The following is a 117,880-nucleotide window of genomic DNA, read 5'->3' as shown; positions in this document are numbered from 1 at the left end:
AAGACAATAGAAATCGTTAGATTTCTATTTAAGAGTGATATGTAGATTTCTATTCATATTTGATAGTCGTCTATTAGTGTACGGTTGACTGAAGTAGTTTCTTAATAAGTTTTTAAATCTTTTAAGTATACATATTGTCATTATAACTTTAATGTCTCATTTATTCCTTTTTTTTTAACTTAATTAGTGTAACTAGAAACCATTAGATGTCTGTCACTTCTAGTTATGTCTTGAGAAAAAAAAAGTAATTATGTAAAATTATTCTAAAAATTTAGGAAAATCTAAAATAAATCTATTAAGTTTATGAAAATTTTTACTCTTAATAAATGCAATATTTCGTTAATTAATTTTATACTGAGAAAAATAGTAATTTTTTCAACAGTTAATGGAAAAAATTTTCTTAAATTTGCTTGTTTTTTAATTACTACCCAATTCATTCATTGTTATGTATCAATTAATATGACAAGAATCACAGCTTTAAATAAAACACAAAAGACACCCAATAACTGGTGCAAACTATTTGACATTTTTTGGACAAGATTAAAACTATATGTTATTGTTTTAGAGTAAATCAGTAAAAAAAATATATGTATATATTCATATAATATGGTTTCTTATAATGGTTTTTTGCAATTTATTATCGATACAAATTTATATCAATTTACATTCTATTGTTATAATAATAATATTTACTTATATTTTAGATGATGAAAATGTCCACATTTTATATTATGCGTGACGTCAAAATTAAATCTATTGGTATAAAAAATGTCATTGATGATCAAATCATATTGTGTTGGTGATAGTTATTAAATTTTAAGACTTTAGTATAATCAATTTTTATAGTTTCTTCGTCATTGATCCTCAGCTATATTACTTGATTATTATCTATTGAAAAATGATAAGCAATATAAATAGTAATTAGTATGCGGCTAACGACAATAATTGATCAAAAAAATTAAGTTTAGTTACTTAAATTCTAACTATCATTGATTATTTTTCTAATTCTCCTTTACGTTACCACCTTAGCCACATCAATTTCAACAAAATTTTATGTTTGACATCTTTTTTTTTTCGTTAAAATTTGAAATAAACAAATGTTTGTACTGATTCTATGCTTTTTTATATTGGTCTATTCACTATGAATTTAATATTTACAATGGCTTACTTTTCAAAAAGACATGATGGTTTCGAAATATCGAGGTGATTCGACTAGTTGTAATTTCTTGAATAACATAGTTTTATAGGTCTAAACATTTATTTATTTTTTTTTTTTTCAATTAAAAATATCTTTTTTACCTTTACTGCATTTATAGAAAGTGGATCAGTTCATTAAAAATGTATTTGAAGTTTTATGAAGTACAAATAACAATGAAAAAACCTAAATTATTTACAAAAGCCCACTCAAAAGACCCCCTATAATATATATTTTACATATACATAGGTGCTCTACATAGTTAAATTTCCAGGTAAGAATAACGAGCGACTCCAAAGAATTAGATTTTTAATTATTAATAAAATTAATTTATCTTTAATAATGTAAGACACTAGATAACAATGGAAACATTAAAATATCAAAGAATGCACAATTCTTTAAAAAAAAATAATTTATGTAAAAATATTTTATTCACAATAGTCTAATTAATTATCAAGTATTTCAATCTGAAATTATTTAATTTTAAATAATTAAATACGAAATCGCATTGGTTATGGTAGCCACGTGGTTTACTTAGTAATAAATGAAATATTTTTCCAATTCAAAATTTAGCTATTTATATAGATATTGTACCTATTGTTATTGAAACTTTTATAAAAAAATTATTTTAATTGAAATTTTCAAATATTGAGTCATGCACTTGTGCAATGAAAATTAATTAATACATTAAATGTTAGACAGGAGTGTAACGACGCCTATAACTTAAACAGTTTATTCATGTAAACTTTAATGCATAATTTTAAACAAGAAGTATTCAAAATTATTAAAAATCAACTTAGTATCAGAAAGGAATGTTAGTAATTAAAAACCCTGAATGAAATTCTTAGTAGTTGATTGACAGCTAGATAATAAATTAAAATATCAATGAAGGTCTTTTTTTCTAACTGACATAATTAATGCAAAAATCTTTTACTTATTATGATCAAAATGATGTGTTTTTTTTTTTTTTTTAATACAAATTATTTTTTTACTTATGATCAAATTATCCGCTGCATAGGTTATGGTTACCACGTGGTCGTTACTTTTATATGATTATTTTCCCAGATTCAAACCAGAATAAAACAGAAATGTATCAGCATAAAAAACGAATAAAAGCAAAAGCTAATACAGTTTAATGTTCTTTATTGATTAGATCGATAAGATTTATATATGCATATAATTTTAAATTAACACTTACTAACATAATTTATAGCAGGTGATATTTATCATTTGATTGTTGTATTAGCAGCTTGTGCATGATAAAATAATCGGGATATATATTTACATCTATGGTTTTTTCATAAATGTTAACACTTAACTAATGCAAGTAAACATTTTTTCAACTATTCATTTTATTGTATTTTTCTTGAGTCTAAAATTTTCATTATACTAATTAATTTTGAGATTTTAATTCTGATCCATAATCTGAATCTAAATTTACGTCAAAATCTAAAAACTCTTGAACTTTTTCCTTATATTATTCTTTGCAGTTCCAACAGTATACCAAATAACGGAGTATAAAATGAAAATATATTAGTTAATAAAAATTTGTAATATTAATTTATATTTAATAATAAATCAATTACCTTGCATAAACGTTAGAAATTAACATTGTATTTTACAGCATTTCCAAATATTATATTCATATCATCAGCTACTTAACTAACCGTAATATACTTTTTTTGTATTATAAATGTAATTTGTAATAAAGTAACATCAGTTTCATAGTTGGCTCTTGTTGTTTTTTACTAATCCGATAAAAGTACCTCATAATTGAGTCTTATCTTACTTTTGATTTCTTCTAACATTACAGAATAGTTGGCACAAATCATTCTGTAAAATATTGAATTATTTTAGTCCTAATAAAAGACAGTTTTTTCTTTCACTTCGAAGGCTCAGATAATACTATCTCCTCTGGATCGTTCTCTATACCTCTATTATCTACAAACGATGTTCGTCGTTTATGCATGACAAATTAACTGTACAACAATTATTATTTAAATTAAAAAACAATCATGATATAGATTATTTAAATAACGACAAAAACAGTAATATTTAACTTAAAAAATAATTTTGATTGTATAAAAAAAATGATTAACAAAGACCTACGGCTTCCTGTAAATATAATAATTTAACGATTTTGTTGATGTCTAAAATGAATCAAATTTATGAATAAAAAAAAAAGAGATTTAGTATTTCTATTTATTAACTGTTTAAAAAACTTACTCATTATTTAAAAAAATGAAATTATTTATTTATTTGTTTAACATTATAAAACATTTATTTTTTCTGTTTAACATATTAATCTTGTAGTATAAAACATTTTAAAATTACGTCATAATATAATAATGATAATAATAATTTTATTTATTTTATAATCGTAAAACTTAAATAGATTTTACACTTAATGACTTTTTATTACTTTTGGCAACAACCTTAACACTAAGTTTTCATAAATGTAATTGAGCAAAAATATTAATAATAATCGAAGTATAGAGATTTCCAATATCACTTGTATCCACTTATTGCATTTTTTTAAATACTTGCTAAAGCTGCAAAAAAAGAGAAAATAAAATCTTTAATAATTCAATTACATGATTGACACTTAAAGATTATGATAATTTAAGACTAATTTTTATCCTAATACTAAGAATAGTCACGTAGTTCTTGGATTAAAACGAATGTAGTAAAAAAAAGAAAAGAAGAAGAAAAAAGTAGCAACCATTAATATAAACGAGTTTAATTCGACTATATGTTTATTAATTGAAATAGAATTTTAAAAGAAAGATTTCATTTAAATGGTAGCGAACAAAGTATGAATCAAATACTTTAATTAATATAAGTTTTTTTTTGGAGTTAGCAGTTATCTAAAAATTGGTAACCTACTTTATGACAAATAAATTATAGAAAAAAAAAACATTGATTTATTTTAAAAAAGGCTTAAACTAAGATAAGAGACCTAATACTCGATCAGGGAACTAGTACCCGATCACTCATGTATTTGTATATCTATATTTAGAACAATTTAGTAAATATAGATATACAAATATATGGAGTGATCGGGTACTAGTTCCCTAATTGAGTATTAGGTCTCTTACCTTATAAACAAAAGTAAAAAATTTATTTTTTTATGGTTTATTTGTGATAAAACAAGTTTCAAAACTTAATTAACCGTATTATTTTAATACCAATATCAAATAGTTTGAACATATCGATTCCGAGGATTTTTAACTTTTGAAATTAAAAAAATGAAATGTTTGAAGCATAAATTTGTTATTAGAAAATTTATATTAGAGTGGTAATTATGATTTAAATGTGTACTATAAAAAAGAGCTGAATTTAATTTGTCGTTATGAAATATTTTTTAGTCATAGAAACTTTAAACAGAAAAAAATAAAATTTAATACACTTATTAGTTTTTATATTGTTTTCAAAATTCAATATGAGCTGACTTTGTTAATAGTTATTTATAATTTTTATTGTGAACCGAAACAAAAAATTATTTTTAGTGTTACAATAAAAATTTCTCTTATAATATAATTGATCGAACAAATAAAAGAAAATTATAGAAATTTGAAGAAATTACCTGAAATATATAAATATATTTTTCTTTTTTACAGTGAGAATAAAGTGTAAAAAATCCCATGAGGTACAATTTTCGTGCGTTCACTAATAAATTTAGACTTTTCTAGTTGGTCATTGTAGAATCGCCAATTTCCTGTCAAGTTTCTACAATATGTGATGTAGTGAAAAGAGTTATAACCAATAACCCCTGTCAAGCTATAATTAAAAAAAAAATCATATAGAAACAAATCATTTGTATTTCAGATGTAATAAAGATGTACCAACCGATAACTAAATTTTTTTGATGAATGTGTTTCATTTAAATCCAAACACTTCGGTAATTCACCAAGTTTACATGAAGTTCCATCTTTTTCATTTACCGATTTTACGTCTAATTCAATGTAAATATATCGATTAAGTGTCGTTTTACAGGTTGTTTGTTTTTTTTGGCAGCTTGTGCAAAATTTATTATAAGCTATGCTTTTAAAATGTAATGCTTCTTGCAAACATTTAAACCCTTTTTCCATGATTAAATTATAATTTGCAGTCAAAACCGGTATATTACGTTGATAATCTTGGCAGCCGAATGATGAACATGAATTATTTTCGAATGCACTTGGTTCACTTGTAAATAATTTAATCCACAAACTATTCACGTTATCTACACAATTAATACAACGATTTACGTTTTTAGTTTTACGATTGGCAATATTCATTTGATTTTGTGTGCATTCAGTGTCTTGATAGATAGGATGTAAAATAGAAAATCGTTTAACATAGATATCTTTTTTTAATCCTGTTGACATAAAATCGGTAACAAAATTAAAAGTGGAATTTGAAGAATTGCTAACAAAATTATTAAATTCTTCATTTTGTAAACATCCATAGAAAATCAACTGAACAATACTGTCGAATGGGCACGTATTGAAAGCAAACCAGGATTCATTTTGAAAAAAGACAGGTCCGCTTTTATTACCATTTTGTAATAAAAATTCTTCTTTTTTGTTTGAAGGCGCCAAATTGTTTATTAAATTGATTTCGGGAAAACTTTTGAAGTATTTACCTTCCTTTTTAATCATTCTTAAATTTTTTTCCACAGCGGCATCGAAACTGTTTTCATTCAATGGTGAATTATTATCGGAACAATAACTGTGATCAAGATTAACTAAATTATTTAAATTCGGCTGATATAAATTTTCGTTATTTTCATTTGCGCTACAATCAATATTATCTAAAACGTTATTATTATCAATTTCAGAAGAATTAAATGACTCAGTATTAAAATTGGTGGGAATATCTTCATTGAATAAATGACAATCTGAATCTAACCAATCACAGTCGTTGTGCTTCATATCATATCCTTGTCCATTCCAATTTTCATTGAGTAAATTATCGTTAGGTTCGCAATCTTCTTTGCATAATTCGTCTTCAGGATTACTATTTATTTTATCATTTTTTTGCTTATTAGCATGGTAATTCTTAACGAATTTTAACAATTCGCGTTCAAAAATTTTGACACCACCATCAATAAGTTTAAGATGAGCTTTAACTAAGTAATCAACACGTGCAGGGAGAGAAATCATTTTACCTAATAACTCTTTCAATTCTTTAAACGCTTGCTCTATGTACGCAGAAGTTGCTCGTAAACTCGTGTAATGAATACAAACTTTCGTCCATAGCGGAAACTCTCTCACTTCTTTAAGTAATGAATCTTTAAATAGAGGTACATAAAAAGTGTTTAAATTATTAATATCATTACTACCATCAGAATGAACATTCAATGAAAAAGCGACAAGATTATTTATCCAACTTGAAATAGTAGTGTCTTTTTCTAATAAATCAGTATTGGTCTCTCGGCGTAAAGTTTCATTTTTTTCTTGATCAAACTCCATAGTTTTAATTTTGTCTTCAATATTATTAATAAAGTCTTGAGATTCATTTTTGGCAATCAATTTTTCCAACTCTGACCTTGCTGCTTTTGTAGTTATCATTTCGCCATCAAAATCAACAATAGAATCATCATATTCGGTGCCACAGACAATCAAAATTAATACAAGGATTCTTTCAAAATCTTTTAAATTATTACAATCCATCAATAATGCAACACTGTATAAGTAAAATGATTTAATTCTTGGATGAATAACCGATTTCCAACATTTCCAGCCACTTATAGCATGAATAAAATGAGCCGTATCCAATCTGATAAAAGTTTTTACAGAGTCAAGTGAAGCACCGTTTTTGACATGTTGAAAACACCTATTAACGTAATCAAATAAAGAAAAATTATTGCAAGCTAAACAGGAGGCATTTAAAAGGACACGAGATCCATCACAGACTACTTCTGTCGGAGGCGAAACTTTACTAAGCCAGTTTTCTAGTCCAAATTTGATGGTCTTAGTGTCATGAATTTCCGATAAAATTTGATAAACAGATTGTGAAGTATTACTAAAATTAATTACGATTTGGTATAAAAAAATACTACTCGTAGTTTTATTTTTGCTGTCTAGAAATTTTTTTGCAAGACCTCCTGTAGCATCAATACAAACAGAAGAATAGTGTCTGTGAAGACGCCTGTATTCGTTATAACAATGGATTTGTTGCGGTGAAACATAAAATACTGAAAAAGGCGTATCAATTACAACTTTTATAAAATTTTGATGAGCAGGATTATCGTCCTCGTTGATACGATAAATAGCTTTAATCAAATCTCTCCGATCTTCTGGCTTGACATTCAACTTTTCTTCCTTAGATTCTTTCTTTACTTGATATAAAACATTAGAATTGAATAGAACAGGACATTGAGTACTACCTGGTTTTAACAGATCTTTAGCTTGCTCCAAAATAGTTCCCTTAACTCCATTTGCATCGATCATAGTTTTAAACATTTTTCTTCGCTCGGCTTGCAGTGGCCTTGTAACTTCATCATGAACTTCAAAACGAGTATCCCGGCATCGAAAATTAATAAAAACAGAACCTTTGTCCCCAGGATTGTTTTCGATGTAACCAAAAATAGGATTATTGCACACTTTACTTTTGCACTTGCCAATAAATGTCGCATAATAATTTCCATTTTCATGAATTGTGCCTTTTTTAAATACAAAGGCACACGGTAGTTCAAACTGATGCCATAATTCAAAGGCAATAGTGTCAGTCCACACTTTCGGCTGTAACCTAGGATTTTTACAACTATTGTCTTTTTTATACATACATTCCCAAACACCTCTAGCAATTTCAACATGAAAACATGGAACATCATCCCGCTCTTTAGCATATAGTTTATTAAAATAATCCTTATCGCTATTATCATCACTGTCATCATTATCATTATTATCATTGCTGTCATTGTCATCATCATCATTATTACTATAAGTGAATTTTTTCTTAATTATTTGGGAAAAATATCCACATTCTTTTCTTGCTCTAGTCAAAATCCCCCTACGATTGTCTTTTATGTTGGTCCTAACTGCTGCAGTATTCCATTTACCCACAAATTCTGGTTCCTTGGACATTTTCGACCATACCTCAGCAGAGTATGCTGGCAAGGTATCTGAACAGAAGTAGCTCATATATCTTTTTATAACAGCTATTGAGTCCTCATCTGATACAAGCAGTGGTCTCGGCATTATTGAGTTAATGATTGATAAAACCTGAAATGAAAAGAAAAAAAAAATTAATTGACGTCCATACAGCATCAATTTATTTTTTACTTAAAATAATAATTTAAGTTAATATATTTAAGCAAATAATCCGTTTACCACAATTTAAGTTAAGTGATCAACGTAGAAAATAATATTTATTTTATTATAAATAATTATTATGTAAAAATAATTGTTATAAATAATTATTATATAATAATTATTTATAAAAGAAAGGAATTAAAATGTTTTCGTCAGCCTGATTACTATGCATCTAATAAATATTTTAATAAATAAATATTTCCTTGGATTAGATTTTAGAAATAATAGGTTGTATCACCTAATTTATCGACTGATAATAACCCAAGTGTCACACTTGCCTTTGTGACATCTATAAGATATCCCTGATAGCCAGGGTGGCGACCTGCCGCCAAGTTGGCCTTTCCATAAATTGATCGCAACTTTCCAAGAGACTTGTCGACAACTTGTAGTCAATACAGTTACAAAAGCTGAAAGTTGTCGACAACTCGTCGTCAAGTTGTTCGCAACTCATTTACACCAACTTTCTCGTCAGTAACTCTGGCTATCAGGAATCAGTTTTTAGGCAATTTTGTGCTACATCGATAAGGCACCAACATGTTGACAAAACGATCAGAAATTTATGTCACCGAAAAAATATCTACTTAAAAGACTTGACACAAATGACGACAAAAAGTGAAAAATTACAAATAGTAGCTAATAAGTCATCTAAACGACTTTTTAATTGACATAAGACAGGAAAAACAACACAAATTTTCGCTCCGGGACTAACATTTGCATGTTGTATTTACACCGAAAAAGGTGACTTTGAGACAAAAGAAAATTTGCTTTATCCTTTTAAAGACATCTTAAAGTTGGGTGTATGTTACTTGGGAATTAATTATTTCTAATAGAATTTGATTTAAATATTTAATTTTACTATGTGCAAAAAAAAAAAAAAAATTATTAATGATAATTTTTTTACTGTTTGCAAAACTAGCTACTTACCAATAAACTCCAATTAATAATTTTGCTGAACTTTTCCTTGTTGTCACTGGGAAAATTCATCTTAAAAAGGTGTTCGAATAAATAAAAAAATCTGAAATTAATAACAATAAAATAATTAATCAGTTCCCACGATGCCTAAAACGGAATTAAAACGTTCCGATCATAAAATTAAAAACGATGTAATTTTAAAGAGAAATTTTTATTTATTACTTAAAATTGGGCGCTTTCCATACATAAAAATCGCAATCAAACAATACGCAAACATAAGTTTGAATATTCTTAATGCATATCTTTATATATGCAAATAAATCCTGATTTCCCTCGTTTACAGCATCGGGCGTAAACGGCTGGGCCGATTTCGCTAATTCTTTTTTTGTTGTATCTGTTATTATCAGGTCGGCTAGTAAAATTATAAATATAAATTTCAGCTTGAAATAATTAACAATTCAATAAACTGTGACTTCTATAATAACATTTGAACTACTCCAAGAATCGCCAAGATCATAAATACTTACACATTTATAATTAAAAAATAAAATGATGTAAAAATTATTAATAGCAGTACTAATAATTAATGGTAATATACTTACATATAAATGAAGGACAAATAATGTTGGAGATTAGATGAAAGAATCACATCCGATTGGTGAAACATTATAGAGTTGAGCTCCATTTTGATAAGTGGTATAAAAATATTGTTTTCAAAACTGAAAAATAAAAAAAATTTTAATATTTGGAAAAAAAAAAAAAAAAAAAAAAAAAAAAAAATTAGAAAAACATCTTTAATTATAAAATGATGTTTAATAATAAATATTAATTAAAATTTTCATCAAATTTCTTAGGCTAAGTTATTTTGAGTCTCAATGTAGACGCAAAATATAAATTTATAAAAATTGCGCAAATGAATAATTAATAACTTCAATTGTATAAGTCTACTCTAATATTAAATAAATAATTAATTATTAGTTTAATTTTACAAACCTGCTCCAATATTATATTTATTTATTATTGACTTCGATGATACTTGTAATTTAGTAATTGGTTTACCAACTATTTATGAGACCAACTGTGTAACACAAAAATACTAGTTGAACGGCAAGTTAAAATACTTGATAATAGGTGACACACCACGTAAGTTACAAAACAGAGCGGTAAATTATAAAAGAGTAAATGAAAATAACATTAAAATGTTTTCAGTATTTTTAATACATAATTAATATTGATAAAACAAAATAATTAGTCGAGTGTATTAAATATTAAATAAATAAAGATAATAATAATAATATTAAAAGTGGTTTTCTAAGATTCTTTGAGGACTCTTTCGTTTCATATTTTATTGTGGCTTATTGACATTTCTCTCCGATAAATACCTGGATACTCTTACGATGTGCTAGATGATCAACAGGATTTGATAATTACTTGATAAGATTACTAATTTAATTAAAACATAAATAATAATGAAAACAATAAAAAATTTTAAACCTAGAGCAGACACTTGCGCATGCGCACAACTACTATTAGATCAACGGGCATAATTAAAATTTTAATAATTAATTATAAATATAAAAACAAACAAACAAACGCTATTTTTGGTGGGGTATTAACAAACAAATCAAGATAAATGGAAAAAAAATTAAAAAAGATAGAAAATGAGTATAGTCACCGCTAACTTCAAATAAATTTTTAAAAATTTATTTAAAAAAAAATAAAGAACGAACAAATAATTATTTATAGCGAACATTGACGAACAATCGACGAACAAACGAATTGCTAAAAAAAATTTGCCAAAAATCGAATTCCCCCCGCCAACTTAAGGGAGCTCAATGAAACATTTACTGGAGTAAAAAAAAATTATACTAATTTAAAAAAGAACAAAAGTCGGCCATTTTTATTGATTGACAACGCCGTCTGACGGATAACGTAATAATTTTTGTTTTCAAAATTACATCAGTAAATTGTTATTTTTTTTTTTTTTATTTTGCAGCGACAAATTTGCTCTGATAAAAAACGAAAAAGATGTGACCAAAACCAAGCTTGCTGGAAATTTCCTTACTCGGGCGCACGTGCGATATCTATAGATCTATAAGTGACAATTATATTCAATTACAACTATCCTCCATAATGAATTTCTAATCGTGTAATTCATGTGTCATTCACAGGTTTTATTGATGGTGGGTCGACTCTTCAAAGGGCCACTTTTGTGTTGTGAGCTGCTTGTGAGCTGCATGAATTGATTTTATTTCACTTTTGCGATTCAACACTGTTGTAAAAAACAAGATTGTTGATGATTTAAAACACGCGCCAAAGTTCGTGAGGTAATTTATCGACTTTTCCAACTGGGCGCCATCTTCCTTTCAGCTTTATTCAACAGACTTCAGAGAAAACGACCCGCAGCCTACTTCTGTCCTTTTTTTGGAACAACCTCAGAGGAAACGGTTACTCGGTAAAGTTTTATTTATTGATCTGTTGAACATTAATCAATCTTTGTGATAATTAACTAAAATTATAAATATTTATAAAGTTTATTTGTTTATTTATAAATCCATACTTATATTTTTCGTTATCTTATTGTTATTTTGTATTTTTTTACAGTTCCAAGATGGGTCGTCGTCCAGCTAGGTGGTAAGTCATGCTTTGTTTTTTTTTTTTTAATTTAATTAAATATCAAAAATTCCAGAACTCCAATCATTACTTTCTCAATTAAATGAATTAATCACCACAATTAATCCATTCATTGACATTATTTGTTATCAATTTTAAAAAATTAAAACCAAAAGTTGGGTTATCCCATATGACGCAATTGAGTTTTATAATAATCAAATTAACGTAATCAATTAAAAATTTTACAGTTATCGCTACTGCAAAAACAAGCCGTACCCAAAATCCCGGTTTTGTCGAGGAGTTCCAGACCCCAAGATCCGTATTTTCGATCTCGGTAAAAAGAAAGCCAGCGTGGAAGATTTTCCACTTTGTGTCCATCTAGTTTCCGATGAGTATGAACAGTTGAGTTCCGAAGCTCTTGAGGCAGGACGTATTTGCTGTAACAAATACATGGTAAAGAATGCTGGCAAGGACCAGTTCCACATTCGTATGAGATTACATCCGTTCCATGTCATCCGAATTAACAAAATGTTGTCATGTGCTGGAGCTGATAGGTAATTTTTTTTTATAGTTAACTAGGAAGCAGACTCAGACTGTGTTCTGAAGTTTGACATCTCAATTTTATATTCCTATTGTCAAAATTAGAGTAAATTCAAAATTCAGTCCTAGCATTCTGATGTCAATTCAATATTTTGACAGTAAGATATTGACTGCGTGATTTTGCTTGCGCTGGCGAATAAAAAATAAATTTGCTGATCTTCTAAATTACTGTCCAACCCAGACCAAGTCTTTGTCTCAACTTGTCAATTGTCAATCATCAATAATCAAATAAACTTATTCCGTAGACTCCAGACCGGTATGAGAGGCGCTTTCGGCAAACCCCAAGGTACCGTTGCTCGTGTCAATATCGGACAGCCAATCATGAGCGTCCGGTCATCCGACCGTCACAAGGCTTCAGTCATCGAAGCATTGCGTCGTGCCAAGTTCAAGTTCCCCGGACGTCAAAAGATCTACGTCTCCAAGAAATGGGGATTTACAAAATACGAACGTGCAGAGTATGAAGAATTAAAGAACGCTGGACGTCTTGCACCAGACGGTTGCAACGTTAAATATCTACCAGAACACGGCCCGCTGTCAGAATGGAAAAAGTTCCGCGTACTTTTGGCCAATAATTAATTACTCTGTTGATTGTCTCAATAAATAAACTTTCCATCTATAATTATATTTTTAATATTCATTTTATTTACATAAAAAAAATTTTTTTTCCACCTGTCATGGTAGGGTTTAAGATAACATATATATGTATATAATGGATATAAATTTGAAAAATTCATTTACATTACAATAATAATTACCTCTTAATATAAATACAATAGATATATAATATAATATATATTTATATATAATTTATAATAATAATAATAATAATTGTCAATAGAACAATGACTAAGCGGTAAATTGTTAGTAAATGCGTACCATTAACGCTCTAGCATAATTCCGATTTAAAAAATCTATTTACTCGTATTAATAATTAATTAATTAACTAATTAATGGGTATTAAGATTCAAAAGTATTAAATATACAAAGCCTTACAGCTGATAACTGATAACGAGTCTAGAGCATTCTCAGACTATCCCCCCACTTTTTATTAAAAGTATTCAATGACCTGAACTGTCAATCGTATCAAAATTTAATCAATTAATTAAAAAAAGGACAACGGAGTTACAATTTTGCTTCTATAAATTTAAAAAAAAATTATTTGCAAGTAATTTTTTAAAAATTTCATATCAGCAAAATTGTCCATTCTTCTATTACTGCTCCATTTTTTTTTTTTTTAATTAATAAAATTTCAATACAGTTGACAGATGTTTTAAAAAAGTGGGGGGTATTGTCTGAAAATGCTCTTAATTAATTAATTAATAAATCACATTTGTTAGTCGCGACTTTGAATACTATACAGGAGATTCAATATTGTTTGTAGACCTTACGGATAATCGGTGACTCGGACATTAAATTTGTGTAGACATTAATTCTTTGTCAATGGGAATTACAATTTATTTCACTATCGTTCTCATTAACTCCGGTGGTGAGCTCGTCGTCGATGTCCAGGTCGCAGATGCGATGATGAGACTGCCCGTCAGCACTGGTGGCGGAGTCTAGGAGCGGGGACAATTTTTCAGCTTCGCTGTCTTCGTCTTGTCCTTGGGGCTGGTGATAAATTACACTCAGTACAAAATAATGAGAATGATAAGTAAGTAAATAAAAAATATTTACGTCGTAGTGAGCAGGCTGTTTTTCATTAACGAGTCTCAGAGTATCCCGAGTCCTGGAGTTCTTATCACGCGGATGACTGGTTTTGTTCCTCATACCAGGGGATCGTCCATGCAATTCCTTCTGTGACGCGACGGTCTCGTCTCTCGCCAGAAGCACAGACATGCGGAACTCTGGTGTTGGACAGGGAGTCGCGCTGCTGGACCTCGCACCCACAATCGTTTCTCCGTCTTTTAGACCCGTGTGCTTCGACACCGGCGTTCGTTCTGCAGATCTGCAATGGGGTAGTTTTACTACCGTTTGTATTAATTTCTATTCAACAACTACATCATTACTGCTAGCCAATTTAAAGTCTACATCAACCAATCATTAGATCCACTACCAATTACAATTACAATCTCATAATTAACTCACCTGTTTAAAACTTCAGCAGCCTGAATTGCACTGGCAGTATCCGTGTCAGGAGTATCTGGAGATTCTGGAGCTGGGACAACAACTCTTGGAGTATATGGTCCATTTAAAGCTTCGATCAGTGACACAGCTTCGTAACCAGATGGAATATTTTCACAGCTGCCCTAAAAATAATTATAAATGATCATCTAACATCTGAAGAGTCCAGTGTCTGACGTGGTCTCCAGTGCTGACTTACTTCAGGCATCGGAGGATTTGAAATAATGGCTCCAGTAGCTTTCTGCAGTGCTTTTATTTGCAAAAGAGCACGAAATGGTGCGCGACATATTGGACAATTGTTGGCTTGATACCTCAAAGAGTCAGCGCACCCGTAGCAGAGACACAGATGCCTGCAAGGCAGGATCAATGTGTCGCGGACATCGCACATGCAGATAACGCACTCTGATCCATTGTCCTCAGCATCTTCGTCACTGCCCTGCTGCTTGGTATTCTCGGTATTTTTATTTTCTATCCCGTAAATCTCCTGCAGCAAATAGCAGAGACCATCCACGTACAGCTTTTGCTTCAGAGCCTTCAGGATGTATGACCCATCAGACTGTTTCTCGACGACCGCTATCGTCGTGTGAGACTGCTTGGGCTCTTCAGAGCCTTCCTCAGCCACGCAATGGATCGCTATCGGCACAATCTCCCTGTCCGTATTATAAAGCAAATCTTCTTCATTGTAAAGACTCGGGTCGAAGACATGTGAGGTCTGAATAAACTGTTGGTTAGCTCCTTTTTTGTAGTGATACGTCTCTGAGTTCATTGATGGGTCTCTTGGCACGTATCTACATAATCAAATTTAATTAAAATTTTATTAAAATACTAATTAATTAATTAAATAACTTACGATACTCCTTTGGCGGTGATTTCTTCCGTACAAAAATAATAAACAGTAATAGCGCATCTGACATCGCAGTCAAAAGTGAACTCGATGTTGAACCTCGTGGTTTTTTTATCAACATCACCTTCACCAAAGTGTTTTATTGCATTGATGGTGTCATTTGACTCCGAGGAAGTCGGCGCTGGATCAATGCTCTTGGTTAATCTCAAGGATTCCTTCCTAATGTTGACCAAACTCTTCAGAGTCTTCGTCGGGTCATTGGCCTGCGGTGGCGGGTACGGGAAAGGTGTCGGCCTGCTTCCTAAGAAATTCAAATCAGCGTTCTCTCCAAATAAATATGCTTCTGGCTGCGGAGTGTCAAATCTTTCGCCTCCCATAATGAAGTGGCTTCCAAAATAATTTCCTAGCAAAGTTACCAACCAAATTAGCTGCCGCCGTGATTAAATTTAAAAAAAAAAAAAATTACCTGATCGCGGTGGATACTTGTATGCATGATTTGACACAATGTCAACTTCTTCAACTCCAGCATTCTGTCTGCTTGTCAACGAGCCCATTTTGACAGTTCACTCAATCAAATTTTATTTTAAATCACCAGTTCCAGGTCTTGATCTAACTCCAGGTCTTGATCCAAGTTCGGGTTCAGGTCCAGGTCAAAGTTGTTAAATTTTTTGACAGCTTGTTAGCAACACCTCCAAGTAACTGTTTACTTCCTATTCCCAACTACTATTTTTTTTCTTTTTTTAATAAAAAATAAAATGAATAGTAGCCTGTACCTTTAATCTAGAAGTACTTGGTCGCGGCCTCTGGAACTTGGATAAAAAATTATAAAAATACTCAATCGGTCAGTGATGCTGGTGCTAGTGCTGATGCTAGTGCTCTGGATTAGAGGTTCAAGGTTTATACTTTTATGTTTACCAGAGCATATATTATATACTTAAATATATATAGAGCACAAAGGTGTAAATGCGCAAGTTCATAACAGCGTATTAAATAATTATAAATAAATATATACCATTTGTTGATGCTGTCATAATCTGTATGAATAAATAAATAAAGTAATAATTGTTAAAATTGGATAATCATCAGGTCGCTGATTATTTAATTTTCAAATAATAATAAAATACGAGTGAGGTTATAATTTATAAAAATAAAAAAACCAAAGTTTGGTTGAAAAAGTTTAAATTGGTTTTAAAAATAAACATAAAAACAATCATAAGTTAAAATATTTGAAATTCGGTGATAATTCCAGTGATGTCCATCGTGACAATAAAAATCTAAAAAAAAATATTGGCATTAAGTTTTTTCTTGTAGCAGCAACAAGAAGAATTTACAATATAATATATCGGTTTGTTCTGGTTGGTCGTTGTCATTTGAAAACGGAAGCCATCTTGTGGCCATCGAGAGTCTCCGCTAACAATCATATCGTTGATACGGAATTTATAAATTAATAGTTATTTATTTTATTTAAAATAGTTTATTTAATAAATAATAACCAATCAATTGTTTTGTTTATATATTTAACTTGATATTTGGACTATGCATGAATTATTAAACCATATGTTTACATAGCCATGGCTGCGACGAGAAAGTTGCAAGGTGAGAATAATATTTTACAACAAAAACCATTTCCTATATGTTTATTTACATCCACTTATTTTTCTCACGTTAAAAAAATAAAAAATATTTTAAAAACTGGCCGCTGATGAGCTGCGAGTCCTGATGAGCTGTTGGTGACAGCACCTGGACCTGGATTTAATTGCCCGAATTTAAATGCTTGGTTATATACTTTGTTGTAACGTTAGTTATTTTGACGCTTTTGTGTTCTCGGGGCCTTGATTCAGGTACTGAGGGATTATCATCACTTAAACTTTAGTGTTTATGCCCAGTTACAGGGTTGATATGTCATGGTGACGACTGATAATGGATTTTAATTGAGATAACAAGTGTTTATTGTTGTTAATTTTAAATAATAATTGGGTTTGTTGTTTGGTTTGTCAGGTGAAATAGATAGGTGCCTTAAGAAAGTTTCTGAAGGTGTGGAAACGTTTGAGGACATCTGGCAGAAGGTGCACAATGCGACCAACAGCAATCAGAAGGAAAAATATGAGGCTGATCTCAAAAAGGAAATCAAGAAACTCCAGAGGTTACGTGACCAGATTAAAAGCTGGATCGCTTCTGGTGAAATAAAAGACAAAAGTACATTGTTTGAAAACAGAAAATTAATTGAAACGGTAGTTAAATATTTTTAATTATTATTATTGTTGTTATTAAATTAATTATTTGAATTATAATTTTAATTAACAGCAAATGGAACGATTCAAAGTCGTGGAAAGAGAAACTAAAACTAAAGCATACTCAAAAGAAGGACTGGGAGCTGCACAGAAACTCGATCCAGCTCAAAAAGAACGGGAGGAAGTGAGCAACTGGCTGGCGAATTCAATAGAAACGTTGAATCTACAGTTAGACACTTTTGAGTCAGAGATCGAGTCGCTGCTGGCGGGAAAGAAGAAGAGGCTGGACAAAGACAAGCAGGACAGGATGGACGAGTTGAAGTCTAAACTCGACAGACACCGGTACCATATATGTAAACTGGAGACGCTGCTCCGCATGCTAGATAACATGTCCGTTGAAGTCAACACGATAAAGCGGATAAAGGATGACGTCGAGTACTACATCGAGTCCTCCCAAGAGCCGGACTTTGAGGAAAATGAGTACATTTATGATGACATAATTGGCCTGGATGAAGTGGAGCTCTCGGGTGTGGGCATTCCCTCCTCGGCGACAACTGACAGCAATAACAGCAACGAAACCGGCGGGACTCCGACTTCGACAAACTCTTGTACTTCGCCGATACCATCTCCACCTTTAAGCTCTACAATGCACAATAACTCGAGCGATAGTTCGACTGATAACGACAAAAAAACCAAGGTTCAGATACTAATAACATTAATGCTATTGTTATTTTTTTAAAATTATTATCTTTATCATTAAGTGTGGCGTTCTAGTGAATTACATTGAATATTTTGTATTTTTGCAGCCCGTTAAACCAACCGCAGTTAGGCCGCTACTGAACTCGTCGCAAACGAGCATTCCAACGACGGGTAGTCCTGCCAACAACAACAACAACAACAATAATAATAATAATAATAGTAATAGTAATAGTAATAACAATAATAATAACAATAATAATAATAATAGTAAACCTAGTACATTAACGAGCAGTACACCAAGTAAAACCATTCCCATGACACCTAGCCATAGCTCGCCTAATTCGAATAACAATCATGTTGCTACGAGTAATGCCGGTAATTTTGCCACCGTTGCTGCTTCGCACACTAATTCACAAACTGTTCATTCTACCTCGAAAATATCATGTAAGTTATTGTTTTTATTCATTTACTCTCAATACTATCTGGTATTTTCCAAATGAATTGGATGCCATTAAAATTATTGATTATTAATTGTCGGATATTATTTAAGCTCAAAGTAGCGAGAATGGCCTGTTGTCATCATCAATGTCTAGCATTACTTCACCAGTATCTCAGTCAATTGCGCAGCAACTACAGCAGTCTCAACAGCAGCTGACAACGTCATCGCAACTGCAATCTCCGGCACCAGCGCCTCAACATCAATCGCTGCAGTTGACGTCACAGCCGCAGATAACCTCGCCGCAGGTGCAGAATGTCGCGCAACAGCAACTGCACAGCAATCCCGTAGCTCCGTCGAGTGGGTCGAATCTTCAGTCGACGCACATACTGCATCAGCCGAGTCAGAATCATAACAGCAACGACACAGAGATACCGACACCGGTGCCCCCGGCCTCCCCGCACTCTTCAGACAGCAGCAGGCCCTCGCCAGTAAATGCCAGCTCTCCGATTCCCTCCACTGCCAACGGTCTCATATCAAAACTCCCCGATGGCATGTCGTCTCTAAAGTCGATTGCGCAGCAAGTTATCGTAAGAGCTGGACTCGAGATACCACCTGGTGAACCCACCAGGAATATTTTTGATAATTCAAAGACAAATAATGCCACATCTGAGGCACATATTCCACCGTTACTCGGTGTAGCTCCTCTTGGGCCGGTCCCACTGCAAAAGGAACATCAGATGCAGTTCCAGATGATGGAAGCTGCTTTTTATCATATGCCACATCCTTCTGATTCTGAGAGGCTCAGGTCTTATTTGCCCAGAAATTTATGCCAGACACCGCCGTATTATCAGCAGGTATTTTATTCTCATTATTATCATCTAAATTATTATTATTACTATTGTTTTATGATTATTAATAAATAGGTACAGCTGCCACACTCTGATACTGTCGAATTCTTCCAACGACTGTCAACGGAGACGCTTTTCTTTATATTTTATTATATGGAAGGTTCTAAGGGCCAGTATTTGGCAGCCAAAGCACTAAAAAAACAAAGCTGGAGGTTTCACACCAAGTACATGATGTGGTTCCAAAGGCACGAAGAGCCAAAAATAATCAACGAAGAGTATGAACAAGTAAGTTCAGTACATATTTATTATTTTTAAATATAAATATTTCCCGGATTTTCGCGCCACTATTTAAAAGGACTAAAATACCTGATACTGTTTAATAAAAATAATAATTATTATTATTTTAGGGCACATATATCTACTTTGATTACGAAAAATGGGGGCAAAGAAAAAAAGAAGGCTTTACTTTCGAGTACAAGTACTTAGAAGACCGAGATCTTAATTAAAAAATAATAATTTTTTTTTTTTTTTGAGTCTAACGTCTGCGGAGGATCTATGAAAAATGCACTAATTCTGTACACCGGTATTAATTGTCTAAATCAACAACAACTGACTAAAAATCGTAAATAGATTTTATTTTATACATTATAAATTAGTGTACACTATATATACATCTATTTTATTTAATTGTTCTTCGTTTACTTGATTAATTTATTGGCTAATTTAAATTTAAACGAGTACTTGATATATTTTTTTTTTTTCATGTGCATTAAAAAAACGATCCGTTTGAATTTATTTCTATGTAATAATTACTCTTTTGGATGTAACTTTTATTTAAAACAAACCGGGATCGAGTAATCAAGATTGAATACCCTGTTGATTATGATGATAAGGAGCCACGTCCATTTTAAAGGGACATAAAATTGTAAACTACGATTACTATAAAGAAAAAAAAAAACAAACAAAAAAAATGTGTGTGAGACACCGAGATAAACACTTTTAGCGCGTAGTGTGCGGTGTGTGATAATGCTCGCTGGCGACTGACTCTGTAATACCAGTACAAACATGCAGTGCAACATCCACCAGTTGCTTTGGAATTTTTAAATATTAACACTTGATATATAAAATTTATAAATCTAAAAAAAAGTTTAATAGCTTAAGGACATTCTCAGACAGTGCCTACATTTTTTAAAAATATTCAATGACTCGAATTTCATGACCGTATTAAAATTTTATTAATTTATTAAAAAATAGACAATTGTCATCAAGTATAAATTTAAAATAAAATTACTTCCAGTTCTTATCAATTAGGAGTTGAACAAAATGTGGAAAATAAATTTTAGTGATAAAATTTGAATTGTGAAATCGATATGAAGATTTTACTAAAGTTTATTTTCAAATTTGACTCCTAATTGATGGCAATTGTAAGTCATTTTTTTTTTTAATCTGTATGTCGATGAAATTGTCCTTTTTTTAATTAATGCTTTAATTTTTTTATAATTAATTGACAAAATTTGAATACGGTTATGACAGACGTCATTGAAAATTTTTAAAAAGTGGGGGGTCTGTTTGGGAATGTTGTTAAACGAATGAAAAATAATGAACCAAAATTGAGTAAAATAAAATAAAAAATTGATAAAATCAAACGCGTTGGTGGTGGGGCACTATCATGCTATGGTATGTCTTAATGATAGATAATAAGTAGCCTTTTTGTATAAAGTATATTGAGGTATTAAATCCTTGAATTTGAATTAACTGTACAGAATGTGTAGACATAGTGAATTATAATTATTACGGAATATATTTTATTTCCCAATTCAATATATAAACGTTATACGTTTTATTTGAATACTTTAAATTAAATTGTATATGTATATACATAGTTACTACTATTACTATATCGATATCTTATACTTTTAATTCTTAATTATAAATTTATTTACAGTTTATTCAGTACTATTTAAATATTAATGTAGAATTAGTCAACTTATTTCAGTCGTGCATTTTTTGTCGAGATCTCTTTTAAATAAACGTCCTCAGTAGAAAATCTAATCACACATTTAATTTTTTTTTAATTTTATGTGAGATAAAAAAGTCACAGTAATGTTTTTCTAACTGCGATATATTTTCCGCCAATTTTTAAAACCATGGCAATAAATTTCAAATTGAGGGGGGGGGGGTATAATAGAGTTAAAAAATTTACTTTTTGAGCATCGATATTAGTTTTCATTTTTACTTTAAATTAATCACTTCCGTAATACAGAAACTTTGTAAAAAATGTTTGAAATTTAAAAAAAAGTGATTTTTTTATTGAGGACGTCAAAATTTCTCCTGCGACGGAGTCTCAGTGATAAATAATTACATTAATAATTGATAGTTTAAATTTACGTAAAATTAATATACAATATATATTTATATATATATTTATAAATATATATATATATATGTTAGTAAATAAATTAGTTACGCGATTTTGTCAATAAAAATTATCAGTAATGATTATTAACTTTTTTTTTGCTGTGTACTGTAGTTATAAATAGTCATTAGTCTTAAAAATAAGTTTTCATTTATATTTAATTACTGAGTTAAGGTATTATTATTTTATGCTTCGTAATGATTCATTATCGTCACATTCGATATTCATTTATTTATTTACTTATATTCCTTAATTTAATTTTTTTTTACAATTAACAGATTTATCAAGAAAGATTTTTGTTTTATTTATAAAAATTAAATTTAAAAAAAAGAACACAGTAATTTTTTAAGTAATTGATCAAAGTAAAGTACAAATCAGTGATGAGGCGATGGATTCAAAAAGTCAAGTAGTCTATCTAAAGGATTTCTGCGGTCCTGTCAATCATTAGAAACATTTGTTTAATTGTATTTTAAAAGGTAAGTTTGTCTTTCAGTTGTTATCAGAAGAAAAGGAAAAAAATGTTTTTCGTCATTTATCATCATTTCATGTTCATGAATATTAAATGCAATGATCCGGCCGGCGTTGAGATTAATTGTGTATTTAAACTCGCTATCTGGGTCTGGATAGAAAAAATTTTTCTTCAACATATTGTATGGAATACTGACGTCATAAGCATAAATTTCTCCTAAAAAAAGTAAATATAAAATTACATATATGACATTAACAGGAATGTAGACAATAACAGAATCTTTAACACATTTTTTTTGTGTTTATTTTCTAGGTGCCTGATGAAGATCAAATAATTGTCCAAAACGTTGCAAAAATAAAAATGTGTCAAAGTATAATAAACGTTTTATTACTGTTCACGTTCCTGTTAATTTCATATCTATATATATTTTAGATATAGATGTGATCTTGAATTTGAATATACAATTACACATACACAGAAGAAAAGGATTTCTTGGTGCCAGAAAATTTTCGTTTTCAATTTATAATGCAAAAAATTTATTAGGGCGAGTTAAAATTTTTTGCTCCTAGAAATACTTTTTTTCTGTGTATAATTTATAATATTATTTCGTCAATTTAATAAAAATATTACCAGTATTAAGACCCAAGAGAAGTAAATTCGAGTGAATAATCAAAGTCTCTACGTATTTCGTTTCTTCAAATACGTCGTGGACTACCCAATTATTTATTACTGCATCGTAAATAGCAAGTTTGTGACCTAGTCAGTAATTAATAAGTAGTAAAAAGTAGATAAATATGTTTCATTCAATTTTTAGATTTAAAAATCAAATTTTTCCAACTTACCGCAAGTGCAAATCACATAATCATCAACCGTAAGATAAAATTTTGTTTTGTCTTTTTTAAATTCTTCGGGTAATGGTAAGTAATGATTCATTCGGTCATAAAGTAATCCGCCATGAGTACAAATTAATAAAATGTCTTCAAAAACAAAACGTTTCAAAACAAGCTTTCCTTGGTCTACACGACAAACCAGTGCAAAGATCTAGAAACAAAATGGCCGAGTTGTATTGAAATGGCTACGACTATGAATTACCCGCACTTGGAACAAAAAATATTTTCTTACATCCATTTCACTTGAATCAAGAGCTACTATTTTTCCAAAATTTTTAATTTTTGGATCCAGGTGTTCAATATCATTGAGCAAAAGTTTTCTTCCATCTTTTGTCAAATCATCTAAATTTATAGTACTTTCAACCTTCACTACACCAGATTCTATTTTATATTTATTAATAGTAAGATTCCATGACGTGTAGAAATTACGCGCTGTTCCAGAACTGTTGAATATTTATTTAAATTTATTACATTACTATGTTTAGATTACAGGGATTTTAGTGACATAGGAATTTTGAAGAAGAAAGAAAAATGGGCCTTATTAAAAAAATTTTAGTAATTAGAAATTTCTAGTAACTTCTGAAAAATTACCGGACAAAATTTTTCTAGATTCTCGAATTTTCTAATACAAATAACTGTAATAATTTAAAAGTAATCATACCATAAATGGTCTGCGTGTTCATTAAAAGTAAGCGGTCTTTTTTTCTCTACATCCCAAGCCATTGTTGCTCTTGCAGTAGAAGTTGCAATTAAACATAAGCAATGACTTTTTCTGTCATCAAAATAAAAAAATTTTAATTCAGTAACTGTTAAATTCATCATAATATTGAAGGAATGATAAGGTACGATTCTTAAGTCTTTGTAAGTATAAATAATTACATTTGAAACAGTTGCTAGCGCAATATATTGTCCTGAAATTAATAAACGAAATTTATTTATTATTTATTATGATAATTATTATTTTGATAAATAATTACCGAAAACAGCTGTACATAAATAATTTTCTTCAGAATTACTAAACTCTGATATCATTTTATCTGGAACAGATCTTAAATTCACGTAATACTGCCATAAATTATATGATTTTAAAATATCTTCATATACTTTGTTTTCAACGAAACTGGGTTGGATGGTATAATAGTTTCTTACACTGAGTTTAGGAAATCTTGTTTTAATAATTGACAACGCATTGTAATCGTAAATTGTGGAAAAACATTCATTTCTGTAACAATCATATTTATCTGAGTCCTTTTCAAAATTTTTTTTATCACACATTTTTAATAGTGAAATATTATATCATGCAATAGTTAAATTACAACTAACAATCATATTATCAATTCAAAAATTTATATACTATCGTTAAATTGTCTCCTGATAGATTAATCATAAAGTTTCATTGGACATTTTAAATCTCGAAGTTGCGCGAATTATTTTTTAAACACACGGGAAATCCCGATAAATTTAAAAACTTATAGTGACATTTATATTCAAACATTTACATAAATATAATTCATATATATTAAATACATGTATAAAATATATGTTGCTATGTAATTTTTATTTTTAAAAAATTTACAATAACTTTGGAAGTTGCGGGAATTTCCTTTTAAAAAAGGCGGGAAATTGAATAAAATTAAAAAATTTCCAGCAGCATTTATATTTCAACACCTACATAAGTGTAATTCCTACATATTAAATGCATTTATAAAATATAAGAGGGGATATATTACGACATGATCTCATATATTAAATATATGATGCGACATATCGTTGGTCTGTCACTGGTTAGTCGTCACGTCGCATTAGCTAATGTACGTTCGTATTTGCCGCGTCTTTTGTTAACAAACAATTAACAATAAACGATAATAATTAAGACATAGAATATAATTTTGTATTAACTCAGGATAAGAACACTTGAATTTGCAGCGTCAATTAATGCAATTATATAAATAAAATGCTTTAATTTTAATAAAATAATTAAAAATTATTATTCAATTAAAGTGCAGACAGATTTCCTTTTAAAGAGCGCAGTGACTCAGAATAATTTATTTTAAATAATTAAAATTATTTAGATATGAGTATGAAAATTAATTTTATGGAATATGCATTATCATTTTTGGTTGATGTAATTTAAATGCACGTGTGATATAAAAATATGAGAGTGGGCGTCCAGTCTAAGGAACAAAATCTGTCAGTAACTTTTTTATTTCCGTCGTCTTAAAGGCTTGTTACATATATATGTATTTATAAATTATGTACATATATATATATATGTATATATAAGTAGATTTCTGACGGTATGACTGCGCCTGTTCGCTATTATTAGTTACCAGTCATCAGACTTTACTCTCTCTTTTGTGTGTTGAAGTGAGAATATAACTTTTAGATTAACGAAACTTTTAATACTTAATTTTTTAAATTTGTAAATTAATATTTTTTATTGCTTAATATATTATTAATTTTTTTTTAAAGCGGTTTTGAGAACTTACAATTAGTATAGATAGAGATAAATTTGAATATAAATGTTTAATTATGTTTTCAATTTTAAATTGTATTAGTTTCGGTGGTTTATTTCTCAGATGCGGGATTTATTAGATAAAAAAAATAGTGCTATTGCGGCAGTTAAGTCTAAGCCGTCTATTGAAATTTATCGGCCACCAGGTAATTTCATTTTTAAAAAATAAATAAATTTATTTGTGTGATTAAGTTTAAAGATTTAATTAATTTCTAGAAATTAATGTTATTCATTTTTTTAAAAGTTTGTGAGTAAGAAGTCGTAGACAAAGCGGTTTTTAAATTACAGATCAAAGTTAATTTAAGAAATTAATTATCACTGAAATTTTTAATAAATCACTTCTATTGTAACTGAAATAAAAAATTTATCTATTAATTTTTATAGACTCTTCGCTGTTTACAAGAAATAAAGTTCATTAAAATAATTAATAATTTATTAAAGTAATTAAAATTGAAATAATAAAAAAATTAAATTTTTTTGTCTCTATCAAAAAATAATTTTTGTAATTAATAAAACTTTAAATATTTTCTGATATTTTTTATCTCACCTCTAGAATTTAATTTCCTATTTAAAAAAACTCATTAATCATAAGGTAAAAATATTAAAAGTAAATATTTATTAATAAATCAGGAGGAAGAAACGATATCACAACGGCCAATCAACAATTAAACGTACACGCTAAAGAGTTCACAATGAAGCACAACGACGGGCATCATCATAATATAAATAATAATAAACCGATGACAAACGATAACAGATCTTATTATCTGCAGCACAGTAAATCAAGCGGGAATATACAACGTTACTTGTATGCCCAACAGCAGCAACAGCAACCGCATCAGCATCAGCATCAACATCAGCATCTACATCAGCATCAGCATCAACATCAACAATTGTCTTATCATCCTAGTCACAATATCGTTAATTATCACGGCGCATCGCGGCACTCCCACGCACTTAATACATCAGCCTCAAGCGGTAATATCTTACATGTAAGTTAATTGAGACATTGATCGGTTGATTGATAACCCAGCTAATAAATTAATCTAGTCATTAATTATTTACATTAATAATTATGATAAATAAATGTGTTATTTAAAATACTATTGTGCCCTAGGCAAATGTCAGTCGGGTTCACTTCAATGTCGAGCCAAAAACAATTAATTCGACAGTTAAACCGGGAAAATTGACTAAATCATTGTCCTTTGTCTCTTCCTACGGACTAAAACGGTCAAAGAGTTTTAATAGCGACGTACTTGCTAGTAAAGCTAATAATATATCCGACGTTGCGGCTCTAGGTAAATTTCCTGCGGCAATACAAGACGTACTTATTAAAGCAATCGAAGGTATTTATTTATTTATTTTATTGTTTACCTGATTGTTAAAAAATTTATCATTCATTTCGCAGATCCTAATGTCCTTAATTCCCGTTCCTTGATGGAATTAGTCAGACATGTCCTCGGAAGAGTAGTCGAGCTACGGAAATACGCGGAACCCGCAGCTAAAATTTGTATTAAAATAATTGAGGTATCAAATTTATATTTTAAAAATTTAAAATAAATAATTAATGGATAATTTATTGTTAGAAAGAAATAAAAGAAACATTTCTTGAATCTCTGCTAAATACCTGCCAGCAATTGTATCAAGATCACACGCGGTCTTTGAACGATCCTTCAGTCTGTCATCGGTTTTCAGCTTTCATGACATTCCTCAATGAAATGTATTGTCAGGTAATTTATCATCTATTTCAATATAGTATATATATATATATATTAATATCTATATCTATGAATATATCTAACAGTTGAAACGACGGCAATTGCAATTAAAAACACAACACGAAGGTGTTCCGCCAGGTAGAGTTTTGTTGACTCTTTTGTGGAAATGTTGTCAGGATTGTCTGCAGGGTTCTTTTATTAATTCTTTACCTGAAGTAAGTCTTCATTAATTAATTAATTAATTTTAACAATAAAAATAATTAATTGTTAATTTCAAAATTACAGATGGAATGTTTGTTTTATATTTTAACCTGCATCGGGAAAGATTTAGACGTCGAGTTACCGGTACAGTTGGAACAATTATTAGCAAATGTACGGGATAGTTTTCTCATTGACAATTCAACGCAACCAGCAATTCGTAAGATCCTATTGCAAATAATAGAGCTACATGCTGCGCACTGGCAACTTCCTGCCTCCGCCCTCGTTTATTATTACCCCGGCTCCTCGAAATCATAACCGATCATTTTTACACCCTTGACATAAATATATTTATTTTTTACTCTCACTTAAATTTTAAATATTTATTTATTTCGATAAAATTTGTTATTTATAAATTAAACAATAAAATAAATTAATTGATTAATTTTTTTAGCATTTACTAAACGTAAACGAACACGCGATTCTTTAATAAATCTTAAATAATTTTAAATAAATAATTAATTCGAGGTCATACCAACAGACGGACTCGATCCGGTAACCTTGCAGTAGATCCTATTAATTGTTTTCCTGTAATATTTTTATTGTATTTTATGGAGATTAATGAGATGAAAATAAATATTATTATTATAATAAACTTTTATTGTATATATTTAAATATGTATATGTTATTATTTATAATGATGATGTTGATGTCAATGAATATGTTGAGATGTTATTGATTTAAATGAAAATAGAGTTGCATCAGATGATGGTGATATATGTCCGGATGGTTTTTCATTTAAATATTCAGCTGTATAAATATTTTTACGCAACAAACTCGATGATCTTTCACACATAATATGTATGTGCAAGAGCACGCTGGAGATTTAAATCTTCGCACGTACGACTGGGGAATTGGGCCGGAATCGTACCCAGGACCTTGCAACCAATAAAGTCGTGTCCTTGATCTCCTTATTCAGCTAATTTGCAACCTTTTTATTTTCGCATTTACTGCTGGTGATATTTCATTTTTGGGGAATATGCTGCTTGCTTGACTTGCTCTTGGTAATGAGGGATAACAAATGTACTTGGCTGTGAATAAAAAAATATTTCGTCAGAGTTAAATTACTTTTTATCTTAAAAACATTTTTTTACAGGTAAAATTACATTTCAAACTCACACTATTAAGATGTTAAATTACGGCTTAAATATTCAAAATATCAAAAAAATCAATCAATACTTTTTTGTAGCTCTTTAAATTTCCAATAAAAAAGTTATCATTAATATTTTTCATAAACTCAATAGTTAAAGCTCTAGAAGCAAAACTCCAATAGTTAAACTTTTGTCTAAAAAATTTATCAGTTTGAAATTTTTTCTCTGCTTAAAAATAATTTACTCTAAGGTTCTAATAATTTTTTTTTATAAATCTCTGTGTATATAAAATTTAAAAAACCCAAATAATATTTTTTGTAATAAAAAATAGGCGGAGTCGCGGAACTTAATAACGATAATTTTCGGGTTCAGCTCCGCTTACTTTTTCTCATAAAAAAAATCTTATTATTTTTTTTAAAAACCATATCTCATGCCCGATGAAAAATATAATTAACTTCTCAAACTCGATAATTTAAAAATTAACTCACATGCAAACTAAAATAAACGTATTCTTAATCACGACCAATTATTTTTAACTCATCATATAATTATTCATTTTTATTCCCATATTTGCTTTACTAAAAAAATCAACATACTAATTTCGATATAAATTATAACATATTTCCAAAATTACGCTGTCAATTAAATTTTTTTTCCAACTAAAAGAAAAACTTCCCTTTTTTTTTTAAATTTAAATTTTCCGCGGGAAGTTTAAAATTTCAAAAATTCTTTTTCGAATTGTTAAGGCTTGGTGATGTTTAAGTAAAGTACAAGTTGTAATAGAGATAAAAGAATGTCTTGAGATACACAAGTAAAGGTCTGTATGCAGAAGATGCTACTCGGAGTGGGAGTTTGCGATCGTCCAGGTGACGTCCACGGTTTATTTCAAAGCCACGTTTTTTTAAATACAATCCAAGTACTGTGTGGGTATATATTTATGTATAAATATGTATGTCAGTGTTGGTTACATTTGGTATCGTAGTGTGTATCATATAGAAGGCAAAGACAAAATAGGCCGACGACTTTCACCGACAGGTTGGCTCTTGGTGTTGGCTCCTCGGTGTATCTTTATCGTGTACTGTCTTGTGTACTGATGTCTTGTGTAGATGCCTCGCTAGAAGAGCTACTCACAACTCTCAGTGTCCTGTCACAGACCACAGACACCTTACCTGTATGTGTTCTCATAAGAATCCCCACGTAAAGACTTTTTAAATCCGTCATGTCCGTGGTGGTAGTGGGGACCAACTCGATTCGAATCAACACACCAAGACTTCTTGCTTCTCAACTTCTGAAGACTCTCCGTACCCAACACGTTTTGTTAAACTTTCAATATTTCATTTTATTTGGCCGTACATTTTTTTAAAATTCAAATTTAAAATTTTTTTTACCGCCAATTAAAATGCCCAAGTGCTTGTGCAGATGATTTGTGTTAAATATATCATTTATATTTATATATCATAACAGATCGATCATGTTCTTTTATTTGCAACCACGAGATTATCTCTTATATATTTTTTTAATTTTATTTATTGGATCTGGTACGTACTTATATATTTTATTTATATATTTATTAACGTCGATTGTTTTATTTTAAATAAATTAAGTGAAAGGTGAAAGCGAGAATAGTTTTTTTCAGTGAACCATTAAGTTAAATAATAACAATATATATTATTATTATTATTTATTTATTCATAATCAATTAAATATAACATCCAATTGTAGATAAATCAATGTCAGAAATATTATAAATATATTTACAAATTTTACCATATAAAATTTAGTAAAAATGAGGCCGCGTTAATTTCATTTTTTTTTTATTTATAATAGCAAATTATAAATTTGGAATTACTGTCCAAGGATATATATATATGTATATAAATAATAAACGTTTATTCCCAAGTTAAGTGTTATGAGAGTATTAAACAAAAGGTAAAAAGAAAACGCAGAGGTCTTGGAGATATAAATTTAATATAAGTAGTTATCTTCCATAAATCTTTAGCCGAGTGCACTGACCGTGATTTTATATTTTATTTTATTTAAATAAATTTCATTTATTCATTAAATTCGTTCTTAATAACTGTAAAAAATCGAGAGTGATTACGGATTTTATTTAAATTTTAATTCACTATACTGAAGTTAGCTGACGTCTATCAACTTTTGGATTTTTTTTTTAAATGAAAAATTAAAAAAAAAATATTTTTAAAAAATTCCACATATGGTTTTTTAAATTTTCAACAAGTGTATATTTTTTTTTTTTTTAATTTAAAATTTCAAAAATTGTAAACTATCTGTTAACTTCAGGATCATGAATAACTCGGAGTTCAAAAAAAAAATTACTCTGCATATGGAATCAATGTGGAGTTTTTTTTCAACGAAGTGATTTTGCTATTATCTGGATTTTGTTTTACCCCTTTAGAGTAAATTTTTAATTAAATAAACAGACATCCGGTCCGCAGTTACTCCGGATTTAATATGCGTTCACTCTGTAAAGTTTTTACAACGCAATGATAATTATTTTTATTTTAGATGCCCGATATGTTGAGAAACAAAGATATGATGGATGGTACAACAATATTGCTCATCCTAATTGGGGATCAGTTGGTACGCACAATAAATTTCATGTACATTTATTATGAAATAGAATAATAATAATAAATAATAAATAAATGTATTTTTTAGATAGCAGACTGATAAGAAAAGGACCATCGGCATATGCTGACGGTGTATATATGATGGCAGGACAAGATAGAGCATCGCCGAGAAAGTTGAGTGACTTATTTATGAAAGGCGATGATGGTATTGCGTCAATTAAAAATAAAACTGCTCTATTTGCATTCTTTGGTAAGATTACAATAGTTATATTATTGTTGTTGTAATTAATTATAATTGTTAGTTAGAAAAAAAAAATTTAGTAATATATATTGTTTCGTAAACTTATTTTAAATTGTATAGGTCAATTGGTAACTGCTGAAATAATAATGGCAAGCGAAAGTGGGTGCCCTATTGAATTCCACCGTATTGAAGTTGAAAAATGCGATTATATTTTTGATAAAGACTGTCAGGGAAATAAATTTATACCTTTTTTACGGGCTGATTATGATCGTAAAACTGGGCACAGTCCCAATAGTCCTCGGGAACAGGTAACTAATTTTTTATCCTCATTTATTTGGCGAGCATCCAAGGTAGCTGATACTTGATACCACATTTTAAAAGTAAAATCAACCAGCGAGAATTTTTATTATTTTAAAATTTTACGGCAAAGATAAATCTGAAAAAAATAGCTGGCTATCAAGCAAATTGTCCGCCTTTACAACCAAATTTAATAACTAAAATTATTGTAGATAAACAAAGTAACATCTTGGATAGACGGTAGCTTTGTTTACTCCAGCAGCGAAGCCTGGGCAAACACAATGAGAACATTTAAAAACGGTAGTTTTGTTACCGAGCCCATGGGACAGTTTCCAGTTCGTAATACAATGCGAGCACCTTTGTTCAACAATGCAGCGCCCAGTGTCATGAGGATGCTCAGTCCCGAACGTCTTTATTGTTAGTAAATAAATAGTAAATAATAATTAGTAAATTAACTTGTAGCTGATTAATTAAAAAATTGCTTAAATGAATTGATTAAAGTGTTGGGAGATCCAAGAACGAATCAACATCCAGCCTTGTTAACCTTCGGTATAATATTCTATCGGTGGCACAATGTCATTGCCGGTCGTGTCCAGCGGGAAAATCCATTTATGTCAGACGAAGATATTTTTCAACGCACACGTCGGATAGTTGTAGGAACAATCCAGGTACTTAATAACTTAATCGTAAACTATCGAGACCGAGAGCTAGAACCAGACTGGAACTAGATCATTATTGCTTCATGTATCGAGTCTTGTGCCCGGACTCGTGCTCGTGCCTCATGTTTTTTAATGCCCATTAAATTATTTATTTATTTATTTATTCTCACTCTTATTGCAGAATATAATTATGTACGAGTACTTGCCGGCATTATTGGGTGAAAAATTAATAGATTACTATGGCTACAAACCAGATATACATCCTGGTATAAGTCACATGTTTCAAAGTGCGGCATTTCGTTTTGGGCATACCCTCATACCACCGGGTATTTATCGTCGTGATGATAAGTGTAACTTTCTAATGACCCGTACTGGTAAACCGGCAATAAGACTCTGCAGTACTTGGTGGGATTCAAATGTAATAATAATTATTTATTTATTTATTATTATCACTTTTTTTTTTTTTTTTAATATTGTACTTTATTACTTTCATAATAACTCAATATTATATTAATACAGGAAGTTGTTTCCAATAATACAATAGAAGAGTTAATAATGGGTATGGCATCCCAATTAGCCGAGCGAGAAGATAATTTACTGAGCGATGATATCAGAAATAATTTATTTGGCCCGATGGAATTTTCACGGCGTGACCTTGGAGCACTAAATATAATGCGTGGACGTGACAATGGCCTGCCTGATTACAATACAGCACGTACTTACTTCAATTTACCTCGAAAGACTACCTGGAATGACATAAACCCCGAGTTATTTGCTAAACGACCGGATTTATTGCGCGAACTTATTGAAATTCATGGCAACGATCTAAACAACATTGATGTCTACGTCGGCGGGATGCTAGAGTCCGTCAACGGACCTGGGGAATTATTTTCCACGGTCATCAAGGAGCAATTTGTACGGCTGCGTGACTCGGATCGTTTTTGGTTCGAGAACCAGGATTCGGGGTGAGTTAATTAATTCTTCTTCGATCTTTTCGAATTGATTAAAATACTTTTTTTTTTTTTTTATTAGAGTGTTTACCAAGAGTGAAATTGATGAAATACGAAGAGTAACTCTGTGGGACGTGATAACAAACACGACAACAATAGACCCATCGGCAATACAACGCAACGTTTTTGTTTGGAGTGACGGGGATCCGTGTCCGCAACCTGAGCAACTCAAAGGCTCGATGCTCGACTCTTGCGTTCCTCTTCAGAGATACGATTACTTTGTGGGAAGTGAACTTGTTTACATATATGTGTGCGTTTTTATAGCATTCATACCGATTTTATGCGCCGGAGCAGGCTACGGTGTCGTCAAGTTGCAAAATCGCCGGCGGAGGAGACTGAAGATCGTTCAGGAGTCGATAAAACGCAGGAGCGGGCGCACTGGGTGTATTATTGGTAACATTGGGAATGGACGGATTGATAAAATGATCGTACGTGAGTGGCTGCACGCAAACCACAAGCGGCTTGTTAAAGTTAAATTCGGTCCCGAAGCTGCGCTGCACATTGTCGACCGTAAGGGGGACAATCTAAGGACGTTTGATTTTAGCGGGGTCAATGTCGTCGCTGTCGAAGAGTCTCAGGTAATTTTATATAAATTATTGGTAAGAGTAGTAGTAGTAGTGAAGATGATGATGGTAATAATAATAATAATGATAATAGGAGTGGTGATAGTATGTAGTGATGAATATATTAAAAGATGTTAAATATTAAATGCTGAGTCATGAGTAGTTTTCGTCACAACTAGGAATGTGAGAGCGGTAACGGAAAGGCTTTGGTACTATTGCGTATTCCACGAGACTACGACCTTGTCCTTGAACTAGATTCTCTCAACTCACGTGGAAAGTTTATAGCTAAACTTGAGGGATTTCTTGGTACCCACAAGAAACATCTCACCATCGTCCACACCAATCGGGACATAATGTTGGCTAAGGCTGAGACCAAAGAGCGGAGGCAGAAAAAACTGGAGCAATTTTTCCGGGAAGCTTATGCGCTTACTTTTGGTCTCAGACCAGGAGAAAAGCGGAGACGCAGGAGCGAAGAAACTGCTGACGGCGAAGTGGTAACAGTGATGAGGACTTCTTTGTCAAAGAGCGAGTTTGCTAGCGCGCTGGGTATGCGTCCCGACGCGGTGTTTGTTAAAAAAATGTTCAACATCGTCGACAAAGATGGTGACGGACGTATTTCTTTTCAGGTATTTACTTTTAAATTTACATTTTAATGTGAAAGCTTGGTAAATATTTATGAGTTACAGTTATTTAAACCTGGAATACTTTTTTCTTTTCGACTCTGTCTCCAACTCAGGCTTTCCCAAATTAAATTTCAAAGGGACATTGCCCCCAGATCTAAAGATATTTATTCAGCCCACCAAAAAAATTATTTGCAATACAAGTGCTATCTTTCGATCTTAAATCTGGGCATAAGTAATTTAAAAAAAAAAAACTTGCTGGTATTTTTATCTAGGCCAAACGAGTCCCATTTATAGATCGAAAGTTAAATATTATTAAAAAAAAAAAAATTGTGCTCTACTTTAAGGAATTTCTGGATACTGTGCTGCTATTTTCCCGAGGCAAGACTGAAGATAAATTGCGCATAATATTCGATATGTGTGATAAAGACAGCAATGGAGTAATCGACAAAGAAGAATTATCAGAAATGCTGAGATCGTTAGTAGAAATCGCCCGGACGACTAGTCTATCCGATGATCATGTCACTGAATTAATTGACGGAATGTTTCAAGTAATTTATTTAAATTATCTCTCTAGCTTTATTTTATAATTACCGATAAAACATCAACCGTAATAGTAATAATAATAATAATTATGATGATGATGATGATGATGATGTTGAAGATGAAATACATATCGAGTGTTGCAGGGTGCTGGACTTGAAAGGAAGGAGTACCTGACCTACAACGATTTTAAGCTGATGATGAATGAGTACAAGGTCGACTTTGTCGCGATCGGATTAGATTGCAAGGGAGCTAAGCAGAATTTTTTAGACACCTCGACCAATGTCGCACGTATGACCAGTTTCCATATCGATCAGCTCCCGCCAGAAGCTTCTAAATGCTGGATAAGAAAGCAGTGGGACGGTGTCTCAACTTTCCTCGAAGAAAACCGTCAAAATATTTTCTACTTATTTATTTTCTATGTCGTCACCATCGCGCTTTTCGTCGAAAGATTTATACGTAAGTGTAAACTAGAGTCCTGGATAAAAACCCGGACGAAGATAAATCTATAAATTTTATTTCAGACTATTCTTTCATGGCCGAGCACACGGATCTTAGGCACATAATGGGCGTGGGCATAGCGATAACCCGGGGATCGGCAGCCGCCCTGTCCTTTTGTTACAGCCTTCTCCTGCTGACGATGTCACGAAATCTTCTGACTAAACTTAAAGAATTTTCGATCCAACAATACATACCGTTAGACTCTCATATTCAGTTTCACAAGATTGCCGCGTGTACCGCGCTCTTCTTCTCTGTTCTACATACTGTGGGACACATAGTTAACTTTTACCACGTGTCTACTCAGCCTATTTCACATCTGCGTTGTTTGACGAGCGAAATGAGCTTCCCAAGTGACGCTCGTCTCACTATTTCTTTCTGGCTCTTTCAAACAATCACTGGTAAACTTAACAACTATTATTACTATAAATTAACACTGTCGTTCTTAAAGACAAATTACAAATCGCTAATGGCTGACTAATGGGTTTTTTTAATTCAGGCGTTACTGGAATCCTACTGGTTATTGTAATGACTATAATCTTCGTGTTTGCTCATCCGACAATCAGACAAAAAGCTTACAAATTTTTTTGGTCAACACACAGTCTTTATATTTTATTATACGTCCTATGTTTGATTCACGGATTAGCGCGACTTACTGGTGCTCCAAGATTCTGGATATTTTTCGTCGGTCCAGCAATTATTTATTCTTTAGACAAAGTAAGTCTGCTGATAAATAATTATACCTCACGGCTAAACTATTGAGTTTACAAAAAAAACTTGTTATTCATTTTTATAGGAAATTTAATTCTCTACAAGAAAGGTCTCTTGTAAAATTACTGTAGGGTTGCTGGTTGCAAAGTTACAGGCGTTTAAAGATTTATCAGTATTTGGAGTAAAAAATTGATGTTTACAATTTCGAACTTGGGCCACTTTTAACTTTTGAACCAGCAATCCTACGATAATTTTACTAAAAACATTTTTTATAGAGAATTTAATTTCCTACAAAAAACTGTTAGACAATTTTACTGTAAAACCAAAAGTTTACGTGTAATGAGCACTTAAACATTAATAACCAAAGTCACTTACAAGACATAGCGAATAAAGTAAATTGTGTAACAAAAAAAATTACAGGTCGTTAGTCTACGCACCAAGTACATGGCACTAGACATAATCGAGACAGAATTGCTTCCCTCGGACGTAATAAAAATAAAGTTTTATCGTCCGCCAAATTTAAAATATCTATCTGGACAGTGGATACGTCTAGCGTGCACAGTCTTCAGGTCTAACGAGTTTCACTCGTTTACATTGACCTCCGCGCCGCATGAAAACTTTCTCTCATGCCACATCAAGGCCCAGGGACCATGGACATGGAAGCTTAGAAACTACTTCGACCCATGTAATTATAATCCGGAAGACCAGCATCCGAAAATAAGAATCGAGGGCCCGTTCGGCGGAGGAAATCAGGACTGGTACAAATTCGAAGTCGCTGTTATGGTGGGCGGCGGAATAGGTGTCACGCCTTACGCCTCGATGCTAAACGACCTTGTTTTCGGTACCTCTACCAACAGGTACTCAGGTGTCGCATGCAAAAAGGTAATAAATATAATAAATAAATATTAAAATATAATTTACTGACATTATTTTATTTAAAAGGTTTATTTCCTATGGATTTGTCCTTCCCACAAACATTTCGAGTGGTTTATCGACGTACTGAGAGACGTAGAACGCAAAGACGTAACAGACGTTTTAGAAATTCATATATTTATAACACAATTCTTTCATAAATTTGATTTACGCACGACTATGCTCGTAAGTAAAAGTATTTTATTTTTATTGTCATACTTATTACAATAATAATAACAATTATTATTATTGTAAGAAGTAAAAGTCTCATTAATATACATCCATATATTTATATTTTCTCTTTTTTTTTTTTTTTTGTGTAGTACATATGCGAGAATCACTTTCAAAGGCTGTCGAAGAAGAGTATTTTCACCGGGCTAAAAGCAATTAATCACTTTGGGCGGCCCGACATGACATCATTCCTCAAATTTGTTCAAAAGAAACACAGTTATGTCAGCAAAATCGGGGTATTTAGCTGTGGGCCACGTCCACTTACCAAAAGTGTCATGTCCGCTTGCGACCAAGTCAACAAAGGCCGCAAGCTTCCGTACTTTATCCATCACTTTGAAAATTTCGGATAGTATTTGCCCACTCAATAGGCCTTTTAATTATTTAAATTAATAGTCTGTCAATTTGTAAATAATTTAAATAAATAATTTATGATCTTTAATATAAATTTTATTTCAATCAATTATTAATACTAAGATTTAAATTATCTATTATAATTAATATTTATAATTAGTTATTGTTGTCTAAGTAAATTGACTATTTAATTGATGATAATAACAAATACTTTGTTGAGCTCAGTTGATTATTCTCCGTGAAATTGGTGGAAACGGATAAGACCAGTTGGCCTTGTTTGATTCCTCGTCGCGATGCAAATCTGATGAGGACTCGTGGGAAACATACCCACGATTTACGATGCCTTCGTGGAGTTTTTTATCACCTCCTTTGGCTGGTAATTGACTTAGGAATAATTTTACCATATTAATTATTTTTTTTTGCAACAAAATTTTATAATTTTTCCGTTATTTTTTAGCCATTAATTTTTTTATGCACACGACTGATGTTAAAAAATAAATCCTTGTTATTTTGCCAGTTTTTTTTTTATTAATGCGCAGACTTGATTAAATAATTAATAAAAAAAATTTGTCGGTTGATTGGAATTTAAAAAATGAATATTAATAGATTCTAATAATTTGTTGGTAAATTTCTGTGCAGATAAAAAATATATTAAAATGAATAAATAAAATTTTTTTATGAGCAAATATATACTAGTTGCGGAACTGATAATTAATTACAACTTTCAAGTTTGGCGCCAGGTATTTTTAAAAATATTTAATCAACAGATTTATAAAAAAGATTTCATGTCATCGGGTCAGTATTTAATAAATTTTAATTTACTAATATAATCATATAATCAAACTTCTATAAAATTCCTCGCGCTTCTAATGATTTAAAATGATTCTCATAAAAATAATAATAAAAAATTTACCTCACAATCCTTGGATCATAAAGACCCTCTCTAATTCTCGGCAATTTCTGCGGTACATTACTCGTATCGAAACTTTCCTCAATAATAACATGCCTATCATAAGGAGTGTCATAATCAACTTCAAGGATCGTCGAAAACTGATGGGGAAAAATTAGGTCAATTATTGTTATAATTATTCCACTGAGCAGACAGCTTGATCCTTGAACCAATAAATTTATTAATACCACTTGATCAACCATAAATAATAATAATCTCCGATAAAACCATAAAAATAAATACCAGCGACAAGGACAAGCCAATAATTCCACCCGAAATTAAAAACAAGTACCGATCCATCAACATGAGCAATTAGCGGCTCGCAGGGTAGCAACGACCAGTAAATTAAATTCGTAAACAGCATAAGTACACCAGTGAATATCATACTGTACGCTCCGTACCTGGGTACGACAACCAGTAGCAAATTCATCAGCAGCCACGCGGCGAAACAAGTCCTGCAGGTTTTTAAAATTAATAAATAATTGAATAAATAATAACTTTCTATCAGCATACCACAGCATTATTGACGCATAGTGTCCAGCTTCCCGGTACTTGACGCCCCAGGAAAAACCTTCTTGATGAAGACTAAAGTACTCAGCCAATGAGATAATCGGGAACGGAACCCCGCGATAAAGGGCCTCGCGAAAAGACTCGCTCATTTCCGTGGGACTTCTCCACCAAAATCTCTCATTGTACTCGACATCGCCGATCACGTCGGCATCCGTGTAATTAATTACTGATTTAAATAAACAGAGTGATTAATTTAAAAGACAATTAATTGGAGCAATAGAGGGTCTAATGATCTACCCACAGCTATACGTGATATTTATGTGCATAAGTCCAATGTATCCTCCTATTTCAGCAGGCGTCCGGTACCTGGAGAAGACGCTGTAGCTGCTGAGGATCGAGGACGAGGTCGTGTGCCAGGTGGAGCCATATTGTGCAACTGTAACGGAACATACGGGGCTCGAATAGAAATCATTTATTGCGCAATTATCCGCAAAATAAATAAATAAATAATAATAATATTGACTCTTGTTTATTTATTTATTTATATATATATATATATATATATATATATATATATATATATATATATATATATATATATATATATATATATATATATATATATATTTTAGAGCCTCTACTGATATAATATATTACACTTTTTCTTTTTATTTAAATACTTTTAATACTGACCTTGAATACTCGTTCCTACGAAGAGACTGAGAGTTACCGTCAGAAATGTCGTTATTCTCTGTAAAGATATCGTATTTATTTATATTAATTAATTTATTTATATATTTATTTATTTACAAAGTTTGCTCAATAGATATTTAAATTATTGTTATTATTACATACTTCTTTGCGAATTCCTGGAAAGATAATAAGAAATGCTGCGAATATCGTTACAAAAATGATAAATATTGTTATCAAATTGACATCCCCAGTAACTGGAGTACGATTACTGTAACTGTATAACGTTGGTCCGCCGTCATTGCGAAATGCATCGAACCATCCCTTCATTTTAACTGAAAAAACAAAAATTGTTTAGTAAATAATGCCAAATAAATACAATCTAGATGTTATTTATAAAAATTCTTACAATCCACGTGGTTGCTATTTAAATATAAATAAATTCGCGGGCAATAAATTTATTAACAGTAATTTGAATGCATGAGTATATAATAAGGTTCCTTGAACTCATGCTCGCGTGTTGTATATCACACATGTACCGATGTCACTGAGCACGTACACATGACTTTCACGTCACTTTTGAGTCAACGTTTAATTTAACATTAACAATTGTTGTTAAAAATATAAATCCTTTGTTGCTGTCGCTGGTTGTCTCTGAGGCGGTTAATTTAAACCAGTGAGTTAAAATAATTGTGGTGATATCGGTCATGTCAATCCATTGAGGTAGTCCTGGATGTCAAACGATCCTCGAGAGCAAGAGTAGACGTCAGATAGATCAAGACAATGTGCTTCGGCCAAAGTGGCTCAAAGACTGACCCAAGTAGGTTAACAGGTATCCAGTTGAAAGTGGCCTCCAACGTAAAGGCAATAGGAATAACTAAGTAGAAGGGATATGTAAGTGAGTAAGTGGGAGATGGAGCTATCGAGGCATATCCTTTATGCATTCACGATCTTATATCTTACATTTACATTGTTTTTACAACATCCTGGTACTCGGTGCGCCAGCAAAGCCTGTATGATGCCGTCCTAATCATCGTTAATCATCGATGTCCAAACTAGCACCAGTGTTGTAATTTTTTTTTTCACAACCTCCATGATGACTCTGCTCTTCATCACGGACGTACTGTCTGCAAATATTCATTTAAATTAATATTATTTATTTATTTATTTATTTATCTGTCTATTTTAGATTAAACAGGATTTGAAATTCGGATCAAATTTTCCAGCACGTGGGCTCTAAAACCAGGGAAGCGATTACTCCGCTAGTTGAACCGGTCATTGGTCTATTTATCTCGGTAAAATAGCGGATGGATGGTGGGCCAGGAAAAAGCTCAGAGCTTTAGTTGTCTGTAGTTGTCTTGCGCCTTGGTGTGAAGCCGGTACACAGTTTTAAGGTCTATTTTAAGTAAGTCTAAATTTGTTCTCTGATGGCATAGGTTTAGTGTTTGAGTATAAAGCCCCGAGTGGATAGAAACGTGTGTAGCTCCGGACAAAGTTTGACCAGTCGGTTAGATACTTCCAACAGTACTGCTGCTACAGATCTTGGATCCTCCTATTTAATAAATCAGGTAGATTACCATTGTCTTGCTAACAATTCGTCACTAAGCTTCGCCTAATACTTGATTCACATAATCAGTTTTTTTTTACTTTTTTCTTCTTTTTTTTCTTACAATTCACCTTTTGCGAGCTACAGCTTATGCACTCCGTTTGGCTATCAAATAAGGATAAAGTTCTAATTAAAAAGTGGTTATTGCTTCTTCCCACTACCCTCGAGAAAATCTAGTGGTTTATTCTCCGGACCGTAAAAGGCGACGTGCTACGAGTTACGCGTTTGCTTTCTGTTTATTTTATTTTATTTTTTTTTTTTCTATTCGATCTATTAAAAATTTATATTTATACATAGATACATATATATATTTATAGATAGTTGTATATGTGTGTCTATATTTATTTATAAGTACTAAAAAATGTTTAAATGTCTAAAAAAGTCCAATGAGCACGATATGCTTTCTTAGTTTTCTTAATTTTGTTCATTCGTCTTATTCTTGTTCTTGTTCTTGTTCTTCTTTTGCGTCTATCCTATATAATGCGCAATATTATTTATAGAATACGACCTCGCAGTCTTTGGCTTTTCCAAAACTAACGCGTAAATTATATTTACTTTATTTATTTATTTTTAAAAATATTATTTTTGCGTTATTTTAGTGGCACGCTTGTAAGCTTCAGCAATCACGATATTTATTGTTTCGATATAAATATTTAAAATAATTATTATTATTATGAAAAAAAAATGTATTTTCTTGCAGCCAATTTCCTCGGGTAATTATTTACTTCGTCATGTCGGATATTCAAGGTCAGTTTAACCGCTCAATTAATGCAGTGAGGTCAATTATTGGCGTATCCGCAATTCAAATAAAATAAATTACTTATATTATTATAATAATAAATATATAGATATTATAAATTAAAAATAACTGTAGATATGTAATTATTTGTTAGTGTAATAATTAAAAATAAATTTGGCTGGTGGATAAGAGGGAAAACGAAAAAAAAAACTGTTTCAGACAAATCCATTGGCGAGGACGTTGGGGACAAGATCATCGAGGATGGAAGTCTAGTGTCGGCCGAAAATTCCAGTGAAGCTCCGGATAACAATGAGGAGAGCAGCAGCATTCACCAGTTGTCAGCAGGTTCGTCGGCTCGATGAAAAAATAATAAACAACAACAACAACAACGGGCTGATGTTGCTGACGTTCTTTCAGAGACGATGAGGAGCCTCAATGAGGAGATTGCGAGAACTCTGGACTTAACTGGTACTGGAACTGGAACTGCTACTGGAACTGCAACTGGAAGCACAACCACAGCCACTGGAACAACGACTGGGACAAGTACGACTACGACGACACAAGACGAGACGGGAGATCTGTCGACACAACCAAAGAGGGACGAAGTCCAAGTTGGAAAAACAGTTGCCGGTGAGTGCAGGAATATATTGCCCGTATTAGTTGAGCATTTGCGCTCGGCACTTGAACTGACATCGGCCAGTACTAAGCGGATCATCGCCGACGAGCCACTGGCACCTGATCCGCTCTCGTGTAATCGTAATTATCACTACCAGGATCCAGCATCAAATTCCTCGTTACCGCAAACGCACACCATGGATTTTAATTTTTTTGGAGACCTCCTGGTCTCGGACATAAAAACTGCCCTCGTCCGACTTCAAGAAACCTTGAGACGCGTTGACGTCGACGCACTGACTAGATACAGTTCGACTTTGGAGTCAAACGAGAAATTACGTCTGCTTCAACTGATTTCTAATCTGGTTTCTAATTTAAAAATGGCTAAGCTAGACGACGTGTCTTCTGTTCAACCCCAACCGCAACAGCAGCAGCTGCAGGTTCCGGCTGTAAGCACAGCAAACTCATCAGTCAGTTCACCAGCTAAAAGAAGACAACGCGGCAAAGACCGACATACCATCGGTGTAAGCAGCGAAGAATTAGCACGGGCTAGAAGATGGCTTGAAGAACGAGGCACCGGTGTGACATTAACATCTCAGAGACTATCACTCGCTCCGCAGACTGTCCAGCTTGACCCGAGTCCAGTTAATCCTGAAAGTAATCTTGAAAATAAACTTTTTGACAGTCCGCGGGCTTGCGACAAGCACATGAAGGACGCTATCAATCAGCAGCAGTCCTTGCAAAGCAGGACTAAGGACACTGAGGCCCAGGTAAATACCGTCGAGCCAAGTGATACTAAAGTTTCAAGTGATAAATTGGAGACTGATACCGAGCAAGTTAATTTTATAAATATTAATAATAAAGTTGCGAGTAATAAATTTACCGCTAAGAAGTTTAAGATAAAACGTGCTAACACCATTGATATTCCGAATTACCTGAAGCTACAGGCGGAAAAATCACAGTCCTGCAGTCCAGGACTGAGGAGACCCATTGACATTGGTGACAGATTGTCTTGGAACCCACCCCAAGCAAATGTTCTGATACCTTCGTTTGAACCTAAAACTGAGAATGACAGAAAATTTCTGGCACTAATTAACCGTAACAATGATAATAATAATAATAATATAAATAATAATAATAGTAATAGTAATAATAGTTATGGTAATAATACAACGAGTGGTTATAATCAGCCGTTTAAAAGTTTTAATTATCGTCAAACGAGTTCAATTGCTGATAAAAACTGGAAAAGTAGGTTTTCAAATATTAAAACGGCATTTGACAAACCCTCGCCACCGGCATCTGTCGACGGGTCATCAAGAAGAAGTTCACGGGACGACGGTAAGAATAATTACCGTGAACATCCGGGTGTTCTTGTCGGTTCTCTTAAACTCGGGAGACCAGAATCCGCCAACGCATCGATAAAGGACTACAATTTTGGGCGTAAAGTCGGCAATTTCACGCATGCCGCGACATCACCCTTTCAGAAGATAAATAATATAAAAAATATTTATAGCGAAGAAAAACCAACGCCGTCTTACTATTTACCGGCATGCGCCTCTAGTGGAATGCTCAGAGCCAAACTGAAAATGTTTGATCATCAGCAAGAGACAGTATCACCAGTTACAACAATGCACGTTGATCCGTTACCGCGGGTTCAATTGTCAGCTGCGCATACCAAAGTAAATGTGAAACCTGAAAAAATAATCAAAGACACGGGCTACTCAACTGATGCTTTGAATCATTGCCAAAATAAAATACGTAACAATGGGTTTCGTAATCTCTCTTACGATAAAGTTAGGAGACATACTGTCATTTACGATACCAACGGTAATCATGATAACAATAATAATATTAATGTTAATAGAATTAATAATAATGATAATGATAGAAAAGCACAGAGTCAAGATGTCCAAAAACAAAGTGTTGCAGTACAAACAAATTATCCAATCCAATTGAATAATCAACATGTCGACAATGACGATCATGAGTCATTGATACGAAATATTTGTCCCCGTCCTCATCAGCAAAAAAATTATCAATCTGTGCCAATAACATTTTATGAGAATGAAAATCCTATATATGAACCACCTAAACCAGTGCCAAGAGACATTGATTTTTCAATCCCGCCGATAATAAACAGTAATTACAACAGCAATCGATTCGTTGATGACGAGTCGGACCACTCATTCATGGACGATGAAAACATCGCGAACCAAGACATCAGCGATGATAGAATAGTGACTCGTTACACAAGCGCAATAGCTACCGTTGAAAACTCACCGTTGTCTCCAATAACTCCAGCGTCTGTGTCGCCGCCTGATTATCAAGAGGATATACCTTGCGCAGCGATACAACCGGTTCTCAGTGATGATGTCCAGCGTCACAATATGCTTCAGCAGAGTCTTATTCGTCGAATGCATTACGAGACGGATAAAGTAATTAAACCCATTCAGATCCCGAGTCAAGCTCCAATTCCGATTCCGATTCCGATAGCGACTATGACTCAGGATAAAAGCATGAGTCAGAGTTTGAATTTTAATAAAAATCCTAGATACTCGATGATTCATTACGATGACAATTTGTCACCGATTACTACAGAGGTGGTACAAAACGGCCGTGAATCTGTTGAACCCTTGATAGAAAGTCGCAACACCCAAGAAAAAATAAATATTTTTGAAGAAAAATCAACTCGTCGACCAGATCCTCTGGTGATTCGTCCAATTCACATCCCACCGAAGATAAATATTGTGAGTCCTTCAAGGACAATGCCCCAAGGATTGAATTCTAATAACAATCCTTACGTACCTCCACTGCCGGTTAAATATTCAAGCCCAGTGGACTCGAGCGATGAGTATCTGGTGAACTGCGCGACTCGCCCGCATCGATCAATTGTCCTGTCAAAATCCGAGTCCTGGCACCAGCTCGCCCTGTCCAAGAACCATCTCCAGGTGCCTCCAGTTCCTCCACACAAGCCGCCGCGCGTGAGTTCCTGCAAACACTTGGACCCTGAGAAAAACGACATGAAAAAAATGGAGGAAAAGGTCCAGCGGTACTTTGACAGATCAAACAGCAGCCTGGGACAAAGCAAACGAGACTCGGGACCGAAGCGAAGGTCCTTGCCGAGAAAAAATAACCTGGGAAGTTTGGCACGCAGTCATACGATGCCGCATATTTATGACGATGTCACCGATGTCGATAAGGCATTCGATAGTCTCTTCGAAGAAACGACTCGCGATCGCCACTGATTATAACAAAATTATTATTATTATTATTATTATTTTTACAAGTTTAAATATTGAATAATTAATTTTATTTATTTTATCGAGTTGTAAAATAAACATTTAAGATTAATAAATAATTTTATTTAATTAGAGTTTTGTTATAAGCCAGGCTTTATTTTACTGTAATTTATTTATAATCTTTGTTTCAATAAATATAGGAAATGTTTTTAATAAACAAGAGCTTTAAGACTTCTGATCAACTTGTGGATCATGGTGAGATCGTAGATTTCCTTAGATAATAATCTATAGATCATAGACTTTTTTACTGCAATTTATTTATTTTTTTTTTCTGGCTTATTAATTTAAAATAAATAAAATATTTTCTCACCGAATTAATAAATAATTTTTTTTAGATACTGCTTTAGATTAAAGTTTGGATCCGTCATGACTCGATAAATAAATAATTAATAAAATGTATTTTGTTTGCATGTTTTTTCAGTTAATAAGAAACCAATGTCACCGTTTGCTAAATTCCGCGAGCTTGATCGTCAAAACAGTTCAAGCACTCCCAGGTAATTTATTAAAAATTTTAATTAACTAATTTAATTACACTGCGTTGATTATCTTTATTTAGTTCACCGAGGACGCCAGGAACGCCTAAAGAATTTACTTTTAAATTTACTGACCCCATTGTACAGAACAATGCGGTGCAGATCAAGGAGCGATTGCTGTCGTGGTGTCGGGCTAAGACTAAAGAATATGAGGTAAATTGGATACTGTACTTATTTATATATTTATTGCTTATCAATTTAAATAATTTTCGTGGATTCAGAATGTTCAGATAGATAATTTTTCAACGAGTTGGAACAACGGTCTGGCATTTTGTGCTCTGCTCCATCATTTCAAACCCCAGGCATTTGATTACGACAAGCTGAAGCCGGAAAATCGGCGAAAAAATTTTACACTAGCTTTTGAAAAAGCTGAGTAAGTATTTTAATTATTTATTTTAATTTTTTTTAATTTTTCTAATTAAAATTATTTAATTTTTCAGGGAAATTGCTGGGATTGTTCCACTTTTGGATGTTGAGGACATGGTAGTGATGCGTAAACCAGATTGGAAGTGTGTATTTACTTATGTCCAATCAATTTATCGCCGCTTTAAAGACGAAGATTAATTAATTTACAGTCTATAATTTTTTACGGGCAATGTACGAATTAACGTGCATTTAAAAAAAGAAATCTATAATCAACATCTGATTTATTTTTTACACATCTTTAAATACATATTATTATTATTATTATTTCGTTAAATATTTAATTTTATATATATTTTATATTTGTTACTGGATAATAACTTTACTTGTGTTGATTATTTAAATATAAAAGTAGAAAAGTTTTATGACTTGACGGTATTAAAAAAGAGAGAGAAACAAAACGTTATTGTAATTTGTGATTAACTAATTAATGTTTGATTTACTACTCAGGTGTATTGGAATTCAATTAATAATAAACTTAAAATCAGTCAAGTGTTCAAATACATACTCCTGTCTTACCATTAATATATTAAATTTATTTTTTTTAGAAAAATAAATTAGGTTTGATTATTTTTATGAAAAAGTGTCTTCGAGCGAGTTATTTATGTCGCTACGATCTTCTCCAACCATTTCCTGCAACAAATAGTTTTTCTTTTATTAATAAAAATATTTCATTTATTGAATAAATAATTTATGAATAATTACCTGAAGCACTTCGACAAGTGCTCGAGTTTCGTCAAGCATCTCTTTGTATATTTTCTTCTCTTCTTCGAGTTTAGCAATACGTTGAGTCAGTTCTTGATTCTCTTCTAAAGCATCCTCTAAAGCAATACGTCGTCTCTCCGCTAATACTTCCCAATAATTTTCACTTGGACCAGCTACAAAAATTAATAACAAGTAAATTACCTCATCCTCTTTTAAAATTGCCTCTCAAAAAATCAATATTGATTATGATTCTGAAGTCAATAGACAATTGAAAGTTTTCTGACAAATCTGACTTCAGTATCATTTTTAATTTTGTGAGCTGAATTATTTTTCCAGACAACTCTTGTATTAATTGATAATTAACTTGATAAAAAGTACCTTCAGATGTCAAATCTTCGACTTCAATTTGAATTTTATTTCCTCTGGTAGTCTGGCATCCTTTGTCTTTAAATGTTATTTTCTTTGTTTTTTTGTCTTTTTGTGGAGCCTCTTTTTTAGTTTTTGCTGACATCTCACTGTAGCAATTAATATAATTAATAAAAAACAAAACAAAAATCATGAAATAATTTATTTAAATAAGCTTACTCCTTGACAAGACCTTGGGCAGGCGTTCTGGATCTCAGTTGTCTGCCAACAAGGTTCTCCTTGTCCTTGGCTGCTGGTTGAAGAGTTTGTAGTGCTTTTTTAGATTTGTCTTGCTGAAATTAAAAGTAAAATAAATTATAAAAAAATTCATACATTTATATAATTAAAAATAATTCATTTCTTTGTAATAAAGTAAAAACTAACCTCCAAATTTTCCGAATGTGCCGCGGCTACGTTTGCTCCTCCAGTTTTCATATTTTACGTCTTTACTACCAAGTTAAATACCACTCAAACGAGTTAATCTATTAAATCTTAATAAATCAATTATTTAGAATCAATAATTAATTTATTTTCTATTACTCATATCAACATTCCTCCCCAAATAACGGCCGCCTTCTTTCGATGTATTTTTATAATTTTGATCACATGCGCAGTGAAATACGCGCGTTTTTTTTCCGCGGGAGATTTCTCACATTTAAACTCGTACTTACTGATGACAGAAATTAATAAAATATAAAACTATTGATCATTATCCACAATTATGTTGCTTATTAAATGATATATATTTAAACATCAAAATTCAGTAAATTTAAATTTAATACATAAATTGTTCCATCAGATTTTAAGAACGGGTAGGGCTGCTCTGCAGGCTACTGCGCAGGTCATGGAAGATCTCAGTAATTTTTTTAGATCTACAGTTGGTAAGTAAGAAAGTTGATTTGTACTGAGTGTGAACGTTGCTGACAATTAGCAATTTTTTAAAATTTTAAATAAACGAATAAAAATTTAAAAGTTCGTATTTAAATAAATTCAAGACTCGTACGCGCATTTTTTTAAATTTCATTATTTTAATTTATTTAAAATTTATAAGTTGTCTCATATCTGCTACATTCACACTTCATACTCATGTATCATTGGGATATGTGTCATAGATATCCGCCCAGAGTTAATTCGTAAATTGGTCTACTGCGCAGGTTAACTAGATAGAAGTGGGAGCCCCTTCTAAACCCAGGGGTGTTCGTGTGCAGACGGTCAGTTTAATCTCTTTCCACTTTTCTGTTGCTTGACACACGACCTCGGTCACAGATAATTGGTCGGGCGATCAGAAAAAGATTCCAAATCGAATCTTTCACATTTTTAAAATGAATTCTATTTATTCCAATAAACAATCAACGACATTTATTAGCAACAAAAATAGAATTTTTAAACGTAAGAAATTAAAATTCTACGAATCACAAAAGTCATCGATATTTCATCACAACGTGGCTCCAACTCTGAACGCATCACAAGCCTGAGGTACGTTACATTTTTTTAATTCATACATAAATAAGTAATCTTTATTTTTATTTACAAAATATTAATTTAATTTTAATTAGTGAAGATAAGTCTACAATTATTTCATAAGCGTTTTCTGCTCCATTAAATTAATTACCTTTTACTGTTATGATGACTATTAACCGAATCATTTATGAGTCCTGATTATTGGATATACATGCACTACCAGCTGACGTTTTTAATTATTTTATTTTTAATTAAGTCTATTTCAATATCAATATTTAATAGAAAAATTTTTTATACCGTTTCAGAATCATCAATATTCAGGGTATTTATGAAAAACTTGCTCATGTAGGGGATCAGTTTCTGGATTTACATCATGAAAAAAATAATCGCTTGGTGAGTTTCCATTATTTGAATTTATTTATCAACAATCTAATTGTTCAAAAGCTAATTATTTTTTACTGTTATGATGACTATTAACCGAATCACTTATGATTCCTGATTATTGGATATACATGCACTACCAACTGACGTTTTTAATAATAAAAAAACTTATTTTATGCTATTTTTAATCCAATAATTAATAAGAAAATTTTATTTCCATGTTATAGGACGCGAACTAATTAAATCAAGCCGTCATCTGCTCACATAAAAAGGCGGTTTATTTGAATCTTCGTCATCAAACGAACACGGTAAGATTAAAAGCACTCATTTTATTTATCTAAGTAAATAATTATTTAAAATGATGAATTTTACACCATTGTATGAGTCGTGATTATTACTTTACATGCACTACCAACTGAGGCTAAATTTTAATTACTAAAATATTAAATTATCAAACTCCTTGTTCTAACAAAGTTTTTTTTCTTACAGCCACAGAAAAGTTCAAGGCATTGATGAAGGTGGAGACGGACAATAACAGCTGACCATAATTAAAAAATCAGCTCGTTTGATGTCAAATTTACAAGAATTTTTTTTTTTACTTTAATGAAATTTACAAAATAAAAAAAACTACTGAAATTATGAATTTGAACTTTTTATTTAATGACTTTAAGATTTATTATATAAGTACCATTAAGGTTTTTTTATTTCGCCAATAGGTAAATAAAAAAAATAGACTCGTTTATAAGAAAAAATTTTTTTATTAAATATATAATTCAAAAGTCAGACAAATCTGCCAATCGATAAATTTCATATGTAAAATTTAAGCTGAAAAAAAAAAAATTAAACTGTTGAGCATTAATTATAATCGAGTGTCATAAGTTGAAATAAAATAATAAATATCTTATACTTTTATAATTACCAAAAAAATAATATCTATAAACTATTTTATAGTTTTTAAATACAGTACAGTAAAAAAGAAAGTAAATAATATGACTAATTGTACAATTCCTAAATAATTTTTAATAAATTTAACATCCGGCCACGGACAAAAAAAGTTACAATTTAATTTGATCACTGCTGGGTAACTGACGTTAATTTTTACTAATCTATCACATATAAATATAGATATCAATATAAACTAATTTTATATCAATTAATAAACATGTCCTTATTTTTTTTTCGTCTGGTTAACTCGACAGTAATCAATATTTTAATTTATATAAATAGTTTCTGTTAAGTATTCTCTTTGTTCCCATAAAAAGCAATTATCAAAATGGCATTTTGTCTATGGCGGTCATGAAAAAAAAAAAAAAAATAAATTTTGTGTTAAATTTCATCAAATATCAATAAGTGATAACTTGTATAAAATGTAAAAATTCTAAACATTTTATAATACTTAAATATATAAATATATATATGTAAACTAACAAGGCCGAATGGAAGAACATGCCTGTAATATCCCAACGATGCCCTCAATATATTTTTAATTAAATTAATTAACTTGCACTTAATTGTAATTAAATTTATAAATTTATCGAACAATGATACTCTTTTAAATACTTTAAGAAAAAAGAAAAAAGTTATTGATAATGGCACCAGTTAGGCAAACATTTGAACATATATATATATATATATATATATATATATATATATATATATATATATGCATAAAACGATTTTTCTTATACTATCTTGCGTCATTAATTCAACTTGATATGATATGCAATAATAATTATTCATCCAATATATATATAATATATAATAATAATAGTAATTTGATTAATAATATACCAATTACAATTAATAAATTAATTTTCTTTGGCGAGGCCCTAAATGTCCTCTCAATTTAGTGTATCTTACATATCTTAACTATCATTATTTTATTACTTCGATAAACTATTCAAATATTTATTACAATATATATAATAACATTTACTTATTTTTTTTTTAATGTTAATATTTATCAAGAGGCACGAGATTCTTCACAGAAAATTAATTATATGCAATCAGGTAAACATTTCATACTAAAAAAAATTGGTACGTTCAGTAACTGGTAAAAAAAAAACAAATATATATATATATATATATATATATATATATATATATATATATATATATAAGAGATTCGTACGATTTTAAAAAAATGTAAATACTTTGCGTCAGTAATTAAGCACCAAAATGAAGAGCTGATTAAATTAATTGATAATCAATTGATATAAATAATTTGGTTTAATAATAACGTCGATCACAATTTCATTTCCCACAGTACGATATGAGCGTCGTTGCTATTGGGTTCTTTAAAAGAGTAGCTGGCCTTTGAATTTTTTTCACCGATAAACGGCTGAGGTGTAGCTGTCGTTGGATTAAGCTGTCGCCAATTAACATAACCACGTCCACCCATCAGAGTAAGGACAGTTCGCTTGGGCTGATCCGCCTGTTGCTGGATTTTACCTTGATGCTGTCGTTTGTTTGTATTGTTGGTTTTTTTCACGGTATTCATTTTCGTCTGTGGATTTGTGGTGTTGTCTTTACCCCTATTCCCACCGTTGATATTTATTGCGTTTACGTTGACGCCAGTGCCGGTGATTGGAGTACTGCTGGCAATAAGTGGCTCGAGATTGTAACCAGTTGTATTGCCGCCACTTGCTGTACTGCTGTTTCGAGATAATTTACCAGTCTTTGATAGATTTTCCTCGGAGCCGGATGACGTGTAGAGAGAGCTGGCATGAGAGTCAACTGACCAGTTGGACAAGTCAAGTGATCGCGGACGTGTAATTTTCATCTTTAGTCTACGGTCCAGAGTGTTTACTTTATTAGGAATAGCTGCCAATTCAGGATCGCTGCGTCTCAAGCTCTCGTAAATTGGATCTATACCAGAATTAGTGTCATTTTCGTAATCTTTTACGTACATTAATTCACCATACAGACCGTAGACGTCACAATTTTCACCGGAACTCTGAGAACTTGCTATTGAGTTTGATAACAATGCGGTAGCTGATGGATTATTTGATAAAAGACCACCACCAAATCCTCGTGGTAATGTTTTTGATGCACGAAAATCATTTTCCTTGTTCCGTTTACGTCTCAAAGCAACTGGACTACCGGCTAATTGTTGTTTCAATTTATCAACATTGTAAGAAAATGAGGAAGACGAAGCCGTTGAAGCCGCTGATGATTCATTCAAACTAGCCCGATGATATTCTTGACGTTTCCTCGTTATTTCATCATCCTGCCGGTTGTGCGGCCGTAACTGATGTTGCTCTATTTCAATATTATCACTAGCCGCATACTGAACGTGCTCCTCTTCCTTTGATGAATTGACGCTGCATTTGTTGCTCTGAATTGCCAATAAAAACGTAATAGGTCCAAAGTGAGCGTGATAAGAAATATTAACACGTCCGCTGATGATAGGAACGCCTTCGAGTCGTGGCAGAGGAATAGTAAGACTGATACCGACATTAGTGCCCACCCAGAGTAATCCTTTGCATGCCATAAGAGCCGTAACGCTGACATTCATCTGGGAATTTTGATGATTATTATGACTATTAGTATTATTATTGCTATTATTATTATTAATATTGTCTCCGTAAGTATTAGAATTGGACAAACGATCTAAAATAGATGTCTTGGTGACACGTAAAACATTAGACGCGATATTTATGTCTTGTAAATGCTTGAATGTCTCGGTGTGATAGAGACAAACGGTGCTTGAATTTTTAAGAGCAACCCACAGTCCGACTCCCGAGTGTGCCATCAAGTGAACGTTACCAACGTGTTCATGCTGAACACTGAAACTTTTAATTACCTCCCCAGAGGTTCCTTTTAATACCCATACTTTTTTTCCACAGGCTGCGTAAACGGTATTATTTATTGGCATCAAACAAGCCACGGGATCTGGACCCAAACAAATCACCGAAGGTTCGGTCATCATCCAAGTCCCATCAACATTACGGCGGAATATCAGCAACGATCCACTTCCAAGTGCCACAAAGACATTATCACAGTGATACTTTATCTGTATAACCGACCCTGAGACGGGATAGTTCCCAAGCTGTTCTTGTTTTTCCGGTTCAGGTGCCGAGTAGACAATTATTTTACGTGAATCTGTTCCCATCCATACTTGATCCCCGGCTTTACACGACTCGGGATCGTCGATGCCCTTGATAAACTCGACGGCAGCAACACGAGTCTCAACTAGGTCAAAAGTGCTGACTTTCTTCAGTGAAATAGCTGAAGATGCGGTCGAAGTTGACTGGCCAAATACCGTGACGTGACTGGATACTCCGTCCCCAGTACAAATCCACAAATAACTCACGTGATTTCGCGAACTCCTTCGTCTTACAGCTCGTAAATTTTGAGTCGAGTAGTAGCAGCCACATCGTACTTCTGATTTGTACTGGGAGTGGTAGACTGCCTGTGAGCTAACAAACAGGGGCATTTTTGTTGAAGGTCTTTGCTCTTGTTCAGGTACTTCCCATGACGGTGAATTGTTTGGATCTAGAGCCAGTTGAGCTAATCTCAGCTCTGTTATCCAATCTTTTTTGACTAGTGGATTATCCGTCTGGAAAGTGTACATCTGTCCTTGTTTAGTCATCAACTGAAGACAACAGCTGTCTGCCCAGATCATGTCCTCATCTTTTTGCTGAATTGACGACTGGATTGACTGTAGGATAAGTTTTGTTGCGGCGACTGTCATTCCCTGAATAAAATAAAATAAAATATTTTGTTACTTAATTTATTTGAGTAAGTGGACAATAGAGTTGTATATATATTTATATAAATTGAATACTCAAATGAATAATGAATAAATAAAAGAGCACAGGGTTAAATACCTCATAGGTTCCCTTGAGTTGCGTCACTAAATCACTTATCCTCGACATGACCTCATAGTCATGCATCAGATCATTCATCTCCGCGCAAAGACTATCGGCACCCGCTTGACTGCTGCTCTCATTGATGCTGAAATTTTTCTCCGACTTTAAACTGCCGCCTTTGTTCAATCCCGCGGTAAGTAAACGACTCAATGTCGGCGAGGTACTGGTGTCTTGTATCTAAACAATATAAAAATAAATAAATAAACAAGCTGGCTTAACACGAAGAATAATAAATCGCACGTGCTAATTTCTCACGGTAAATATTATTATTTAAATAATAAAATAATGTTTTACCTCGATGTCGGACACCGGATACGTCCACTTAAGTGTAAGTCTCTCGCTACTTGAGAAGTCCTCGATAGACCGCGGAGCGACTGATACGCAGACCACCAAGTCATTCAACAACAACAATCTACGTCTTTTAGATTTAGTTATCATTCCATTTTGATTAAATTCTAATTGCGTAACGTTGTCCTCTCTTATAAGATAACGTGAGGAGGATGAAAGAGGTCGGTGAGCTAATTTACCGGATACATGACGTAGCATTTCTTTGAAAGCTTGAAATTGTTCGGCCTCACGTTTACGCTCATTCAACATTTCCGCCAAACTCTCCAATTGAGTCAACGCCAACTGCAGTGACATTCTGTCGTGATGTCCTTGAGGCGTGTGCTTCAGTAAATCCTTGAAAAATTATTTTCATTGTATTAATAACCGCAAGTTTATTAATTTAGTTACATCACTCGTTAATTTTAATTGCTGAGTTAATTTAATTATTTTATTTGTTCATTTATACCTGGAGAAATAGAATAAATTGTGGAAACCTCTGAACAGGCTTCACCATCAGCCCGAAAAAGGACAACCGATCGTGCGCACTAATTTGCTTTACCTATAAAATAAATGACATCAATAATAATAAAAATAATATTAATAATTATTGTCAATTAAAGTAATTAAAAATGAACCTTAAAAAAATCAGCAAGAGCCGTTTTGCGTTTTGATTCCTGCTTAGCGAGATCCATTGCCACGGAAAAATTGTTTATAAATCCACTATAGATGTCAAGAACAATGGCTTTGCTGAAACTCGCAACAAAAACGTCACCCAACTTCTCATCTTTGTCCCATGAGCGCACACATTCTGCGAGAGCTATTCGGAAGAGCGTGTGACACTGAAGTATCTCAGGTAGACGATGAAATAAAGTTGTAATTTTACTTTGACTTAAAACCGGTGGAGATGATTCTTCAAGTGGTTTTTTGTAATCATTTACGAGCCTCTGCAATGTCGCCACGTAACTATTCTCCGAGTGTACAATAGCCGCGACAATGTGACGTCGTTTTAACTGTTGAGGTGTTAAATTTGGTGGTGCCGGTGGTAATGTCGGTGGCGCTTGACGCCGGTGGTGCATGCATTGAAATTGCATTATAGCAGCAGCTGCCGCTGACGCCGTTACCGCATTATTGCCCGTCATATAACTCTCTTCCTCTACCTACAATTCAATAAAATAAAATTATTCATGGGTAGAATAAAAAAACTAGGACCTTGCATTAATATTATCTAATTGCGTATCAACACGAGCAGAGGATAATTATGCAACATGAATAAATAAAGCTCGTAAATAAATAAAAGTGTACGTGTGTATTTTACCTCGACTAGTCGGGACATTGATGAGGCAATTGGTGCCACCGGTGATGAGTGCATTGGCGTTGATGACTGCTGTTGTTTTATTGGACTGCATATTGACACTGCAGATGTATCCGAGGACGAGGAATCAACGTCATACTGCTGTGTTGATCCACGACGAATGCTAAACCACCTTGACAATCGTCCTTGTCCCGCTGACGAGTCCAGTGATTCCGTCGTACTCCCAACAGCAGGACCTACACCAGCACTCCCGCTTCCCGTACTACTCAGTCTTATATTTTGTGATCTCCATTTGTCGCAGAGTGTTTTAGCTTTGTGAAGGGTATTTCGTAATTGGCAATTACTTTTTATACTGATATTACTCTTTTCACTTTCATCGTCGTCGGACGAGTGCTCGTGATCAGAGGCAGAGCACCAGGAGTCTTCACTCTTAACGGAATGCGCCGATACATTTGAACTCGTTGACTCAAGCGGTTGCTGCTGCTGAGACTGCTGAGACTGCTGAGACTGCCGCTTGAGAACGGTCTCCATCCTGTTGGGTGGAGATCCTACGTCGTCCCAAGATTGACACCTCGATCGTGGCTCATCTGAAGAATAAAAAACCGAATCAAATAAATTAAAGAATAATTATTAATATTATTAAATACAAATTAAATAAAAGAGGATTGTTTTATAAGATTAAATTAATAGAGATAATTAAATGATAAATTGAGTGAATCGTGTCAGCTGACAAGACTGATTAGCATAATAAATTTATAAAATCAACCGAGGCCCGGATGTCTAAGCACACAGGTTGCGATATCTTAACAACTGCCAACTCTATACGGTCATAATAAATAAATAAATAAATATATACTCTCAATATCTCGCTAACTGATCGAACAAAAACATGGCGAGCGTTGGAGCATATTATTATTCACATGCAATGCTACTGAGTATATATAATAAATATATACAGACAGAGAGCGGACATTACATATACAAAGTCCATAAGCAATATGACGATATGACCGAGCAACCACGCGTGCTAACTGCTCTACAGTGCGTACAGTCATCTATCCAATGACGGAAGTATCTATTTATAAGATATATATTCCATCTATTGCGCCAACATATCTAGCTCTTTACTTATATCTTCCTTACTAAAGTAAGTGGTCTCTAGTTCTACTCCTTTTTTTTTTAAACTCGGGTCCTACGCAGACTTAATCCCTTTGGACCCTTTTCACTCAGCATTTATCCACATGCTGGTCCCATAAAAGTGACACGAGTCTCGTAAAAGTTCAAGTAAAAAAAAACGATTAGATTAGATTAGATTAGATTAGATCCAGAAGGGAATTGGTAGTGTGGGAAATAAAACGTACGGATGCAGGGTACACTGGCAATTGAGCTTCGTTGACACCACCAGCAGGACGGAAGAGAGTGATGTCCGTTTCACTGCTACACAACACACTTTATTGTTTTAATTTATTTTATTTATATTAAATATATAAATTTATTTATTTACTTTTATATTTAAACTGCGTGTTATTTAACTCTTTTTTATTATTGGTTTATTTTTTTTTTTTTTCGCACATCTAAAGATCGTCAAATCATGCTCTGGTTCGATTTCCGTCTCGACTTGAGACTGTACGGTCAGTTATCGTGGGCTTTACGGAGGCCGCCACCTCCATTCCATCTCCCCAGAAAGATTCCAACCAAGTTGGCCTCGACTTGGGTGCAGCAGCGAGTGCCAGCAGCAGCAGAAATATTATCGGTTTGCATCGATACCAATACGAGACGCTGATTATTGTTCAATAACTTTTAACGTATCGCTCTCTGAGCTCAATAAAACTGGACCACAACAAACCACAACTTGTCATATATTTATTACTGTTATTATTATTTCTTCTCTTAACGTCACAACACACTTTTATATTATTATTATTTAAATCTGTAAATAAAATAATTTAATTTAAATTTAACAAACACAACTTACTAATGTAAGTGTTGGATTACTTGATGATCTTGCAGTAAATCTCCGTATTAAACGTAACCCACGCTCTCATTTGTAAACATAAATGGGTTTGTATGAGTACAAAGTAATAATAACATATATTATAAACATGAATTTGTAACAATAGCAACAACATTGACTAAAAGTTCCGTGAGCGGGACACTGGGTACACTATCGCTTCTTATTGTTGATAGTTTGTTGGTCCCTCGACGTTTGTTGTCGTCGTCGCCGTAGTTGTCGTACTCAGTTAAATTCTTTCTCGTCAACTCCGAAGCAACCGCAAATAATGCATGTGGGGGAGCCAATTCTACCGGATTCCACCTCCTCCGACGTTGCATCTCCCATTCTCTGACTTGATTTTGCCGTTCTCCGTCACATTGCTACTACAATATACGTATATGAGTATATATATATATACATGAGAAGTACTCTCTTGGGTTTACTCCCTCTCTTATAAATATTATTACACTCATATCACGAGTTGGTGTTGTGTATGCTACGCATGTAGCATACAAACCACAACTTCCAACAACGTAGCATCACAAATATATGTTGCTACGTATATATTATACATATATGTTGAGATGCCATTGTCCTTAACTCTCTCGGTGTACCAACTAATACTCCAAACTCAGTCCGTGAGAGACGCGTCACTCTATAATATATTATAAATAATAAGTATGTTGCCAACAGGATTATTTATTCTTACTTTTTTCATATGAATTAAAATAAATCCGTTGTTCAATGGCTCGATGTGTGACGTATGTAAAAAATAACATCAACACTAGTCGCTTGAACAATTGGATTTTTTTTTTATGTGGGAGTAAGTGCGTTCATTTAAAATTTTGAAACCGTAGACGTTTTGTTTTGTTATGAAGAAAAAAAATCATGAGAATTTAATAGACCGAAAAATTTTTTGACCAAACCCAGCACAATAAAAAATGAAGAAAGAGCCTATACAAGGGGAGTAATGTATTGGAAGTGTAACTGAAACGTCAGGTTGAACGAAAAAAATAATAATAATAAAAAGTAATAATAAACAAAAAGCAGAATTATCAGCTGTCAGTTTGATGAAGAAACTCAATGGATTTCCGGGAACGTAACTTAGTCAGCTACTACTCGACAATATACAATAGCATTAAATATATATATAAATATATATAGGTGTATTATATACCGTAGAAAATGCTCATATGGGCAGGTTGCGATCAGGGAGACCGGTATTATGTATATGGTGCTGCAACAGGCGGGTGGGTCGATTTATGTCACGCAATAAATACATACATACATATATACATATATGTATGTATATACAATTGTATTCCCGAGCTATTGAAGCTCTGGGGGAAATATTGGACTATTTTCTATCGGTATTTTTCTTCTCGGCATCGACAATATTGCCACGCAAATGCATTTACAATTAAATTGCTAGCAATAATAATGAAATATTATTGCATTAAACTCAATATGTGTCACTGGGCGTAATAATAAAACCGATGAAATTAAATTTAAACCCATTATTTATTTATTCTGGTTTAAATTTAAATTAACATATGATTATATAAAATTAGCTAAAGAGAGTAGAAACTTTCATATTTTTCATGTGGGCGAAAAACTAGGTTTGATATAATAAAAATAATAATAATAAATAGTAAACGGAATTGAATTGTCATAGAGTCGAGTATGTATAACATATTGAGTTTAAAAAGGTAGACAATAAAATTAAATTGTTTGAATGTAACAGCGTGAGTAAACGTTCTCGTTTTGGCATACGTTAGTTATTGTTGATGCTGAGAAATTAAACAGTAGTATGTATGCACATATGTACACATAACATAACAACAGAGTATGTTAGCAGAGTTTAGTCGCTTGGGTTTAATCATGCGGGCACAATAACGTCCTTCGTAGTGACCGACTTCCGGCGTCAATTCACGCTTGTGTGCTGTGTGCTCCAACTCTGTATATTCAAATGGATAAATGTCTATGCACATATAGACATATAGAACTCAAGTGTGTGTGCGTGTTTCATCGATGGGTCATTCCCCATACTCCCCATTAAACATCTAGTAATTTTACTAGAGATTTAAAAATTAAACTCCATTTTTTATCTACAAAATATAAATAAACAAAAAATTAAATTTATTTAATAATAATGATAATAATATAAATTTATTTTATTATCTTGGTCTTGGACTAACGCGGTTATTTCAAAAGCCTAATTTAGACTTAACAACAGCGAGCACAAGGCACTTGAACAGCGAACCGGACTTAGTCATCGTCATGGTGTCGCCGCAAAGTGAAAGACACTCGCAAAGTTAAGAGAAGCTACAAGGTGAAGTGTAAGATGTTAAGTAATAATTTAATACACAACCCGCCAACAAAATAAATTATCTATTATTATAACATTACATTAATAAGTAAATATTTATTTATCATTATTATTATAATTTATTCCATCCACATTTAAATTAAAATCTCTCGGTGCGTAATTTTATAGTACTGAGAAGAATAAGAAGAAGAAGAAAAAGAAGAAGAAGAAGCTGAAGTCGAAGAAGAAGTTTGAGTACGAAAAGGTTTACAAGGTCTGGCAACGCCGCGCTGTCTAGTTGAAATCTCCATGGGTGTCATTCTCTCTTTACTTAGTTCCTTTCTTTATCTTATTCTCTCCCTTTCTTTATCTTCTCCCTTGGGGCAGCTTGCCTGTCTTAGAAAACCAGCACCAACAAAAACCTCCATTTAAAACACTCAGCACAAAATGGACCATACAGATACTAAATATCCATTACGTGCTTAATATTATTTACTAAATAAAACTAATTATTTATTATTTATGTAATTATTAATAACTTACACTTGATGAGAACAACACCATTGTGCATTTCTTCCATGTCTCAGTGAAGAAATAATTTAGTTTTTAAAAGCCCCGGTGCAATCAGCCTCCTCGCGGAATCCCCGAGGAGGCTGCACCGCGATCCACCTGAGCTATTTATCCCCAAGATGGAATTGACGAGTACACTTTGAATATCGTTAATGACGATATTACCCACATCAACACCCACACTTTACACATATGAACCAACACTTTTATTTATATAACACATGGACTGTTTATATACAGCGCGATTACAAAACTACTCCAAAATTAATTATTTTATATAATAATAGTTAATAATTGTTGCCGGTAAATAATAAAATTATTAATTTATATTGTGCGCTGACGCTGACGACGTAATAAACAATAATTATTTAAAAATGTTAATAATAAAAAAATAATATTAGAGACAGTACGGGGATAATCACACACCGTAACAGCATGATGGCGGGCGTGAGTATATGCCCAGCACACAATTCTACAGCCTGGGCACAAAGTCGCGGCGGTCTCTCGTATCGGCGTTTCGCGTACTGCTGAGGGCGGTTAAAAAACCCGTGAACAGTGGAACGGAAACGTTTGGATTTGGAGGGGCATCACGACGACGACGACTACGGCTGACTACGGCGACGATCTGGTGATTCTACCGAGTACTCTTGGCTGGTGTAGACCGTGTTGAGTATAGAATATAGCTGGTGGTAGGTGGCAGGGTACACAGGAAAGGGAAACGTCGGGCAAGGGACAGAGAGGAAAGAGGAGCCAGTAGTAGAGTGAGTTTTAAACGAGGACAAAATTATGCGGTACTTCTGTTAGAGGGATCGAGACGATCAACGAATGCTAGAGAGAAATGGATCCCGGATAGCATGAATGAGAGAGATAACACATTTACTACAAGATAAAATGAGTGAGGAGGATAAAAAATATACATAAAATAACAAAACCAGTCTTGTGTGTTTGAAGCACCGAAAGACGGCGCCAGTTTGTGGCATTCACAGATTTTCTTCTTATCAACAGCAGTCTTCTGTGAAATGTAATTAGTTTTTTACTTTTTTTTTTTCTTTGTTGATAAGACAAAGACTGATAAATAGTAAAGCAAAATAACTTACGTCAATTGACAATGAACGTGTTTTTTTTGTATTTTTTAAAATAGGAGATTTAAAAATTTGATAAACTCGAGATGAGACGAGATGTAGTTTGCTGGTATGAAAGTCTTTACTTGATGATTTAATGTGCCAAGTCTTTGCACAGAGAGATGAGATAAAAGGAATGAGTTTGCGTACACAGGAATACTATCCCCACTGTACTTTATTAGACAATTTCGCAATTACCTAAGTCACTTATCCCTACTACTTGAATGATTATTTGTCTGATCTTGCTATTATTGTCGTCTAAGAGAACTAAAACGAGGTCTAGTTTTTAGTACGCATTTAAATTTTAAGTGTAAATAATAAAATAGACGGCAATTAAAATAATTTATATTGTATTTTATAGTAATCAGTAATCATGACACACATTTATCATCATGCAAAGTTTAGATGTGAGTTTGCGATTTAATTTATTTCAATTTTTATATTTATCAACTTTTTTAAATTAAACATTTAGAAGACTAATAAATTTGTCCTAATTATTTAAAGGGACAGAAAATTTGACTTTGAGATTTATACGATTGCGAAAAGAAAATGGTAAATTATTTACTGGACGAAAGTATTCAGCCCAAGCCGGTTGGGAGTAAGTGTAGAATTCAAAAAAAAAAAAAATTTTAATTAATGATAGAAGTAAGTAATTAATTAAAATTGATTTCAGACATATATTGGGACAAATGAAAAGCGAGTTTCCGACGATAATGGCCGACGTTCATTATAGAGTTTTAAAGAAGAAATGGTCAAACCTACTGCAGCAGTACAAAGTGAGTGATTAATTCCATTCACAACTAAACAAAAGTGTACATATATATAGACATATATATGTATGTACAACGACCTCACTCATTAAAAGTTATCTAGTCTATTAACGTAACACACTAATTGACTAATCCCACATAATAATAAATTAATCGGTGAAATAATCCACATGACAGATGACAAGACATGTTATTTAAAGTGGCTGACGTTTTTAAAAGGAGCTAAAGAATCCAGTTCACGGAGATAAGAACAATGCGGATGACGTTTCCTGGCCGTTCTACAGCGCACTTGATGAAATAGTTACCAGTAGTAAAACTACTCAGTTCAATAAAAAAATTATTGACCAAGACAGCCAACAAGTTGATCCTCATGAATTCCTATGCGTCTCTGTAAGTTCATCAGACGACCAGTCTCTAGACAAAATTTCTCCATGTTCTCCAAAAAGTTCATCAAGGTTTATATTTATATTTAAATATAACGGACTGAAAATAAAATAATAATTAATATTGATAATAATATTTTTAGATCAAGTAAAATAATGAATTCAAACTTACCGCCAGACGTCACAACCATATCTCGGAAACGTATTAGAGAATCTCCTTCAGTTGACGAAAGTCAGCTACCTCAAGCGCCATTAAACTTTCGGAGCAACACATATGGAGTTAAAACAAAAATTGAAATGACGCCGTTAGTCAATGTCAGAGACGTAACCAAGTTAAGGCGTAAAATTACGGAAAATCATTCTCGAGTTCCCCAACAGCAGCATCAGCAACGACAGCAGCTGCATATTATTCGTACAGCAGTGAATCAAGTTAAGAGGGCAAACCAGTCTCTTGACAGAGAACACAACACGAGACTTAAAAGAGTCTGCAAGACCTTGACTTCAGTCCAACGAAATCAAACATATCCTCCAATGTCCACGTCATCAATGTTAAATGTCAATGAAAATCATCACAGCGAATTGATAAGAAAATTAAATGAATTCTTTGTTTACACCAAAAGACGTGACGAAGAAAATCGTATTATTCTGATAAGAATTCTCGAGTCAGTTGAAAAAATAGCCAGCAAAATTGATTAGTAACATTAAATATATTTAATGTTTTATAAATTATATATGGAAATTTAATTTAACATTTACCTTAGAGTGATTCAATAGAGCCTCAGGTAGCATTAATTACCGAGGGTTCATTTTTTTCCTTTCTTTCTTTCTTATTAATTTTAACATCAAACGCGAAGCCAACGAGTGCGTGTTACCGTTTACACAGAGTCAACACTCGACACACCAACAACATCGACATGTGTGAATATACATGGATGTTTATTATGAATGTGATATGTACTGATGTATATTAATGTATGTGGTGTAAAATATATATGTATATATACGAGGGGAGCGTGGAAGCGTGCACGTGGCTTACATCTGCTTCTCAGCTTCTCCACGTTCGACGGGTGACCCTTTGCTGACCCTTACCAAGTACCAATAATTAACTGTACTGTGAGGGCACAACCAGCACAAGTTTTAGTTGTCTTGAGAGCGATATGAGTGTGGAGCGCATTCGTGCGCATACTGTTTGCTGGTGTGCTTACGTCACACACAATCTCCTCTCGCGCTCTCACGATTCTCTTATTATTATTATACATATTACACCCATATGATTTACATTACTGAATTCAAATATTCAATTTACTTTTGAATAAAATATCAATATCATTATCGTAATAATCATAAATAATACTAATGACTAGGGAGTATTACTTACCACAAATTTTAGTTTGAAAGACTTGTAACTTTTTCCATCCTTTCCAGCCTTTTCTCCAAATCATTGAGGCTTTTGTTTTACGATTCTGTTGATGGCTACTACCGATAAGTTTTGTACATGAGGTAGAAGCTATTGACGATTTTTCCCATTCTCTTCTCAACGAACCGAGACCTGATCTGTTAAATTAATAATATGTATGTTTATTATAAATTTTAAATGTTGTTGTATTTAAAAGTAAATAAATAGTTTTAAGTCATGCGGAAGTGTGACATTATTTATATACACGCTCGAGAGTGACAGTAGTAGAAAGCGAAGGAGAATGCCGAGCATCGGGTATAAATTAATCTTCAGCGACACTTAAAACTTTGGATGTTTATTTAACTTCTTTTTAACGAGCATACCTGTAGCTGGCGCTAGAACTCCCACTGAAACCGCTGTCCAGGTCACAGCCAACAAAATGATGGGACGACGGTATGGTATCCTCATGGTGCTGAGACTGGGATGATAAAAAAACTGAGGATGGGATTCTCTTGTTGGTGATGCCGGTGGTAATGCTGTTGTTGCCAACGGCGCATCGTCCCATTTCGACCTCTTCATTTTCGTTCGCCGTATTATTATCATCCTCATTCTCATTATCCTCGGCCGTGGTGGGCATCAGCATCGCCTCGACGCTGAGATTTAGCTCGCCAAGGACTCGACGATGACGTGACTGAACTCGACGAACTTCCTCGGCGACCAATGAACGATGCGAATCACTCAATCCATATCGGCATTGCTTACTACATTAAAAGAAAATAAAATGAATAGAAAAGTAAAATAAAATAGTAATAAATGACAGCATGATATAAATGTGCCACCCAATAAGTCGTTGGAATTTAAGAGTAGAAAATATGTTATTTTATTTTTTTTTCAACAACTCGAAAGCGTGAAAATTATAGAATAACGGGTCATTGTCAGCAATGTTTTCCGGAGGTCTTTAAAGTTTAGTTTAATGTAATGGGACAGCAGGGCCCCCCTCATAAAATACCGGGGCCTTTTTTGAATTTTACGGGACCTTTGAGTCTAAAATAGTAGTAGGCTACCTTTTTTTTCTTTTATCTTTTTTATTTATTTTTTTTTTTCTCTACCTACCTGATCTCGGAAATTTCCTCGTAGATATTTTCTTCGGTTCCATATCGCGTGACATAGGTGTGTCGTTTAGATGGATCCCGAACAGGTGGCTGGCGCTGCAGGTGATAAGCCCATTGATGATTTGACGGTTCTTCCATTAGGGGACACTGATGGGGATAGAGGAGGGAGATTCTACTGCTTGGACCGGCCTCATAGCAAGCATACGAATAATCCTGAATAATTTGCTGCGGCTGAGCATGCGGTTTTTGATGTTGAATTTGCTGCTGCTGTTGTTGTTGTTGTTGTTGTAATTGCAATTGTTGATGTTGCTGTTGGTGTAATTGCAGTTGCTGATGATGCAGCTGCTGCTGTTGATGTTGCACCTGATGTTGGTGTAACGAATGCTGAGGATGTACCTGAGGGTGATGTTGATGTAGCTGATTAGCAACGATCGGCGGTGGATAGGGCGGTGGAGGGGGAAACTCCAAATTAATACAACGAGATGTTGTCCCAACAGGGCCACCAGAATAATTAGGGCTTGCTGGCGAAGCCATCATTTTTACACAATTATTTAAATCAATTATAAAACATATTACAGACCATCATCATTACCATCATCATCATTATTTCAATCAATTGTATTTAAATTCATAAACACGTGGGTTTTTTAAAAAATGACTTGATAATCACTTAAATTAAATGATTCATCACAAGTATCCACTTGCTACAGTTCCATGAGATTAAATTATATCCAAGAATAGGCATCACTGATCACACTGTCGCAAACATTCCCATCAACCAGTACAATAATCTCTCTTATTACTTGTCTGTCTTTTTGTTTCACTCCTCCGCTCCTTTTATCTTTTTTCTCCTTCTTCTTCTCCTTGTCCTTGTCTTTCTTAAAACTATTATCTCTTCTTTAAACTTATTTAAACTACCGTTTTATCTCTGTATTGGTAGCTTCTCCAGCATCTGATCAGGAGCATCAGTAAAAGTACCACTACAAACTCTTTCTCTCAACCGAGTGTCAGAACTCATAAGATAACTTTGCGTTCATCCATTGTTAGGAATAAACGAGCACGAGCACGCACGCCTCTCGAGACCGGTCAACTGTTAGTCGTATCGCTCAGCTCCTATACTCTCCCCGTTCCACTCGGTTATTCTCCCATGAATGCTTGCAAGAGTGAGGCCAACTATCACGAACCAACCAACGTATAAATATATACATACATATATGTATATGTAAGTAAGTACGTAAGTGAACAAACGAATCACTTGTATGTATTGCCCCACACAGCAGTTCACTTGCCAGCCTTTTCCAGGTTTTTTAGCTACAAACCACTCGAAAATTAGCCATTTTTTTTCCTCTTCAATCTTCTTCTCATTCAATTGAACTCCACAATATCTACCAATAAAAATAAATAAACACAGCACATTATATATTTTCTTTCAAATAAAATGTCATTTAAACTCTTGTACTTACTACCAGTAAAAAATCAACCTTCGATTTATCAGATCTTACTTATCAGGACTTTTAAAATAAATAATATACTTATTTTTTTTATCTGTAAAACTATCACTATTACTAACCACTTGGTAAACTTGTCACCCATACGAAGATGGTCTTGAATGATAATTGTAACTGTTGTTTACGATAACATTTAGACAGTGATAAATTTAATTTGTGGCACGCGACTGAATAGTTACTCAACTCCAAAGTTAAGTCTTGAGATTCTTACCATTTCTTTTTATTTTAATTTTAAATCCATATTGAATCTGGTATGGTGTACTTTGATTTTCAGTCCACAAATATTAAGTCTGTTATAATAACCGGCATGGAAACATAAAATAATAAATTCCACAACAAGTTTTGTTGTCTCGTGAGCGCGCGGCGCGCTAAGCAACTGACGAGAACTTTATATGTATAAAGAAATGAACTTAACTGAACTGAACTGAGTGGAACTGAGTTACTGGAGGCAGGCCAGCAAGCTGTTCTCTTACTGAACGAACAAGTTTGTGTGTAATATCAAAGAGTGTGTAAGTAAGGGTGAGGGAGTCGTATCGGTTGGCTGGCTGCTGGCGGCTGGTTCTTTTCGTTGGTTTGAGAGAGAAAAACGAGCAACAATTTTAAGTGTGTAAGTGGTAAGTCTGTTGGTTCTCTCTTCTTTTACTTCTTCCTCTTCTGTCTTGGGTCTTCTGTGTCGGCTTCAAGGAATGGACTGAAAAAGAAGATAAAGAGGACTAAATAAGAACGAGACGAAGAGAGAACAAGGAGAGGGAACCTTTTAACGTTTGGCTGAGTCGTGATCGTCGTCTTGGTCTTGGTCTTGCTCTGGCTCTTGATTTCGTACTGCTCAGCGTATTGGTCTTGGTACGGTTGCCGTTTAGTTTAGTTTCCATTCCCATATCCATATCCCATTCGGCAACTTGAGAATCGCTGAGGAATTCCAAGGAGAGCAAACTCTAGTCTGACAGAATAAAAAGAGATAACAATAATCATCTAGTGTAAGGAAACATGTCTGATTTTAAAATACTAAGAGAGAAAGAGAAAGTTTAGAGAAAATCAAATCGTTTGTTCAACGCTAGAGGGCAATACTGCACAGTACCATTTTTGGACTCCCATGAAATTAACATATTTTTTAAATACCTGGATATTTAATTTTTATTCAAGTATTTTAAATTTTCATCTCATTTATTATTCAAATTTTAAAATTCCCGCATTATTTTAAATAATTTATTTATTATCACGAAAATAATTCTAAAAAATAAAATATTGTAATTGTTTTATATAATAAAATAAAAAAATATGAATAATGAATTATTCCGATTGGAATTTATTGATATAAATTTTTCTGAGAAAAATATTATGCCTTTTATTCCTTTCCCTCTTGGTCGTCATCAGTTATCAGAGATATCCCCCTACTTATGACAGCTATCATTTAATATGATAGTGTCTCATCATCAATGATCAACAAGTAACATTATTACGCATTTATAAACTGAGTACTTTATTATATAAAATATAAATTATAATAAAATAAATAAAAAATGCAGAATTACGTATCAATAATAAAAAATAATGGAGGAATAAAACCGGTGAGTGATGAATTGTTATTACCTCTAATTGTACCGCAGAAGAGACTTCTCCTGGGTCCAGGTCCGAGCAATTTATCAGAAAGAGTTATAAGAGCGATAAGTAATCCGCTGGTGGGACATATGCACGCAGAAACGTTTAAAGTGAGTAACAATGGCATTAAATATGCTAATTGTTGGGTAACTGAGAGTCAACAGTCATAGTTGTATTATATACTGGTTGAAAATTTGAATAATTAGATGATGGATGACATTAAAGCTGGCCTACAGTACGTATTTCAAACAAACAATAGACTCACTCTGGCGATAAGTGCCTCAGGTCACTCAGGCATGGAAGCTTGTTTAGCAAATTTGCTTGAACCCACAGACACTATTTTGATTATTAAAGCCGGACTCTGGGGTGAAAGAGCTGAAGAAATGTCTAAACGTCTTGGTGCACATGTAAGTTCTATCATAAATTACATATATTTATTTAGGAATTTAAAAAAAAATAATTGTTTAATAAATCAACAGGTCGAGACTTTGACAATTCCGCTAGGATCAGCGGTAACTCATCAACAATTTGAAAGCGCAATGAAAAAATTTAAACCGGCTGTTGTTTTCTTGACTCATTCGGAATCTTCAACGGGTCTTAAACAACCGTTAATTGGTTTTGGTGACATTGTCCGGAGGTTTTTCTTTTTTATTATTATTCATACATATTGAATCATTTTTTTTATTCAAATGAATCCATAAAAGTTTGTAATTAGATATGACGCTTTGCTGATTGTTGATGCAGTGGCTTCATTAGGAGGTGAACCATTTTTCATGGATGCCTGGAAAATAGATGCTGCTTATACTGGAAGTCAAAAAGTCATTGGAGCACCACCGGGAATTACTCCAATTTCATTTAATTCACGTGCTGAGTAAGTAGATCTGGAATTATTACTGAAAAAATTAGATAGATTTGAGTAGAGTTTGATGGTAATTTTAAAATTGAGTAGACGTAGATTATTAATGCGGAAAAGAAAAAATAAAGTCCCGGTATTTTATTGGGACATGAAAGAGTTGGGAAACTATTGGAACTGTTTTAAAGAACCTGTTAGGCGTTACCATCACACGATATCCGCAACTCTGGTCTATGGATTGAGAGAAGGATTGGCTCAGTTGGCGGAAGAGGGCTTGGAGTCTTCATGGCAGAGGCACATGATAGCTGCTAAAAAATTAAGAGAGGGGTTGGAAGCGCGAGGATTGGAATTATTTGTAAAGGAACCGGAAAATCGGTTGAATACTATTACGGCTATTGTTGTACCACCTGGGGTCGATTGTCAGTTTGTCACGCGCAGAATGATGGAAAAGTATATATAGATATAAATAGAAATAAAAACTTGACGCACGTGTGCTGATTGTATTTATAAATCGACAGGTGGAATATCGAAATAGCCGGAGGACTTGGACCAACTGCAGGAAAAATATTTAGGATCGGTTTGATGGGTACTAATGCTAACTTAAAAAACGTTGATGACGTTTTGCATGCTCTAGATGACGTTTTAAAATACTCAACTCTCCACAGCCGTCTTTAAAAAAATTAATTGATCTTTTATTTTACTTATAATTTTTTTTATTCAATTAAAATACTGAAATCGGCATACACTCATGTCGAATATTAGCCCCTTCTTCGTTGGTTCTTATTCTAAAAAATATCGAATATACTTACATCGATATATATTATCTTGATTGATAAAAATGTAGTAATGCAATAATAATACAATATACAATTATTATTATTATTATTATATGTGTATTTATAATAATATTTACGTATTTAATTTATTTGACAGGATATAAAATACTTGAATGTCTTAAAATATCTATGACAAATAAAAATATTCATTATATATTTTATATTTTCTCTAGATATTTAAAGATTTGTTATGAAGCTACAAGGCACAATTTAATTATTTTGTTTAAAAATAATTTTTTATATGAATAATTATTTTGGCACAGTATATATATAAGTGTGTGATACTTATTTTAAATATTATTAAATAGTTTAAATATCTGCAGCGCATAAAAATTTAACGTTTATATTGGCACGCTGGTTCAAAAGCTAAAAATTTTTTTGTTGACTTAAAATTTAAAATTACCGACAAATTTAGGAGAAGATTGAAAGAGAAAGCTAAGAGGCGTTTAAACCGCGTGGGATTTTAAAATCCACAGATGGTTGATTCCGTTTATACGAAGATTTAAAAATAATGTAAACAATGAAAGGAAATCTTCAGGTAAAAAATATATACTGTGATAAATTTTATTGGTATTAAATTTACCACTTTATTTTAAAATGGAAATTGATGCTCATTATTATCGTAAAATAAAAATGACAGAAACGTTGGCGGACATCTGACGATTTACAAAAAAATTAAAGAATAGACGTTTAGAAAAATCTAAAATCAGTACATGTTTTTTTTTTATTTTATCAATTTAATTTTTGTACACGTAATTTAAAAATTGTCTTGTCTGCTAAATTTACACTCATGAAATAAAATTGTATAAACAATTGGGTTGGTAACAAATATAGTAATGTTGTATTTAGAGAATATTAATAATAAATTAATGGGTATTATTAAAACATTGGACGACGTTTAAATTTTATCCAGCAAAATTGAACGTCGGTACTGGTGTATAATAACCAGCGTGCCAATATAAACTCCCAAAAATATCTCGTACTGAGCATCAACAAAATTTTCGTTACCATTCAATTCAAGGTTTTTCTTTACACGCGCAGTAAATTGATAATATTATTACTACTATAAACTAAAGTTAATATTTAATATTTTTAATATTTACATACAAAAAAAAAAAAAAAAAAAAAAAAAAAAAAATTTCAGGAATATTACAAAACAATTTATCCTCTCGACTTATTTATAATAATATACTAGATATGTATCGTTCAAGGATCCTGATGATAAATATCATTTTTAGCGTTTACGAGCTTTAAAACAAAAATATAAACTCATACATAATAATTATTATTATATACTTATAAAATAATATCGCGATAAGTGGATTTTATTAATTGAACAAAATAAATTTTTCGAATTTAAAAAAAAATTACATAAAAGCAGACGTTTTTACTCGTGAGTAATTATAGTCTTGGATATTTATTTGTTAAAATTAGCATTTATATAATTAAAATAATGTTAGCAGTGATGGATAACAATTATGATAAAAATGATAACAATGAATAATGAAATAATATTATTAATTGATTAATAATTACTAATAATAATAATAGCAATTGAATAACGATAACTGACGTCGCCATCGAGGTTCTTCAGTCTTCTTTGGTTGTTGGGTAACTCGTTGAGGTGGGTGGTAGTTAAAAAAAAATTAGGAGCCGAACGATCCCAATCAATATCCTCATTATTATTAATATTAATAATAATAATAAACATGATATTTGTATATTTAATCATGTAAATCCCTACTTACCCACTCAATTGCCCTTTATCACTCTCTTTATCAGGCACTTTACCCTTTCCCTTTCTCTCTTTAGTATTTTATAAATTTTTTCCTCAATCAAAAGATCAAAGAGAGGAAAAATAAATAAAATAAATAATAATATAATATGTGTACCGTGGAACGACGTCCTTCCGTTGGGGTTTTCTGTTAATAGAAACCAATTGACAAATTAAAATCAGTCTGTCCACAGAGCGACGTGAGAGATAGTAAGGGAGAGTGAAAGATATATATATATCATATATAAAAAGATAGAAGCAATTGATAGTATTGTCCATACACATCTATCACAATTTTCTCCTACCCCTTCTCCATTTAGATGTCATTCCTACTGTCAGACAATTGCAATTCAACCCAATGAATTATTCAATTCGCATTACTATTACTCTTCCTTCGTATCTTATTCTTTTATCTTCTATCTTTTATCTTCATCTTTTATTTTCTTATTTGCCTGTTTTATTTATATATATAGATATATATAAATTGGTTTTTTTTTCTTTTTTTCATTTAATAATAATGATAATAATAATGAGAGGAAGTGCAATAACCCTAGTATGTTTCTTTTTTCTTTTTTTTTTTTTAGTAATAATTTTAAAAATAATAAAAATATCTTATGGACTGATTGCAAGAACCGATCTAACGGATTACCAGGAGCGATCTCAGCTGAGATCGCGCGACGTCATTGAGTATTTCGAAGTTTTTGGTGACGACGATGACGACAGAAGAACCGACGAAGAAGAGTAATAACGTTGGTGCTGTTGCTGTGGCTGGGGCTGGGACTGGGGCTGAGATTGAGACTGTTGCTGTGATTGCTGATGATGATGGTTATGATTGTGATTATGATGATGATGGTTGCGATGATTACGGTGATGTCTTCGTGATCGTTTACACTGTACGGTGCAGCAATCGTCTGCTTCCGGAATAGGTTCCCCTCGCTTGAGCTGGTTAACGATCGAATTGCATAGGGAGCGTGGACACCGTTTCCTATCGCACTTTACTTCACCATTCTGACAAATAATAAGTTATAAAGGAAGACATTAAATTTAAGTTCTTTATCGCATCATCAATGTTGTATAATAATAGTAATGATAAATTATTTTTCTTACTTTGCAACGGCATTTAACGCATTTTATTTCTCCGTGCGAGTGAATCTTGGGATGCCAATCTCTCCCATTTTCGTAGGGTCCGCCTACGGGATATCTGCATCCACCGTCAGCCAGAATGTCCTCTGGGGTACGTTTAGGCACATAAAGTGACTGGACAATGGCCTGATCATGTGGCAATGAAGGATCACTGGTTAGCGGTCCTTGAGTACCGGAAATGGGAATCACACTCACTACTGGACACTGCTTGCAGCAAGCTTTTTTGTCCGGTCTTATTGCTGTTTTTTCATCGCAATCCAATGCTGGACATTGGACTCGTGGGCATCTTACTATTAAATTTATTGGCTAATAAAAAAAAATGAAATAATGTTTTAATTACTCTTGAATTGAATTGTAATTAAAATAATAATTACTTACGTCACAAGTACAAATGGCACAAGTATCGAAACCCGAAGGTGGTAAATAAGGATGCCAAGCAGCGCCAGCAACGTGAAATTGTCCTGCTAAAGTACAACCACGCAAAGATAAATCACCGGTACTTTTTTTCAACGACATTGTTGATGTCATTGGATTTAATGTTGTGCTCGTCGTGTTGTCAATTGGTACTGAAATTTAAAAAAAAAAAAATATAGTTATAAAAAAAAAACAAAAACAATTGTTACAAATAAAAATTAAAAAAATATTTACATTGACATATTGAGCAGCAGTGACCGGCAGGCGGTTTTATTCTCAGACTAACGGGACAACTTAGTGGTGGACAGGGTACAGGATCACACTTGGCCGTGCCACGATGACAATGACACATAGAGCATGGGTCAGAGTGTGCTGTCCATTGTGTACCTTCCTCGTAGAATTTTGTCTCGTGAAAGCAAGACGTGCTCTCGAGTTCGGAGCTCGGTGAGTGAGGATTATAAACCAAGACTGAAGCGACATCGTTGTCTGCATAGTGGGGAAGACAACTGAGAGGTGCGCGAGCTTTAAACTGTGTTCTTACTAATTTTGTGCTGACATTTTTGTCAACTTCCACAACCTCAAGGAACCCGATACCCGAGTCGATTCGGAAGAGTTCAATGAGTGATAAACCAGTAACGGAGCCTTCTAAAATATTTCCATCAAATTCTTCGAGTAGTCTTCGTGAAACAGGAGCACCTTCAACGAGCAACGGGACTGTTTCTAAATACAACCGACGGCCTTTAATGTCTTCTTCATCATCTGAATGTTCTTTGACATCATCATCTGGCAATCCAGTGAGTTCTAGCTCGTAGTGAAGCGAACAATCGGTGTCAATAGCAAGCCAAACTAAACCAACAACTGAACCACTGGATGAACAAGTCAACAGAGCCGGTGAACAAGTGTCTTTAGCATCAGCAACATGTCTTTGAGACAGTCTACCTTTCAATACTGAACCAGCAGGTGAGGCTGCGACTACCGAAAGCTCTCCTTTAAATAAAGTCTCCAACAATCTAGGCCCTGGTCGATCTAAAGATCCATTAGCTGTTGATCCACCAATAAGAGTGGGAGTTAAATCTTCTAACTCAGTTTTACGTTTACCTCCGTCATCAACGAGTGTCACCAGCGGACTTTCGTCTTCAAGACCAGCGAGTTTTACGCCGTATCTCAGCATACCAAACCTATCCAAGTAAGCCCATGCTAATCCAGATGCATGTCGCGTAAAATCAGAGGGTAAAAGTGCTTGATAAATGTCACAAGTAGCTCGTGTACCGATACTACCAGTCAGTTTGAGTGCTTGAGGATCTTTTTTTGACGCAACAGTTATTGACAATTTACCTCGCGATAATAAACGCAAATCAGTAGCAGACAGTGCACTGCGCACTTCACCAAAATTAACATCAGCAGAGGGTTTGTCAACAATAATGTCTTCTTGCAATAGAACATAATCTTTTTCTTGATGGTCAATTGTGACGACAAGCGGAACGTCGAGGATGTCATTAGGCAAAAAGAGACCATTGAATACCAGAGATACGTGTATCGAGGGGGCAGAGGCTGAAGAAACAGAAATAATCGCCGTACCAGCAGAGCCGTACATCAGAGTTTTATCAACTCCCATTGCTGGTTCAAGTAATGAGGAAAATTGTTCAGTGGACAGGGCTTTGTAACGCGTTAGTTGACCTACGAGAAGTGCTTTTGAGGTAGTTGCAGTTGTCGGTGTTTCCCAAATGAGTGACACGTACAGCTGCTCTTCTCGCATGAGTTTGCGGTAGTCACGCGGTACTCTACGCCACACACCACACAATTTACCCGTTGCATTTTGGTACACTCCGCCCACTGGGTCTATTGTCTGCTCTTCTAAGATACTGCCCGTGTCGTCGATGAACTGAATACTTCTTGGGCGCGGTGTTGATGCACTCAAGTAAAATGAATAATAGAGATTCTTGCGGTGAAATGTAAAACGTCCCGTTGCAATGTACTCTGACGCAGCTAAATAATTTGTTGATTCATTTACACTGTCAACTATTTGCCTTGACGTTTTTCCGCTTATTAAAGTTCCAAAGTCTTTAAAAATATTTTTAATATAATTAATCTACTACAATGTGGATTAAATATAATAATAATAATAATAATAATGATAAATATAAAGCTTACATTTGAAATTTCGTTCTTCTTCTTCAATGTTTTGCTGGATCGGCAAGTCCTGCGCTAGTTCCACGCCTATTAAATTAAAAAATTAATTTATAAGTCAATTTACCTCGATAACATTATGCTGATAAACAGTATTTATAAATATATGTAATAAATAAATTAATTAATAATTCTAATGAAACTTTTAATTAATAGATATTGAAGTGAGTGTATAAAATATTTGTATGCAGATCACGATGAGGTCAAGTCACCGGACCGAGAAGCGAAGGATCGGAATTCACTTTGGAATTATGCCAAAGTCTTATCGATCATCGTATATATAATACACGCCGGTATATACCGAGGCGAGAAACAAGATTTACCGATGCGGAGAAAAAATACCATACGTGATCATGTATTATAATTATAATTATAATTATAATAACAATAATAATTTAATTATTGTATATTTATATATAATGCCGTCGCGGTTGTTTGGATTTTTTATTTAAATGCAACACGACCATCGATCACGAATTAACTCAAGAAAAAAATAATCTCTGTCATCATAAATGACAACCAATACAAAATGAAGACTAATTAGTGTAATTAATAATTATGAGAATAATAATAATAATAATAAAATAATGTTTGCAGAGATGGAGTAGAGATAGTAAGCGATGTGAAGAAACCTGGAGCTGTAAGAAAAGAGGGGGAAATTTAACGTCTTTTAGTATTTTTAAAAACTGACGGAGAGTTGAAGGTCCAGCATCATCAGCATCAGTCTGTGGCTCATTGGCAGTCTGTGTCCCCCTTGACTGTTTTCACAGCCACTGCCATGCGTTAATCGCGTCGTTCCCTCGATCATTATGCATGCTAATATTTACATTTAGATTGCGCACGGTTTAATCGAAGTGACGCCATGCGGTAATATAACCGGCGCCATGGCGCTAAACCCTGGCGCCCAGTTTCTCTTCTTCTCTGGTGTGTTCTCGGTATATATATCTCTTACAAGTTACAAGTTACAACAACATGTCTCTCTTCATCGGCTTCATGTATGTACGTATCCTCTTTTTATTTCCTAATACCTTGGGTTATTTATTTTTCTACACGTCGTCACTGCTCAGCTTATATGTATATATACAATTTATCTATGTATGTTTATGATTTTCTAATATGTACCCACAGTAGTGGCTCCTAAAAGACGACATAATAAATTAACGATTATTTATCTTACAAGTAGCCCGTACAAATGACGAACAAGTTTGTTCGCGGATAAAGCCACTGAGTGTGTGACGATGTTGAGGAAAGACGTATACATATGTATGGATGTATATATATTTGAGAAATTCCGGGCAGACGTACGGACGACTAGTAACGGTGGAGGAGAACGTGCGTGAGCTCACGAGAGAAACAAGATCGATTGATTTATTGGCGCGAACCCAACAAGGCTGACGATCGCACAACAGACGAGGACAGCTAGTCTATCTCATTCTTAAATATATATAGATATAGATATATGGATGGACGTGTAAAGATAAAAGTTTAAAAGAGACGGCCTAAACGTTTTAAAACTAGAAAAACAAATTTTTATTTTGTAAATCAATTTTTTATCGTTAATCGTGTTTTTTTTTTTAAATCTTTCGTTGATATTTAAAAATTTTACGTCAATATTTATCTGGGATTAGTATTTTAATTATAATATTTAATAAATTAACGGTAAAGAAGTTAATATGTTTATGATAAAAATAAAATTGATACGGTTTTAAAATTTACCTTTTGACCTCAAAGGTCGCGGTTATTTACGTTTAATTACCATTAATCACAAGTTTCGCGTTAAATGGAGCAGTTAACGAGCCATAAACTAAAAATGTAATTATTATAATTACTGCAACGACAAACATAATGCCAGAGAAATTATTTTACAGCGGATATTTATTAAAGATGAAGTAAAAAAAAAAATTAATAATTATTATTCATCACGTCTCTGGGTCTTAAATTATTTATTATTTATATATCAAGGGTTTTTATAAGTATAATATATATATATAAATTTTTTTTTTAACAAACAGTAGTCTAGTGAGATTGGAGCGTGAGATCGTGTGCTATGCCAGGGATTTCCCGATTCGGCAAATAAACCAAGTAGGAAAACAGGTTTTCCACGCGTACTCGAAAACCATTTCTGCATACTTGCTCCATACCAGGTTTATATTGACCGTAAGTGGTGGTGTACAGATATATCTTATTGTACTAACTAAACATATATATAAATTATACATGTATTTATTTTTAGACGGACATTAAACTTTTTCTAAACGCTTGGAGATTTGCGGAACACTTATATATAAATACATTTGTTTAAAGATGACGGCGAATAATAGTTATTGCTGTGTATAAACAACAAACTATTGTATTAACACACAGGGTTAATAAATAGTTGACAGTTGTCATTACTCGATAAAATATAAAAGTTACATCACCCATTAAAATCTAGCGTCATTACCTTTTATCAAAACGTACGTACTTTAATTTATTTAAGATTTTTTTAAAATTATGCCGGCTATCGAGAACATTTATCACGGATTAAAATAAAAAATAATATCACATATATAAGTATATAATATATATGTATACAAAAATGACTAGGTATATTAATGAATGAAGGAATAGTTAATAATAAATATTGCTAATGTGTCTGACACGCGTGAGAATATATAAATGTTAAATAAAAAAATATATAAAATTGAATAAATTATATATATGTATACAGATAGTCCGTCAAGTTGAGGAATAAATGAGGCGTCAATGCATATAAAATACAATGTGATATGATATGAACAAGAGGAAGAAGAAGAACGAGAAGAAGAATCACGTATAGATTGATCGTAAAACATGCCTTGTCACGGGAGAATGCCAACGAGAGCGATCATCGATAAATGATTTATACCATCATCATTTCGCAATGACGATTGCATGAGAAAGGATAAATATATACATATATATGTGATGCGGCCATTCTCCATATCCATTTCTCACATATAAATCTGCATATATACAGAATAATAACAATAATAATAATAACATTTATCTAATAAAATTTAAATGTATACTTACTGTATTCACCGGGGCAGGATTTACAACATTTTCCAGGTAACAGAATCGGCTCCTCGCACGTCAATTTTGGGCATTCATTTTTAATATTACGACACTGTACTCTCGCAACAATACGGCGTTTTTTCTGTACCTATAAAAACATAAATATATATTATTATTTAAATTAATGTATATATTTTTTGTTTTAGCGGAAATGAGATGTCGTTTTTTTTTTCTCTTTTGAAAGATCTAGTATATTATAGCTTGCATCACGCGGAGGCTCGTCGTCGTCATGTGTGATTTAAAACTAAATACGTTCGACCTCATGTACGTCATCGATATTTATAAGTTGACAGAAAGACACAAGACCGCGGGCGGACCGTACAGTAAGTAATGTAATGTAAGATAAATGTATATACATATATAAAGGTGTACATATATATACAAATTGCCTGGCACCTAATCGTCTATTCTTACGGCGTATAAACTACCAGCGAGTTAAATAATAAAAAAATATAAGGAAAAAATAGTGAGATAAATCATCAACTAAAAAATTATAATAAATTCAACAAATACATTCACACAAATATTCCTAGAACGAACAAAATAAATAAATAATTCAACGGGTTAACAATAAAAAATTATTTAACAAAACATAAACAAGGAAGAATAATTATTATGAATTACTAATTAAATATTTATTAATTAGTAAGAAAAAAAGTTTTTAAAAATAATTCTTACGGGTATACACTCGCATTTGATGCAGTACATTACTCCAAAAGGTGGTCCCAGATCTGCGTACCATGTTGACCCTAATTCCCGTAGCTGCTTTCCAAATGTACACTCTGGAAGCACAAAAAGTAGTGAAAATTATTAGATTTAAATTTATTTGTTATAAAATAAAAACCGCGTTTCAATTTATACGTCTCAATGTGACACTATGTCGGGAATGAGAAACTTGCACCGCATATGGAATGACGAACGAGGCCAGTTCGATACAAATAATGGCGTGAGCCGATTATATATATATATATATCTAATGTATCTATATGAATGTACATTGCAATCTATCTTTCTCGACTTGGCACCGAGTTACGGAAAATGACAGGCTAGCCACTTGCATTAGAAGATACGTGATTCCATGCCCAGCTAATTAATCGTCGGTTATTATTTTTCCTCAAGTTAATACTCTCTGCATATTCATATCACGTATCCATTTACACACTTGCAATAATATATATTTTAATAAATCCCACTAAACATTTAACACATTGAATAAATAAATAAATAAGTATATATATTTATATTAAATAAAGCCATGTAAATATATACGCTATATGTTTTGAATCGTCACGCACCATCGCGGTCACGCCCACTAGTTACGTCACGTTATTTTTAAGTTAGCAATATTATTTTTTTAACGATAGATTTTTAATTATCTGCGGACATGAGTGGTTTAATGAAATAGATACCCTCCTCTCTTGTTCTCTTGACATATCACGGCTTTACCTCTTGATCGGATTAAGTAAATATTTACCAAGCTGTCTACAACTTTAACTCCATACCAGCCTACTATTATATACAATTAATGCTCTAATGTGTTAAAACCTCGGTCTGCACTTTACACTCGACACTTAACAGCACATACCATTAGAGTGTGCATCAATTAACAATTAAACCCATGAGCTTGACAGCTCTGTAAAAAATATACTCTTTTATACCTTTTTTTCACTAAACTCTACTCGAGTGTTTTAGCATTAGGAATTTATTTAAATTTCGTGGCATGTGTTGTCGATATGTCAAGTGAGAGAGAGACAGAGAGAAAGTGCAAGTGCATTTACACCCATCGGTACCAACAGTACCACCCATTAAGAGTATTCCCATATACTCTTAAGCTCTTTTATTATGTATTTTATTTTTGAGTTGAATTTAGTGGACATTTAATGTATATATGTATATATATATATATATATATATATATAAATGATGATCGAGGCCTACTATATATATAAGCTTAGATTTGACTCTCGCGTGGTTAAGATGAGACCGCGATGAGATGAGAGCAACGACCTCATACTCTCAGCTACTATTGCTACTGGTACTGCTAATGCTATTGCTGCTACTGCTACTGCTACTGCTATTGCTACTGCTTCTGGTACTGGTACTGCTGTTACTCTAATACAACAACTGCAGCCGGCACGTCTTTAAACCGGCACGATGATGTGACGACGTGTAGTCTGTTTAAATCCCAATTTAATGTACACACTACTCTACATATTATATTATTATTTTTATTAATATAAATAATGTTTTATTGCATTTATATATAATTAGCAAATACACATGTTAATGTCATTTGGTACTGCATGTTTTCAATATTAAGTTAAACTTTATCTGGAGTACTCTGCCAAGAGTATTTTGTCTCAATACGAGTACTGCGAATTCCATTAATACGACTCTAAAAAAAATAAATACTCTGCACTGGGAAATAAATATAACGAAATATATTTATTTTGAAAAGTATGTCAAAATAATAATAATAATAATGATGATTGTTTAAAGGAAAAGAGATCACCGGCTATTATCATCATCATCATCATGATCATCAGGAGAAACATGTTGTTGGAGATTAACAAGCTGGTGCATATATCCCTGATGCTGTTGGTACTGCTGGTGGTACTCTGATGAGAAAAGTCAGTTGGCTAAAAATAATCCTGGCCGATGTGTGTTTCGCGATGGGATCAGCGCCACGACGTCTCGCTACGCGCTTCCCTCATCAACGTTCCTCTCAGTAAGTCTTTTCGTCTCAGTCTCTTGTAGATATATATATTTATAATACGTATGTTTGTTGTTGATTGTATTTCAGGCAATCTATATATACATATAAAAAAAAAAAAAAAAAAGAAAAAAAAATCAAGAAGAATAAGGTGTAGTTGCCAATAAGTGAATTTGTCTCGTATCTGTAACCAGGTGTCGTAGTAGTCTTCGTCTGTCCCAACCCTGGCGATCATCAGCTTCTAGCCAGACAGAGCGGAATCACGTTCAGTTGTGTCTCGTGACGCAAAGACTGCCCAGCATTTACTACCCAGCAGGTATACAGAATACATCACGCGTCGTAAAACTTTTACGCAACAGTTTTATTGCTCTTGTCTTACAATAATCGTTTACTAATTTATTTCCTGCAGTCCCGTCATCATCCCGTGCCCACCTTTCGTGTCGGCAGCTTTCCAAATTGACAAACTATCATCATTACTACTAATTACGTCATTTAAAACAATTACCACGGGTATGTCAATAATAAATATCTGTATCTGCCGAAGCTCAAAAGCCCTCATCGCTAATGATTTAATCATTTTTTTTGCATACGTGAAAAAGAGAGGAAGAAAGATAGAGAGAGGGCAGGGAGCTGAGATACGAGAGAGCCGTTGATTTAATTTGTACTCTTGTTACTCGTCTTTTGGAACAGCGAAACCGCGATCGCGTGGCAATGCTCGCTATATCTTTAGATTCTATCTAACTTTAGTCGTGTCTCGGGCCCCACAAAGCTATATCTGTCTTTTTCTTTTTCTTTAGTTCTCTGACTCTGACTACCACACGGTCTTTCTCTTGGGCTTTGGTATACGTGATGAGAGTCTTGTGTGTAGTATCTTGTAGTAGAGTGTGCGACTTGTCACTTGTATACCCGCGATGACGCAATACGTCGTCGTAACCTTCACGTTATAATATTTAACCTGCCCCCTTCGCATACCTAGTCTTTTAAAAATCTTCTTTTATTATTATTTTCTATTCGTTTTTCGTTAACATTTATTTTATTATTTTTTTTTTATACATATATATTTTTATTTAACCTTTTTTTAACTGGCAATTTATATATTCTTAGTGTTCTTATAGGGGCACCGGGGCGAAATTGGATACCTTTAAATTTCACTAACATAAAAACGTTTCAAATATTTTTATTGTATTTTATTTTATTTTGTTTAATTTTTGTTTCATCCAAACGCTCTCAAGTTTGCAGTTAAACTTCGGAGTTAATTTTTTTGATTAAAAATATTCCCAAAGCCACTTTATTTATTTTTTATTGTCTTCTAAAAATAATTATTATAACAGCGACAAACAATTTTTTATACTCAATAAAAAAAAAGTCGATAATTATATATATTTAATTTTATTTTTATTAAAAAGTACTCATGAATCGTGTCTCACGATTTTTTTTTTATTTGAATGATCAAAAGGGAGTGTCGTCATTCTCACGCCCACATTTGTCTGCAGAGTCCTGGATCACACTCAGAGACTCTCGAGGAGAAACCAACAGACAAGTCACAAGTACTCACAAGTAGACTCCATAACTTTAAAAATAATAATAATAATAAGAGAATCGAGAGACTATCGATTGATTGTCTATTTATTTTTACAGTCACCATAACTACAGATCTATAGATCATCCTTACAAGCTTCACATCAGCATCATCACCAGCATCAGGAACATACACACAAGTACATATCCGGTAGATCTTACCAACGGCTAGACGCGTGTTCCTGATTTGCGTAGGCTGATCTGTGCTATCGAGATTTTCACAAGATTCATTCATTCAATTCATTTTACCAGTTACTGATTCACGATTCACACACACTCACTCACACACTTGGAGTACCACTTACTCACACACTTGGACATTAAAGAAATCGAGACGCAAAAGAAAATGACAAATAACATATAAAACAAGTATGACGAGAATTAATGAATAATTCAAATGAATTGTTTAATTATCAAGTTCCAAGTTTAATTTACTTTTTTACACGGGGATATTATGCCTTAAGGGTACATATCATACGCAGATGTAAAAGGTCTCTTGTAATAGACATAAAAGACGACAATGTTATGCCAGTAATATCATAAAGAGTAAGGACACTACCAGGAAGGATTTATCATACACGTATATATATATACATATATATATATATATATATATATATAATAATGAAACGAGGAAGACAACGTGTGCCATAGGAGGCCTCCCCGTGGATTTAGCCGTGGCCGCGAGAGCACCAAGACCAAGTACCAAGACCACCGATATCACAAGCTGAGTTAACTTGAGTTATATACTACATATATATATCATATGTTAGTATGTAGAGTGTAGTGCAAGTCGCTGATGAGGAGTGGAGAGCAATGCTGCCGGCAGTTATATATAAATGGCCCTGAGCCGACAAAAATGACCCTATATAAAAATGTGGATCAAGGGGCCATTCACCAACACCAACACCATTATCACCACCAACATCCTCGCCACCAACACGATTTCCCACTACTCTATTCGTCATTATATTTCGATCGATCGATACACATCTCCATAAGTTATTGATCATTCAAGCCTTTTTTATTTATTTATTTTTTTTATTTTTTTTACAGAAAGAGAAGACATTGTGTAAATTGTATATGTATGTATATATGGAAGTAACAAGTCGAAAGAATAATCATTTGAAACATGACCATCAACGGGACTCATCCTTATATAGAGAGGTCTGGATTGTGTCCACATTGGTAGTCGTCTTGGGACACTTGGAGACTCGGACATACATTATTATATTTTATACGTACATATATATACATAGATTTTAAAATTGTTTTTTTTTTTTTTTTTTTAGATATAATATTTCTATATATAAATAGATGTGTATCAGAGCAATGTGATGCTTTTAATTTAAAGAAACATCTGCAATTTGTCGAGTTATAAGAATCGTGTGTTGTTTAATTACCGACGCAAACGATTACCATCTTGTTGTAAAGTTAATAAATCCCTGGTGCATAGCAAAGTCGCGTGCGTGCCGCTAAAAAATTTAATACTGTCCGAGTACTGCGTGCGTGGATTCTTTTATCATAATAATCGGGCATAAAAATTTAAAACAAAGAAATAAAGAAAGAGAAAATAAAAAAATGAAAATATATTAACCCGAGAAGAATGAGACCAACGAGAGAATTCAATAAAGTAGTTTTAATACATATAAATATAGCATAAGAATTTGCGAGTAAAGGGAAAGGATTGTTCTTGGTGATATATAAAATATGCCGAAAGAGAAATAAAACCAGCAGGAGCAGCCGAGAGTTAGGTCTTGGTATGCTTGGAATTTGCGGGCGCTCGAGTTAGGAAGTGCGAAGGTCCGATTGTCGTACAATCGGCGTTGGGATCACAACGATCACGCGACGACGAATACGTTGCCGTTGCCGTTGCCGTTGCCGCCACCGCTGCTGTTATGTTACTTTACAACTGTAGAAGTAGTTTTAGTCTGTCGTAGCATCAGCACATCGTCGTTCAGTGGGTACATAAAAGTGCCGGTTGAACGATCTTGATTCGTATCCTTGGGTGGAATTTTTCTCAGCCTTTCCTTTTCTGGCAAGTGTAACCCGATTGTCAGGTTGGATAAAATCTGATGGACACAATGTCTTCGCCGACGCCTACCTCTTCTACCCTCGTCTTTTCCCTTATCCTGGGCTCGAGGATTATAGAATATATGTATCCTCATTTCTCCCTGCTCCTCGTTTCTCGCGATAGCTGGTGTGTCGTCAGCATATAGAATACAGCATACAGCCTAGCTCTACGATCTTGTCTCAACAGAGCAGAGTCTGAGTACGACCAAACCCATACCGACGATGCATTATTCATTCTCACGAGAATTTCCATCCACTATCAACTCTTTTGCCTTCCATTCCATTCCCCATTCTACAACTCAACAGCACACAAATAGTTTATCTTATTCTATATACAAACAAATTTCCCTTATAGACTTTTAAATAAATATATTTAAGTTTGGTGTAAGTAACATACATGCACTGCAGTAGCAGAAAAAGTATCAGCTAGTAGCTACTGCTGAGAACCAGAGAAAGAGAGATCTATACTTTCGACATAAATAAGAGTTTATAATGTTTAGAATTGATGGGAGTTGATATCAGCAACTATCACCACCTCAGATCCACGATAGATAATATCGTTCATTGTCGACTAGTAAACGATAACCTATTCGGCCTGGTTGCTGCTGTCTGTTGGCTGCCTGGTAACCTAGTAGCTAGTCTTATAGCCTGACAGTGTGTGTCCGGGTTCGTTGTAACTCGGTTACATTACATTAGGTTTTTCTTACAACCAACCGTACTTATATATGTATGTATGTATGAATGTATTTGTAATATATCCACACTTACTACTCATTTACATTAAAAGTGTATTCACAGTAGAGAGCCGGCATCACCGGCAGTAACAACAGCAACAGGGGCGACAACAGCTCCCATTCTGGCTCGGGTATTATCAGTGCCGCATACTCGCATATTCCTTGCCGCCACCGCCTTGCCCAGCTCACACCGGCATACATGCATTAATATATAGATAAATAAGTACTCACTTTAATGCAAGTACAATACAAAAGAGCGACAATTCAGGCTCACATTAGTATAGATGCCGTTGTGTCAATGATAATAAATGTATTATTATAATAATAATAATGGAAATATACAATATTGGGTCTAAGGTGGAGCAGTCCAGCCGTCAGATACTCTGCATACAATGTCCGGCGGAGTATTCGCATATGGACCACCGCCCTAGTCTCCAGTCCCCAGTTTTAAACTCTTACTCAGACTATACGACTCTTTACTCGTTGGTGATGCTAAGAAATAACCAGACGATTGGATATGTATGCCGCCGCCACCTCCACCTCCTCCTTTTTCTTCTCTTATTCTTATGTATACTTGTATACATATGGTACTGAATAGGTACTCTGGTGCTCACTCTGCTGGTATACTGGATCCTCTTAATCTCGTTCCGGCCTACGTGACTCTTTATTCATGATTCTTCTAACGCCTACCCTTGAAGCTTTATAAGTTTAAAGAAGTGAAGGCGAAGGCGAAGGCGAAGAAGACCATCACGAAGAAGAGACGACGGCAAGAGGAAGACCAAGAGGAAGAAGAGTTGGATGACATGATGTGGATGATGTGTGTACTTGTCTTGTATGTCTTTGCCATTATGTACTCATGAGCCTCACCTTATCCAATTCGAAAAGTTTTAAGACTCTAGACACCACTCAGCATTGCTATCTCATATGTATTTATTTATATTATATATATTTATTTTTATTTATAGATACATAGTCAGCTCACGAAGGAAATAAATGTCATGGTGGTGGCGATATAATGCGTCTTGGTTGCATATTTCTTCGGCGGCACCGACCCAACCCTAACTAAACTTTCATACGTAATGAGAGCGCAAAATACTCAAGTCTAGTACTAAAATAATACATATACATATGGATATGCATATATTATATTTGTTATTAGACATTTTTGTGGGCTATTAAGCTACGAGTGAGCGAGCGAACGAATCAACGAGTGATGATTATTATCAGGATCTTGGTATTAAATAAATGTGCTGGTAAGCGTACGTAGTTTTATGATGACCATCTCACGCTAACAAAATATACGATAAATAAATTTACGCAACAGGCGCCATAGCTGCAGCATTAGCACCAGCAGCATTAGCACTAGTACTAGAACCAGCACCAGCACCAGCACCAGAAACTAGTAACGAGTAAGAAGTAAGCAAAAGTTGAGATACATATAGTACATACCGCAGAGAGCAAGAGAGCGACAAAGAAAGAGAAGGGTACGTGAGTAGTTTCTCGGCGTCGACGGCAATCGTTTTGTGTCTGCTGCCCGTCTATTTGCGGCAACACCTAGAAGCGATGCTCACTTCTGAGGCTTACGCGAGTCTTTCACACATCTGCTAACTGTATAGAGCAACATATTGGTGGATCTTTAGGTGGTATATAGGTACCAAAAATTCCGAGAGAAAGGTGCTGGTGAAAATTAAATTTCATCTCATGACCTCAACATTTTACTTTAAATATCCCCATAATATTTTTCCTATTTATTTGAGCTTTTCCTTTTTTTAATTATTTCGAGTACAAAAGATGCTTTGTACGAACAATATGAACCGTAGTTCATTTAATATTATGTATATATAGTTATGGGAAGAGCAGCAAGCAGCTCTCATCTCCTTCTGCTTCTACTTTTCTGCGGCCAATTAACCGCCAATCTTCTCAACAAAATCTTTTTCACAACTTTCTGTACACTTATTTAATAAAAAGCTTTTTATTATTTTAAATAAAGTAAAACTTTGACACATGCTCGCATTTATAGTCAATAAAAATGATTATTATTATTATTATTATTATTATTATTATTATTATTATTATTGTTTTTATCAGAATTAATATCGCGATCAATTTCAAATCATCTTGAGATAAAGATCTGATAAATTTTCTCTGGGTTCAATAAATATTGTGTATTTAATAAAAGTTATTAGTTTTTAAAAAGACCCGTACAGTTATAATAAAAATAAGTAAATAAATAAAATAACGTTTAAAATAAATATTTCGAAAAGGGGCAAGGAAAAATAGTGGGAATAAAAAAGTGTATATTAGTGTCGCGCGAAACGATATATTAATACGACTTTCGTATCAATAATAGGGACGGCTATAAATAAAATATATATAGGTATATAGATATATATTAAGTGTGAAGAGTAAAAAAAAAAAAAAAAAAAAAAAAAAAAAAATGATGAAATGGGCTAATTTAATATCTAAAGTGTCGGTGTGTTATCTCGATCAAGATTAAATAGTGGAAAAGACGCCGGTAGGTATGTACACATATGTATATATACATATATACATGTACACACACAAATATATATGTATGAGCATCAGTTAAAAAATATATATATGTACATATATACGAAAGACGAGGACGATAATAATAAATTAGCAAAATGAGTGCGTGGGAACAACTTACCGGCAGCACGGTGTGGTCTCTTGGTCCAGTCATCATCGATAAGTGGTGCGACTCTTTTTCCCTCGGTCCCAACAACTGACCCACCAGCAGCAATAAGTGCCAGCAAAATCCCCAACATACTGCCACTCGTCTGAACGTACATCGCGCTTAACTCCTGAATTATTTATTTTATTTATCCTCAATTCTCCTTTTATTTTATATTTTTATTTAATATATGTATATATATCTTTATTATTATTATTATTATTATTATTATTATTATTATTATTATATATTTTTTTCTTCTCGTTTTAAATCACTCGCGTTGCAATATAAAAAATCAACCGATAATAATAACAATAATTTATACGGATAAATAAATAAATAAAATAAATAAATTATTATAATAATAAAAATAAAAAAAAAATTGTAGTAATAAAGTCTGGATGAGTACGTCCACGATTTGTTCTCTCGAGTTTAGTTTTAATAAGAGTAAAATAATATAATAAACCAACAAAACACTTTATCTTTTGTCACGCGTGCAAAACAATCCGGTTGGCGCTCTTATTTTCACGATAAGAGTCCTAGAACCGCTGTAGTAAGACTTGTAGTAAGTAATGTAATAATAATTATAATTATAGCTTCTTCTTGTTGGTCTTTAGATTTTGATTTAGTGGCGTTTACTGTTGATAGTACAGCGGGAGTTGATGATGATGATAAACGGGAAGCGATTGATGATGCTGTGACAAGGCTCCACCAGCAGTAACTCATGCAGCATGATGATCCGGTACCCGTTGTTGGATCCAAATTGGAGATCATCGTCAGCTGGCAGAAACTTTATTTTATATCAAGTACTCTTATAATATATTTATGTTATCCTCAACACCTGTATATTGATTATTATCAACATTGCCGATTACTATCAATAAACTGGATTAATTAAATTAATTTTTTTTTTTTAGAAATCACTGATTATTTTTGGAGTAAATCAGTCGGTCAGTACTGCACAATAATAACAAGAATGATGATAATGATGGTGGTGGTAATGATAGTGATGATGATGATAAAAACACAAGATCACTGGTATAGAGATATATAGATTATCGTGGATTAGTTTCCAATAAGATCGAGGAGCAGGCAATTGGCCACCGTCCAAGTGGTAAAATATCGAGAAGAGCACGACTCGCGAGCTCGCGGATGAATGACTGACTTGGTGACTGAGTGACCGTATAGAAACAAGTCAGCCAGATCGTCGTAGTCGTCGTTGAGTTGCTCGGGTGGGAGGCTGAGTAGTCCGCTCTGCTCTTTACTTGTGTCTTGCTCTCTGTATATCTGGTGTGTGCACGTTCCTCACTACACTACTGGCTCTACTCTACTCTGCTCTACTCAAACTCCCAGAGCCGCTGCTGCTGGTGGTGGTGGTGAGTGTCGTCGTCTTCGTCGTCGTCGTGGTAATTGTCGTTGTAGTTTTGTGTATGTAATGCCATGCCTACTTTGCTATGTACTCGCAACTTCCAACTAAACTCTTCTTAATCCGTTGGTATTGATAGTAGTATGTAGAGTTTGCATATAGAGTTGAGTGTGCTGGCGAACTGGGCACACGCCGAGAGATACTCAAGACACGGCCCAAGCCCATATTCTTTAGCTTTTTTTTTTTTCACGCTTGCGCTGCACCTATCTCTCATACTCCGCATTGCAACGAAATGTAATGACAAAAAATGATAATAAATTAAAAAAATTAACTTTTTTTTTTCTTTTTTATCTCGAGTTGATAGGATTGAGATTATGGAGATAGTGGCTTTGATTTGGAGACAGGTCGTGTGGGAGTACTGATGCTGATGATGCTGAGACGCCGGTAACTCTCTGGGGAGTCAATCAGCTAAGGCGGAGTCCAGAGCCGCGGCCTACAGACACTACGTAGGTGTGAGACAAACTTCCTAGGTGTCGGGAGATACATACATCAAATTGTATTCATATATATATATTCTTTATTTCTTAAGGTATATTATTTTTTATTTTCGACATTCGCCTCTTTTAAAGTTTGCTTTTATTTAGTTATTTTTTAGGACTACATGATAAATCTCTGGCAGGAAATTCGCGGTCTCTTTCACTATACAAAGCCCAAGAAATGTGCCAGGGCAAGTGGTTGGTGGAGAAGACCTCACACCCGAGTGGTGTGTAGAAAAGACTTGCATTAATCTCCGGTCGTTGGTGAATGCGACGTTTCTACGAATTACCTGGTGGTACGATGCCGATGCCAATGCTGACCGAGGTTGCTGGCGTCGCGGGTTCTGGCCCAACACAAGAGGACAAGAATAAGAAGAAAGAGGAGGATGAGGAGGAGGAGGAGGAGGAGTGTGGTATAGTAGAAAAGACATTTGGATGGGTTAAGGTTTAGTAGTTATATAGATGCTCAGCGAAACCAAAAAAAGTATGTGCCAACGTATTTCTCTCCAGCGGTTTAGTCAACAAATCGGAAGAGAAAAACGACGTTGGACCTGCACGATCGTGAATAATACCAAAGACTCGTTTCTCGCCTATTCATGAGTCGCATTAAGGCAGCGAGGGACGAGTCAATATACAAAGGATAATCCCTTGATTGCGTGTGCGAGCACGAAATTCTTTTCTCACTTGGTTTTAAACCCAAGCAGAAACTTCTTCTTCTTCTTCTTTTGCTGCTGCTGCTTCTACTTCTACTTCTTTTTTATCGTCAACTTGTTCTTCTTATTCTTATTCATCTACTTCTTGTTATTTTATTATTTGGTATTCTTATTTTATGCTATTCATTTCTATTTCTATTTTTTTCTCTTCTTTTTTTTTCTTTGGTTGCTTTTTCTAGGAAGATTTCGCGCCGCCGCCGCCACCGATGTCCCGATTGATTTCACGCCGATCAAATTCAAATAACTGGCCAAAAAGAAATATTTTTTAAAAATATGTCGGTGAAGATGACGTGTCCGTATCCTGTATTATATATATATATATATATATATATATATACATATATAATATATACAGGTATAATGATATGTTTAATAAATAAAAGAAAAGTAAACTGCTGGGCATTAGAAAGTGTCAGGAGACGCGACAAATGATCGCGGGAGGCGCCAAACTGCCGATTGAAATAATAAAATACGAAAAATTGACACGACGCCCCCCCGCGCACATGAGTCGTATATGCGAGACGATAAACACCGACGGATCTGGGACATCTATTTGCGTGTTGCCACAAGTCAGAGAGAGATTGAGTTTAAAAAAAACGCATATAAAAAATATTAAAAAAAAAAAAAAAAAAAAATTAAATAACAAAAAAATGACAATAATAATAATAATAACGAATAGTGATGCGTGTCATTGGCTCTCGCGAGATGCAATTTTAATATCAACACTGATATCACTTGAATTGTGCGAAACAAACAACAATTTATTTGTCATCAAAATTTTTTTTATCATCCTCTAAATTATAATAGCAATTTTTTATTTATTTTTTATTGGAAAGAATTATTACGAGAAAATAAATTATTTTTATTTATTATTTTTTTCTTACGAGTGTGAAAAGGTGAAGACCCGAGAGTATTCTTATAAATATATATTGTACAATGACATGGAGAAGAAGAACAAGAACAAGAACAAGAAGATGCTCAAGAAGAAGAAGTGAGGTGGAGTATTAAACGCCCACCCGAGTGTAACAGTGTACTCGGATCGTTTTTTTCAGATCGTGTGGTATTGTAGTGTTATATATACACAGATAAATATGTATTTGTATATATGTATATATGAAAGAGAGTTAAAAGTTTAAGTTGTATATAACTAACAACAACTACTCGATATATTATAATCCTCGTGTGTTGTGTGTGTTGCGAACAACGATCGGGGCGATTTTATTGCCGCACAAGTCTGTGAGACGATGGGAATGTTGGCGCCATTTCTCGCATAACCCAGGGGCCGGCTGGCCTGCCGCGATTCCGACGACGACCGCAGATTGCCACAGATGAGATGAGAGCACTCTCTTGCTCTCTTGTACAGCAACACAAAAATCTCCTCAAACTCGTGCTCTCCTCAACTCCTCGATACAATATTCTTCTTCCTATATATTTATATATATATTTTATGAGTGCCCTGGTTGCCTGGTTGCCCTCCTAAGATGCCGTACAAGTATCCTCCGCGGATACGAACACGATCTGGGATTTTATTTGGGCAGACCGGTGTTGTGAGCACGTCAGATCGTTTAATGTCTCTGGGTATCATGTGAAAACTTGCGAAAGCAAACTTTCAGTCTCATTTATATAATTATTTTATGTTTTAAATACAGCTCAATACGTAAATCTGTTATTTAAATTGACGCGAGGAACTCACAAGTTGATTTAAAGCTTAATAAAAAGTTACGGACTTTGATTGTAAATATAATTATTTCATAAAACATTTAATAAAATGTTTTATTGATAATAGACAATTAAATGTTCTATAAAGAAATAAAATAAAAAAAGTGTTTATGAATTTATAAATATCACTGATTAAAAAGAGATATTTGCAATCAAAGCGTGTGCAAATATTAACTGTCTTACGCAAGACATCTTCAGGCGACACTAAATTACAATAATAATTATAAAGCTTTGAATAAACTCATGAGAAAAATAAATAAAATAGTAATAATAACAATAATTATAATTATAAATTAAAAATTATTATCGATTCCATTAAACGATACTGCCTCAGTAGTAGTAGTAGTTGCTGTCGATTACTTGCAAACTTGTCAATATATATATGTATATTTTCACTTAGCCGATAGCATGGAATTTCATAATAAAATATTTTATCTTACATATATATAGAGTACGTCATCAACGCACTTATCCTGTTCCCCTTTTAAATTTATCATTTTTCAATGACGACGTTGTGTGTACACGCTTCCTCTGTTTTCATTTCGGCTTTTTAATACACTACACTTAAACATATATATATTTATATATAATCTTTTACGTACATACCAGCGTACTTGCGTTAGTAAAAAAAAAAAAAAAAAAATTTTATTACATTCAACAACAGCGCAATGTTGATTTTCGCGTCAGATCTATCATCTACTTGCTCTAAATTATTGGCTCGTAAATTTTAAAAGGAACACACCATTAATTTAAATCATCTATTTTTGTAATTATTATTATTATCAATATTAATATTATTATTTTTTTTTTTATTTGTAAGTCAAGTTTTTTTAGTATACAATTGTTTAAACAAAGAGCCTTAGACATGACTCTGGTTGAGTAAAATTTATTATTTCAGCTAGGCAATGTAGTAAAGAGTCAACCAAGTACTTAAAATTTGTTACTTCTTTCTTACTTTTTTTTTTAGTTATAAATAACGCACTATATTAAAGCACAGTTACAATATATTTCACAAATGATTGAACATTCATACATAATTATATACGAAAATTTTTTTGAATATTTCTTTCACGTGACAGTGAAGGCGTACTCAATCATATGGAAATTATTTTATAATTATTAATATTATTATTATTATATTTATTTTATTTATATACTATATTTATATATTTACTTAATATTTATATGTCAATCTTATACTTTAATCGAGAGGATTATGTATTGTAAAAACACATTCAGTACTTTCATACAAAAAAACGCACTCGGAAAAAAAATAAATCAGAAGACCCAATTAAAGCCGGTAGCCTCCAAGAAAAACAAAACAAGTAAACAATTATTATTATTTATATATATTTATATTTATATATATATATATCAAGCGTTGCTCCTCACTCTAGACCCGAAAAAAAAAATAGTTATCTGCACATATCTATAAAACTTTATATTTAATTATTGATATTCCATTCATCCTGTCGCGATGGACTTAAAAAAATGAATAGAGAAATAAAACGAAAATTACTTGACATTTTCTTCGGAATGTCTAGACCAAAAGGACTTTATCAATTTTATTAACTTGTTGCTCTGAGAGTAAATTGACCTAGTATTTTATCGATCGCGTTTATTAAACAAAAATAATAAAAAAATTAATTTATTTCAATAAAATGTTTGAGCTTGCACCATATAAATTACAATTTAAAATGAATTATCGTAATCAGTAATAACATTTAAATCGATCTAGTAAAAAAAACAAAAAAAAAAAAAATTCTTCGGGGATCATAAGGGAGAGGAAAGCCATCAAAGTATTTGTTGGACGAGACATTTTATATTTTCTTTCTAAGATCACATGTTGTTTTTTTAAATTTTAATTTTGTAATTTAGAGTAATGTACAAGTGAATAAAATTTAAATATAAACCGTGTGCGACTGAGTTTTATTTTAATTATTTATTATTATTTTTTTTTTAACTAATTCTGCAGCTTTTGGTTGTAAGTTAAATTTAAAAAATTTATATAAATACGATCACTCGTTCACGGGAAACAAAAAAAAAATAATCATAATAATAACCAATCAAAATTAATTACAACAATTGTTATTGTTTCGGTCATTTATATCAATGTACTTGACAATAACTCAGTACATAATGATTTCACTTCATTACTCCACACTCGTTGTGGTTTTCTTTGTGTAAAAAGTGTAACTATTCTAATATATAATAATAATTATCAATACAATAATATTATTAATTATATTTATAATAATAATTAATAGTAATTATAATAATAAAAATAATAGAATTAATATAATAATAATAATAATAATAATAAGTTTGCACAGGGCAAAATTAATCCATGCAAGAACGTCAGTCCGTGTGCTAACTAAAAAAAAGAAAAAAAAATCTAGAGCCGATCACACGGTCTCACGTGCCTCCTTTATGCCTGCGTCCTTTTACTATCTCACATCTATCTAGCTTTAAATTGTTCGCGTCCATTTGCCCTCTCTCCCGCACCCCGAAGAATATAAAGATGTTTTATAAAATAGAGAGAAAGTTGAAATAAAAAATTAAAAAAAAAAAAATTGGCAAAAAGAATAAACAATTATTGTTAACGCGTCAAAGTCGTATTTTTGTACTCTCGAGAGGGCACATGTGAGCCGTTGATTTAATTTTTTCTGTAATTTATTTATTTTTTTCTTTTTTTTTTTTTTAGTATTATTATTGATGTTTTACGCTGTTTTTAAAATCGATTTATTGTTTTTATTTTTATTTTATTATTATTTTTTATATTTTTTTTTTTAATCTTGTTTTGTTTGTTTTTTTAAGTTGGCGATGATGATAGTAACAATTTAGTGTTGACGGTATCATCGTCGATTAGCGGTTTGCGTTTTTAAGTTGATTGGATAGCCAGTCAAGACCCTCGTACAAACCGTCTCCGCTTGTGGCACACGTTGCCTGGATATACCAGTTACGATTGCGTAACGAGTGCAGCCCCAATTTGTCTGTTATTTCTGCGGCATTCATCGCATTTGGCAAATCCTAAATAAAAATAAATAATAATCTTTTAAATCCTCCCTTAAAATATCATCCAATAGAGAGCTACGACTCAGTAATTGATAAGCTAGATAATTAAATTCTTCAAAATCAATAGCATCAAATGTACAGTGGAAATTTAGTGAAAAACATTTCGAGTTATTGATTCGAATTATTAATAGTTTGCTTTAAAATAGCTGATGGAAATAATTAATTGGAAAATTTGACGGCGGTATTTATGAATAAATATTAAATACTAACTTGTTTGTTAGCGAATATTAAAAGAACAGCATCTCTTAATTCATCTTCTGCCAACATTCGCATTAACTCTTCACGTGCTTCTCCAATACGTTCTCTATCATTACTGTCAACTACAAAAATTAATCCCTGCAATGATATGATTATTAATTAATAATTCTCTAAATAAAAAAGTCATCAATTAATTTATTAAATAAAAATTACCTGTGTATTTTGGAAGTAGTGTCGCCATAGAGGTCTGATTTTATCTTGACCACCCACATCCCATACAGTAAAACTAATATTTTTATACTCAACTGTCTCTACATTGAATCCTATTTAAAAAATATAAAAAAAAAAAATTGTTAAAAAATATTTTTAAAATGATTCTTAAGTTAGCAGACAATTGGCAATTTTCGAATTTTTGTTTAAACAAATAAATTATAAAAAAAATGAAAATATGCACTTGTTGAAAATTTTAAAAACTACAGGTGCAATTTTTTTAATCATTTACCCCACTTGCTAATAATTTTAAATTTGTCTGACGTCTGCTACATTCATACTCGTTATTTTTTATAATTGATTTGTTGGAAAAGAAATGGAAAAATTTTCAATTGTCTGTTAATTTTAAAATAATAAATTAAAAGATAATTACCTATAGTTGGAATCGTCGTTACGATTTCACCTAATTTTAATTTGTACAGTATCGTAGTTTTACCAGCAGCATCAAGACCTACCATCAAAATTCTCATTTCTTTTTTACCAAAAAGGCCTTTAAACAATGTCGCAAACATATTCCCCATGATTATGACCTTTGTTATTTAGGTACCTGAAAATATAAACATTACAGATAAATAAAAAATAAAATAAACACTCAAGTGAATTTAATTTAAATTAAAGATAATAATTGTCAAATAAGTAAATTAATAAATATTGCTGATAAATGAAATATAATTAAATGTTATATAGGAAATGATGTTTGCAGTCGCGTCATCACGATAAACGTCTGGACAGCGTGGCCTCATAAAAAATAATCTCATTAAAAATTTTCCGTTTCACCGCAATAATAATTAATAAATTAATTACTTAACAAATTTATTGATCAAAGTTATAGTAATTACAAACAGCTGGATTAGACAGGGTGTTGGTAGGAAAAGGGCAAGCGTGCGTGGAACTTTAAATAAAATAGACATAGACAAATGCCGATGAATCACCTCAAGTTTTTAAAAAAGAAAAAAATAATATATGATTTATAATAATAACAAGGATTGATAATAAATAAATTAGTAGATAAGGGCAATTGATTTTCAGTACTTGATATTAACAAATAAATAATATATGAAGAGATGAATAATAAATTTGGAGTCTTGTCAAGCTGTCGAGGGTAGTTGTCTGTCACCTTGGGCCGACTCTAATCTGAGGCCGAACAATTGTCCAAAATGCCTCCTTTGTAATTTATATTATTTAGTTTTATTGTTAATGACAATTATTATCTGTTAATATATATATAATTAGTATATATTATTTAAAATATTACCACTGATATTACTTACGTAGCACTAAAAAATACAATACTCACGAGAAACGATAAAACATAAAACCAACACTCCCGACAAAGTCCCGTATGTTAAAATGGCGGACGTAGGAAAGGATTCAATGCTTGGTGCCACGTATAGGGCGACTCTCCAAGCTTATCATTGGTCCGAATTAAGTCACGTGACTATTTGTAACAAATTTTTAGTTTGGTTTCGTCAAGCTACCGACAGAGTGACCAGTGACAACACCACCAACACCACTGGGGATGTGTTGTCTTCGTTCAAGACCGTACCGATCTTATTAATAAAACTCTACCACTGCTATATCGATATATTCTCATGGACTTTTTTAAATAATTTTTTATTCAATACAAATATACAAATTCACAAGTAATAAAACTTAATTGCATTAAAGTATACAAATACAAGAGAAAAAAATAAAATTCTAAAACTTATAGTTTGTAATTTTTGAACTGACAAATAAAAATACTAATATATCGATATATTTGTTTACATCGATACTCTGCTCCACATCGATTTATTTATTTTTCAATCGACTTCTTGCCAGCATCATTCAAATAATTGCGCTAATTATCAAATATTTGAATTTACTCCAAATCTGACAGTTATTTATTTTTTGTAAAGATTTATAACAATTTTTATTTTTTTTTTTTTAATATAAATTTAATATTTATTTAATTACAAGAGAAAAATTTTTTACCATGCAAAATGTATTTTAAAATAAATAAATAGTGGAATGTGGTCTGGCGGTGGATTATGACACAAAATAATTAATTTAGCTACACAATTATGTTTTGTTAAATATGTGATGATATATAATTGATTAAATTAAATATTAATAATAATAATATCAAACATGAGTGGTTTTGTAATAAAAACATTTCACTGGTAGTTAAAAAAAAAAAAATGCCATCTCAATTGTGCTACAAAAAAAAGTTGATGCTGATGACACCGCAGTTGTGTATAAAAAAATATTTAAAATTCTTCAACTTTTATTTCTTCCCAGGATTTATTTGGCGCCTTGGTGGGACTCAGTGACAGCGATTTGGTGTGAATATCTTGGCCTAATGTCATCTTGAGTAGTTTCAGTACACTTTTCCTATCGGTATTTTCGTTTTCTACAACAAAATAAATTTTAATTGTCAGTAACAATTAGCAAGTAATTTAACTCGTTGTTTAATTACCTTCATTTTCAGTTATTTGTGCTTCTAAATGTAATTTCTCTTGAGCAATTTCATACATTCCTTCTTCAATTGTTTTTTCTGCTAAAAATCTTATTATACGGACATCCCTGTCAAATAATAAAATTTTTAATTAATAAAAAATAAAACATAAATAAATAAAATGAACTAAATGAAATTACTTCTTTTGTCCCATGCGGTGAGATCGATCTTCAGCTTGTTTATCATTATAAGGATTGAAATCAATATCATGAATAATAACAGTATCAGCAGCAGTTAGATTAATACCTAATCCGCCAGCTCTTGTGGACAAAAGAAATATAAATATTGATGGGTCTTCAGTATATTCGTCGATCAAAGCCTGTCTGTCAGGAACTGGCGTTTGACCATCCAGTCTGTTGGTTTAAAAATAGCTATTAATTTAAAATAATTAATTAGCATAATTACTATTTAAAATTCTTGCCTTAAAAATTTGTGGCAGCGTATCGTTAAATATTCTTCGAGAATATCCAATAACATTGTAAATTGACTAAAAATTAAAACTCTATGGCCATCTTTTTTCATTTGCGGCAGTAGTTCGTCGAGTTTCTCCAGCTTTGCTGACTGGAGAACCATTTCCTGAGGTAATCCATGTCCAGCAAGACACCTATGAAAACGTGACAACTGATTGATGGCATAGTCCGACATCCAAAAGAGATCATCGAAAACATGATCAGGATTTGTTTCCTTGTAACTCGGATCTTTGGCGAGTTTTTTAGCCATAGGCCGTAATTTACTCTCGTCGTAGTAATTTCTAAGTAAGAGCGGATGATTTGCAAGCTTCCTGAGCTGCATCATCATACCCGGGCCATTGAATGGGACACCACTGCCAGCTTCTTCTGAAAACTCACTCATCAACTCTTTGTACATCTCACTTTGTTTCTTAGTCAAGCTGCACTTGATAACTTCATCAGTCTTTATTGGCAAGTCCTTTAGTACTTGGGACTTTAAACGTCTTAGTACAAACGGTCGCATAATCTGCTTGGCATTTTTTACCTGCTCGCGTTCAAAGAACGGCTGATCTTTACTAGATGCTGCGATCTTTGGATTCTTTGAAAACAAACTCTTTAAATCATTTTGTTTGCCAGCGAACAAAGACGGCATTACGAATACCAACAGTGACATGAGTTCCAGAAGATTATTTTGCAGTGGAGTCCCGGTTAAGAGAATCCGATGCTTGGCATTTATTCTTACGAGATTTTCATATCTAATAGTACTCATATTTTTAAGCATATGTGCTTCATCAATCACCACATAAGTGATTGGCAGTACACGAAACAGTCGACGTTCTTCTGGTGAGCTACTTGTAAGATTGTAAGTCGTAATGATGACGTCAACGTCATCCAGTTCACCTTGACGCCAACCCATCCGTATGTCTTTGCGTTCATCTGGATTGCCATAATACTGTACGACATTTAGGCCTGGTGACCAACGTTCGAATTCGTTGATCCAATTATCTAGACAATAATAAAAGTAATAAATAATAAATTTATGATAAACAGTAATTACAATTATAAAATAAAATAATTACTCATTGTCGAGCTAGGGACAATAATGAGATGTGGACCATCATTTTCTCCAACCAAATTAGCCTCCTTTAAGTACGTTAAGAAAGCAATAACTTGAATAGTTTTTCCAAGACCCATTTCATCAGCAAGAATACCATTGACATTTTGCGAATGGAGTACAGCGAGCCAATTAAGACCGACCATTTGATAAGCCGTCAACTTAAGCTCTGGATTCAAACTCTTTGGCTGCTCTTTAATCATTGAAGAACCAGCTGCGACAGCTTTCTCCATATTTACCGACAATCGCAAGCACTTTTTCATAAGTACCTCGACTACGTTACGAGTCGCCAGTAGTACCTGAGCTGAATTAAGTAACTCCGTGTCAAGGTATTTGTTGTGCTGGAACTTATCAACCAGGTCCCGCCAGTCATCGAATGGCCGAGCGGCTATTATTGCTTCGGCTTTTTTCTGCGAGCACTGATGCATCATCAGTAGCTCAGACAACATCGCGGTCTGCATAAAATCTAATACTGCTTTTTTGTCACCAGTTAATTCATTTGAAATTTCAACATCTGAATCATCGTCACTAAAAATTTAAGTATTTATTTAAAAATAATTCTTGTATTAGCATCAGAAATATTTATTTAATAAATTACCTATCGAATACTTTGCTTTTGTAAGTTTTTTCATCAGAATCAACGTCACCATCTTCTTCATCCATATCACGACGTTTTCGACGTTTTTTTTTATTTGATTTTGATGAATTATTTTTTCTTTTTCTGTTAGAACTTAATTTAGCTTTAGCTTTATCTAAATCCCAATTAACGCTACTTAATACTTCTTGAATAATCTATTTAAATAAATACGTAGATAAATAATTAAAAAATATAAATAAAATATTTAAAAGAAATAAAATTTATACATACATCAGTGTCACGATCTGGATGCAAATTAATCAGGTACGCTAACTTTTCATCTTTGTCACTAGTTTCCTCATTATCCTTACTGTCAGAATCCGACTTTTTATTATCATAAGATTTGGCAGGTGGACCGGCATCACTGTCACTATCTTCAATGCGATTTACCGCTTTACGACGAACTTGAATGTCTGGACTCGCTAGATTGCTATCTTCGTCAGCTGTTTAAACAAAAAAATAATAATCATTAACAATACTCATATCAGCTGATTGTTATCATTCAATAATAGAAAAAAATTTTAACCAACCGGTTTGAAGCTCAAAGTAAAAAAATACTTACACATTTTTAATTTATCAAGAGGTTTCTTTTGGAAACGAAATCTTCGGAGATTGTTGGATAAAGTTGGACTAATAGCGTCCTGATTATTATTATTAATGTTATTATTATTATTATTTGTATTTAAATCGGACATGGCATCAGCAAACTTGGTCTTGGCAGTCTTGACAAATAATGATGCACTGACGCTCGTGAAAATACATTTTTACGTGAGTAGATAATGTATATATATATATGTGTGTAAGTATATACTGTAAGTACTAGATACTTCTAATATAATTTTGTACTTTACTAACACGTTATAATGTCGTGCGATGAGACGATTGCCGAGTAGATTTAAAAGTTAATAGCAAACTATATAAAAATACGATCAATCGTGATATAGACAATGATATTGGATACCTAGAGCTCGAGAGCTCCCTTAAGTTGGCGGGGGGAATTCGATTTTTGGCAAATTTTTTTTAGCAATTCGTTTGTTCGTCGATTGTTCGTCAATGTTCGCTATAAATAATTATTTGTTCGTTCTTTATTTTTTTTTAAATAAATTTTTAAAAATTTATTTGAAGTTAGCGGTGACTATACTCATTTTCTATCTTTTTTAATTTTTTTTCCATTTATCTTGATTTGTTTGTTAATACCCCACCAAAAATAGCGTTTGTTTGTTTGTTTTTATATTTATAATTAATTATTAAAATTTTAATTATGCCCGTTGATCTAATAGTAGTTGTGCGCATGCGCAAGTGTCTGCTCTAGGTTTAAAATTTTTTATTGTTTTCATTATTATTTATGTTTTAATTAAATTAGTAATCTTATCAAGTAATTATCAAATCCTGTTGATCATCTAGCACATCGTAAGAGTATCCAGGTATTTATCGGAGAGAAATGTCAATAAGCCACAATAAAATATGAAACGAAAGAGTCCTCAAAGAATCTTAGAAAACCACTTTTAATATTATTATTATTATCTTTATTTATTTAATATTTAATACACTCGACTAATTATTTTGTTTTATCAATATTAATTATGTATTAAAAATACTGAAAACATTTTAATGTTATTTTCATTTACTCTTTTATAATTTACCGCTCTGTTTTGTAACTTACGTGGTGTGTCACCTATTATCAAGTATTTTAACTTGCCGTTCAACTAGTATTTTTGTGTTACACAGTTGGTCTCATAAATAGTTGGTAAACCAATTACTAAATTACAAGTATCATCGAAGTCAATAATAAATAAATATAATATTGGAGCAGGTTTGTAAAATTAAACTAATAATTAATTATTTATTTAATATTAGAGTAGACTTATACAATTGAAGTTATTAATTATTCATTTGCGCAATTTTTATAAATTTATATTTTGCGTCTACATTGAGACTCAAAATAACTTAGCCTAAGAAATTTGATGAAAATTTTAATTAATATTTATTATTAAACATCATTTTATAATTAAAGATGTTTTTCTAATTTTTTTTTTTTTTTTTTTTTTTTTTTTTTTCCAAATATTAAAATTTTTTTTATTTTTCAGTTTTGAAAACAATATTTTTATACCACTTATCAAAATGGAGCTCAACTCTATAATGTTTCACCAATCGGATGTGATTCTTTCATCTAATCTCCAACATTATTTGTCCTTCATTTATATGTAAGTATATTACCATTAATTATTAGTATTATTATCAATAAGTTTTTGAACTCTGAAAATTTTTTGATCAGTACCCTGATTAAGAAAAATGATTTGCTTGATGTTGAGTGTATATCTATATATTAGTCGATTCAAATTGTTTTGAATCATTCCAAATTATTTTTGTTGATCAGGGTAACAGTTATATTTTATGATTATATTATTATATCGATTATTTTTTCTATACAGAGTTGACTAGAGAGGCTATGCAAACTGGAATCCGGGATGTAGACTCACTGAGTCACTGGTGATAATTGGTACAGTAGATAATATAAGTTGATCGTTGATGATGGACCGATCGGAAAGAGTTTTTTGGCTATTGAGACTATTATTAATTAAGAGCGTTTCGATTATGCTGGTGCGGAGAAGAAAAAGTTCTGTATCTACATTGCTATCGGTCAAATGAGATCTACAGTAACTTGGATCGTGAAAATAGTGACGGCACTGCTATTAACTATTCTATCATCGTATTCGATACCGTGTCTGATGCTGCTCTTTTCTTACACTTTTTTGCCATGTGCCATGGCAGAACTTTTTTTTTGTGACAACGGCAAACATGTCTTCATTATTTATGATGATTTGTCAAAATCGGTAATTGCTTACCATTAAATACTTTTATTTTTGAGACGACCTTTAGGAAATGATGCTTAGCCTCGTCATGTATTCTATATTCATTCTCGTTTTCTTGAAAGAGCAGTAAAATCCATTAAATGTACATAAATAATTGGTGAGTGAAATGAATAATTTATTAAATGAAAAACATGAATAAAATACGTTATTAAATAATCATATGATATTAGAGTTCGGACCGTCAATAATTTCCAGATGTTTCATCAAAAAAATAATAGTTAAAAAAAAATGCCTTTAGTTTTCCAAATTTTCAGTTAAGTATTTATAATTTTTTTCATAAATAATTCGTAAAAACAGATCAAAAATCATTATATAACTGTCAGTTTTTATTACTGAGTAGTATGACATTGAAATTCATAGGCCTCGACCATTTTTGGATATTTTGGAAAATGAATTATTTAAAGAAAAAGTTGTTTTTTGGAATATCTAGATGTATACGTTTTTATTAAAAGTTTTTTATAAATTTTTTCTGAAAAAACAACAAAATTATTATGTTTATTTGTTTCTATTGCTGAGTAGTAAATACGAATCATATTTTTTGTTAATAAAAGAATTTTGTTTTAAGTTTGATTCAGAATTACAATAACCAAGTTAGTTTTTCCATCCATCATGGCAAAATACGAGGACTCGTCAAATTACTTTAATCATCCATGGGATCCAATGACTTTGAGGCATACGTAAACATAGTTGCATTTCAACAAGGTAAATTTTAAATTGTTTATGAACCTGACATTTACAATCTAATGATAATCATATTTGTTTTAGCAAGTAAATTATATCAAGAAAAAATTTATTTTTTAATTCAACTTATAAATATTCAATTTTGACATGTATCCATTTCATAAATTTTTTTCTTTATTATAATTTATTTATTCAAAAAGAAAAAAAATTGTTTATTACATGTCTATACCAGTAAGATAAAAAAAGTCTCAGATCATTGTAATTGTTGGCTGAGGCGAAGCTGAGGCTGACAAACTTGTGATCTGAGACTTTTTGTATTTTACTGGCCTAGGTATGTAATATATATATATATATATATATATATATATATATATGTGTGTGTGTGTATATATATATATATAAGTGCGCGCGCGCGTGTGTGTGTGTGCGTGTGTGTGTGTGTGAAAATTATTAGATATCGGCTATTTTCAGACACAATTTAATTAAATCATTTAAATAGTAGGCTTATGATTTATATTTTACAGGTGCAACGCTTTTACTGGGACTTCCTTGATAGTAAAAACTATTTGACTGTCTCCGAAGCCGATGAGTTACTCCAAGCGAGCAAACTTCGGATTAATATGTAGAATGATGATATCAAAGACAATAGAAATCGTTAGATTTCTATTTAAGAGTGATATGTAGATTTCTATTCATATTTGATAGTCGTCTATTAGTGTACGGTTGACTGAAGTAGTTTCTTAATAAGTTTTTAAATCTTTTAAGTATACATATTGTCATTATAACTTTAATGTCTCATTTATTCCTTTTTTTTTAACTTAATTAGTGTAACTAGAAACCATTAGATGTCTGTCACTTCTAGTTATGTCTTGAGAAAAAAAAAGTAATTATGTAAAATTATTCTAAAAATTTAGGAAAATCTAAAATAAATCTATTAAGTTTATGAAAATTTTTACTCTTAATAAATGCAATATTTCGTTAATTAATTTTATACTGAGAAAAATAGTAATTTTTTCAACAGTTAATGGAAAAAATTTTCTTAAATTTGCTTGTTTTTTAATTACTACCCAATTCATTCATTGTTATGTATCAATTAATATGACAAGAATCACAGCTTTAAATAAAACACAAAAGACACCCAATAACTGGTGCAAACTATTTGACATTTTTTGGACAAGATTAAAACTATATGTTATTGTTTTAGAGTAAATCAGTAAAAAAAATATATGTATATATTCATATAATATGGTTTCTTATAATGGTTTTTTGCAATTTATTATCGATACAAATTTATATCAATTTACATTCTATTGTTATAATAATAATATTTACTTATATTTTAGATGATGAAAATGTCCACATTTTATATTATGCGTGACGTCAAAATTAAATCTATTGGTATAAAAAATGTCATTGATGATCAAATCATATTGTGTTGGTGATAGTTATTAAATTTTAAGACTTTAGTATAATCAATTTTTATAGTTTCTTCGTCATTGATCCTCAGCTATATTACTTGATTATTATCTATTGAAAAATGATAAGCAATATAAATAGTAATTAGTATGCGGCTAACGACAATAATTGATCAAAAAAATTAAGTTTAGTTACTTAAATTCTAACTATCATTGATTATTTTTCTAATTCTCCTTTACGTTACCACCTTAGCCACATCAATTTCAACAAAATTTTATGTTTGACATCTTTTTTTTTTCGTTAAAATTTGAAATAAACAAATGTTTGTACTGATTCTATGCTTTTTTATATTGGTCTATTCACTATGAATTTAATATTTACAATGGCTTACTTTTCAAAAAGACATGATGGTTTCGAAATATCGAGGTGATTCGACTAGTTGTAATTTCTTGAATAACATAGTTTTATAGGTCTAAACATTTATTTATTTTTTTTTTTTTCAATTAAAAATATCTTTTTTACCTTTACTGCATTTATAGAAAGTGGATCAGTTCATTAAAAATGTATTTGAAGTTTTATGAAGTACAAATAACAATGAAAAAACCTAAATTATTTACAAAAGCCCACTCAAAAGACCCCCTATAATATATATTTTACATATACATAGGTGCTCTACATAGTTAAATTTCCAGGTAAGAATAACGAGCGACTCCAAAGAATTAGATTTTTAATTATTAATAAAATTAATTTATCTTTAATAATGTAAGACACTAGATAACAATGGAAACATTAAAATATCAAAGAATGCACAATTCTTTAAAAAAAAATAATTTATGTAAAAATATTTTATTCACAATAGTCTAATTAATTATCAAGTATTTCAATCTGAAATTATTTAATTTTAAATAATTAAATACGAAATCGCATTGGTTATGGTAGCCACGTGGTTTACTTAGTAATAAATGAAATATTTTTCCAATTCAAAATTTAGCTATTTATATAGATATTGTACCTATTGTTATTGAAACTTTTATAAAAAAATTATTTTAATTGAAATTTTCAAATATTGAGTCATGCACTTGTGCAATGAAAATTAATTAATACATTAAATGTTAGACAGGAGTGTAACGACGCCTATAACTTAAACAGTTTATTCATGTAAACTTTAATGCATAATTTTAAACAAGAAGTATTCAAAATTATTAAAAATCAACTTAGTATCAGAAAGGAATGTTAGTAATTAAAAACCCTGAATGAAATTCTTAGTAGTTGATTGACAGCTAGATAATAAATTAAAATATCAATGAAGGTCTTTTTTTCTAACTGACATAATTAATGCAAAAATCTTTTACTTATTATGATCAAAATGATGTGTTTTTTTTTTTTTTTTAATACAAATTATTTTTTTACTTATGATCAAATTATCCGCTGCATAGGTTATGGTTACCACGTGGTCGTTACTTTTATATGATTATTTTCCCAGATTCAAACCAGAATAAAACAGAAATGTATCAGCATAAAAAACGAATAAAAGCAAAAGCTAATACAGTTTAATGTTCTTTATTGATTAGATCGATAAGATTTATATATGCATATAATTTTAAATTAACACTTACTAACATAATTTATAGCAGGTGATATTTATCATTTGATTGTTGTATTAGCAGCTTGTGCATGATAAAATAATCGGGATATATATTTACATCTATGGTTTTTTCATAAATGTTAACACTTAACTAATGCAAGTAAACATTTTTTCAACTATTCATTTTATTGTATTTTTCTTGAGTCTAAAATTTTCATTATACTAATTAATTTTGAGATTTTAATTCTGATCCATAATCTGAATCTAAATTTACGTCAAAATCTAAAAACTCTTGAACTTTTTCCTTATATTATTCTTTGCAGTTCCAACAGTATACCAAATAACGGAGTATAAAATGAAAATATATTAGTTAATAAAAATTTGTAATATTAATTTATATTTAATAATAAATCAATTACCTTGCATAAACGTTAGAAATTAACATTGTATTTTACAGCATTTCCAAATATTATATTCATATCATCAGCTACTTAACTAACCGTAATATACTTTTTTTGTATTATAAATGTAATTTGTAATAAAGTAACATCAGTTTCATAGTTGGCTCTTGTTGTTTTTTACTAATCCGATAAAAGTACCTCATAATTGAGTCTTATCTTACTTTTGATTTCTTCTAACATTACAGAATAGTTGGCACAAATCATTCTGTAAAATATTGAATTATTTTAGTCCTAATAAAAGACAGTTTTTTCTTTCACTTCGAAGGCTCAGATAATACTATCTCCTCTGGATCGTTCTCTATACCTCTATTATCTACAAACGATGTTCGTCGTTTATGCATGACAAATTAACTGTACAACAATTATTATTTAAATTAAAAAACAATCATGATATAGATTATTTAAATAACGACAAAAACAGTAATATTTAACTTAAAAAATAATTTTGATTGTATAAAAAAAATGATTAACAAAGACCTACGGCTTCCTGTAAATATAATAATTTAACGATTTTGTTGATGTCTAAAATGAATCAAATTTATGAATAAAAAAAAAAGAGATTTAGTATTTCTATTTATTAACTGTTTAAAAAACTTACTCATTATTTAAAAAAATGAAATTATTTATTTATTTGTTTAACATTATAAAACATTTATTTTTTCTGTTTAACATATTAATCTTGTAGTATAAAACATTTTAAAATTACGTCATAATATAATAATGATAATAATAATTTTATTTATTTTATAATCGTAAAACTTAAATAGATTTTACACTTAATGACTTTTTATTACTTTTGGCAACAACCTTAACACTAAGTTTTCATAAATGTAATTGAGCAAAAATATTAATAATAATCGAAGTATAGAGATTTCCAATATCACTTGTATCCACTTATTGCATTTTTTTAAATACTTGCTAAAGCTGCAAAAAAAGAGAAAATAAAATCTTTAATAATTCAATTACATGATTGACACTTAAAGATTATGATAATTTAAGACTAATTTTTATCCTAATACTAAGAATAGTCACGTAGTTCTTGGATTAAAACGAATGTAGTAAAAAAAAGAAAAGAAGAAGAAAAAAGTAGCAACCATTAATATAAACGAGTTTAATTCGACTATATGTTTATTAATTGAAATAGAATTTTAAAAGAAAGATTTCATTTAAATGGTAGCGAACAAAGTATGAATCAAATACTTTAATTAATATAAGTTTTTTTTTGGAGTTAGCAGTTATCTAAAAATTGGTAACCTACTTTATGACAAATAAATTATAGAAAAAAAAAACATTGATTTATTTTAAAAAAGGCTTAAACTAAGATAAGAGACCTAATACTCGATCAGGGAACTAGTACCCGATCACTCATGTATTTGTATATCTATATTTAGAACAATTTAGTAAATATAGATATACAAATATATGGAGTGATCGGGTACTAGTTCCCTAATTGAGTATTAGGTCTCTTACCTTATAAACAAAAGTAAAAAATTTATTTTTTTATGGTTTATTTGTGATAAAACAAGTTTCAAAACTTAATTAACCGTATTATTTTAATACCAATATCAAATAGTTTGAACATATCGATTCCGAGGATTTTTAACTTTTGAAATTAAAAAAATGAAATGTTTGAAGCATAAATTTGTTATTAGAAAATTTATATTAGAGTGGTAATTATGATTTAAATGTGTACTATAAAAAAGAGCTGAATTTAATTTGTCGTTATGAAATATTTTTTAGTCATAGAAACTTTAAACAGAAAAAAATAAAATTTAATACACTTATTAGTTTTTATATTGTTTTCAAAATTCAATATGAGCTGACTTTGTTAATAGTTATTTATAATTTTTATTGTGAACCGAAACAAAAAATTATTTTTAGTGTTACAATAAAAATTTCTCTTATAATATAATTGATCGAACAAATAAAAGAAAATTATAGAAATTTGAAGAAATTACCTGAAATATATAAATATATTTTTCTTTTTTACAGTGAGAATAAAGTGTAAAAAATCCCATGAGGTACAATTTTCGTGCGTTCACTAATAAATTTAGACTTTTCTAGTTGGTCATTGTAGAATCGCCAATTTCCTGTCAAGTTTCTACAATATGTGATGTAGTGAAAAGAGTTATAACCAATAACCCCTGTCAAGCTATAATTAAAAAAAAAATCATATAGAAACAAATCATTTGTATTTCAGATGTAATAAAGATGTACCAACCGATAACTAAATTTTTTTGATGAATGTGTTTCATTTAAATCCAAACACTTCGGTAATTCACCAAGTTTACATGAAGTTCCATCTTTTTCATTTACCGATTTTACGTCTAATTCAATGTAAATATATCGATTAAGTGTCGTTTTACAGGTTGTTTGTTTTTTTTGGCAGCTTGTGCAAAATTTATTATAAGCTATGCTTTTAAAATGTAATGCTTCTTGCAAACATTTAAACCCTTTTTCCATGATTAAATTATAATTTGCAGTCAAAACCGGTATATTACGTTGATAATCTTGGCAGCCGAATGATGAACATGAATTATTTTCGAATGCACTTGGTTCACTTGTAAATAATTTAATCCACAAACTATTCACGTTATCTACACAATTAATACAACGATTTACGTTTTTAGTTTTACGATTGGCAATATTCATTTGATTTTGTGTGCATTCAGTGTCTTGATAGATAGGATGTAAAATAGAAAATCGTTTAACATAGATATCTTTTTTTAATCCTGTTGACATAAAATCGGTAACAAAATTAAAAGTGGAATTTGAAGAATTGCTAACAAAATTATTAAATTCTTCATTTTGTAAACATCCATAGAAAATCAACTGAACAATACTGTCGAATGGGCACGTATTGAAAGCAAACCAGGATTCATTTTGAAAAAAGACAGGTCCGCTTTTATTACCATTTTGTAATAAAAATTCTTCTTTTTTGTTTGAAGGCGCCAAATTGTTTATTAAATTGATTTCGGGAAAACTTTTGAAGTATTTACCTTCCTTTTTAATCATTCTTAAATTTTTTTCCACAGCGGCATCGAAACTGTTTTCATTCAATGGTGAATTATTATCGGAACAATAACTGTGATCAAGATTAACTAAATTATTTAAATTCGGCTGATATAAATTTTCGTTATTTTCATTTGCGCTACAATCAATATTATCTAAAACGTTATTATTATCAATTTCAGAAGAATTAAATGACTCAGTATTAAAATTGGTGGGAATATCTTCATTGAATAAATGACAATCTGAATCTAACCAATCACAGTCGTTGTGCTTCATATCATATCCTTGTCCATTCCAATTTTCATTGAGTAAATTATCGTTAGGTTCGCAATCTTCTTTGCATAATTCGTCTTCAGGATTACTATTTATTTTATCATTTTTTTGCTTATTAGCATGGTAATTCTTAACGAATTTTAACAATTCGCGTTCAAAAATTTTGACACCACCATCAATAAGTTTAAGATGAGCTTTAACTAAGTAATCAACACGTGCAGGGAGAGAAATCATTTTACCTAATAACTCTTTCAATTCTTTAAACGCTTGCTCTATGTACGCAGAAGTTGCTCGTAAACTCGTGTAATGAATACAAACTTTCGTCCATAGCGGAAACTCTCTCACTTCTTTAAGTAATGAATCTTTAAATAGAGGTACATAAAAAGTGTTTAAATTATTAATATCATTACTACCATCAGAATGAACATTCAATGAAAAAGCGACAAGATTATTTATCCAACTTGAAATAGTAGTGTCTTTTTCTAATAAATCAGTATTGGTCTCTCGGCGTAAAGTTTCATTTTTTTCTTGATCAAACTCCATAGTTTTAATTTTGTCTTCAATATTATTAATAAAGTCTTGAGATTCATTTTTGGCAATCAATTTTTCCAACTCTGACCTTGCTGCTTTTGTAGTTATCATTTCGCCATCAAAATCAACAATAGAATCATCATATTCGGTGCCACAGACAATCAAAATTAATACAAGGATTCTTTCAAAATCTTTTAAATTATTACAATCCATCAATAATGCAACACTGTATAAGTAAAATGATTTAATTCTTGGATGAATAACCGATTTCCAACATTTCCAGCCACTTATAGCATGAATAAAATGAGCCGTATCCAATCTGATAAAAGTTTTTACAGAGTCAAGTGAAGCACCGTTTTTGACATGTTGAAAACACCTATTAACGTAATCAAATAAAGAAAAATTATTGCAAGCTAAACAGGAGGCATTTAAAAGGACACGAGATCCATCACAGACTACTTCTGTCGGAGGCGAAACTTTACTAAGCCAGTTTTCTAGTCCAAATTTGATGGTCTTAGTGTCATGAATTTCCGATAAAATTTGATAAACAGATTGTGAAGTATTACTAAAATTAATTACGATTTGGTATAAAAAAATACTACTCGTAGTTTTATTTTTGCTGTCTAGAAATTTTTTTGCAAGACCTCCTGTAGCATCAATACAAACAGAAGAATAGTGTCTGTGAAGACGCCTGTATTCGTTATAACAATGGATTTGTTGCGGTGAAACATAAAATACTGAAAAAGGCGTATCAATTACAACTTTTATAAAATTTTGATGAGCAGGATTATCGTCCTCGTTGATACGATAAATAGCTTTAATCAAATCTCTCCGATCTTCTGGCTTGACATTCAACTTTTCTTCCTTAGATTCTTTCTTTACTTGATATAAAACATTAGAATTGAATAGAACAGGACATTGAGTACTACCTGGTTTTAACAGATCTTTAGCTTGCTCCAAAATAGTTCCCTTAACTCCATTTGCATCGATCATAGTTTTAAACATTTTTCTTCGCTCGGCTTGCAGTGGCCTTGTAACTTCATCATGAACTTCAAAACGAGTATCCCGGCATCGAAAATTAATAAAAACAGAACCTTTGTCCCCAGGATTGTTTTCGATGTAACCAAAAATAGGATTATTGCACACTTTACTTTTGCACTTGCCAATAAATGTCGCATAATAATTTCCATTTTCATGAATTGTGCCTTTTTTAAATACAAAGGCACACGGTAGTTCAAACTGATGCCATAATTCAAAGGCAATAGTGTCAGTCCACACTTTCGGCTGTAACCTAGGATTTTTACAACTATTGTCTTTTTTATACATACATTCCCAAACACCTCTAGCAATTTCAACATGAAAACATGGAACATCATCCCGCTCTTTAGCATATAGTTTATTAAAATAATCCTTATCGCTATTATCATCACTGTCATCATTATCATTATTATCATTGCTGTCATTGTCATCATCATCATTATTACTATAAGTGAATTTTTTCTTAATTATTTGGGAAAAATATCCACATTCTTTTCTTGCTCTAGTCAAAATCCCCCTACGATTGTCTTTTATGTTGGTCCTAACTGCTGCAGTATTCCATTTACCCACAAATTCTGGTTCCTTGGACATTTTCGACCATACCTCAGCAGAGTATGCTGGCAAGGTATCTGAACAGAAGTAGCTCATATATCTTTTTATAACAGCTATTGAGTCCTCATCTGATACAAGCAGTGGTCTCGGCATTATTGAGTTAATGATTGATAAAACCTGAAATGAAAAGAAAAAAAAAATTAATTGACGTCCATACAGCATCAATTTATTTTTTACTTAAAATAATAATTTAAGTTAATATATTTAAGCAAATAATCCGTTTACCACAATTTAAGTTAAGTGATCAACGTAGAAAATAATATTTATTTTATTATAAATAATTATTATGTAAAAATAATTGTTATAAATAATTATTATATAATAATTATTTATAAAAGAAAGGAATTAAAATGTTTTCGTCAGCCTGATTACTATGCATCTAATAAATATTTTAATAAATAAATATTTCCTTGGATTAGATTTTAGAAATAATAGGTTGTATCACCTAATTTATCGACTGATAATAACCCAAGTGTCACACTTGCCTTTGTGACATCTATAAGATATCCCTGATAGCCAGGGTGGCGACCTGCCGCCAAGTTGGCCTTTCCATAAATTGATCGCAACTTTCCAAGAGACTTGTCGACAACTTGTAGTCAATACAGTTACAAAAGCTGAAAGTTGTCGACAACTCGTCGTCAAGTTGTTCGCAACTCATTTACACCAACTTTCTCGTCAGTAACTCTGGCTATCAGGAATCAGTTTTTAGGCAATTTTGTGCTACATCGATAAGGCACCAACATGTTGACAAAACGATCAGAAATTTATGTCACCGAAAAAATATCTACTTAAAAGACTTGACACAAATGACGACAAAAAGTGAAAAATTACAAATAGTAGCTAATAAGTCATCTAAACGACTTTTTAATTGACATAAGACAGGAAAAACAACACAAATTTTCGCTCCGGGACTAACATTTGCATGTTGTATTTACACCGAAAAAGGTGACTTTGAGACAAAAGAAAATTTGCTTTATCCTTTTAAAGACATCTTAAAGTTGGGTGTATGTTACTTGGGAATTAATTATTTCTAATAGAATTTGATTTAAATATTTAATTTTACTATGTGCAAAAAAAAAAAAAAAATTATTAATGATAATTTTTTTACTGTTTGCAAAACTAGCTACTTACCAATAAACTCCAATTAATAATTTTGCTGAACTTTTCCTTGTTGTCACTGGGAAAATTCATCTTAAAAAGGTGTTCGAATAAATAAAAAAATCTGAAATTAATAACAATAAAATAATTAATCAGTTCCCACGATGCCTAAAACGGAATTAAAACGTTCCGATCATAAAATTAAAAACGATGTAATTTTAAAGAGAAATTTTTATTTATTACTTAAAATTGGGCGCTTTCCATACATAAAAATCGCAATCAAACAATACGCAAACATAAGTTTGAATATTCTTAATGCATATCTTTATATATGCAAATAAATCCTGATTTCCCTCGTTTACAGCATCGGGCGTAAACGGCTGGGCCGATTTCGCTAATTCTTTTTTTGTTGTATCTGTTATTATCAGGTCGGCTAGTAAAATTATAAATATAAATTTCAGCTTGAAATAATTAACAATTCAATAAACTGTGACTTCTATAATAACATTTGAACTACTCCAAGAATCGCCAAGATCATAAATACTTACACATTTATAATTAAAAAATAAAATGATGTAAAAATTATTAATAGCAGTACTAATAATTAATGGTAATATACTTACATATAAATGAAGGACAAATAATGTTGGAGATTAGATGAAAGAATCACATCCGATTGGTGAAACATTATAGAGTTGAGCTCCATTTTGATAAGTGGTATAAAAATATTGTTTTCAAAACTGAAAAATAAAAAAAATTTTAATATTTGGAAAAAAAAAAAAAAAAAAAAAAAAAAAAAAATTAGAAAAACATCTTTAATTATAAAATGATGTTTAATAATAAATATTAATTAAAATTTTCATCAAATTTCTTAGGCTAAGTTATTTTGAGTCTCAATGTAGACGCAAAATATAAATTTATAAAAATTGCGCAAATGAATAATTAATAACTTCAATTGTATAAGTCTACTCTAATATTAAATAAATAATTAATTATTAGTTTAATTTTACAAACCTGCTCCAATATTATATTTATTTATTATTGACTTCGATGATACTTGTAATTTAGTAATTGGTTTACCAACTATTTATGAGACCAACTGTGTAACACAAAAATACTAGTTGAACGGCAAGTTAAAATACTTGATAATAGGTGACACACCACGTAAGTTACAAAACAGAGCGGTAAATTATAAAAGAGTAAATGAAAATAACATTAAAATGTTTTCAGTATTTTTAATACATAATTAATATTGATAAAACAAAATAATTAGTCGAGTGTATTAAATATTAAATAAATAAAGATAATAATAATAATATTAAAAGTGGTTTTCTAAGATTCTTTGAGGACTCTTTCGTTTCATATTTTATTGTGGCTTATTGACATTTCTCTCCGATAAATACCTGGATACTCTTACGATGTGCTAGATGATCAACAGGATTTGATAATTACTTGATAAGATTACTAATTTAATTAAAACATAAATAATAATGAAAACAATAAAAAATTTTAAACCTAGAGCAGACACTTGCGCATGCGCACAACTACTATTAGATCAACGGGCATAATTAAAATTTTAATAATTAATTATAAATATAAAAACAAACAAACAAACGCTATTTTTGGTGGGGTATTAACAAACAAATCAAGATAAAT

At 32.0% G+C, this 117,880-nt stretch overlaps 16 protein-coding genes and 2 long non-coding RNA genes across 29 annotated transcripts; 10 read left to right on the top strand and 8 right to left on the bottom strand.

Moving 5' to 3' along the window:
* The first annotated feature begins 11,783 nt into the window (after positions 1-11,783).
* LOC103578049 (60S ribosomal protein L10) lies at positions 11,784-13,245 on the top strand. The gene is made up of 4 exons (XM_008558991.1): positions 11,784-11,863; positions 12,013-12,042; positions 12,270-12,575; positions 12,867-13,245. Exons 2-4 carry the CDS (start codon positions 12,020-12,022, stop codon positions 13,195-13,197), a joined length of 660 nt encoding a protein of 219 aa, XP_008557213.1. The 5' UTR covers positions 11,784-11,863; positions 12,013-12,019; the 3' UTR covers positions 13,198-13,245.
* A 78-nt stretch (positions 13,246-13,323) lies between these two features.
* LOC103578048 (E3 ubiquitin ligase Rnf157) lies at positions 13,324-16,331 on the bottom strand. Of its 2 annotated transcripts, none has more exons than XM_008558989.3 (6): positions 16,053-16,331; positions 15,593-15,989; positions 14,942-15,530; positions 14,707-14,867; positions 14,296-14,566; positions 13,324-14,229 (listed from the first exon to the last, which is right to left on the bottom strand). In XM_008558989.3, exons 1-6 carry the CDS (start codon positions 16,138-16,140, stop codon positions 14,059-14,061), a joined length of 1,677 nt encoding a protein of 558 aa, XP_008557211.1. In that variant the 5' UTR covers positions 16,141-16,331; the 3' UTR covers positions 13,324-14,058. The 2 variants fall into 2 exon arrangements, 1 of the variants encoding a protein (XP_008557211.1); XR_549437.2 differs by having other exon boundaries at positions 14,138-14,229; positions 14,296-14,585.
* A 189-nt stretch (positions 16,332-16,520) lies between these two features.
* Positions 16,521-21,554, top strand: LOC103578047 (CCR4-NOT transcription complex subunit 3). Its single transcript, XM_008558988.3, has 7 exons — positions 16,521-17,182; positions 17,585-17,817; positions 17,891-18,514; positions 18,624-18,960; positions 19,067-19,809; positions 19,879-20,088; positions 20,211-21,554. The coding sequence occupies exons 1-7, from the start codon at positions 17,158-17,160 to the stop codon at positions 20,307-20,309; spliced, it is 2,271 nt and encodes a 756-aa protein (XP_008557210.1). The 5' UTR covers positions 16,521-17,157; the 3' UTR covers positions 20,310-21,554.
* Positions 21,555-22,406: 852 nt separating this feature from the next.
* Positions 22,407-24,913, bottom strand: LOC103578044 (uncharacterized). Its single transcript, XM_008558984.3, has 6 exons — positions 24,556-24,913; positions 24,240-24,489; positions 23,811-24,021; positions 23,531-23,729; positions 23,319-23,444; positions 22,407-22,904 (listed from the first exon to the last, which is right to left on the bottom strand). Exons 1-6 carry the CDS (start codon positions 24,851-24,853, stop codon positions 22,678-22,680), a joined length of 1,311 nt encoding a protein of 436 aa, XP_008557206.1. The 5' UTR covers positions 24,854-24,913; the 3' UTR covers positions 22,407-22,677.
* Positions 24,334-28,650, top strand: LOC103578045 (MIF4G domain-containing protein). Of its 3 annotated transcripts, none has more exons than XM_008558986.3 (7): positions 24,334-24,420; positions 26,724-27,085; positions 27,211-27,439; positions 27,502-27,620; positions 27,680-27,823; positions 27,898-28,026; positions 28,097-28,650. In XM_008558986.3, the coding sequence occupies exons 2-7, from the start codon at positions 26,786-26,788 to the stop codon at positions 28,325-28,327; spliced, it is 1,152 nt and encodes a 383-aa protein (XP_008557208.1). In that variant the 5' UTR covers positions 24,334-24,420; positions 26,724-26,785; the 3' UTR covers positions 28,328-28,650. The 3 variants fall into 3 exon arrangements, with proteins under 3 accessions (XP_008557208.1, XP_008557209.1, XP_053592935.1); XM_008558987.3 differs by having other exon boundaries at positions 24,354-24,439; XM_053736960.1 differs by lacking the exon at positions 24,334-24,420 and adding an exon at positions 25,248-26,239.
* Positions 28,651-30,264: 1,614 nt separating this feature from the next.
* LOC103578043 (dual oxidase) lies at positions 30,265-38,476 on the top strand. The gene is made up of 17 exons (XM_014445372.1): positions 30,265-30,699; positions 31,688-31,762; positions 31,841-32,002; positions 32,114-32,301; positions 32,503-32,707; positions 32,792-32,958; positions 33,131-33,367; positions 33,469-33,914; positions 33,982-34,537; positions 34,702-35,148; positions 35,490-35,693; positions 35,832-36,144; positions 36,210-36,584; positions 36,683-36,900; positions 37,315-37,776; positions 37,837-37,992; positions 38,130-38,476. Exons 1-17 carry the CDS (start codon positions 30,633-30,635, stop codon positions 38,385-38,387), a joined length of 4,536 nt encoding a protein of 1,511 aa, XP_014300858.1. The 5' UTR covers positions 30,265-30,632; the 3' UTR covers positions 38,388-38,476.
* On the bottom strand, positions 38,469-41,649 carry LOC103578042 (dual oxidase maturation factor 1). The gene is made up of 9 exons (XM_008558982.3): positions 41,501-41,649; positions 40,947-41,414; positions 40,703-40,872; positions 40,541-40,598; positions 40,149-40,283; positions 39,851-40,073; positions 39,581-39,792; positions 39,302-39,500; positions 38,469-38,772 (listed from the first exon to the last, which is right to left on the bottom strand). The coding sequence occupies exons 3-9, from the start codon at positions 40,865-40,867 to the stop codon at positions 38,610-38,612; spliced, it is 1,155 nt and encodes a 384-aa protein (XP_008557204.1). The 5' UTR covers positions 40,868-40,872; positions 40,947-41,414; positions 41,501-41,649; the 3' UTR covers positions 38,469-38,609.
* Positions 41,650-41,880: 231 nt separating this feature from the next.
* On the top strand, positions 41,881-47,202 carry LOC103578040 (ras guanine nucleotide exchange factor P). 3 transcript variants are annotated; one of them, XM_008558977.3, is made up of 4 exons: positions 41,882-42,105; positions 42,844-42,890; positions 43,102-43,227; positions 43,300-47,202. In XM_008558977.3, exons 2-4 carry the CDS (start codon positions 42,875-42,877, stop codon positions 46,737-46,739), a joined length of 3,582 nt encoding a protein of 1,193 aa, XP_008557199.1. In that variant the 5' UTR covers positions 41,882-42,105; positions 42,844-42,874; the 3' UTR covers positions 46,740-47,202. The 3 variants fall into 3 exon arrangements, with proteins under 3 accessions (XP_008557200.1, XP_008557202.1, XP_008557199.1); XM_008558978.3 differs by lacking the exon at positions 42,844-42,890 and having other exon boundaries at positions 41,881-42,105; XM_008558980.3 differs by lacking the exon at positions 42,844-42,890 and having other exon boundaries at positions 41,881-42,105; positions 43,102-47,202.
* Positions 46,937-47,890, top strand: LOC103578069 (smoothelin). Its single transcript, XM_008559019.1, has 5 exons — positions 46,937-46,988; positions 47,215-47,287; positions 47,350-47,479; positions 47,548-47,699; positions 47,767-47,890. The coding sequence occupies exons 1-5, from the start codon at positions 46,937-46,939 to the stop codon at positions 47,888-47,890; spliced, it is 531 nt and encodes a 176-aa protein (XP_008557241.1).
* Positions 47,891-48,007: 117 nt separating this feature from the next.
* LOC103578041 (geminin) lies at positions 48,008-49,466 on the bottom strand. The gene is made up of 5 exons (XM_008558981.3): positions 49,244-49,466; positions 49,040-49,152; positions 48,833-48,969; positions 48,455-48,627; positions 48,008-48,382 (listed from the first exon to the last, which is right to left on the bottom strand). Exons 1-5 carry the CDS (start codon positions 49,292-49,294, stop codon positions 48,323-48,325), a joined length of 534 nt encoding a protein of 177 aa, XP_008557203.1. The 5' UTR covers positions 49,295-49,466; the 3' UTR covers positions 48,008-48,322.
* Positions 49,467-50,038: 572 nt separating this feature from the next.
* LOC103578039 (uncharacterized) lies at positions 50,039-51,344 on the top strand. The gene is made up of 4 exons (XR_549436.3): positions 50,039-50,335; positions 50,626-50,713; positions 50,929-51,009; positions 51,191-51,344. It is a non-coding gene; the product is annotated as an uncharacterized LOC103578039 (long non-coding RNA).
* A 1,490-nt stretch (positions 51,345-52,834) lies between these two features.
* Positions 52,835-69,229, bottom strand: LOC103578036 (rho guanine nucleotide exchange factor 10-like protein). 3 transcript variants are annotated; one of them, XM_053736958.1, is made up of 11 exons: positions 69,130-69,229; positions 68,331-69,066; positions 66,869-68,252; positions 66,139-66,516; positions 65,738-65,913; positions 57,218-57,801; positions 56,538-57,059; positions 56,369-56,461; positions 55,870-56,256; positions 55,534-55,752; positions 52,835-55,400 (listed from the first exon to the last, which is right to left on the bottom strand). In XM_053736958.1, exons 3-11 carry the CDS (start codon positions 67,402-67,404, stop codon positions 52,947-52,949), a joined length of 5,349 nt encoding a protein of 1,782 aa, XP_053592933.1. In that variant the 5' UTR covers positions 67,405-68,252; positions 68,331-69,066; positions 69,130-69,229; the 3' UTR covers positions 52,835-52,946. The 3 variants fall into 3 exon arrangements, with proteins under 3 accessions (XP_053592933.1, XP_008557192.1, XP_008557193.1); XM_008558970.3 differs by having other exon boundaries at positions 68,438-69,226; XM_008558971.3 differs by lacking the exons at positions 65,738-65,913; positions 66,139-66,516; positions 66,869-68,252; positions 68,331-69,066; positions 69,130-69,229 and adding an exon at positions 62,059-62,676.
* LOC103578037 (uncharacterized) lies at positions 63,046-65,727 on the top strand. Of its 2 annotated transcripts, XM_008558975.3 has the most exons (6): positions 63,413-63,495; positions 63,568-63,613; positions 63,711-63,804; positions 63,880-63,982; positions 64,196-64,431; positions 64,503-65,727. In XM_008558975.3, exons 2-6 carry the CDS (start codon positions 63,580-63,582, stop codon positions 65,053-65,055), a joined length of 1,020 nt encoding a protein of 339 aa, XP_008557197.1. In that variant the 5' UTR covers positions 63,413-63,495; positions 63,568-63,579; the 3' UTR covers positions 65,056-65,727. The 2 variants fall into 2 exon arrangements, with proteins under 2 accessions (XP_008557198.1, XP_008557197.1); XM_008558976.3 differs by lacking the exons at positions 63,413-63,495; positions 63,568-63,613; positions 63,711-63,804 and adding an exon at positions 63,046-63,106.
* Positions 69,230-69,815: 586 nt separating the features above from the next.
* Positions 69,816-73,311, top strand: LOC103578034 (alanine--glyoxylate aminotransferase). The gene is made up of 6 exons (XM_008558966.3): positions 69,816-70,084; positions 70,181-70,381; positions 70,454-70,611; positions 70,690-70,845; positions 70,924-71,277; positions 71,346-73,311. Exons 1-6 carry the CDS (start codon positions 69,896-69,898, stop codon positions 71,500-71,502), a joined length of 1,215 nt encoding a protein of 404 aa, XP_008557188.1. The 5' UTR covers positions 69,816-69,895; the 3' UTR covers positions 71,503-73,311.
* Positions 73,312-74,002: 691 nt separating this feature from the next.
* LOC103578035 (dorsal-ventral patterning protein Sog) lies at positions 74,003-90,265 on the bottom strand. 2 transcript variants are annotated; one of them, XM_008558968.3, is made up of 8 exons: positions 90,047-90,265; positions 80,956-81,059; positions 80,236-80,365; positions 77,146-77,211; positions 75,229-77,055; positions 74,959-75,146; positions 74,545-74,886; positions 74,003-74,445 (listed from the first exon to the last, which is right to left on the bottom strand). In XM_008558968.3, exons 1-8 carry the CDS (start codon positions 90,186-90,188, stop codon positions 74,098-74,100), a joined length of 3,147 nt encoding a protein of 1,048 aa, XP_008557190.1. In that variant the 5' UTR covers positions 90,189-90,265; the 3' UTR covers positions 74,003-74,097. The 2 variants fall into 2 exon arrangements, with proteins under 2 accessions (XP_008557190.1, XP_008557191.1); XM_008558969.2 differs by lacking the exon at positions 90,047-90,265 and adding an exon at positions 81,139-81,226.
* A 6,205-nt stretch (positions 90,266-96,470) lies between these two features.
* Positions 96,471-99,326, bottom strand: LOC103578032 (ADP-ribosylation factor 1). The gene is made up of 5 exons (XM_014445345.2): positions 99,219-99,326; positions 98,321-98,494; positions 97,891-98,000; positions 97,690-97,815; positions 96,471-97,434 (listed from the first exon to the last, which is right to left on the bottom strand). Exons 2-5 carry the CDS (start codon positions 98,466-98,468, stop codon positions 97,270-97,272), a joined length of 549 nt encoding a protein of 182 aa, XP_014300831.1. The 5' UTR covers positions 98,469-98,494; positions 99,219-99,326; the 3' UTR covers positions 96,471-97,269.
* A 216-nt stretch (positions 99,327-99,542) lies between these two features.
* LOC103578030 (SWI/SNF-related matrix-associated actin-dependent regulator of chromatin subfamily A containing DEAD/H box 1 homolog) lies at positions 99,543-103,770 on the bottom strand. Its single transcript, XM_008558964.3, has 8 exons — positions 103,207-103,770; positions 102,876-103,087; positions 102,606-102,799; positions 101,973-102,535; positions 100,866-101,898; positions 100,585-100,797; positions 100,406-100,512; positions 99,543-100,339 (listed from the first exon to the last, which is right to left on the bottom strand). The coding sequence occupies exons 1-8, from the start codon at positions 103,337-103,339 to the stop codon at positions 100,197-100,199; spliced, it is 2,598 nt and encodes an 865-aa protein (XP_008557186.1). The 5' UTR covers positions 103,340-103,770; the 3' UTR covers positions 99,543-100,196.
* A 448-nt stretch (positions 103,771-104,218) lies between these two features.
* On the top strand, positions 104,219-107,185 carry LOC106694298 (uncharacterized). Of its 3 annotated transcripts, XR_001345429.2 has the most exons (6): positions 104,257-104,457; positions 104,732-104,848; positions 105,077-105,614; positions 105,688-105,770; positions 106,083-106,219; positions 106,723-107,185. It is a non-coding gene; the product is annotated as an uncharacterized LOC106694298 (long non-coding RNA). The 3 variants fall into 3 exon arrangements; XR_008404516.1 differs by having other exon boundaries at positions 104,219-104,457; positions 105,688-106,219; XR_001345430.2 differs by lacking the exon at positions 105,688-105,770 and having other exon boundaries at positions 104,262-104,457.
* Positions 107,186-117,880: the final 10,695 nt, after the last annotated feature.

The sequence above is a fragment of the Microplitis demolitor genome, chromosome 2, assembly GCF_026212275.2.
Source record: "Microplitis demolitor isolate Queensland-Clemson2020A chromosome 2, iyMicDemo2.1a, whole genome shotgun sequence".
NCBI classification, from domain to species: Eukaryota; Metazoa; Arthropoda; class Insecta; order Hymenoptera; family Braconidae; genus Microplitis; species Microplitis demolitor.
This window is presented reverse-complemented; position numbering and strand designations above follow the sequence as displayed.

What these genes read in the sequence shown, in the direction of transcription:
- LOC103578049 (XM_008558991.1), top strand. Translation starts at nt 12,020, where the DNA reads ATGGGTCGTCGTCCAGCTAGGTG. An exon ending in GGTCGTCGTCCAGCTAGGTG is followed by an intron (nt 12,043 to 12,269) that starts GTAAGTCATGCT and finishes AAAATTTTACAG; the next exon opens with TTATCGCTACTGCAAAAACA. An exon ending in TCATGTGCTGGAGCTGATAG is followed by an intron (nt 12,576 to 12,866) that starts GTAATTTTTTTT and finishes CTTATTCCGTAG; the next exon opens with ACTCCAGACCGGTATGAGAG.
- LOC103578048 (XM_008558989.3), bottom strand. Translation starts at nt 16,140, where the DNA reads ATGGGCTCGTTGACAAGCAGACAGAATGCTGGAGTTGAAGAAGTTGAC. An exon ending in CAAGTATCCACCGCGATCAG is followed by an intron (nt 15,990 to 16,052) that starts GTAATTTTTTTT and finishes TAACTTTGCTAG; the next exon opens with GAAATTATTTTGGAAGCCAC. An exon ending in GCTGCTGAAGTTTTAAACAG is followed by an intron (nt 14,567 to 14,706) that starts GTGAGTTAATTA and finishes ACCCCATTGCAG; the next exon opens with ATCTGCAGAACGAACGCCGG.
- LOC103578047 (XM_008558988.3), top strand. Translation starts at nt 17,158, where the DNA reads ATGGCTGCGACGAGAAAGTTGCAAG. An exon ending in TTCTACCTCGAAAATATCAT is followed by an intron (nt 18,961 to 19,066) that starts GTAAGTTATTGT and finishes ATATTATTTAAG; the next exon opens with CTCAAAGTAGCGAGAATGGC. An exon ending in TCAACGAAGAGTATGAACAA is followed by an intron (nt 20,089 to 20,210) that starts GTAAGTTCAGTA and finishes TTATTATTTTAG; the next exon opens with GGCACATATATCTACTTTGA.
- LOC103578044 (XM_008558984.3), bottom strand. Translation starts at nt 24,853, where the DNA reads ATGTGTGATAAAAAAAATTTTGAAAAGGACTCAGATAAATATGATTGT. An exon ending in TTTATGTACAGCTGTTTTCG is followed by an intron (nt 24,490 to 24,555) that starts GTAATTATTTAT and finishes TATTAATTTCAG; the next exon opens with GACAATATATTGCGCTAGCA. An exon ending in GAACACGCAGACCATTTATG is followed by an intron (nt 24,022 to 24,239) that starts GTATGATTACTT and finishes AATATTCAACAG; the next exon opens with TTCTGGAACAGCGCGTAATT.
- LOC103578045 (XM_053736960.1), top strand. Translation starts at nt 26,158, where the DNA reads ATGCGGGATTTATTAGATAAAAAAAATAGTGCTATTGCGGCAGTTAAG. An exon ending in CAAGCGGTAATATCTTACAT is followed by an intron (nt 27,086 to 27,210) that starts GTAAGTTAATTG and finishes ATTGTGCCCTAG; the next exon opens with GCAAATGTCAGTCGGGTTCA. An exon ending in TTATTAATTCTTTACCTGAA is followed by an intron (nt 28,027 to 28,096) that starts GTAAGTCTTCAT and finishes TCAAAATTACAG; the next exon opens with ATGGAATGTTTGTTTTATAT.
- LOC103578043 (XM_014445372.1), top strand. Translation starts at nt 30,633, where the DNA reads ATGTTCTTTTATTTGCAACCACGAGATTATCTCTTATATATTTTTTTA. An exon ending in TCCTAATTGGGGATCAGTTG is followed by an intron (nt 31,763 to 31,840) that starts GTACGCACAATA and finishes TGTATTTTTTAG; the next exon opens with ATAGCAGACTGATAAGAAAA. An exon ending in TTTCGTCGAAAGATTTATAC is followed by an intron (nt 36,145 to 36,209) that starts GTAAGTGTAAAC and finishes ATTTTATTTCAG; the next exon opens with ACTATTCTTTCATGGCCGAG.
- LOC103578042 (XM_008558982.3), bottom strand. Translation starts at nt 40,867, where the DNA reads ATGAAGGGATGGTTCGATGCATTTCGCAATGACGGCGGACCAACGTTA. An exon ending in CATAAATATCACGTATAGCT is followed by an intron (nt 40,074 to 40,148) that starts GTGGGTAGATCA and finishes TATTTAAATCAG; the next exon opens with TAATTAATTACACGGATGCC. An exon ending in TATGCGTCAATAATGCTGTG is followed by an intron (nt 39,793 to 39,850) that starts GTATGCTGATAG and finishes AAAAACCTGCAG; the next exon opens with GACTTGTTTCGCCGCGTGGC.
- LOC103578040 (XM_008558977.3), top strand. An exon ending in CATTCACCAGTTGTCAGCAG is followed by an intron (nt 43,228 to 43,299) that starts GTTCGTCGGCTC and finishes ACGTTCTTTCAG; the next exon opens with AGACGATGAGGAGCCTCAAT.
- LOC103578069 (XM_008559019.1), top strand. Translation starts at nt 46,937, where the DNA reads ATGTTTTTAATAAACAAGAGCTTTAAGACTTCTGATCAACTTGTGGAT. An exon ending in AACAGTTCAAGCACTCCCAG is followed by an intron (nt 47,288 to 47,349) that starts GTAATTTATTAA and finishes ATCTTTATTTAG; the next exon opens with TTCACCGAGGACGCCAGGAA. An exon ending in CTAAGACTAAAGAATATGAG is followed by an intron (nt 47,480 to 47,547) that starts GTAAATTGGATA and finishes TCGTGGATTCAG; the next exon opens with AATGTTCAGATAGATAATTT.
- LOC103578041 (XM_008558981.3), bottom strand. Translation starts at nt 49,294, where the DNA reads ATGAAAACTGGAGGAGCAAACGTAGCCGCGGCACATTCGGAAAATTTG. An exon ending in GCCCAAGGTCTTGTCAAGGA is followed by an intron (nt 48,970 to 49,039) that starts GTAAGCTTATTT and finishes TAATTGCTACAG; the next exon opens with TGAGATGTCAGCAAAAACTA. An exon ending in CGAAGATTTGACATCTGAAG is followed by an intron (nt 48,628 to 48,832) that starts GTACTTTTTATC and finishes TAATTTTTGTAG; the next exon opens with CTGGTCCAAGTGAAAATTAT.
- LOC103578037 (XM_008558975.3), top strand. Translation starts at nt 63,580, where the DNA reads ATGACACACATTTATCATCATGCAAAGTTTAGAT. An exon ending in ACCTACTGCAGCAGTACAAA is followed by an intron (nt 63,983 to 64,195) that starts GTGAGTGATTAA and finishes CGTTTTTAAAAG; the next exon opens with GAGCTAAAGAATCCAGTTCA. An exon ending in TCTCCAAAAAGTTCATCAAG is followed by an intron (nt 64,432 to 64,502) that starts GTTTATATTTAT and finishes TAATATTTTTAG; the next exon opens with ATCAAGTAAAATAATGAATT.
- LOC103578036 (XM_053736958.1), bottom strand. Translation starts at nt 67,404, where the DNA reads ATGATGGCTTCGCCAGCAAGCCCTAATTATTCTGGTGGCCCTGTTGGG. An exon ending in GAGGAAATTTCCGAGATCAG is followed by an intron (nt 66,517 to 66,868) that starts GTAGGTAGAGAA and finishes CTTTTAATGTAG; the next exon opens with TAAGCAATGCCGATATGGAT. An exon ending in AACTCAAGGGAACCTATGAG is followed by an intron (nt 55,401 to 55,533) that starts GTATTTAACCCT and finishes TATTTTATTCAG; the next exon opens with GGAATGACAGTCGCCGCAAC.
- LOC103578034 (XM_008558966.3), top strand. Translation starts at nt 69,896, where the DNA reads ATGCAGAATTACGTATCAATAATAAAAAATAATGGAGGAATAAAACCG. An exon ending in TCATTTAATTCACGTGCTGA is followed by an intron (nt 70,846 to 70,923) that starts GTAAGTAGATCT and finishes AAAATTGAGTAG; the next exon opens with ACGTAGATTATTAATGCGGA. An exon ending in ACGCGCAGAATGATGGAAAA is followed by an intron (nt 71,278 to 71,345) that starts GTATATATAGAT and finishes ATAAATCGACAG; the next exon opens with GTGGAATATCGAAATAGCCG.
- LOC103578035 (XM_008558968.3), bottom strand. Translation starts at nt 90,188, where the DNA reads ATGTACGTTCAGACGAGTGGCAGTATGTTGGGGATTTTGCTGGCACTT. An exon ending in TCAAATGCGAGTGTATACCC is followed by an intron (nt 80,366 to 80,955) that starts GTAAGAATTATT and finishes ATGTTTTTATAG; the next exon opens with GTACAGAAAAAACGCCGTAT. An exon ending in AGAAGAACGAAATTTCAAAT is followed by an intron (nt 77,056 to 77,145) that starts GTAAGCTTTATA and finishes ATATTTTTAAAG; the next exon opens with ACTTTGGAACTTTAATAAGC.
- LOC103578032 (XM_014445345.2), bottom strand. Translation starts at nt 98,468, where the DNA reads ATGGGGAATATGTTTGCGACATTGTTTAAAGGCCTTTTTGGTAAAAAA. An exon ending in AACGACGATTCCAACTATAG is followed by an intron (nt 98,001 to 98,320) that starts GTAATTATCTTT and finishes TTTTTTAAATAG; the next exon opens with GATTCAATGTAGAGACAGTT. An exon ending in TAATATTCGCTAACAAACAA is followed by an intron (nt 97,435 to 97,689) that starts GTTAGTATTTAA and finishes ATTTTTATTTAG; the next exon opens with GATTTGCCAAATGCGATGAA.
- LOC103578030 (XM_008558964.3), bottom strand. Translation starts at nt 103,339, where the DNA reads ATGTCCGATTTAAATACAAATAATAATAATAATAACATTAATAATAAT. An exon ending in TGTCCCTAGCTCGACAATGA is followed by an intron (nt 101,899 to 101,972) that starts GTAATTATTTTA and finishes ATTATTGTCTAG; the next exon opens with ATAATTGGATCAACGAATTC. An exon ending in CACCGCATGGGACAAAAGAA is followed by an intron (nt 100,513 to 100,584) that starts GTAATTTCATTT and finishes ATTATTTGACAG; the next exon opens with GGATGTCCGTATAATAAGAT.